The sequence below is a fragment of the Tinamus guttatus genome, unplaced genomic scaffold, assembly GCF_059628265.1.
Source record: "Tinamus guttatus ecotype Peru unplaced genomic scaffold, ASM5962826v1 Tinamus_guttatus_pri_ptg000026l, whole genome shotgun sequence".
Lineage (NCBI taxonomy): Eukaryota > Metazoa > Chordata > Aves > Tinamiformes > Tinamidae > Tinamus > Tinamus guttatus.
The window spans coordinates 747,557-862,256 of NW_028288560.1; the positions used below are offsets into that span (position 1 = coordinate 747,557).

The window sequence follows — 114,700 nt, forward strand, 5'->3', positions numbered from 1 at the left end:
AACCAGAGATTTTCTGGACTCAACAGATAACTATGAATCGCCCACAGATATCCTGTACACTACAATCAGGAGTGATAAAGTTTAATGCACAAGGAATTTTAGATAGCGGAGCGGACGTTACAGTCATCGCTGCCTCGCAATGGCCAAACAGTTTACCCCTAGTGAATGCGCATACATTGCTTTCGGGAATTGGTGGGCAGAGTACCCCAATGCAAAGCGAAAGCTTGATAAATATTATTGGTCCGGAAGGGAGAACCGCAACCATTAGACCATTTATATTGCCTGGATCCGTTACCCTGTGGGGGAGAGACTGTTTGAGTCAATGGGGCATGCAGTTAAGTACGGATTTTTCTTAGGGGCTACTATCCAGCAGCAGGTCCAACCCTTGATCTGGAAAACAGACAAGCCGGTATGGGTGGATCAGTGGCCCCTTCCACGAAATAAACTGCTGCAGTTACACAAGTTAGTAGAGGAACAATTGCAAGCTGGACATATAGTTCCTACTACAAGCCCCTGGAATACACCAGTTTTTGTAATTCAAAAGAAAAATAATTCCTGGAGATTTTTACATGACCTTAGAAAAATCAATGAGGTCATTGAAGATATGGGAGCCTTACAGCCTGGACTCCCTTCTCCAGCGATGTTACCTCAAACATGGACTTTGATCATAATTGATTTGAAAGACTGTTTCTTTACCATTCCACTTGCACCACAGGATGCACCTCGGTTTGCATTTTCTGTACCTTCCATCAATGCTATGGAACCCCATAACAGATATCATTGGAAAGTTTTGCCACAAGGCATGAAAAATAGTCCTACATTATGTCAACAATTTGTGGCAGCAGTCTTAAGTCCAGTACGGAAGTATTTCAACAACGTCCTCATCTATCACTATATGGATGACATATTGATTGCTGCAGAGCAAAAGGAAACAGCACAAGAGGCTCTGCGTCAGATTACGCGAGCAGCATCGGCTGCAGGATTAAAAATTGCAGAAGATAAAGTACAGGAAACTCCGCCTTGGCGATATTTAGGATGGAGAATTTCTGATCATCAAATTCGACCACAATTATTGACTCTAAAAACAGACATAAAAACTTTAAATGGTCTTCAAAAACTTTTGGGAACTATTAACTGGATCCGCCCCTCCCTAGGGATTTCCACGGAGGAATTACATCCTCTATTTAAGCTTTTAGAAGGAGACACAAGTTTGACATCCCCAAGGAAGCTTTCCCCTCCTGCGCAAGCTGCACTTGACAAAGTTGTGAACAAATTAACCACTCAGACTGTTCACAGACGAAAGCAGAACTATCCTATCAGTCTTTTTGTTTTTTATTCTAGCTTCCAACCTTATGGCCTGTTAGCACAATGGATACCACAGGATGCATGTCCGTTAATAATCTTAGAATGGGTGTTTCTACCTCATAATTTTGGCAAAACTGTCACCACTGCTATTGATATGATTGCGATGGTTATTCAAAAAGGAAGAGAGCGTTTGATGTTTCTAGATGGCACAGAGCCTGATATTATTTATTTACCGCTCAGTTCAAAACAATTAACCTTTTTGACTCACCAGTCTTTTGTTTTTCAGTGTGCCTTGGCAGATTATCCAGGACAAATAAGTATCCACTTTCCAGGACATAAAATCATACAGTCTTTTAACTCTCTTTCTTTATTACCGGTTTCCCATTTGAGCCTTACGCCAATACCTGATGCTCTTACAGTATTTACTGACGGCTCAGGTAGGACAGGGCGTGCAGTTGTAGTCTGGAAAAATGATGAAGGGCATTGGGAGAGCGACGTACATGTTGTCACAGGCTCACCACAAATAGTGGAATTATCAGCGGTCGTCCGCGTCTTTACGCGATGGCCCTCTGCAGTTAACATTATAACAGACTCTGCCTATGTCGCAGGGTTAGTCTCTAGATTAGAACACTCCTTTTTAAAAGAGGTTTCAAACGAGACCCTCTTTGCGCTTCTCTGGAAGCTCAGATGGCTATTAAACAGAAGGATTTATCCGTACTTTATCCAACATGTACGCTCGCACACCTCACTGCCTGGACCTATTAGCGAAGGTAATGCTCAAGCAGACAGCCTTGCAGGAGCTGTAGTTCTACCAGATCGCTTTGCACAAGCACGCTTGTCGCATGATTTTTATCACCAAAATGCAAAAGCGTTACGGAGGTCGTTCCAATTGACTCAGGAACAAGCTAGACAAATCATACAGTCATGCCCAGACTGCCAACGCATTTTACCAGTACCATCCATTGGAGTAAACCCTCGTGGTCTTTCTGCGCTTGAAATTTGGCAATCAGATGTAACTCATATCCCTGAATTTGGCAGATTTAAATATGTGCATGTTTCTGTTGATACCTTCTCATCCTGTATCTATGCTTCTGTACATACAGGTGAGAAGGCCAAAGATGTATGTCGACACTTTATGATGGCCTTTGCAATGTTAGGAGTGCCAAAAACTATAAAAACTGACAATGGTCCAGCTTATATAGCACAAAAAACGCAAATATTCTTTCAACAATGGGGAATCCAACACATCACAGGTATCCCCCATTCACCCACAGGCCAAGCGATTATTGAGCGTACACATGGCACCCTTAAGAATATGCTACAAAAACAAAAAAAGGGGAGCGTAGGGTTATCCCCACAGGAACGCATAGCAAAAGCTTGCTATGTGTTGAATTTTTTAAATTACTGGACAGAAGAGGGACCCCCTATATACCGACATTTTGATTCACACAGACAACACAAAGTTCAGGAAAAAGCCCAGGTTGTAGCCAAAAACCCACAGACGAATCAGTGGGAAGGGCCTTTTCCTTTAATAACCTGGGGTAGAGGATATGCTTGTGTTTCTACAGGCACAGGGCCAAGATGGGTACCTGCTCGATGGATCAAGCCTTTCTTATCACAGTCATCATCATCATCTGCACCGTGACATCACCCACACCGCAGTGGATGCCACCCCAGCCTAAAACTAACATATGGGTAACTCTGGCCAATCAAACGGGACAGGACACGTTATGTTTGTCATTATCTAGTCCAGGAAATCCTTTTGTAACCTGTCTGGTAGGACAACCTGTTGATGATTGGCAGGTTCCCCTCGAAAGGCGTCCATATATAAATGATAAACCAACTGACATAGTTGATAAGTGGAATAATTGGGTCCCATGGTTTCCAAAAATGAATATAGAGCCACAAGAGTTAGATTTGTTAGGATCAGTAAAAATGGATTATTGTGTGTATCTGAACTATACAGATGGATGGGCTAACTGGAAAGAAGTATCCCCTCCTCTCCCAGGATACAAAAGACGAGATCCAAAGGATCCGGAGCCACATAAAATACAATGGCTGAATGCTACCCTACCGGAGTATAGAAATGCCACTGCATGGTGCAACTATACTGCTGCAAAATTAACCTTATCTGGTAGATACCCACTCAAATTACCAAAGGGCCTATTTCTAATTTGCGGAGATCGTGCCTGGCCTGGTATCCCCTCTCGCGCATGCGGAGGACCATGCAGCATTGGAAGGCTGACTCTATTAACACCCAACATTTCAATGATTAATAACCATAGAAAACGCCCCAAGCGCGCCATACACGCTTTTCAATCTGAGTGTGATGACCAAGTAACATTTTGGAACACTGCAGAAATCGTATCAGCATCTATATTTACACCCGGGGTAGCATCAGCGAAAGCGTTAGTAACCTTAAATAGGCTTGGTTGCTGGCTGGCAAAACAGACTAATGCTACTTCCCTGGCACTGAGTGGGCTATTGCTAGATGTTAATTCTGTTAGGCATGCTTCACTTCAAAATAGAGCTGCTATAGACTTTTTGTTATTAGCACAAGGCCATGGGTGTCAGGATTTTGATGGACTCTGTTGCATGAATTTATCTGACCATTCGGAATCCATCCATAAAAGCATTGAAAATTTACAAAAAGGAGTGCAGAAGTTACATCAAGACGATGGTTTCAATATTTTGGGGAATCTTTTGGGGAATTTAGGATTAGCTACGTGGATTAAGGGATCATTGCAAATAGGTTTGATGTGCTTGATAATCTTTCTTTGCCTTTTAATTTGTATCCCATGTTTGTTAAAAACAATTCAGTGCTTAATAGACCGTGCCTTGAAACAGGCATTCTTCATAAATAAAGAAGGGGGAGATCGGGGGATCCCAAGGACAGACTCGAGAGTGTTGGTGGAGAGACCTTGGGAAAAGGACACTGGTATGGTTGTTGGAATCAAACCATGGGAGTAAATGCAACAAACTAAACAATCTTTTGCTTAGCTATGTTAACGCAAAGTTTCTAATTATTGTATTAACTGTATTTTGTTCATTTGTACTACCTGTATGTTGTACTAACTGTATTTTGTTTATTGTTAGTGTATCTGCCTTGTTTCTTATTATGTGTTCAGTGCTTGATTGATTGATCCTTTAACCAAGTTATGGCTGTTCAGCTAAAAACAGCTATGGCAACACCACAAACAAATAAAGAAGGGGGAGATGTGGAGGCCTGCTTTGGAGACGGAAGTGCTGAATGCCTTGGTAGTGGACGATTGACCACAAGGACGAATGTCTTATCAGCAAGGAGCAAAGCAGGAAAAGGAGGAGGACAACAACAGCATGTGGAATGTCTTGTCAGCAGATGAGGAACAAAGCAAGGAAAAGAAGATAACCACAACTGCACGGCTGGCAAGATGCTGATTGATTGTAATCTTTGCAACACTTGTGTTAAAAGAGTATAAAAGGAGTTGGTTTGAGAATAAAGTTGTCTCACTCTGCATCCCAGACTGAGTCCGTTCCTTCGCAAGGTGCAACAGCAGTGTAATTCAGAAATCCTAAGAAAATGCATAAGAACAGAAGAAAAATGCAATAAAGATCTCACCTAAAGTGCCACCCTCGCATCCCTGTTTTGGACCATCCCTCCTGGCGTTATTAGGGGCTACTGACATATTACTCTGGTGATAGCTCCCATTCTTCAGCATCGGAGATTCAACCTCCTTTGGTTTTGGTTTCCCAAACCAGGGGAACACCGGCCTGAGAAAGACTGATAGAAGTGTGACCTGTCGAGGAGGGTGCTCGGAGCATCCCTGCCCTCACGCAGACCCCCGGGATTCAGAGCTTTCCCTTCACTGCCCGACAGCGCCTGCTGTGCCAAACCTTTCACCGGCCCTTGGCGGCAGTGAGGGGCAACCACTTCTGTCTCTTCACTAACACAGATCTCAACAGATTTGCTTTATGCACAAACAATGATGGCAATTTTTGCTATATCTGAACTACTTTTTGGCGATTCCACAAGCAAAAAGAGGAAATGTTTAGCCCTCAGGATTGCTGTGCAACCAAGTGAACTCCACATGTTTGGAATCCAGAAGGCAAAAACAGAGAAGTAGGATTTGTCATTTTTGAAGTCAATCTGATGAAATTCAAAGATTTATCATTTTCTGAATGTGAGCCCTGATGACCTTGCACTTAGCCTCATGTTATACCCCTGGGAAATGCAAATACTATTCTGCCTGCCTCACTGTTGTTGGAACTCAGGGAAGAAAGATCCCAGTGTAAAGTCACTGGCAGCAGAGTCTTGGAAAATAAGCCTGGAAGAGACCTTGAGAAGACATGGAATGTGCTGCCCACGCCCACAGCAGGAATAGTTATGTCTAAACCTAAACCTCTACAGTTACCAGCTCTAACTAGGACTATGCAGTAATGACCTGAAGTCTGTAGTTTTAGAAAGCAGCTTTCTCGTGTAAAAGAAGTTTAGTATTTGCAATCAGCTGCCAGTTTTGATATGCTTAGTATCTTCTACAAAATGCTCAGTGGTTAAGAAGATCCGCATTGTACAAGGGCTCATGTCCTGACCCGGCTGTGGAATGTGCTTCTTCTCTTTAGGATTTGTTAGAGTTTCTCTTTTTTCCTACCGTGTGCTTCTCTTACTCTTTTTGGCAAGACAGGAGGAGTATTTGGTTAGTTTTGGGTGCATCCCTGACGCTGCAGAGGAGTCCGTTCCTCGACCTAATGTACAATACCCAGGCCTGTATGCTGGCTGGAAGCTACTTTTCCAGTTGAATCTCAGATGGTTCCTTGAAGCAAAAAGAAGGAAGGAAGCACGTTGATGAAAGAATGGTGTGAGAAACAGCAAAACTCAAAGCCAATATAAATATTGCTATATATGTAAAATAAGCACCATGGAAATGGGTTGCTTCTACCTCAGAGATTAGTTAAGACGCTTGACTGTCTCTGCTCACTCACTAGACCAACCTGCAAACCTTGGGAGAACTGGAAGTTACTGCGTTTGTATAATTCCCATGGCAGTTCTGGGTAACTCTTAAACTGAAGGTCAGTCTGCAGCAAATAAATTCACATCCAAAAATGCTCTTTGATTTGGTACCCTTGCTGACATTGCCTACAGAAAATTAAAAGTAGAGCACACAGACCAAACTGGTCTTGGTCTGTACGCGATCATCTCCTCAGCTTTCTACAAGCAGGACTTGCAACATTTACACTATCTATATCGAAGCTGCAAAGCTCTTGTCTTTCATTGGTACAAAATTCTTTATAAATTAAGCCAACCTTCCCTTCCCACTTCCAAAATATCAGTGCTCTACTGGCTTGTATTCTCCCACACTGGTAATCAGCTTTAAATCCAATCCTTCTTGCTGTATTCCTAAAACCAACAGGTTTCAGAGAGCTCTGGAAACTGGCCCAGTAGCTACAACGTTAGACTGAGATGTAAGTAATGTTGGTTCAACACTTTGCTTTACTGCTCATCTTCTGTGTCACGTTTCTTCTCCCTGGAACCATTTCAGTTGTGCTCTGTTTTGTAGGGATCGCTCAACTGCGCTCTAATGTAGTAGTCCCAATAAAAGCAGCACAGAAGGCAGAGGGCCTGCAGACTCATCTCACTCTGCTCAGCAGTGTGAAAGCTTCTTGGAAGCAAGCAGAGGTGCAAAATGGAACTAACTGCCTTTCCTAGCAAAATCAGCAGGAGAAGCCAAAGCCACGGGATCATCCTACCTAATGGGGGGAGGCCTCGGGCGATACCGTGTGCAGGAGGTTCATCAGCACTGCCAGCTCTGTCTTACAAAACTGAAGCAGCTGAGGAATGGGAAGGCAGGTGATTAGCCCGAGAGGCAGCGAGAGATGAGTCTGAACAAGGGAGTTCCCACAGCCTGGTCCGTCCGTCAGCCCTTGGCTCGTTCTTCTTGTCCCTCTGCCACAAAACACTTAAGAAAAAAATCCTTAAGACATCCCAGAACAGGAAACAGCAATAGGAAACACAAGCAGAAGCAGATCTGGATGGGATCGAGCAATATCTGCCTGTTCATTGAGAGGGGTCCCAGAATATGGCACCTTTGAGGGGTTTGGATGGCACTGCCCAACGGCATTCACCCTGCCCGTACCGTGCTCTGCCTGGCCTAGAACCTGCGCCTCTCCTACAATCCATCTTCTGTTTTCTTATGATCAGATGAACCTATTTGGGCTATTTAATGTGCTGTAATCTTTAGATCTACTTCTTCCGAAATAAAACTGTGTGTCTAAATAAAATCTAAATACATATTGGTGGGAGCAAAGCCTCTGGATAAGGTTGCTCAGCTTTTTCTCCTACATGACAGTCTTTTCATTGCTTGCAACTTTGTCAAACTTTAGCCATTTAGGTGAATTTCCAGGCTGCCTCAGGCTGAATTATTCGGAAGGTTTTATCGAACCGATATGCCTTATTATCCCATGTCTTATAAAATACAAATGCTGCTCACAGCTTTCGGGCTCCTTACTCATGTGGACTCTTTGTTGCCTAATAGAATGTTTTGCTCACGTTGGAGGCTTTCAGTGGGCACAATATAATTATTAAGTCTCTCTCTGTCTACCCAATTCTCATTTTTTATACTGCTTTTAGGAAATAAATACCTTAATAATACCTAATATAAGGAATGCAAACTACAACTGAGGAAAAACCTTCCCTTCCCAGATTTTTTTTTTTTTTTTGTAAATCTGACAAAGAAATTGCACTGGGATTGGGAATCTGCAGGCAAAAATGTCTAGTTCTGTGGAAGGAGGAAAAATGAAGTGAGATAAAGAAAGGGGTTTTAGAGGAGGCAGGTGGGGAGCAGCAAAAGGGGCCTCGAGAGAGAGGCACCACAAAGCAGTAGAGTAGAAGGTAAGAGGAGGGAAAGACTTAAAATGAGGGCTACAAAGATACCAAGAGGGTGGGAGAAAGAGCCTCAGAAGCAGCTGAGGGAACAAGGAAGAAGTCACGTTATGGGGCAAGCAGATAGCAGCAGAGGAGTTGAGCAGGATCAAAAGGTTCAGAGGGAAAACAACCACAGGGTGACCTCAGACTAAAAGGAAGGGAGACGACTTCAAAAAGTGTGATGGAATTGATGAAATTATATCTGTTGACGCAACAAATGGAAAAGAAACAGAGAGAAGGAGCTGGGCAACAGCAAGAGGAGGAAGTGCAGCACAGATCTAAAAACGAACACGTTGCTCCTGCTTCATCTGCTGCCATCCAGGGCTGTGAAATTTCCTGATAGCACGCTCCTGATTATTTCTTTATTCTGCATCCTTTAATGTCAGGATCATATGACACATAACAGCAGCTCAGGTGATTGAAATCTGTACTACAGAACTGAAAAAGAAGAAAAAAGAAGCAAAGTTAAACTATTGATGCAAGAATTGCTACCAGCCTTGCTCCATCGTGGATCTAAACATCAAGGTCTCGGTGACGGGGGAAAAATCCCTCTCCTTTAAGAATGAAGAGAATTGCATTATAAAAGCTTTTCAAGACTGGCAGTGTTGCAACACCAGTGATCAAGAAAGTAGGTACCAATCAGGTTCCAAAAGGGACAAAGTTTGTTCAACAGATTTTGCAGTTAGCGCTCGAATGTGTGTGTGTGTCCATAAAACTAGAGATGAAAGTCATGGGGGCTGCTCTCAGGTCTGCCAAAAGAACTGTGTGACCTTGGGCAATCCATTAACCTCTCCGCAGCTCAACTTCTCCATCTATATAGAAGAATGAGGATGACATATTTTGTGCCTGACAGGTTTGTAGATCACTAAGACCTACGAGAGATACCCAGGGGCATCTTCCCAATAACAGCTAGTCCCGTGTCTCGAGGCGGGAGAGCTGTTTCCATTTACAGCACCACCCAACGCAGTCAGAAGTGTGGTCAGAAGTCAGCTCCTGTCGCCCATTAATACCCACCCTGGCACCTCTCAGCGCTGCATTCAAGAACTAATCTGCCTCCGGTCTCGGCTAATTGGAAAAGGGTTTTTTTTTTCCTCCATGTTATGTGGATTTCCAAAGTTAAATCTTGAGTGATAGACAGTGCTGTCACAGCAGCATTAAGTGTTTAGAGAGTGATTATTCTCGAAAGACTTCCATTTTTCAAACTTCTGCTTTCAGAAAAAGCTGTGCAAATAAATGAGAACACTGAGGGCTAAACAACACTTTGAGCTTTACAACAATGATCTCCAGAAAGAGGAAGCAATAGCCCAAAGCCTTGCCTATTGCATTCACAATTACCAAGATCTGCAGGTTTCCTCATATCACTGATGGCATTTACGGGCTTGCATCATGTAAAATGCTATTCATAACAGCCAATGTGCTCCTAAGAGGAATCGCTCTCGAAACGTCAATAGACTTTTCTGTAACCTTTCTATTTAATAAAAAAGAGACAGCTTCAATTAGTGAGGAATATTCCATATAAATTAGATTATGTTAAAAGCTCTAGCAACGTTATAAGATATTTTTAGTAAATGAAGAGCTGTCACTTTGGCTACATTTGTAGCCTTTTACTTTTTTATTTTTTAATTTTGACACCCAGTCACCTATTCTGCGTGAGTCCAACCCGCACTCCTGCTTTCCCACGACGGGCCCGTTGAGAGGGTGAACAGGAAACCCTCGGGCTTCCCGATCGCGCTGCAGTGGGGGCCGCCCCCCGGTCGCGTGCGATCCGCGCTGCCGAAGGAGCCGGCCCCGACGCCACGCGGACCCGGTGTTGGATGAAGCCCCAGGCCTCGCCGCCGACAGCGGATCATCTCCACCCGGCAGCGCAGCGCTGACGTTTCTGCTTCCTCCTCCATTCCCCAGCTAGCCTGTGACAAAGAGCCAGAGGCCACCAGCACCAAGGCTTTCTCTGCTCTTATTCCCCAAGGGATTATTTGACTTACATTTTAGCTAAAAGCTTTTATTATTAATAATATTAATATTATTATTATATAAAGATTTATCAGTGAAACTCTTCAGGGGGAAAGCTTTTGTCATCCGTGAAAGTGCCGCACAAAGAAACCTGGCCTTATCTTCCTAATTACTCCAGTGCCTCCCCAAATCCTATCAAGCTGCTTGTTATTAATCAGTTAGCACAGTGTTGCCTGAATGGCAATGGAACATATGCCGCAAAGGGCTCTGTTTACAGAGCTGCCGCGTTGGCAGCGAGCAGGGACGCAGCCACGCCAGCCACAACAGCCTTTTTGTAGCCCACCAGCTGGACCGGGGGCCAGCAGAGACGTGAGATCTGAGGTGTCACATCTAGGGCGCTGCGGATGCCACCCCCATACACACATTTCTCACACGGCACCTAAAGCAACAGCGTGTTTGGAGCAAGTCTGCAGCCCCCAAGGCAATGTGCTGGGTTGATGATGTGGCTGGGCTCCCTCGGGGTCCTGGGCACTACGAAGCCCGGCGGATGTCCCGTGGCCACCAAGGGGGAGGCTCGCAGGCTCCCCTGCCCTTCAGCTGCTCCCTGATTTCACACTTGCAACCCAGCACAGCGGAGGAACTGAGAAAACCTCATCGCAAAGTTGTTCTGCTGTCATCACCCTCAGTTCCTCTGGGATAATATAGAGATTATATTTAGGAGAAAAGTTATTTTCACAGCTTCTACCCAATCAGTGTCTTCTCTGCTGGAGGAAAGTTTGAAAAAGCTGAGAAATGCAGCAGTAAATGAATCCAAAATTTAGTTCCAAAGCACTAAATCCTAACACAGAGCGTGCGCAAACTCCCCACGGCAGTGCTAGAGCCTTGACTTAGCTTTTGGGGCCAAATTCTTGTTTAAGGCAGTGAGAACGTTGCCCAGGAAAGGCTGCTGCCATGAGGACAGAGAGCAAAGCAAGCCTGCAGCATTCCTGTAAAAACACAGGATAAATGTTTAGGGAGGAAAGAGCTGCACGAGTTGACGAAGAAAGACAGGCAACAGGATTTCACCAGGACGTGACTGTGAGTTTTGCCAAGTGCAGAAGAGAAGGTCTAGGATAGATTTGGTTACTTAGGGGGAAGATAAAGGAAATAGGGGAAGTATCATGTGAACTTGCTCTTGAGACCTTCCACTTCCTGCTAAGCAGCGATGCAGAGTGAAGGTGCAGCTGAACCCGTCCCTCTCCCACTCGAGAATGTCAAAACATTTTGTTAACGGTGACGGGTCAAGTTTCACAGGCACGTAGAAAAAACAGCACGTTATTTCTATTGCTATTTACAGGTCATGAAATAGAGACACAGAGAGATGGAAGAACTTGCCTACAGTCCACTACTGGCAATACTGAGAAAAGACCTCAGGAAATCTTGTGGCGAATCATCTGCTTTATGCAACATCTCATATTCTTTCCTCAGTAGGCAATGCACATTTATAAGTACATCACATCCACTAAATATTATTCAAGCATTAGCACACAGTAATTTCACTGCAGAGTTTTTCCTAATTTCCTTATTTTCTTGAACGATCAACATATCATAAAGCCGTTTTGATGTTACATGTGGCTCTTTTCCCATTCCAAGATCAGTACTTCCACAGTCTGCCGTTAATACATTGCTTTTGCATGAAAACATACAATCAATTCTGCTGACTTCCAACACAAGCTGACCTGAGGCTTTTGTAATGAAAGAGCTGCTAGCTAGACACACAGGATCATCCTACCCTATATTTAAGATACGCTGTAGGATGTGCTGTCCAGCCGGACAGGACGCAGGGATGGGATTCAGTTTAACATTCACTCTAATAGCAGCACTCTAAGTGCAATAAGGGAGCATGTCTGTGAGTCTAAGCTAACGCTCTAGCATTGCACTTAAACCTACGTTGACCTTCTGGTGAAGGAGTAAGAGCAGTGGTGAGCCAGCTGCAGAACAAGGCAGGGGGAGATGGGAATGGCTCATAAATTTGCATTGTATTTTAGCATGCCATTAATCTGCTCGTAATTAGGACAAAGCACAAGCTGAACGCCCATGCAGGCACCAGTGCTGGCCTTATTACCTGTGGATTGATCCTCCTTTGCTTCTGCTGTTGTTACACCGGTTGATTTGCTGCTGTTCCCTGGTTTACTTTGCTGCAGAGGGGAGATGAATCTGGCCCAGAGCTCTAATATCCGTTCTAATTTAATTCCCGTCTCTGGCTCCACGTGGGAATCGTGATCTAGACACAGCCCCCCCTGGGCCTTGTGCTATTTCCAAATATAGGACCTTTTCCCATCAGTGCCTTTTGGAGTGGGAAGCCCACCTAACTCTAGCTCATTCAGACGACTTGCTCCATGTTTTAGGGTTAGATTCAAGATGTTTCTTTCCTTCTGCCCGCAGTCCATTTTAACTGCATCACATCTTTTATAGTTTTGTGTAGTTTTCCTGCACATAAATCAATATATAATGAAGCTATGCACTTTTACACTTGCCAAGGCACTGTGCAGACATTATCTCTTCTGGCCCCCGGGGAGGTAAGTAAAAGAAAGGGTGTTATTAGCCTCTGTATCTAGGTCTTTCCAGTGCATCCAGCCGCAGAGAAGGGACAGGCCATATTTTATAAACAGGCAAAACGAGGCTGAGAGGGTAAGGAGTGAAGTGCAATAGGAAAAGAAAGAACAGGACCCAGAGAAACCAGCATGTGGGCACCGTAGCAGAGACCCCACACCCCGGGGTGCTATGAACCTGTGTGCTCTGCAACGGACTTTGGGTTGCAATTTAGATGCCAGGCCAAGGCCAGTGGGTTTCAGCAGACATGAAGCTCATTTTCCAGCTTCACCCTACCGAGGGATATGCCTTTGGTGAACAGATAGCTCCAAAGACTGATGGAGACGATCGCCTTTCTTTCTGGCCCATGCTGAATATACAACAATATTACGTGAAGATTCAGCCATAGTGAATTGTCCAAGGAAATGCGACAGAACAGGCCAAGGAATCAGGAACCTGGAGACTCCGGATCTCGCCTCCAAGCTCAGTCAAGCACTGAATTATCTCAAGCGGTGTTACTGTCTGCTACACAGATGGACAGATTCACTTTTAATACATGTACCAGCTTAAAATGAAACAGGCGAAAGGATGAACGTATGAAATGAGCCATTTGCTTGTTCCAACAAAATAAATTGCCACATATGACACCTCAGAACAGCACCTTTTGATAAATAAACACCTAGGAAAGTCTAAGGAAGAGCCTCTGGGGGAGGAAGGAAATGTCCTGTTGCAATCTAGAGGGGAGCATTTGTTAGAAGACCCCTCCGTGCCAAACCTTATTGGATCTGGACTTGTTAGAGCCTGAAGCTCACACAAGAGGAGCTCAAAGTTGTTAATGCTGGAGCACCAAGCTCAGACTCCGCTGCGTCGGTCGAGATGGGAGGCCAATCACAGCAGGAAACAAATCCTTTTAATAGACAGCATATCACTCCAGTAATCCCAAATAGCTCTCAGGGAAGATTTTGACTTTTGCAGGAATATTTGAATCACTGTGAAAATTATTCCAGTGAAGAAATGTCAGGACATCATCCCCATTTTACAGAGAGGGAAACAAGCACGGAGAGCTGATTTGCTCAGCCTACCAAGCAGACCAGGAGCAGACACAGAGCTACCATCCATCCTTCGATGTTGTTCTAGTCCTGAGGAAATTGCCATACCCCTTAACTGCATTTTTATTTCCTTTTAGAGAGCACATAGGAATATATGGAAATTTAGTAGCAATTTTTAAAAGTGCTTTTGGGGAAAAGAATATTTTAGCCACTCGTTAAGCAACTAAATTAATGCACATAGAAAGGCACACTCTTATGAATATAAAATATGGCATATACTCCACTTTTTAGACCGTTTAATATTTTCTCTGAATGTCTGAATTGAATCAACCCCCTCAGCTCAGTATTGTTTGCTGTTTATTTCCTTTTCAGCCAGGGAGACCCCTCAGAGGTTGTCTTCAGCACACAACTGTACTGATGTCACCTGCAATAACACTTGACCTGGTCTTCTAAGGACTCCTGCCAACTTCCCTCTTGATGTTCTCTAAATATTGATACTTACTGGTCTCAAATCCAAAGGGAAACTTGAACCAATTCCACTGCATTTTTCAAGATACGTATTAAGCACTCACTCTGCGCAATAATTTCAGAGATTTTATCTTATCATCTTTCCATAATTCTATCTCAGCCTTAATTCAACAATTCAACAATATCTATTGATTATTTGCTTACAGAGTCACTTTCCACCTATCCAGGTAGGCAGGCATCATTCTATATATTTAGTTACAAAATCAATTTAACAAACATTTCTAGGATCAGCGCATAACACCCCCACAAATTAAATACAACTTCAGGCACCTCGACAAGACACCGCCGAAGCAAGAGATATTTATTACTTAAGTTAAAATGACTGAAATCTAATTGATTCTTCCCGTTTCCTTGAGTCCTAGAGAGGCACATGAAACGTGCTCCCCAAAACTTTCCCAGCTCAAGTACTTACCTGCTGTCTGGACATGGGGAACAGCTAACCCTGTACTGGGGTAATGGGGGGGATTTAATGCTCTGTACCAGAAGAAAACAGAAAACTGCTTTACCAGGTAAAGCCCTTGGGAGAGCTGGAGGAGGCAGACGATGTATAATTATACACACTGGAACTTGGCCAGAACACGAGATCAAATATTTCTAACCACCACGTTAGAGCCTTAAGCGGCCGGTGAGACTTTCGTTCTGTGTCAAAAGCCTGATTGTTGCCTACGTGAAATGACCCGCGGCTGGGTCACGGCAGAGGCGACAGGGCTGGAGGTCTCTGTTACACGTGTGAGCTGCGCACACCTGCCCATACCGGGAACCGGAGCATCGGGAGAAGCTACTTATCGCAAATTTGCATCAATATGCATCCATTTGCATAACATCATGTAAACGCGCGGTGGGTTCCTCCCCGGCATCCACTCCATGCAGTTAGGGCTCCTGAGGAGAGGGTGATGGCCCCTTCCTCCCAAGCCCTCACGCTGCGAGCAGGGAAGGAGCCTCTGGCACCCTCATCCTCCCTGTCCAACCCCTCAAACGCTGCCGAGGTCCCCTTTCCATCCTCACCCTGCCGCAGTGCCTACCTCCTTACCGGAGACCCCCAGGCCTGTGGGATCCGGGAAAGGTGCTGCGAGGACCTTGGGAGCCAGCTTTGGGATCCAGGATGGGTGTGGTGGGGGCCTCAGGATCCAGGACGCGTGTTTCCAGGGCAGTGGAATCCAGGACGGGTGCCACCAGGGCCTTGGGGTCCAGAAAAGGTCCTGAGTGGATCTTGGGACCCGGCTTGGGGATCCAGGACGGGTGCTGCCAAGGTCTTGGGATCCAGGATGGGTGCTGCCAGGGTGTGGGGCGCAGGATAGGTACCTCCAGAGCCTTGGGAACACACACGGGTGCTGTGAGGACCTTGTGATTCAGGCCCCAGGATCCAGGACCAAAGCTTCCAGGACCTTGGGATGCAGGGCAGGTGCCTCCAGGGCTGTGAGATCCAGGACAGGTGCTGTAAGCGCCTTGGAATCGAGCTTTGGGATCCAGGATGTGTTCTTTCGGGACCTTGGAAATTGAGACGGGTCCTGCTAGGACCTTGGGATCCAGGATGGTGCTGCCAGGACCTTGGAAACCCAGACGGATATCATTAAGACCTTGGGATCCGGGGCAGGTGCCACCAGGGCCCTGGGATCCAGGACACCTGCTGCCAGGGTCAAGCGTTCTGGATAGGTCCCTCCAGGTCCTTAGGAACACACACAGGTGCTGCAAGGACCTTGGGATCCATGTTGGATCCTTCCAGGACCTTGGGATCCAAGTCAGGTGCTGCCAGGGCTGTGGGATCCAGGACGGGTGCTGTGAGGACCTTGGGATGCAGCTTTGGGATCCAGTCCGGGCACCTCCAGGCATGTGGCCCCTCCACAGGATGTGCCAGGGGCTGTGCCAGGGCCCCGCTCAGCCCTGCTCAGCCTCTGTCCCCGCCGTGGGCCAGGCTGGGGCACGACGGGGCCCCGAGGGCTGCCCTGGCCGCCCTCCATGAGGGACAAGACCCCGCGGAGAGGAGCGGCTCCCCTCGAGGAGCGGAGCGGCCGCGGGGCAGTGGGGAGCGCAGGCGCCCAGAGCGAGGTAGGTTGCAGGGCCCAGCAGAGCCCAGATGCTCCTAGCGGGACTATCCTTGAACCAGCTGATTCCCAAAGCCCCGTGGCAGGGAGCGGGATGCCTTTAAAAGGCAACGCCGAGTTATTTTAAAAATAATTTCGGCACTCGCTTGTAAACGTCTCTCCCAGCCCTGTGAATGATTTCTCTCCATACTGATTTTGGCTTTTTTTTTTTTCCCCCCCCCTATTCACTGAGCAGTGATTATTTCCCATGCTTTTAAATGCAGCTGAAATTAGCTTGGTTATTTTTGTTTAACAACAACAACCTCGCTGCATGGCGTGCTTTTATCCTGGGGGGAAAAAAAATAAATAAAAAGAGCTTTGTTTGTTCCCTGCCTTTGGAATGATGTCAGCAAAGCTCCGGGCAGAGCTGATGCTGATGCCGAATTGCCGGCTGCTTTGGGACTGGCCTAGGCGACCCCAGCTCTTGAGGAGGTCCTGGAGGTGTGGGCTTGTGCCCAGCGACACAGTTTTTCACCCCCAGACGGTAGCACGAAGCAGTTTGCTGCGTGTTGAGGCGCTCCTCAGGCCTGCACGTTGTTCCTGTGCTCGGGAAGCTTGCGGGCAGCTCCCGCGTTCCGTGTTTCTGGGCGCAACTTTTGAATGAAACGTATGAGATTGTGTAAATGGGCACGTCCTTTCCGATCGCTCAGGCCTGCAGCGCCCTGCACTTGGGCTTGGTTTTGTCGCATCGCATCAGGGCGGGCAGCAGCTCGTTGCTGTTTTCCTTTGTTTTGTTTTCTCGGGAGCATCTCTCCTGCATCCAGCGCGTTACCCATCCATCACGCGCTCCCTGCTCCCATTAATGTCGGCGAGGCGGACCCTGAGAAACGAGGGCAAAAGCTGAGGACGGTGAAGACAGAAGAAAATGTCTTCCTTAATTCCTGCTGGCAGCAGTTCAGTGTGTCATGCCGAGCACTGGGGTTTAATGGCAGAGCGGTGGCCAGCCCTCGTGCAGGAGCTCATCCCCTTTGGCAAAACAGAAACAGGCAGAATGGTGACTCCTCAACCCTGCAGCCTCATGAGCCAAAGGGTTAATTTTCATTCCTACTGCAGTTTCGCCGGCTCTCCGCTTTGATGGAATCCGCATTCAGATTCACTAGCAGTGAGGAAGAGGGCAGGTTTTTCCCTTCCAGGCTTTCATTATGTTGCAGTTTTCATGATTTTCCAAGGCTGCTGGGTTCATGAAAATTAATGCAATTCTGCCAGACTGTTTCCTTCGCTTCTGATGTGCCCTGATGCATTATGAAACCATTCAAGGGACTGAAATTTCCCTTCCACTGAGTTCAAACCAACAGGACTTGATTCATCCTGTTTCCGGAGACTTCATTCTCACTCTGGTATTGTATTAAGTAGCCCGACTGAGTAAATCGGAAGATCTTTCCGTGCTTGGGACTTTTCCCTCAAAAGATTCTTCCAGTCTGGTGGCATCAGCTCACTGTGTTAGCAAGTGTTATGTCTACTCAACAGGCGGATTTTGCAAAATATGTCCACTTTGTAAAATTTCCAAAACATTTGTTGTCCTTTCTCTTCTTTTCATTTATGGGCAATGAGAGGGAAACAGATTGCAGACAGGAAATATTTAGCAGGTTGGAATTTTCAAAGGCAACAAGAGAATGATGCAACTGGTGCAAGGATAACCGAGCGCCGCCTTCTCTCATGTGTATTTTGCAGTCCTTCAGTGATGGCATCTGAGCTGATGATAAACTCAATTTCAGCTAGGGGAATATCCACCGCCACCTTGGGTTTAGTAGAGTGCTTTATTGATTGCTCTAAAGTAGTTCTATATTTCAGAGAAAATCTTCTGTCAGGCGCTCTTATTTTGGATTTCTTGTTTAGGTTGTGCATGCGTCTTGAAGCAGAAAAGGTAAACCATGAAAAAGAGAAACTGATTTTGAATGTACAAGAATGAGAAAAATTTGGTGTGGCCTTAATTGTGACCAGAGCCGTCGAGTAAACTCGTCTGAGGAGATGCTCGTGCTGCACGTAAGAGCGGTAAGGGCGGTCGGGAGCTATGAGAGAGCCAGCATGTAGATATTGGCGTGCCATGAGGGCACACCCTGGAGTATGATAAGAAGTTATTTTTTCTGTCTGCCTTGTGAATATATAGGCTCTATCCAGGGTCCTTTCCTTGCATTTTGACAGTGCTACTTAGCCATATTGAAGCCCCCCATAGCCAGAGAGCAGTAAAAAGGAGGCAGGTATTTCAGCGCCCGCTCCTCTCCTTCATGCGCTGCTAAGATGCTGCGCAGGGCAAGGCCCTGCTGCGCTGCCCTGCTCTGCCGCGCGCTGGACGTGAGCGGGCGAAGGGCGCCCGTGTGTGCCGCAATCACAGCCCTGATTGCGCCGAGGCAGCGCGGAGAGGAGGCCACTCGAGAGCGTCCCGGCGCCGGCATGCACATGGCAACATCAACGGCTAAAGAGGTGCTCCCAGGAGCTCCCTTCTCGGCATAACGGGGTTTATCTGGTGGTTTTGTAACCTGCAAAAAGTGGCCGAGGAGCAGCTCAGCTCCTGTCCTTCCTCTGCTCTCCCATAGCCTTTGCTGAAAGGGTAGGGAGATACATTCTAGTGAGCACCTCCTCGCATACACACAGAGTGATAGATAAAAACTACAGATAATTAAACTGGATAAGAAATTCTTTTGGCTCCCACTTCATTCCTCGGTGGTTTAACAGCCCCAGAACACACTTGGGATTTTTAAAGAACATAACTGAGCCAATCCCCATCTCTTTAGATATTTCTAGGTGAGTATGAGGCGAGCGCCTCCTATTCCAGTGATTATATGTCTGTTCTGCACTGCGATCCCCTTCTTCATTCCACAGGGACACCTCATACTGTTTAGCAGTGTGTGAATAGCAGGGTGCTCGTGACATGCTGACATCCACTTACATCTTGCAGCTGAGAATCCTGGTTCAAAAGAGAAAATTGCTGTAATTTCAGGTATAAATGCATGAAAATTCTTGGTGCCAATACTGTCTTTATAATGATGACTGATGCTTTTTCTGGAGGGGTAGGGTAAAAGAAAGAAATGTGTAAGCAGCGAGTTAGAGGCCTTATTTGCTGGTTGGGTAAGTGCCCATTGGGGAAAGTGCAGATGAAGCGGTGAGAGCAGCGGCCCATGCACAAATCCGAGTGTCTGGGTGTAGCAGGCAGAGCTGGACTGGGAAGGGGAGGTCTCCTGAGCCTGTCCTGTGCGTGGGCACGGGGCCCGGGTCCTGGTGGTGGCCGTCACGTCCGTGTGTGCCCCAGCAGCGGCCCTGTCTGCCGGGGACATCGCCCGCAAGCCACGTGCCAGCTCCCACCTTTCAGTTCACCCGCAGCGACGTCACCTTGGCATCCTGCTACGTCAGCACAACACCTTGGTGGCAAAGTCTGAATTTGGGTTAAAAAGAAAAAGCCCTTCCTTCCCATTCCCCTCTGTTCTTAACATTTCTTCACACGCCCCTCTGCCTGCTTCATGTTTTTGGCTTTCTTTGTGGCTTGAAAGGATCAATAGGGAAGCGTCAAAGAATGGGGTAAGGACTTACTCATTTCCAAACTTCTTTTTTCCTTTCTTGTTGCTGCTAATTGGATTGCTCATAGCCAGTGGGCTTTTGATCTGCTTAGCTGCCCCCGTGGCAGGGGAAGGGAGAGGAGAGGATTTTGAATGTTATAAATCACGCAGAGATGCAGAATGGTTTATAATGATCAATAAAACAAACAATTATCCTGTCATTACCCAATGCCATGATGGCTTCAAGCACTGGCAAGGAAGATATAAATAAGAGTCACATACATAGGAAGGGAAAAACGGAAGCCCCGTGAGTGCCTGGAAAATCACAGCCCGCTAAAAGAGGGCTCTCAGCTCAGGCATGTCCGAGGGATCCGGCAGCAGTCGCCTGCAGTTATTCCGTGGTATTTTCACTTATGTCCCAGCAGCACCTTCAGGTCTCAGCTGAGATCAGGGCTCCCAGCAGGTTCATCACAGAGCCAGCCCCTGCTTGGAGCTTTGCACTGGCAGTACACTCAGTGGCAGGTCTCTTTCCAGGGACTATTTTTCCTTCCCTATGGAGGCACTGAGGATTAAGGACTGCGGTTGGCATCTGCTTCTGCTGACTGCACAGCCTCAAGTGGGATTTTCCTCTGTTTGTGCTGAGGAAAGAGAATCCAGGGATGCTGGACTTGAAGCATTCTTTGGCTGATACAAATAGTTCTGGTTGCAAATAGAGCGGATTTAATTCACTGTTTTACACACACTGCCACAACCCACACAGCCAAGCGGACATGCAGAGAGCTCTTATAAAATGAAATTATAACTGAATTATAAGTGAAAACACGGGGATTGCCGAATGGCAAGTGATGCTACGGGCCCAGGAAGGCCCTCCCCAGCTCCAGGCCGTTCTCCTACTCGGCCACTCCTTGGTGAAGACCTAGAATCATAGAATCATAGAATGCTTAGGGTTGGAAGGGACCTCTAGAGGTCACCTAGTCCAACCCCCTGCACACACAGGGTCACCTAGAGCACGTGGCACAGGACTGCGTCCAAGCGGGTTTGAAGATCTCCAGAGAAGGAGACTCCACAACCTCTCTGGGCAGCCTGTTCCAGTGCTCTTCCCCGACCTTGCCTCCTGCTTCACTGCCTCTAGGGGCTCACGCCCCTCCGATGGATTAAATTAAGGGTTCCCAGCGGGATGAAGTGTTTCACTGAGCAGTTAATGGGGCGTGTGATGGAGTTAGAGCCAACAGCCACGGCACCGGTCCCTATGGCTTTGCATCACTATATGGTCCCACCTTGCTGCACGAGGATGGATTCCACCTCCACAAATCCATTGCTGCTGGCTCCGGATCCAGCTAGCGTGCAGCCACCACATGGATAAGCAAACCAGATGCATCCCAGTATCAAAAATTCCCCCCACTGGACATCTCTCGTGGCAAAATAGATGCTTTTGTGCCGACAGCAGCCTGCACATACCCTGAATATTCCCCTGGTTTCCGTGGAAATCCGCCAGCCCAGCAGTGGGTCTGACAGACCAGCAGGGAAAAAGTTAATGCAATTGAATGCAGAGAAGAAAAAGCATTGAACTTTTCAGTGGTATTTTTCTGTTTCCTTTTTTTTTTTTTTTTTTAAATGCAAGCGCTTAAAACGATATATTTATAACAGCTGGAGGAGTTTTATAGCGCCATAAAATGCAGAGTTTTACAGACTTATAACCTGTTGTGTAAGGGGTGTGGGGGGATGTTGCTATGAAACAAAAATAATGATGTCACATTATTAGTACTTTTGCCTTCAGTGTACCTGGTTGCTGGAAAATTACAGTGTTGGCATTAGACATTACAAAGATAAACACCCCAAATTTGGAACTAGAACCACACGGGTAACCTGTTAAAAAATTAAACGCACTCACAGGGGCTGTTTCTACGTTCTTGCATCTCCCGTGGCAGAGGGATGGAAGCGACCTGGTGCCTCCTCGCTCCCGTGTTTCAGGCTCCGCCGACTTTGTGTTCGTGCAGCCCATACAAGGAGGTGGCTGGGCCAGACGTGGGATGCAGAAACGCCCCCGGGGCTCCGTGTTTCTCCACGCTGAGCCACGGGCACAGCCTCCTGGGGCTCTGCTACCTCTTCCTGGCCGAGGAGAGGAGGCGGGAAGGGGATGATGAGAGGCAGAAGTGAGACTCGGGCACTTGGGTGATGCCCATCTGGGATTAACCCCGCGCAGGGTTAATCTCTCCTCACTGCTGGACCTACTTGGGCATTCACTGGTGATCCTGGGCTTCCCAGGGGAGCTTGCAGGGCTTGCTCAGTGCACGGGGCCCTCCTGGACTCTTTATAATAATCAGCAGAGATTCTGCATCTCTAATATAGTTTATCTGCAGATCGGAGTGACATGTCGCGGCTGATGCAGTGTTGTCGACAATAAGTGGAAGCCTCAGCCCCCAGGAGCTTATACTGAAATAGAAAGCAAGGGCAAAGGAAGGATTATTCATCCTTGGTTTGCAGATGAGTTGCTGAGGCAGGCAGGGAATGTGTGAATGAGCTGAGAACTGACCTCGGACCTCCCTTGTCCCAGCCTCCTTTTATCTTGCCTTTATTTGCCACTTCCAGTCTCTTTATTTTGCCTTCTCGATACAACTACTTAGTTCTAGGTTCAAAGCCCTCGGTGATTGAGGTCCTTGTTGCATTTGAAGTTACATTTTGGGAAGGCAGCCAGCAAAGGAGGTGTCTCAACAGCAACCCTTCCTTGGCCATAAAGGCAATGCCGACAGCCCGGTCCTCTGGCAGGGGTTTAGCCTGTTGAAATGCATGGACATCTGTTCATTGGCTTCCTTGGATGCTTAGGAAAGCACTGATGACCTAAGATATTCAACCTATAACCCATCAGCGTAGGATATTGTATACGAGCACTTGCACTGTTTAATCCATTTACTAGTTTGATCTTTGACAGTTTTGCTGTCCTCATTTCGCATCAGGAGCGCGAAGCACTAAACACTTTGTCCCAAATTACGGAAAAGGTCAGTGGGAGGGAAGAGAGTTGACTCCAGGCTCCTCCCTGCAGCGGCCACCGTGCTCCTGAGCCTGCACATCTGCCTCTGGCAGTAGCTGCACTTCAGTGCGGGATATAAAGTCGTGTAAAAACGGAGGGAGGGAAATCCTGCAGATTTGGCCACCTCGCTGTGTTCTCTGAGGCAACCTAGGAGCACAAGAATCCGTATTTCTGGCATTTGCTTGTTGCAGTGCTGTCTTCACTGGTATTGAGGCTTCTGCCCAAGCACCTGGATTTTGTGCAGAGAGGAGGCCCTGCTTTGAGCACGGGCTGGCCCCTGTGCAGGCCTGGCGGTTCCCCCACCTGCACGCTCTCTAATTTGACATTTCTTTTGGCTTCTGAAGGTTTTGTAGTTTTTTTGAGCTATATGTGTTGGGTGATACATGGCTAGGATCCGTTTGTCACATTCCTGCATGATTTTGCCTTTTGTGCGGTGTAGGTGTGACTTGTCACATATGTTATGGGGTAATTGCCCCGTGACACTGCTTTGGACAGCTTGGGAAGAGCTGCCTGGAGCTGGCAACGGCTTCAAGGGAAACACTCCGAGAGAAGTCCCCGTGCGTGGCCCAATGGCAGCGAGAAAGAAGAAATAAGCTGAGGCTCTGTCCAAGTGAAGAAAACATAGTAGAAAACTTATTTCCAACCATTTCTTCTTACCCGGGCCATGTGCAGTATCCGGAGAGCTGCTGTACACCAGGAATCCCAGGGGAGCAGAAGCACAGGCGCCTGCACAGGCGTCCAGGTTGTAGTTACACCGTTTATCTGCCTGGAGGTGGCATTTGCTTCCAGGTGATCCGGCCGTTGAGCGGTCACCCTTCCCCTTCCCTTGTTGTTGATGGAGCTGGTGCTCTTTGTAGGGCTTCTGTCTCTTCACACTGTAAATCCCGGGTGACCTTGAGGTTGGGGCAGGAACATTGCAAGACTGCAGGAAAATGAAAAAAACCCTGTGTGGCAGTGGAATTGGGGGTGATAATGTAGGATTAGGAACATGCCTGAGTGATTCGGTATTGAATAGAAACGAATCCAGCTCTGTTAGGGTAATCTATTATTGAAAGGATGCCTCACAACTGAGAAAGAAAATAGCTGCAATCATTTTTAGAGCAGGGCAGACTTGGGTGTGCTCCAAATGTTTGTATTTGTCTGGCTATAGTGGTACTTTTGTTTTGGTCATATGGCTCTTTCCTGCCTCCTCCTCGTGCTGCTGCTGCGTGTTGCTGCTGCGTGCCGCCAGCCAGCCCCGCTGCGGAGCAGCCTGCCCGGCGGCCGGAGCGGGGAAAGCTGCTTCCTTGCGTGCACGTCGCTTCTGAAAGGACCTCCAGGAGCCTTGTGCTCTGAAAGCAAAGGAACGGCTGTCGGGGCTGGTGTTCCTGGGCTGTGGAGCTTCCCGGGGTTCGCTGCTATCCGGGGGTGCAGCTGGGCAGGCAGTGGAGAGAAAGGGCCCTCAGATGCTCTTCTGAAAGGAGAAGAACTGGAGACTCTTTGGCATCACCAAGCAGAGGACCAGCCTGCCTTGACCTGTGCTCCTAAGGTGTCCGCAGGAATTGCTGGATGTCCCAAAGGAATCCCATGAAGCTGGCTGAGGAGAGTTGTGTGTTTGTACCTACGAGCTCAGCTTTCTCCATGTGACCTTCTTTTAGGTCCCTGGCTCTCCAAACTGCACCTAATCACTGGTACTTTATCCTGTGCTATTCCCTGGCTTTCCCAGCATCTTTTGGGACTCAGAAGAGTTCTCCAAAGGGGGAGCACAAGCAAGGAAAAGAAGCTGCTCTATGCAGGAGTATTGGCTTGTCCACAGGGGCAAATTCTTCTTTCGTTGGTTTGGCAAGAGGAATCAGAAGGAGCTTCCCTGCTTCAAAGGGAGTCAGACTGAATGAGGAGCCGCCTCGGAGCAGACCCACCACAGAGAGGTTCTGGTTCAGCCACAGCCTCTTTTGGACCCCTCGTGAGTCTACCTGGAGCGAAGTTAAGACATTAACCTCCCTGCATTCATTCTCACTCACTCGGAGAAGGCTAAAAAAAAAGGAAGGAAAACCACAGCTTAGGAGAACAGAGCTGTTGCAGCTGGAGAACCTCTCATTCCCACTGGGATTTGTGCTATTCCATTAGGGGAGCACTGGGTTAAGTCTGTTGGCGATGAACTCAATTCTGGTCCAGGCGGCTGGACCACATGGCCTTGGTTATGCCAGTATGTCTGAGCATGCCTTATTCGGATACAAAAATGGATTGTACTGCCCAGTGGGTATGGAAGAGCCCTCTTGGCTCCACTAACACTTCTGATGCAGCAAGAGGAGCAGAACCGAGCGCAGCCCTTCGTAAACACACATGTTGCATTGCAGTAAATGGAAGATGCAGAGTCAAGGCTTTGGGGACAACGTTCTGGCAGGTTGCAGCATTATGTGGAGCTGCTTCTCACCTGGCAGTACCTATCCCCGAACCTTTGTCACGAAATGAAACGGTCCTGTGTAATGCACAGCTGGAAACACCTTATCCCCTTGCAGATTTCTTCCACTGCCTGCTTCATCCTGCAGCATCATTCACTGCACTGTATAGTAAATCTCCCCTCCATCTGACAGACAGATACAAAACAGAAAGTGATTTATTATTCTGTCCTGTTATGCCTGTTTTCATAGAAACTAATTATTCTGCATTGTTGTATTAGATACTTTAAGAAAGATTACATTTTCTTACTTTCGGCTGATAAAAAAAATTAAATCCATCAGTTTTCCTAAACATATTAGAGTAAAGGCAGAATTTCTGGTTCTAATTATTAATCAGTCGGATTTGAGGACACAGAGTATTTGACTTAAGCTCAATATATGCACGAACAATGTCCCAATATCACATTTTGTATTGAAACAATTTTTCACTTTATTAAAGTCTGTAGGAGAGGAACCCAGGCGGCAGCTCGCGCTCAAGGTCGCGGGAGCTTAGCGCAGCCTCGGCGGTGTAACAAAGCTTAAACGTTATCTTCAACTTTACAGGCACTACAGGCATCTTCTTCCCTCCCCTCCAAGCCCCTCGTTCTGCCGTCGTGTTGTAGGGATGAGATAAGGGAGCAGGAACTCTCTGTCATGCCTGGAGCCGGGCTGGGAATTCTGTGGGAGAGAGAGACCAGGGCGCTGGGCCAGAGTTAAGGTGGGTCTTGGGAATCCTAATTTGAAATTTCCTGGTGATTATTTTTGCACTCAGTTCTGGAGCTCTGCCCTGGGTTTCACCTGAGCACCCAAACTGTGCTGAAGACCAGGGGGGTGCAGGTGTGAGTCCTCCTGAACCTGATGTGCTGGGGCGGCTCAGCATGGGTCACACACTGCGGCCAGCGGAGCTCTTCCTCTCGGAGCACAGCAGAGGTGACAGATCTACTGCCCGAGTAGGGTAACCACCCCCATCGGCTTCTCTGCATGGGATGGACATTCCAAGAAATATGTCCTTTGGAGCGGGGCCCTTTGCTGCCCAGACTCCTCTTGAGTCCCCGTTCCCTGCCTGGGGACGTCTGGTTCCAGTCCTTGTCCCAGGCTTGATCACTGGTTTACGCCTAAAGGATCTCTGTGCACAACCAGAGGGAGAGCATAGCAAAGTTCCCGAGGGCTTGCAAAGTTTTAGCTTGTTATTAAAGCACTTAACTGCTTTAAAGGCAAAGATTGACTGCGCAGTCATGCAAATGCTTTGTGAAACACGGGCCTCGGTGTCCAACAAGTGGCACTGCAAAGGTCTCGCCCTCTGTCGCAGGTCGTAAGAAGTTTGTCCATCACCAGATTGTGCTCGTATTGAGGACTCCTTTTGTTTGAGTAATAACAACCCCTCCAAGAGCCGCTGGCCCCGCAGCCCCGTGTCTCCTCAGGCCCCGGTCACTGGGGAACTCGGGGCGTCACGGTTAACGGCAGTCGGGCACATCAACGTCCTTCCGTTTTCCTACTCGGCGCCGAGCACCGAGTTACTTCAGTGCAGCATATGGAAGCTGACACAGTCACTGCTGTCACGTGCAAGGAACTGAGGGCAGTAGCCCAAGAGCCAGGGCCTTGCCCAGTTATTATTTTTCTGATAAAATGCCCCGCTGCAGCAAATTAACTTGTATTCCATTCTCACGGGCTTTCCTGGAGCTGCTTTCCAAGCACTGCTGGCTGCAAACCGCAGTGACTGAGTGCTCGTGTTTGGGTGGCACAGAAAGGTGCCATAAGCAACCTGGAGAGCAAGTGACAAAGAGCAGGGACAGCTGAGAGATGTTTGCTGCCTCTTCTTCCCAAATTTGTGCAAATCATTTCGCTGTTTCCTTCTTTGGCAGTATCAGCAACTCAGAAAGGTGCTGTGAAACCGCTGGGCTCTCTTTATTGCTGACCTGAGCAAAGCCCCGAGCAGGTTTTGCCCCTGGTGCTGCTGCAGGACGCTCGGGTGGCCTTGCCCGGAGCAGGTCCCTCCCCGCCGCGCGCTAGGCTGGACCCGTCTGGTTTTGCTTCTGCAGAACCGTGGTTGTTCATCCGCTCTTGCTGTTGAGTCCCCATCGCCTGCGTTCCCGGCAGAGCCCCGTGCCTCTCTCTGCGACACCTTTGTGACCTACCAGGCAGTTGCAGGTGCTCCATGAGGTCTCACCACGGAAGGCAGGACAAGGACCCTGCTTTGGGATGCCCTGCGCCCCCAGTCACCCCTGTGCTGGCTAATGCAGTGCCCTTATTCGGGGAGCTCTGCTGAAAATCCCCCTTGGGAGCTAAGTCTCGGATGAAGCCTGCTCACCTGTTCGGCTTTGCTGGATCCTCCCATCCTTCAGCATCCAGGACTTTGATTAGTCTTACAAATAGAAGGGACTGCAGGGGAGAGAGTTGATTGTGTCTCTTATTCGTCTTCTTTTCCACAGGCTCCCAGTTTTGACTACCTGTTCTTTTAAAAAGAATAAATGGACTTTGGGAACATGTGAACTGGAAACCAAGATCTCAGTGCAGAGAAGTATGTGTAGCTCCTGTGCCGTTCTTTGAAAATCCTTGTCTTGATGGCGGTTCTCCGGGGCAGGTATGATTTCATCTGAAAGAATCAGTCCTAATCCTTAAGTTATGCTCAGAGATGACTTTTCAAAATAATCACCTGGTCTCATTTGGCTGTGCGAAGTCCTTGGCCTTTGTGATTTGAGAAGTAGAAAGAGGAAAGGGGAACCGCTAGCTCCTGTCCAGCACGGCAAGGTTGGATGAAGACTCCTCGAGGACCTTTCCATTGGAGCCATATGTGGCTTTCTGTCACATTTACAGTGTGTCCCACTCTCCATCAGGAGCAGGACGGTGTCCCCCGGTGGCAGCTGTGACGGGCGGCAGGCGGGACGCGGCCCCGCTCGGTGCTGCCTGCATCGCCCCGTGCCCCCCCGTGGGTGCTGCTCTGCTCCGGGCAGTGCTGAGGAGGCCAAATGCTCTGCCTGGTGCCTGGACAGAGCTGACATAAATAGGATTTGTTCTCTTTTTCCAGTATTCCACGGGAGGCAGCCTAATCTTTGCAGTTTAAAAAAAAAATTCAGCTGAGTCTTCACCTGACCACGGCGCAGCTTGTCCGAGAGATAATGTTCCCCACTTTGTCAGCTCCGTTGTAAAAAGCTTATCACAGGGATGTTTGTGCCGCACGTAGATTACAGTGCCTAATGGATGGCAGTGGGACTGGGAGATGGGGATTCTAGCTCCACCTCTGCTCCCGCTGCTGCGTGGCCTTGCAGGGCTGTTTCCCCTCCGCTCCGTGAGGCGTCTGGAGGAGAGCGCTGTCTCCTCGGGGGTGCAGAGCCCAGCGTGGCGGGGCTGCCTGGGCACCCCGTCCGGGGCCTGAGCGGGCTCAGCAAGGAGGTCCCCACGGGATACGGCAGAGCTTGGGGAAGCCCCCGCAGCTTTACGTGGTTGCCCCCCCGGCTGCCCTTCCCGCTGCCCCAGGCTCCGTGGGCGCGTGCCGGAGCGGCGGCATCGCCGCTTCCAGAGGCACCTCCCGCCGCTCCCACTGCGGAGCCTCGGCTAGAGCTCCCGTGGGCCTGGGTGCCCGCCTGGAGGTCTGCTGGGCCCCGACCAGGCGGCACAAGAACCAGCTGCGCCCTCGAGCCGGTGTGTGAAGCGCTGGAGGGAGGGCACGGGGATGAATTCCGAGCTGGAGAGGGAGGCTTTTATCCACGAGCTTTCAGGCATATTCCTGTTTTCCCTGACAAAGATAGAGGAGCACCATCAGAAGCTTCCAAGAAGCATTTGTGCAGCGCACATCTCTCTGTCTACCTTCTCCCTTTCTTTTCTCCCTTTTCACCTATACATGCCTGCCTACTATATATAGCCTTGTCGCTCTCATGATTTATGTTGCTACTTGACACCTTCAGTAAAAGTGCAGCCTGGTGGCAGGCACTGCTTGGGGTGTTCCTGAGGGAAAGAACCACAACTGCTCACCAAGGAAGCACGGCAGGGGGTGAATCCTGCAAACCTGCAGCTCCTCCGGGGCTCCTTGTCCTCTGGCACATGAATGTGGGGCCAGGGAGAGTTTTGGACGGCGCAAACCCGATGTGGGCACGTTCCTGCCACCCAGTGCCACCTCACAAGCCACCTCGAAGCTGAAGAATAGACACAAGGACAAAATCGCCCCCCACTTAGCACCATTCCAGGGAATTTTTACAATATATCGGTGCTCTCTTCCATAACAACTTGCCCAGGTCTTGCTCATCCTGAGGAAAAAAAAAAAGAAAAAAGAAAAAAGAAAAGAGCTAGCTCTAAAAACAAACAAAAAAAAATAACACCCAGCAGACATCACAGGACTGGGATCAAGAGATAACGGCAGAGAATTCCGCTCCTGCATGCAGGTTAATTAAATGACACAGATAACCTTGTGCATGCCCAGGGAAAGTGTGTTTTCTTTCAGAAATCATATCAATCATTTAATTATCCCGCTTCTCACGCAGCCATTATCTAGAGCTAAAGGCTGCATGACTATTTCTTCATTTATTTATTTTTTAATTCTCTTTTTTTTCTGGTGTGAGTTATCACCCAGTCAAAGATTTTCCTATAGCTCTATATGTTGGCACTTGGAGCCCACATCTGAGCTCCCAGCCTATTTTTCCTATGTTCTCACGTAGCGTTTCTCATCACCGTGTGTGCTAACAAGTTCTCACTGGCGGATGCAGCGGCTTAATTGGTATTTGTCATGCACGGAGCAGAGGATGCTCAAAGTCATGGAGGAGGTCGGTGCCGGAGCAAGGATTCATTCCCAGGCTGGTCATCTCCTCCCGCAGCCACTTCGTGTCCCACCTTGCTGGCTCGGGGAACCCAAAATGGCTTTTAGGGCAGGCAGGTGTCGGGCTCCGAGCGTCTTCACTCTCTCTAAAAATAAAAAGGTTTAATTAGTATCTCCAATCAAAGGGAGAAAGAAATTGCTTATCTCCTCTGGTGATAAACATGCTGCAAGGGCCTCGGCGCAGGCGGCGGCGGCCAGCGCGGCTGGGCCGTGGCCGCTGCCTCCGATGGCAGGGAGCTGATTCCTGCTCTCGGTGGCACAGGGAGGAGCGGGGCTGGGGGGACAGAGCTGGGGGACACCAGCCGAGCCCCGCGGAGCCGCCCGGGCCCGTGGCCGCGGCTCGGGCACTGCGGACACGCTGGGTGCCGGCAGCAGCTCCCACTGTCACGCGAGATCTTTGGTGCTTTTGGCACTGGGCAAAGAGGCTGGGGGGGCCCAGGAGCAGCTCGGGGCGAAGTGGGAGCGATGGAGAGAACTTCCTGGGAGTTAGGAGGAAATTCTTATTGGCGTTGACTGCAATTTGTGCCTTGCCAGCCTGGGTCCCTGCCAGCTGTTTTTCCTGCGTGAAGTGCTCGGCTTGCTCTTGTTCCCCTTGCATTCTCCACGACTGTATTATATTTTTTTTCTTAACCAGAGAGCTGCCAGCTGGTGTTGTTGATCACACCCCCGGCAGCCGGCACAAAGGCCAGCGCACACTTTACACAACACTCCTTCTCTTCCCCCTTCTATTTCAGCGGCAGCGACAACATTGTCATTTTGTACCAGCAGCTGGGAGTGCCGCTGATTTCGGTGCTCTCATTAAGGTGCTTTGGCAGCGTTTCCTCCCTCCAGCCCTCCGTGCCCCGCGCTGCGGCTGGCCTTGGGCAGCACCAACCCCTCCGGCTGCGGGAGCTGGTGGCCCTGCCCTGCCCACGCTGCAGAAACGGCCGCTCTCGGCAGTGTTCGCCCTTCCCTGCACCCCCAGAGCCTCCCCGCTCTCGATCCCAACTGCTACGGATGCTCCACCGAGTTCCTGAGCCCTCTTCCCTTCGCTGGCCGTCCCTGCCACCAGCGGAGCCCCAGTCACTGACTCTCCTCCCCCACTGAGGGGTATCCTTTCCATCCCCTTCCCGTTATATCCCTATCAGCGTGCACGGGGAAGGGTAAACTGAGTCGGGACGCATGCTGAAGAGCGGTAACACATTTTTTATCCCCACCCGTGCGGGCTGGCAGCCTCACACAGTCACTCGCGGTGGTGTTTGCTGCCTCCAGGTGTGAACGGGGCGCACGGCGTGGCCCTGTCCATCACGCGGTGCATTTGGCCGTCGCCAGGTCGTACCTGCACTCGCTTACGTTATTAATAGGGGTGCCAATGGGAGCGGGGTGCTTGGATGCTCCTTCCCCCGTGGGGCTCGGAGCTGCCGGTGTTTTTCCTGCCTTGACTTGTCTTCTTGCCTGTGTGTGAGTGACCGCCTCCACGGGCAGCGTCTCCAGAGAGGGCGTGCGGCCGCGCCGGGCAGCTCACGGCGTCCCGGTGGCGGTGGCGCCGGCCTAGCAGGTGAAACATCTCCATGTTCACTCACCTACGAAACGGCGCCAGAAAATCCCCACCCTACACAATTCCGGGTCTCTCCCCCTCCTCTCCCACTCTCCTTGTCTCCGCACAGAACTTGTCATCCTTCCATCTGCGGAGAGACGAACCGCAGGCAGGGACAGGGGGAGGGAAGGCTGGGGGCTGGAGCTGTTGAAGCTGTCACCGGCTCTATCAGTGCATTTAAATCACTGAACAGAATAACAACGCCGTGGAAAAATGCAGGCGGCTCCAAAATCCCCCGCAGCCTCCCAGCCTGCCTCCGGGCCGCTGCATTCCCTGGCCCCGTGGCGCAGCGCATCGGTGTGCAGCGAGCGGAGCGGGCTCGTGCCCTGGGCAGCGGCGCAAGGATCCGTATCCAGGACTTACATCCAAACAGCACAAGCCAGGGACACTCTCCTCTTTTTTCTATTCAAATGGGTTACTGCTGGTAAGCGCCATAATAGTTAAGGATCTGTCAGCAATTCCAATACAAAGAGGAGCAATCACACCTTTAAGCAGACTCCCAGTGATGGGCTGTAGACTATCAGAGTTAAATAGATTCTTAAAATCCTGGCTGTTAGGGCTGGGAAACCTTTCAGCACTAATAGCGCGGGACTTCCAGCCATGCAGCCATCAGGGTGAGTGCTCCAGCCCGGCTGCTTGGGAGCAGCTCCTGGCCTGGCCCTTGGGGTCGGGTGTCCTGGGTGTCCCCGAGCCGCCCCCTGTGAGGGGGACACCCCTGCGGGCACCAGTGCTCTCGGCTGCCTCTGCCCTTGGCGCGTCCGTGCTTGTCCTGCTCCCCTGCACGTCCCTGCACGCGCTGCCCTCTCCCCGCCTTGTCCTTCCCAAAGGACCCCGCTCCCTCCTCCTCAACCGTCTCAGGGCCACGAGCGCTTTATTTACATCTCCCCTGTGCTGCCTCATGTCACTTACTCGACGCCGGTTCTTCTCCGGCAGCCGCTCAAGGTGAATCCCAGGGAAGGATGGGGGACACCGGGCCCGCGCGGAGCCGTCCCTCCGCAGCGCTGCCAGCCCGAGCACTGCGAGTGCTCCCAGGGACTGAGCGGGAAGGGAGCAGTCAGGCTGAGGGAAACCGGCTGCTTCTCACTGCTTCCCGGACACTTCCGAGGTGGGAGCAGCGATTTTGTTTCTGAGGCTCTTTGATGAGATGTTGCAGGAGGACGGTGGGTGCCGATATGCAGAAATCTGTTTTCCTTCTGAATATCTGTTAGAAAATATAAAGGCAAATCCAAGCAGCTGCTTGGTTTAGGTCATGTTACATTTGGCTGAAAGTGAGACTTGGTAAATAGACTGCAGCTTCTCATACGGGGCTGGTGAAGAGGCAGAGCATCCCTTTCTGGTTTTAGAGAGTTGGAGTTGCAGGTTCCAAAACCTCATTTTTATCACACGAAAGGAGAAAAAAAAGTGTTGCAAGGGAGTTCAGAAGGTTGGTTAGTACAAAATGCCCTCCCAAGTGCCAGGACCGCAGTTCAACCCAGGGTGACTTAGCAGAGTCACAACCCAGGGTGACTTAGCAGAGGGCTGCAGTGACAGGCTGGTGCCCACGGGCTCGGGAGCAGAAGCCTCTGGCCCTTGTGGAGCCGGCTGTGCCCGAGGGGAGCGCATGGGGCAGCCCGGCCGTGTGCCCCACAGCACCCTGTGCCCCACAGCACCCTGTGCGACCCAGAGACGCCCCCGGCGCGGGCAGCTCTGTGTCGCAGGGATGTCTTGGTGCACGGGTGTGATGTTCCGAGGGTCCCGGTGTCCGACTCCCTGTGGGCGCAGGGAGCTTTTCCCCTTTGAGCACCGCTGCTGGGCTTGTGGGAACAGGTACTTGGAGCATCTTGGGCGGGATTGCAATTCCGCGGAGCGCGAGAGCCGTGCTTGGGAAGCCAGGGCCGCTCGGCTCGCAGGAATCCTGCCATTGTCTCTGATTGCATGGTATTAACTGTAAATTATACCCTTTCGGGGACCGCATGTAAAAATAAAATAAAAAAAATTGTCAGAAGACAGAGAAAATATTGATTCCAGTGGCAGTGGAAACTACGGCTTGGTTAAATTAGAACCTTTAAAAATAATAACAAACGAACATTTGTGAGGCTGAAATAGGAAGTGGGAAAAGAGGGTGCTGATTTTCCCTTTCCCTGGGCTTATACAAATTGCAGGTAGCTTCGCTGCTGGCAAGGAAATATCTCAGGTTTAGGTAAGAATCAGGCTCGAAATGCCCAGGAGGAGACACAGGGCATGGATAAGAGCTCTGTGGTTTAGGTGCTCGTGCACTGGAAGCCTTTTTAATTGAAGCACAAAATGTAATTAAAAAAGGAAGAAGTTACGGTTTGAGATGGCTACTAAGGCCTCTCAGAGGCCATTTCTAGCTACAAGTGGCACAAGTTTCCAGATCTCAGCTTGTTCTTGGGGCTGGGCTTCCGGGCACTGTGGCGATCAGCTGCCGTGCGGTTTAGCTGGTAAAACGGGAATTGCGACTGGAAAAGTGGAAAATTGCTTAGTAAAGCTGAGCGGCTGGGCTGTGATGGGGATTTGGTGTCTTTGGTCTGCTGCTTCCTCTCCTTCTTTGGCCTGGGGCTCAGGATCTGCTCCCTCATCCCTGCTCTTCTCGGAAGTTCAGCACATGGCACAGCCAAAACACCGTCTTATTCTTCCTCTCCCAAAGCTTCTCTTCCTGGAGTTCACCTCTGGGATTCCCGTAATCCTAGATCTCCGATCAAATCAAGGCTTTCCCCTCTTCCAAAGCAGGGGTGGAAGCACTTTTCCATCCGTGCCAAGTCACCTGGACTCTGTAGAAATTATCCCAAATTGTTCTGTGCAGCTGTGGCAGGAGAGCCCTTCCCTGCCCCGTTACAGAGCCCGCATAACTTGGCTTTTTCCCATCTGCATCATCTTGCCCTCTCGTTGCTGATGTTTCGGGAAAGGGGCGCTACAGAGGTCTTGCAAGAGGGCTTCTGGCACGGTATTCCAGGGATTTTAAAGTATTTATAAGACACTGTGCTGAGGATTGATGACATAGCAGGTCTATCCGTGTCCTCTCATTGTAAATAAAATCTATTTATTGATTGATTGATTGATTGGTGAGGAGAGGAGGCCAGAGACACTGTCCGTTCTGTCTCGGTGCTGTTCTCTCCCTGTCGAGGCTGTCCATCGCTGGGAATGTTTGCACATCTCTGGGAGGCAGCAGGGAGCTCCCTTTGCCCCTTATCTGTCTCCTCCAAGGAAATCGGGAGGAGCCCTGGAGAGGAGGAGAAGCAAAATGGCGGGATTAGCCAGCGCCGGAGCCGGGGGCCAAGGCGGCACCGTGTCCCCCTCCTTATCCCGGGAACAGACAACACTTGTTATGTGGAGCTTCGCCCAACCCACCTCCCTGTCCGTGGGTACCCACTGGCCATGGACCTCTCTGTCCATCGGCAATCGCCTCCGGAGGTTGTACTGAAATATCTGGAAGCAGGGGCAGGAATCACAGTGCATGGTGAGAATTAAGGGAGCAGAAGTAACCCGAGCGTGACCCGCTCCCAGGAAGCGCCTCTTTTATTTCCTCTCTTTACAGAAAACAGCTCCCAGTTTATGGCTTTTGTTCAATCAGAGAGAAAATGAGCTATAAAAGCAGAGAGAGGAAGGAGTTAACCAATTTCCAATTCAGCGCGTTACAATTTGCTTCAGTAATAATAATAAAAAGAAAGGAACAATACTGGGAAACATAATTTTTAAACTGAAGACTACTAAATCAATAGGCGCTACATGACTAATCATTTTCTGCTTTCTTGGGGGAGGAAGGCAGAGCTGTGATCGGACGTGGAGAGCAGAGGTCCTGGCTTCCCTGCCCTTCTGACAATTCCTGCTTTTCTGTAATCCCCCAGAAAGGGGATTTTCACAGGGGCACCAGCTAATGCTGGTAAATGGCCTTGGAGTCGCTGCTCGCTAGCATCGCTTCATTCTGTGGGAAGATAATGAAATCGGCTGGAGTTGGGATGAGTTAATTCCCCAAATACCCTAATTTGTGGGCAAGCGAGTGTATCAGTGTGAGGCACGGAGGCCAAAGGTGGCCTCATCACTTGTGCAATCTTCAGCCATGGTGGGACGTGATGTCATAGGTGCTTAAGCATGTGTTTGACTTGACGCATGTGAGCAGTCCTGCTGGCTGCAGGGAGGCCACAGACCCCATCAGGAAGGCAGGTGCTTCAGTGCTTCTTCAGCCTGCCCCTCCAGGGGTGCTTCGTAAAATCCTATTTGTGAAATAGTTCCTCAAGCAGTGAGCAGAGGTGAGCAAATAGTCTCTGGAGACGTTAAATATCCCCGAATCTCATGGCACCAGCCGAGGACTGGGGGGAGACTCGAAGCAATGCGATTTCAGCGTGCATCACTGTTCCTCAGATTACTTTGAAGATTTCAACCTAGATTTTATGACATCGGCCCAGAGCCTTCACAGCCCTTTGGCATTTAATTGCCCCTTTGCTCTTCTCGGGCTTGATAATAGAGCTCTTTGATATTGCAGCTTCTTAGAAGAGAAGGGGAATGTGCTGGGTAGCGATTGCAGCGTTCTCCTCTGCAGCCTCTCACGTCCTGGAGAGCCCGCGCAGCCCTCCTGGGCCCTGAACGCGCCAGGGCTTAAAGGTTTCCCTAGCCACGTCCTTCCCGTTGTTCCTTCCTGGAACTGTGTTCCAGGATGGATTCACCGGCAGAGCTCCCTGCCTCGTTCCGAATCCAGGTTCAAGTTCAGTCTTTGTCCCTCTTCCGCAGGCACAGCGAGTGAAACAGAGTCCCCAGCTTCTCCAAGGGGCAGGAAGCCTCTCCCGCTGCGTGCGGGCGGTCCAGGACGCGGTGCTCTCGGGAGCTCCCGTCCGCCGCCCCCTCAGTTTGCTCAGTCCTGTTCTGCAAAGCTCCGCACCGTGAAACACCCCAGAACACATACAGCCTACAGCCGAATTTAAGAGGTCCGTGTTTAACATAGCCCCGTTTACCACACAGTTCCACAGATTATCCAGGATGAAGTGTGGGGTGTTCCCAACCACCGGCCTCAAGGTACTGGGCAGTGGGCAAGAAAAAACAAACTTTGCTGCAATAAAATTCCTTTTGCAAAGGAGCCTGCACAAGTGTTTGTGGGAGATTAGTACTTATTAACTAATAACCTTTGATTGTGTTTACTCCCACAGCTGATTCGCTCAGGTGTTTGTCACATAAAAGCAGAAATAAGCTTTGGTGACACAGTTGTTCATGGTTCAGTCTGCAGAGTTTTGCAATTTCTTGGCAACTAAGTGACGGATTACGATTTTCTTTAAAAATCTCCTCATTCCTGAAAGGCCTTTCAAGCAAGGACTCTGGGGTAATTAGAAAAATAATAACCTTGCAATACCCTCTTGATCTGGTTTTAATGAAATGAAGGACGGGGAGGGTGCTTTGTCCATAGTCAAACAGTGAGTAAGTGGCAAAGCTGAAAATAAACCCCACGAGTCCAAGTTTCTCCTCCTTGCATCTAACAAGCAGTCTCGGCTTGTACTGGGGCATGAGATGTTTAAAGACTGTTATTGTTCCTCTTTATACAGGCCTGGAAGATCAAGCACGGCGCGAGGAACGTCCTGCCTTGCAGACGCTGGATCAGAGTGATCGGGCAGTGCGATCACCTGAGGCCTCGTGAGTTCTCCAGGACTCAGCCAGCCTTTCCTGAGCGCCTTGCAGCCGTTCACAGGTTTTACCTTTAAGACAGTCCTGTGAGAAGCATCATCTCCATTTTGCAGCTAGAGAAGTAAGAGCAGAGTAGATTAAGTTACTTGCAGGGAGGGAATCTCTGATTCATCCCCTAGGTTTACTGAAAGCTTCTTTCCTTTTAAAACAACAACAAAACAGTTTCTTTTCTATTAGACTGCATTGATTCCGAAGTTGAGAATATTCCTTCCTGGTGGAGCATGGAAACCTGACTGGAGTGTCCAGACAGATGAATCAGCTTCCAAGATCTCAGCTCTGAATTTAAATAAATAGATAGACCTAGAATTATAGTAGGAACTCAAGAAATGCCAGAAGCTTCTGATCTGAAACCAGCCCTTTGAGAGGTGATGTTGCCCTTGAAAAGTCAACACTGTGCTGTGCATATAGCTGTTCATCAGAATGTATCAGAAAGGAGAGTTAGTGTAACAGAAAAGCTGGCACCAGCATGCCTGACTTTCCAAGGAAGCTTGTGAGATTGGTGTGAAGAAAGGCACAGGGTTGTATGCAGCTGGGTGTGCAACCATTTCATTGTCTTCATCACAACTGCAGGGAATTGCTTTTGGAAGGCGAGAGGGAGCGGTGTTCCCAGCTCAGGAAAGAGAGCATTGGACCCTCTTTCCTACCCTTCATTTCTAAATCCTCTGAACCTCTGATTTTTCCTTACTCTAACCGTAAGCTGCCTGAATTGCTGGTTTTCAATCCGATTTCCGCGAGCCCTGTCACAGAAGCTGATAGACAAAATGCCCTTTTCTCAGGAGAGGCGGCACCAGGGTGTCGCTGCGAGCTCTGCTCGTGTCACTGCAGCGCCTCTTCCCCCCGTCCTAATGGAGCCACCAGTAGCAGGAATTCGCCCTCCATTTGTGGTGACAGCCCTGGTCCAGCCATCATCTGGGAAGGATGAAATCAGAACAAAAATGCTGTATTTAGTAACAAAATGCTGTATTTGAACAAAAGACCAGGCAATATTCCCGCAGACTCTTGCTCCTGTGATGGACCTGACTTCCCTGTCATTCACAGAATATTCAGTGGAAATTTAATGGAAATATCTGTCTAGTAGGAACCGGACTGATCCTATCCATTCTTTACATATGTCCTTTGGTTCATGAAGCAGGGATTGATGTTTACAGAGTTGTGCTGGACCTGTGGTTGTTTTGTACCAAACAGCCCCAGATTTCCTCCCATTCCCATCTCTTCCATCTCTGATTAGCTCAGTGTGGGTAATTTTGCTTTTCTGGAGGGGAAAAAAGGTCTTTCCAGGCAGCTGAGGTGTCATCAGTCAAAGGTAAATGAGGATGTCCCTTTTATTTACATTTGTGAGTGAAATTATACTGAGGATGTTGGGAAGACGCATCGTGCTGTGTCACAGCCACCCACACACGTGCACAATCCTACACAGACATCGGGACATGGCAGATATTGTGTGTGTGGAAAAGAGGTCGGAAAAAGGCAGAGGATACATAGCGGTGTCCCCCTTTCCTGCTGGGATGTGTCCTGGGTCCTTTCCCCCTGGGAAGAGCTGCCTGCAGCTCTGTGCTGAGTCCCGAGAAGATGGGGCCGACCACTGCGCTGGTCTCCTGCTGAGATGCGTGGAAGCCCGTTGCGGATTTGGGAGCATTCCTACAGCATCCGTCCCCTCTGCTTCCAGCCCTGCCATTCCCGCTTTAAGGAATGGTCTGATCTCAGCGCGGTCAGCACGTCCTCGCTCAAGCCTGGGTCCATGGACTCCCCTGACAGAGCAGCAGCTCTGAGGAGCTCGTGACCTTGTGCCAAGGTGCCCCGCTCTGAACAGCACGTGACAGAAACACCCTTCTACAAAAAAAAGAGGCCCTCAATTTTTCCGAGCTTTTTGTCCTTACGAATGTTTCCATGACATTCCAGTTAGCCTTTCTTCCATCACAATACTTACAAAAATAATATGAAAATGCGTGACAAATATTTTAATGCACTGGGAATATGTTCAGGAAACAAAGAGATTTGATAATAATTTCAAGTATTTTTTTTGACTTGTTGAATATGTAGCATTCAACAGATAAAAGCTGCGATGTGCTTTCAAAGCAAAAACAATAGAAAAATATTGGCAAAAATGTCATAGGATGAAACAGGGCTGTTTTGAGCCATATGAGAAATTAGAGAGAATTGAAATGTCATATTCAGAAGGGCTTTTTGCAGGACTCAAAAGGTTTTTCTTCTTCTCTTTTTCCCGCTCTATTGGTTGTTCTTTTGGACGATAGCAGCTACCCCAGCAGCCTTCTGGGCTTTGCAGAGCCGCTGTCCTGGCTTTCCCGGTGATGGACGTTGCTCCTGCTGCTCGCCCCCGTCCCTGCTGCCGTGCCTGAGGATGCTCAGGTGGAGACAGATGCTGCTTGGGTAAATATTTCTCGCAAGTGGCTGCTCTTCAGCCCTCAGATACGTGTGCAGGGCCTGCACGTCCCCCTCGCGGCACGGGGGCCTTTAGAACATTAACGTTTCGCGTGACCCTTGGAGTAAAACTTGGTTGCCAACCAGAGTTTATAGAGAGATGCTAATTCCTGTTTAATTTTCTCCCTTTTATTACTAATCATATCACTGCAAAACGTAGTTTACAGCAGTAGAAATAGGACCCGTTGCTGGAGGGAATTGTGCGGCTTCTGTCAATTTTTCAGCACCCAAATGTGAAACAGAAGCAATTAAACTCCGAGGGAAAAAAGTAACAGTGTGGAACACATCAGGAAGCGGGTCATGAATTCACACAGATGGGAAAGCCGGGAAGCAGAGGGAAAGCAGGGTTTTGATTGACTCGCCGTCACCAGTCAATGAGCCATTGGCAGTTTACTGTCAGTTTTTTACCTTTTAATCTGCAAGTTCCCGGGTGACGGCACCTTCCCGGCCCGGCGCGCGGTGATGGAGGAGGAGGAGGGGGACCGGGACAGAGCAGGGAGCGGAGGGCAGGGAATGGGCCTGCACCCCAGGGGAGGCCAAGGCACCATTTTAGCATCTTCCAAATGTTACATGCGGAGCAATATCCAGAGAATATGGTCCGGAGCACTAATGTGCTTCCCAAAAGGGAGCAGAAGGTCTCTGCCGATGGAATCGTAGGGGCGCTGCAGCAGCGCCGGGGGCCTTGGCCAGAGCCAAACCCACTGTAGGAATTGCTCTGCAGCTGTGATCAAGATGAATTCTTACTCCACAGAGTCCATAAAGCCACGGGGAGCGAGGAAGGATCAAGGCATCCCCGTGGGACATGGGAGGGTGCATGGAAGCCCCCAGGGCTCCAGAGGGACTTAGGGCCATGCGAGGGGCAGCGATTGGTCTGCTGCTCGTGCAGAGGACCCACTGCGGAGGCTGAGAGGAAGGGGGAGAGGATGATGATGATGCCGCTGCTCCATCACTGCTCTCCTAGAGCAACCCCCTCTTCCGCTGTGGGAATCCAACATCCAGCCACAAGGCAGTGAGGAAAATACCTCACTGACTACTCGATGTGCCCAAGGCCTGACCTAAGCTCAGCTGGGTCTGAGGGATTTTCAGTCCTCACAGAATAGCATGACACTTTGCAGGATTTTTTGCTTTAGCATGCAGATGCTCGGTATATATTTTATTTTCAAGCAGCAGCACAGCACTTCTGAGAATGAAACAATCAGTTATAAACGTAACCTTGCAGCAAAGCTTCAAGGGGGAGTTATATATGCTAGCAAATTTTCACTGTTTATTCATTCCAGACATACTTAGGGGCTAATTCTCCTCTTACTCTGATTTTATATCAATTATTCACCATTGATTGAGTGGAGTTAATTTAAATTTACAGCAGGGTAAGTGAAGAAAAGCGGCTCGTAATCAGGAGCAAGTTGATTCTGCCACCTTTGCTCACCATGAATAGTACCTCACTCGCTGAATAATCCTATCGATTCCTCTCGGGGTTTCTCCCAGGATAGGCTAGGATGTGATCTGAGTGAGGATGGCAATATACCCCTATTTTTCAAATCAATTACTTCAGGGGATGGGACTACGCGGTATGGCACAAAATTCTCTGTGTGCACCCAGGACTTGTAGAGAAAAATGCCATGGCCGTATCGGACGGGCTGCAAAGAAGTGGTGAGGCCATATGGTGATGTATGCACTTGAGTCAGCGTTAGCGCAGAGAACCTAGGCTTAATCTGAGGGCTGCAAGTGCTCGGCTGTGTGCTCTTCATAATTTTCTAGCACAAATCTTCTAATGGCATTTGCTACCTTAGAATTTGGGGGTTGAGAGAGGGAGAGCCTAGGAAAGGAGCAGAAATGCTGCAGCAGGAGCTATTTGATCGGACGTGCTGGAAAATCCTTCCCGTAAGAGACAACCAACTGCTCAAATCGCTGCTTTGCTTGTCCTTCTCTTGTCCTTTTGAAGAGACTTGATTCCATCTTAGCGAATGGTGTTAGAGCAAGGCAATACTTTAATTCTGTTTTCACTAAGAAACCAAGTTCACTGTTGCAGTCCTTGTGCTGCCTGCACGGGCACCAAAGGGGTTTGCTCAGCCAGGACCAGCCTTGGTAGGTTTGACCTAGCCACAAAAAACTAACAGAGGCTGAGCTTGATAAACACAGATTGTGCTTTTAAAAAAAATATTTCAACATTTTTAAGCCTAAAACAGTCGTTTCTAAGATTGGCAAACTCGGGATTCCTTAGTGGTAGCAGAGCTACAAGCTCTGTATTCCCATTTAGCCCAGCTGCTAAGTAAAAGCTCAGACACTAAAAAGGATAATAATTTGAAAATAGTGTGTTTTACTTTTCTCTGACCAAACCCAATAGAATCTCATTATCATTCAGAAGACAGCAGCTATAAAATAATTAACTCTGTATTTATTAATATTTCAAGAAGGATAATGTCTTGGAGACAGGCACTCAATAAGCACAAATTACATTAAGTTTTTAAGCAAGCAAAAGAGAGCCTGAGAAAGCAACCCCTTCTGCAGGCTTATCTGCTGTGATCAGTGTAGATCAATGTATTGATACAACCTGTGCCTCTGGAGAGGGATGCGCCTTCCCTCTGCTGAGCCATCCGATGTGCCCGTTTTTTGGTGCCAATATATGTCCATGCACTTTGCTATGTTTTCACATGCTCTCCAATGGAGGAAGGCACAAATATGGAAGTGCGGAAAATTTCTATATGCAACTTTTTGGCTCCCCAAGGCTAAAACAAGTGTTTGGTGCATGTAGACAAGGCGGGGACACACAGATGCATAAGTAAGGGAAAGTTAAGGAAATGCAAGGAGGAATTCACTGACATTTGGACTATACTCTTGGAGTGTATATGCACTGGAGGCTGGGGAGCTGCAGGAAAACCTGATATTCCTGGCACTGCTCCTGATCTGTTACATGATTTATTTGACCTTCTTCTGCTTCACTTCAACTGCCACTCATTGTCTTATCTGCTTAGTTTGTAAACCTTGCAGAACAGCGATTATTCCTAGCCCACAGGGTCCTTGATCTTATTTGGAATCTCTAGATGTTTCTGTGATACTAATAATAGTAAAGAAGACAGAAAACCTGTTTTGAAAACATGGTGGTAAACCCTGTCAAGAGGAAAACTATGGAAACTCTGGGAGAAATGGGGTAACCTGAGTGTGGATTTTTTTAAGCTGGAAATTAAAAGATTTCTAATCATGAGAGAAGAGCTGGGAATAGCTAAGTAACAGAAGCAAACGAGGAGGAACTTGATAAATTGATCTGGTTGTGGGCAGTCATGGGATGCCATGGGTGTCCTGTGCCCTTGTGTCCTGCATGCATAGGGAGAGGACACAAAGCCAGGGAAGAGCATAAGGGCATCCAGAGAATCACTCCAGAGAGTTGTTCTCTACGTAACTCTGCATTATAGGGCTCTGCCTTAGCTGAGGACCGAGTAAATTGTCTGAAATGGTACATAAAGCCAGCATTATAAATTTTGCAGAGGAAAGCAGATTGACAAAGACAAAGCGACTTCCCAAGCAAAGAAAAACTGTGCCTCACTAATCAACTAAATTGCAGTTCTGCTGTCTGCAGAAAGGGAGGCAGCGGAAAAGCAGGTAACAGAATTACTTGGATATTTAAAATTAAGGCACAGAAAGTGGCGGGGTCAGCATAAAATGCACTATTAATTTCTAACACAAAGAGGTTCCCAGAAGCACCGGGCTGCTGGGCTGCTTAATGCCATGTGTTGAATGGGGAGCTGGGCCATGGTCAGAGCCCACACGGGCAGGGGGTGGCTCAGTCGTGAAGGCCAGCGAAGACGGAGAGGAACATTAAAGATATCAGAGCAAAGAAATGCCTGAGCAGCCCGAGGGCAGCTGGGATTGAGCAGAACAGCTGCTTCCAGGTAGGGAATGCTGGAGAGAGTGGTTAAGCGACTCTTACATATTCCTGGGTACAACACAGGTGATTTACTTGTTTTTTCCGTCAGCCCTTCAGCCGGGTCCAAAGCCCTGGCCTCTCGCCCTGCACCTTCTTTGGAGCGTTGGCACTCGGTATTTTGGGTCTCCCTCTCCTTGACAGGGAACACAGTCGCTTCGGAGCGGATTAACGCTTCTCAAGAAGTGTTTTCCCATCAGACAGTGTGGTTGCAGCTAAACTGAAATTCTCAGTGAGAAATTGTCACTTGTGACAAAGAGGAAAAGAAAAATAGGCTGGGAGAAACACAACAAAATATTTAGTTTGAGGCTGACGGTGCCATTGTATTGTTTTGCAGTGTTGATTCAAAATTAAAAATGCTGGAGCTGAATGACATGTTAGATCATTCTGTTTTGATACCAAATGTCTGAATTTTAGCATTTATACTTCTCCCCAGAATTTTAACTTTCTGTTCAAGTTTGAGATAAGAATTATTTTCAACCTCCCTGTGGGAGGAAAATACCAAACCTTAGGAGGAGAAGCTGAAGGTAGGAGAGTTGGGCAGTCTCAGTTTTATATCTAATTTTGTACGCTGTAAATTAACTGTATGCATTTGGGCAAACCACTTTACTTTTTAAGACCTCCAGTCACCTGAGTGTTTTTTTTCTGCTAAAATCAATGGAGAGGAGTTGGCTGTATCCCCAGTAATGCTCTGGAAAATCCTCCAATCCTATTTGCAAATTGGGAATAGCAGCACTTGCCTGGCTCGCATGAGAGGGCTGTGAGTCTTAATTAATTGGTGCTTATGAAGTTCTCTCCGATTCTTGACAGGTGCTATAGAAGTTGAATATGATATTCACTGAAATGAATTATTTAGGTGACTTAGATACAAGTGCTGAGCAAACCCAGCTGTTCCGAGGATGAGTTTTTGGGGCCAAAGAGAAGCTCTAGGTGCTCTCTGCCCATTACCAGCTCCCTTCTTTGGACATTCTTTCTCACCCTCTTTTTCACACATAAATATGAAGAAGCGCTTTTCAATATAAGCTCAGCAGTGGCAGTGATGATAAGGAGGGCTTCTTCTGCCGTTGAGGAGTTCTGCAGGGAGCTTCCTCACCATACTCCTCCTCCAGCCAATGGATCACATCTCCATCCATTCCTTTCTTTCTCCTATTTCTCCCTGCTACGTGGCCCTGCTGACATCTTCTGCAACTGCATCACATAGAGGTGGAGTGGTGAAAGTTGTCTGATGGGGGTAGAGAACCCTGCAAATCAAAGTAGAGCTGTCGGAGGCTGTCTCCAAGGCTGCTTTATCCTGGGCTCTGGATTGCTCTGCTTGACATTCAGATGTTTAGGATATTTTTCCGCAGAGACTTACAACACAGAGCATAATGATACGGAGAGAAACAGCGCAAGGGAAGAAGATGGGCCACGGTTCTTGGTCACGTCGCGCTGTAGGTTCCTGCTCTCTCCAGTTCAAGGCCCTCGTGCCACTAACTTGTGCTGAGACCAGGCTAGTTTTCGGCTCCGTGTGAGGAATGATGCTCCCTTCAGTCCACGTTTACACTCAGGTAAAAGCCACTCCCATGGAATTCCATGGGAATTAGAAGAGATCCTTTGCTTTCGGTAGTCTTTGGGTTCTTTTTCCTTATGCCTTTCCTGCTCTATCTCAGCAGCATCTCATTCCCAGCCTGAGTTTCCACATGGATTTGGTCATTCGTGGCACAAGCCTGTGCCAGAGCAGTAGTGCCAGCCTTGCCACAGTTATTTAGGCACAAGTCTAAAAGCACACGCACATGTAAATTAAAATATAAATTAAAGCACTAGTCTTCCTGTTTCATTTTTCCTTGCTTCTCTTTTAATTCCCCCCATTTCTTGCCTTTATATCACGGCTTAAGGTTGTATAAAAAATCACAGTAGTTACCGACTAATGTTATTTGACTAGTTTCCAGCAAGAAAGCAGCACCCTCTGATTTGAGTGGATATCTGGCAATTGCATCTCTAGGAGTGTTGCAAATGAGTGAGGAAAGAGCATGTGTAAAACTCTGATTTATTTTCTCCAGCCGACCATTGGCTTTGGTGTTTTTCCTGCCTGTTCTTTGCTTTTCTGGTGTCTTAGCTGACACAGCGGCCACCTCAGGTAGCACTTTGGTCACTGCTGTTGCTGCCTGAAGGGTGTCGGGGTATCTGACATGCAGTTTTATCAGCAGGGCCCGTAGCTGGTGGCAGCCATTGACTCTCATGAATGTGTTTTAGAAGAGAGAAAAAACAGAGGGAGAGAAAAGGGAGGATTGTTCCTGCCAGCAAGTATAGTGCAGAGTCCCACGGCAGGTACAGGGCTGTGGGAAGAGCAGTACAAGAGAAGGAGCATGACAACGAGGGAAGAGGGACGGGAACAGCAGCATGAGAAGGAGGGGAAGACACTGCCATAGATGCTTTGGGGAAATGGTGCCCCAAGAGCTTAACTGAGAGGTTGCAGCGCTGCAAACTGAACCTTTAGCATTACTAAGGCAGCTAAGGCCCTCAGCAGCGTGGCGGATGCTCTGCCTTTTCCCCCGTGCCACTAGTCACCTCGCCTAGAGTCCATCCTTTCTGCTTTCTCTGGCCAGGACATCCCCTCGCAAGAAAGGCAAGGTGCAGCCTTCCAGGGAACCTCATGCCTGGGCAGCTCCTGCCTTCCCGTGAGGGCTTCATTCCACAAGAAGGGGATGTTGTTCAGCTCCGAAACGCATCCGCATATCCCAGGTTTATCCAGGTGCTGTAACCAGTGGCTGTCTGCCCTCCTGAAACACCATCAGCCTGGCCTTTGGGGCTGCCATGTCCTGAACAATCACTGCCAGCAGGACCTGTTCCAGCTCTTCGTTTTCTTCCTTATGTTTCCACCAGTTCATGTTTTTGTTGGTGTTTGCAGGGAAAACGTCCCTATTGTATATCACGTGGAGAGAAGGGGTGGAAAAGATTTATCACTGCGCCTTTCAGAAGAAACGAAGGGGATTAGGTAGTTAAGTACCCTTGAATTTCAGTGGCTTAGGCACTTTCAAAAGCTCAAGACGAAGCCACTGAGGAAGGGTTGGTGGATTCGTCACCGATTCATATTTAATGATTCATTCTGGTTTGCTGTCTGTTCTGAGTCCACCGGCCCCTCGCATTGGATTCTGTGTCCTCCCTTCTCTGCGCCCTTCCATACCCCTGTGTACTTCTTCCTTATTCCTAGGTGCATCTATCTCCCCGTGCTTGGTATAGTGTCCTGCTGCAGAAGGCTGGAGATGTTACCCTGCAAGTGGCACCTCACTTGCACCGAGCGCTTCCTTTGCCTGGTTGCATCTTTGTTTCCCCACCGAGAAGCCTCATATCCTCTCTGTGCGCAGGAGAGGCAGGAAAGCAAGCCCTGTAAACAGACACGGTAATTAGATCTGATGCCTGGGCTCTGGAGAGGAAATTGGGAGATAAATTAAAAGTTGGTCCCACTGGAAGGTTCCCCAATGGATATTGATCAGGCTCAGGTGAACTAGAAACAATCCAAGGAGAATTTATTAATTAGGAGCTGACAACCAATTGCTGCTTCCTCGCTCAGGTTGGCGGTTGGAGTTTTTCTTCGCCTGCTTCTCCGGTGGAGGCTGCAGCTGGATTCCTGTACCTGGGCTCCCATGTCTATGTGTGAGGGCAGCGCCGCAGAAGCACCAAGGCTGGTGGGACTCAATGGAACACAAGCCTTGCTATAACTTTCCCCAGAGATGCTCAGGTTTGCTCAAAACGCCCTCCTGACACCCTAATCTCTCACCCTTCACATGACTCAGTTGCTCGGGGGAAACCTCCGTGCTCAGCTGTCCATGCATGGAAGCACCGCGCTGAGGAAGGAGAGGAAGGAAGTGGTAAAGAACTGGGGATGGATAACCTGGAGATTTGCCTTGTCAGCAAATCTTGCCAGGGATCTAGAGGGAGAGCAATATTCTCCCCAGCCTGCAGAAGCCACCTGTGGTGTTAAAATGAGTTATCTGTTTGCCTCTCACCATCTCTTTAACACTTTACTGCTGTTAAAAATTTCCAGTACAGCTGAAATCTAAAAGAATTAGAGGCCCCATTCGGACTCTAATTCTGCTCAGAATAACATGGCAGCTCTCCTGCACGTGGGCACATTCTCTGCTATGTACATGCACAGAAACCATGGTGGAAGAACATTTTACAACTTGCAACAGACACTTTAAAACCTAGAAAATGACAAAAGTGAAGTTAGCAAACCCAAGCTTGAGTCTTCTCTTGTATAGACTAAAAAATCTTTAAATATATCCCTCCTACTCCTTTTTTTTTGCTACTACCTTTTCCCAGCAGCTCTGTCTCAGGACAGTGCACAGAATAGATGGAGTGCTCTGAATGTGCAGCTAGTCAATATTTTATTTCCTTCTCATAGTTTGGCATATGGCTTCAGGCGTTATTTGCTGGACACCATTCAAATCCTACTCTAGAGAGAAAATTATTCATTTTCACATGGACCTTTTTTTTCTGGTATCCATCACTATAATTGCTAGCTGCTGTACAAATATTAATTAACTTAATGCCACAGCATCTCTGCTTGGCAAGGCCACACTCTTGTTTCAGATTCCTGCTTGGGAAGCTGAGGTGGAGGAAGTTTTCATTAGTGTTGAGTTACTCGGTTTGAACTCCCCATGGTTAATTTTTAGGTGCACTGTCTCAGCACCGTGGAGACCCTGCAGACAACATCCTCCTCTGTTTTAACCTCTTGCTCTTCCCGAAAGCAGGTCTGTCTTACGCATATGTGAGTCATGCTACAATTTATAAACAAATTGTACGTGGTAGCTAAAGAAGGGAGCAGATAACACAACTGTGCGTGAAGACGCTGGGTTTGCTAGGTCTCCACGTTAGCTTTGCCCTTGTGATTTCCTGCCTTCTGAACACTTGACTTTTCCGTTTGAGTATCAGGAATTGGTTCTGTACCGTGGTTGTCTCTAGGTATGTGTGTATCCTCATAGCATTTTTCAGCAGAAAAGAAAATGGGAACTTCAGAAATTCCATCATGTGCTTTCAGATCTGGGTTAAGGGAGTAGATGATGGAGATATGTGTCACCGCCCCTGTGCACTGGGGTGCAGAGGGGGACGCGTGTGGGTTTACAGATGTTTCCTAACAGCAAAGAGGAGTGAAATCCTGAGTTCTGGGTTAGAGCCTGGGCTCTGAAGGGGAACTTGTGATGCTGGACATGGGCTTTTCTGCCTCTTCTCCCCACAGGGGCTTAGGTGTCCTTTCTCCCCTGCTTATCTGCTTCCTCTAGCTTTACCCTTGCCAGGCTGGCACCCAAGGGCAGGGGAGAGCGAACCCAGATAGTGCTGGGTTGCTGCTGAGATGTTGGAGCTTCCTAACAGCTTCTCGGAGTAACATAAGGGAGATGGTAATTTGCTTGTGGTTTATTGATGTAGGGAAATGAGCATCGTATAGCTCGTACGATATTGTCTATGGTGTCTGCTGCTGAGCTTGAAGAAAAAGCAGCTAAGCTGCTTTGCCCTCTTCTCTCTTAAAAATAAAATCTACAAAACTTCAGGAAGGTTTTTCCTAGATTTATCTCCAATGGGTTAGTAGCCGCTAGGCCAAGATGCTTCCCTATGTGATTTATATGTCTTTTCAGTGGACCTGGGAGTTAATGTTCCCCCCTAGGTGTTGGCCATTTGTAGCACAGATTGAAAGAATGAGAGTGTTTTAAACTCTCGTTTCCATCTCAAAGTTGGGCTTTCAACTTCAAAAATGGATGGACTTTGAGTGCTCGAAGGGTTCTGGGGAATGAGGTTCTTCATTTAGTGGCAGAGCAGGTGCTTCATGGACAGCAACAGGAGACATTTCCCTGTCATCGCCTCTGCCACCAACGTGCCTTGTTCCTGAACAGGAGGTATCTGCTGGGGGAAAGAACTGATGGGGAGGTCTCAAAGGTCTGGTCAGCCTCTCTGCTGTCTACCCAACGGTCACTTAATAACAGTTTGGGCAGTGGCTATTTGCAGTATAGATTCTTGTCCATGAAGAGCTAGTTGAGCTACATGTCCCTTCTGCAGCTGTTACAGTAGATTAAGTCAAGCTGAGGCCACTCTCATATCTAAATCCAGAGCAAAATGAGCTCGTACCCCAGTTCCAGTGCTTTGGCCAAATGCTTCTCTGAGGAATTTGTTTTGGAGTGTGGTAAAATATAAAATTTGATGAAATGCAATTTTGAAATATACATGTATTTGGTAAATTAATTAACTAATATTGTCTGAATGAAATGATGAAAAGTATTGAAAATTCCTGAGGGAGATGTTTTTCAAGTGATTATAATGAGTTTCCCTCTTTCATGGACAGAAGGCCCTATATGAAATCAGTCTTTTATGGCAGGAAGGTTCACTTTCAGCCTCTGGATTAAGAAAACAATGTATAAAAGAAAGTAAATAAGAAAAGACATGCTCAAGTGTTCTGATCCATTTCACCAATTTCAAGTTTGTTGGGTTCAGGTTAATATTAGAAGAAACACAGTGGTGAGAGAGGGTCCCACTGATGTCCCCACACTCCTTTCGCAGTCCCAAAGGACTCTTGTGGGTTCAAGTGATCTGCAACCAGTTTTGAGTGAAAAGCTTACCATCCCATGCACCTCATGAGCGGGTGAGTAACAGCGAGGAACAGAAACCTCATGGGAAATGTGAAATTTGGCCGTGCTGGCACTGCTGGTGAAGCTTCCACTGCCTTTAGCAGAGCCAAAGCTTCTCGCTGGGAGATTAGCTGAAGTCAATGTATATTAGCAGAAGTCACTGTAGGAAAGGGGTTCATCCCACCGGTGCCAAGGAGCCAGCGGGGGGGTCAGGATGTGCTGGTTTCGGTGGTCTGGGCTCTCGCAGTCCGTCTGCCTGCGGGGAAGAGCAGCGATCAGGAGCCTTCTCCCGTGGGCACCGCTTTTCATGCTGTGTTTGCTCGCATTTCTTGTGCAGACGCTGATGCTTTGCTTGCAGTGACAAAGATGTGTCCTCATCAACCCCTGCAGACACTTCTTAATTCTCCGTGCTCTGGAAAAGAGGATGTGCTGAGGGCATGTCAGGCAGATGGGCTGATCCAGAAGACAGGCATGAAGAGGGCCTGGAACCTTCAGTTCTTGCATGTTTGTGGCCTCCTGTTTCTGGATGTGTGGGGGAATTTGCCTTGGATTGTGTCCGGGTTTCTGCTGGAAAACCTCCTAAAGCCACATGCCAAATCCACGTCTGCTGTGAGGCCTGTCTGGCTTCAGCAAGCTCACCTGAGGGAGAGGTTGTGTCCTGTGTGCCTGATGGGTGCTACATGGAAAAGAGAGGCTTTCCGTTGATGTTCTCCACCATGGTTAGAGCTACAAGAGCCTGCAGCCCCGTGGCTTTTTTTCTCAATGGAAAACATGCGGGAGCAGTGATGGGATGGCACAGGTTGGGATGCGCAGCCCTGGCAGGACACACAGGGGCTGGCCTGCGCTGAGCGCCTCCAAACGAAGTCGTGGTAAAACCAGGTAAAACCATGTAAAACCCTGGTTGGTGACTGTGTGATTTCAGTACTGAAGTGCAAACTATTTGGCATTTTTAAAGGAACTGCAGAAACTGGAATGAAAGGCAAGCTGGCACGTTCCTGCCTCTGGGGAGAACCTGGAGCTTCTGAGGACTGGCATCATTATGGCTCTCCTGGGCTACTGGACACTAAGAAAACGGCAGAAGAATAAGGGAAGAAGGAACCTGGACAAGATCACGCTCCTTTGGTGGCATCCTGCAAGTCTGCACGACGCATTAACCACTTTGCCCACATGTTTCTGCCCTAGCAGAGTTCGAAGTAGAGGTTAGAAGGTGTAGGTCACCCCTAGAGACCTAAGCCCTGCTCCAGATCTGGCAAAAAGCCTCCAGGCCTTCATGCCACCTCCTGCTGCCATCGATGCCCGCGGTCCTCTGTGGTGCCTGGAGGAGCACAGGCCACCACGGCCCTGGACAGGAGGGCAGCTCGGGCACCCTGCGTGGCTCTCCCGGACGAACCCCCAACCCGGCGGGTGGAAGGGAACTGTGGTCTCGCCCAGAAAACCTCACTGTCCCTCACTAACCACCTTCCCTGGGCTCCTGTACTTCCAGCTCGAGACACAAGGTGGCACTGAGTTAGCAGGGCCTTGCGGGACACTCGACTCTGTGCTCGTTTCCACTCACGCACCGCAAGGCCGTTCGCGAGGCCTCCTTCATGAGCAGGTTGCGGTCGCCCCTCAGCATCTGCTGAGGTCGGTGCTGGTGGCCACCTGGACTCATTTACTTATTGCAGGAGTGACTCTGTAGTCTGTGGAGTCTATAGAGTCTAGTCCATCGTCCCTCTGTGTGATGTGCTGACAGTTTATTCAGGAATGTGGTGCCAGAGTAACCAAGCAGACTGACAGTCTCAAAGGCTAACTTGTTACGCTAGAGCCTCTGAAAGAAAAAATAAGGATATCAGAAAATCCAAGGAAACAAGGAGCTGCCTGTAGGGGTCACCTGGATGACCACCTACTATCAGGCCCAGCTTCTTCGTCCCTGAAGATCATTTCTGCTAGAGAGAGGCCTTAATTGCAGGACTGAGCTGCCTGTGGGATGGGTGTCCCATGGGAGTTCTGTTCTCCTTTAGGAACAAACAGCAAGGGACTATCACGTGAGAAATACCAGTGGCAGGATGATGGCATACATGGAATCGCAGGCTTGCCCACCCCATAATGGTGACTCGCAACCACAGCGAGATGCAGAAGCACCAGCTACACGTGACGGCCTTCATATGAAGTCACCTGTTTTATAACACAGTCAAAACTGGAGTTTGCCTCCCTATAGGAGGATCCAGGTCCGTCAGGCGTAGATAAGTGTAGGGTTTATAATGGAGAACTGGCTCTAGCAGGCAGAGGTGGGAATTGGGCAGCAAATCCCTGAGATCCATTCCCAGATCCTTTATAGTAGACCACAGGAAATATGTGAGGGTAATAAGCTCTCCTTCCCATGGACAGTAGTGCAATAACATAGAACTGGTTGGTGAAAAGTTGTAGGCAATGTGCCGTGCAAACAGTTAAAATACGTAATGCTGGTGCATTTGTACCCTTTCATTAAAAGGGTTTGTTTGCCTGCCTGCAGGGAGAATGGCATTTTGTGTCACAGTGCTTGTATGGGGGGGTTGCCGAGAAGACATCCGCTCATTTGGAAATTTGATTCGTATTCATTCTTTTGGCTTCGCCCTTAATTTACAGTGAAATCACTGAGGTGATTAGACTAAAGCACAGAGAGCTTTTTGCCTGGACGATGCTATGAAGGTACAAAAAAAATCCTTTTATCATCAGTGGTGTTTGATTTATCTTACACTTAACTCTATTACTTTCTAGCGCCCGATCTTACAGCATTTCCCCATATATGAAGAGCAACAGCAGCCCCAAAATAGGTGTATTCTTTGTGGAACAGCTCTCCAGGTCTCCTATTTACAGTGGCCTTGGGCAAGTCCCTGGGGCTCGGGGTGGGGTGTTGGCCATTCCCCATGGCCTGTGTTTTCCCATCTTGTGCCCTGGCTCTACAGGGCTCCTTTCCTGGTCCCCACCTGCCAGAAGGGTTTATTTAACCTTGAAGGTCTCTTATGAGCTGCATCTCTCTGCCGTAGCTACAGGGGCTGAGTTGTTTTCCCTTCTCTGTGCACATCCCTTGCTCTTAAAGGCTGAAGCACCTTTTGTGGAAGCACGAGCATTGCTCGGGCATGCTCCCAGCACCCAAAGCATTCCAGGCTTTCCCTGGGTATCCCAAGCTTTCCCCTTCCAAGAGCCATGCTGTCCCTCAGCCCTGTCCCGCTTGTACTGCGGTCTCGTGCTGGGGCTCAACGTTTGACATCCCCTCTGAGGTCCTAGGCTGGATGCAAAGAGAGATGAGAACTTGACGATCTTCCTTGAATCTGGATTTCAGTTCATTTTGCAAGTCAGTTCTTGAGCAAACTTGTGGTTTTGGTGTCCATCATCACTGAGTTTGACATGGTCTCTAAGAAAGCAGGTTGAATTATGAGATTAGGAGAAAGGGTTTACGTGCTGGAACATCAACAGGAGCTGCTTCCATCTTCCTGCCTGCCCCAAGCCAAGTTTATTCAACTAGTGAGCTGCAAATGAACTTAGTTAATTATTATTAGATAGCATTAAGATGATAGCTATTATAAGATACATAGCACTGTGGAGATGGTAACACCAAGCTCTCCCACAGAGGGCACATGGCTGAAAACATGTAGAAAACGGGCAGAGTTGGGAAAACAAGGAATTTATTGTTTGGTGGCTTAGCTGAAAAACCCACTGGAAAGAGAGGGGAAGGGTTCAGGTTAGAATTTGCCTCCAGTCAAACTGAAATGGAAATTTTTGATTTAGGGGTATTTTTGATAAGATTTCATGTTATTTAGCCGTCTCTCATCTCTCACCCCGCAGAGATTAGCAAGGGGAACAGATCCTGCCTGTGACTCCGGGTGTTGTTTTGCCAACAGCTTCTGTTAGCTCTTCGGCTGGGCCGCAGGGGCGGTGGCATGCAGTTCCAGGCCAAGGAAGTGGATTTTGGGTTATAAAATAGATCAGGAACTTCATCTGCATGGAAACCTAACCGCCTCCTTTGGCTTTACTTTAAGCAAGTGAAGCAAGTTGCAACCAAAGCAAATGTATGTAGTTGAATGTATTGAAAAATTGCAAATACCTTTTTATTTTAATCCAAATGCTGCAAAGTGTTCATTAATTATCCTGCATCACTGTGGCTCATACTGTATGAAGGATTGGATGTCTGACCTCCCACCTTCAACGCCAGCCTGCGCAGTGATGCTCCCTCAAACTCTTTCAGGGCACATGGGGATTCACAGACTCAAGGTTTTGCCCAAATACAGCAATTTTCATGGGGTTCTTTAAACGCTGGCTAATGCCGTGAGAGTTTAACGCTGTTTCCTGTAGAGTGCCAGCACCCCAGAGGTATGTGGCTTGCAGAGGGTCATGCAGAGCATCCGAGGCAGATCTGGACTCGCAGACCCAGTTGGCTCTGGCACAGCTGCCCTGCGCTGACAGCATCATGAGTCAGAAAGCGCCTGTGCATATGGTTCCTAAAATAACCGGTAATCGGCAAAACTCACAGGCCCTTTACTCAGTCCCTCCTCATGAAAAAAAAACAAACTCTCTTTAGGCCAGATTCCATTTTTCCCCCCATTATGCAAGCGCTGCTCCATCAGTGTTAATGGGTTTGTTTGGGTGTAACAGAACAGGAGGAGCGCTGGGGCGTTTCATTGGCGTCAGGATATGGCCCTTTGCTGTTATTTGGTTCCAGGCTCGTTCGGGTGGTGCAAGCCGAGAAAAAGCAAAGCTTTTGTTGTTCAGCTTAGCTCTAACCAAAGCAACAAACCAGTGTGTGAGAGAGGAGGGAACCGATTTCAAGCTGGTGGTGCAGGGTGGGAGCCTTCCGATGTGTCTTTGTGGTGCTACCCAGAGCCGGGCTGTGAACTACAATGTCTCTAAGGCCCCTTCGGAGCTACATAATCCCACTGAGGTGCTAAGCTTGGCCGTGGCCGACCAGGAGCTCCCAACACTCCCGGGCATTCCTGTCCTCCCCAAATACTTGCAATTCTGGTGTTTCCATCTTCCTCCCGTTCAGCCCTCTCTAATAGTGAAAAATCAAGGGTTTTGCTATTGCTTGAAAAGCGCAGTCATATGACTGTGCTAACCTGGTTATATACAATAAAAAAGCAGGAAAATTGGATGGCTTTGAAACACTTTTTTTACAGTTCATGAGAACTTTCTCCACGTACGGAGAGTCGGTCTCTAGAAAAGCAAATCAAACAGAAGACTCGATCCCAGGGCGCCCAAGGCGCGTGGGCACAGAGGCCGCGTGTCATCAGCCAAACCTGTCTTGGGCCATATCTTTGTGCTGTGCAGGCCTGTGTTGATTTGTGAAGTTGCTGCCTCAGTCTTTGTTCTGTTGGCCCTCCTCGACCTTGAGGTTTCATCTGGGAGTTCTTCGGGAGGGAGGTCCGCGTGGGAAGCCTTCCTGCTCGCCAGCTCTGAGCAAATTGCTCCTGCTGCAGCGCTTCCCCTGTGCTCCCTCTTCCCTCTGAGCATCACGTCCGTCGTCCCTTAGCGCCTTGTTGCCGCTGTCACGGTGTCAGGAGCGGCTTAGGGCTCCGTGCTGATGCTGAGGGCACCATGTCCAAGCAGCAGCCCGAGCAGGGAGGCCCTGGTTCAGTCTCTGGCCTCAGGAAAGAGGCTGCCCCAGGGAGGTCAACTCACTGATAGGTCTTGGCTTCTTTTCCGGGAGTGATGGCTATGGCCTTTTGCAACCTTTGCTTTTGACTTGTTAATAAGGGACCTAACTGTTTGCTTTTTTTTCTTTCTCTGCAGTTGTTCCTCTTTAGCTGCTTTACGTTTAGGGAAAGTGACAGAGAAAATGATGAAGGAAAGAGCCTTTGTGATGTGTGCCGTCTAAATTCTTTAATTTCTTAATTCTGCAGCAGCTCAGTGCAGGGTCCTGGGGCAGCACCTCTGCTCCCCTGTCCCCATCACACCCTAGGTCAACTTCCAAACTGTCCTCACCGCGTTCCCTCCTCTGCTGCTCCTCACGTGCAAGAGGACGTTCCCGTCGGCAGCCTCGCCAACCTCCTCCTCTCTTCCCAACCTTGCAGCTCCGTGTTGTTGTGGTGTTTGGCAGTCCTGGGCGCGATGCGGCGCTGACACCCTTGCCGGCCTTGCTGCCCGATGTTTATCTCATCACTGTCACTGCCGAGCTTTTGTCTCTTATCTATTGTCCCTGGTGCTAAAGGACACCATGCTGAATGGTCTTAGCACAGTCCCCTATTAGTCCGGTCCACCTCAGTAATAAAAGCTATGAGCTCCCTTGTGGAAAAATCAGGAGAGCTAATCGTGGAGTTGTGCAGACCGCGTGCTCAGCACTCGGGGAGCATGGACACTGCCAGCAGGGAAGGGGTTAATCCAGGCTTTTTCTTTCTGCTTTTTTTCTCCTCCTGCAGTCCCTGCCGGGTGGATGAAAATGAATCACATTTCATTCTGCTCTCAGTCAGCCGAGATTGCTCTATAATTTTGTTTTTAGTCATTCGTGACTGAGACCTTCTCTGGCAAATTTAGTCACCGAATGTTTTTGCTGTTTAGCCCCAGTCGTTTGAAATCTCGGGGGAGAGTGGGTTTCGTATTGCGACAGCTGAGAGATGAGCAAGGGGAAAGCTGATGGATGTTGATAGTTCGGGCTGATGATATTCAGTATCGTTTCCATATCCCACATAGCTGGGCAGCGATACTCAATTCATTTATTCATGATCATATACAGAGAATTTGAGTCTTCAACATCATAATAGCTTGTGACCTTAAAGGGACAGAGTCAAGTACTTTGGGGGCTGGAATTTAACCTACTGTAGAAATTGCTATCTGCTGGGAGAGATAAATAATAGCACCTGCATCCATTGCCATTCACCCTGCCACCTCCGCGCTGCGCACACGTTGCCAGTGAGATGAATTTCATGAGCGCTGGGGCAGGTGGAAGGAGCGCTGGCCCTGTTTGCAGGAGGAGGAACGGGGCTACAAAGAGGTTAAGCCGTTCGCTGCGAACAGTGTTCGGGACAAAATCACATGCAGGGTTGAAGGCTTCGGCTGCTCTACTGAATACACATTAGCTCTTCAAGGAAAAATTCAGAGAAAATTTGAGAAAGAATAAAATCATTTCCTATGATGTAGAAGCTCCCTTAGTTGCTCATGCCTTAGGGCCTGTCAACCCTGCCAGGCTCTTCCCCCTGTTTGCAGCGCTGTCTCAGTGGCCTTGACAGTGGTCCTGCTGCATGAGGGAGCTACATTAAGCTGCGGCCAGGTAACATTTCTGCTGAATTCAAACCAAACCGGGTGGACAGAGACACGGGCGGAAGGGAAAGGGTGGCAGCACATAAGGGCCATCAGTCCGACGAGGAACGTTTTGTTCATGGGGCCACAAGCACCACCGGGTCGTGCGGCCCCTCCGTGTGCTGCCCCGTGGTGCGCGGTGTGCGCAGGGGACGGGCCTGTGGCCGGAACGCCGGCGGCTGCGGTGCCTCCGCGTGCCCGGGAGCGCGGCGCCGGCGGGAGGGCGCCCGGGCGGACAATAGGGGCTGATGGGGACGGCATTTCCGTGGAGTTAATGGCTGGCTGGGGAAAGTGAGGGCCGGAGGCCATTACTGCCATTGTAAGTCCCGCAAATATAAAAATGCAGAGAGGAAAAAAAATAAAGAAAATTGCCTTTTTGTGTGCCGGGGAGTTTAAAGTTGAGCCGCCTGTTGCCATGGCTACAGTATTCGGTTTGCGGTCTTAGTTATTTAAGACCAAGGGCCTGGTCTTGCTGAGTCAGTGAACTCGGTGGAGACGCGGCCCCCACCGCAGCTCGGGTCGGATGAAACCGGAGTAGCTTGGTAGGAAAGGAGAGCTCCTTCCCAGCGCTTTCATTAGAGACCGTGTCCCCGGTGTCCCCATGTGCTTGTGGTAGAAACCTGGGCTTCCCCAAGGAGCTGTCAGAGCCCGGTGTGTGGGGTCAGGAGCCTTCACAGACCCCTGTCTTCCTCGCGGCCTCTGTGCACTCAAATGACACCACAGTGCAGTGCCATGAAGATGCAACAGACTTTTTTTCTCCCTGCATTTCCAGTGTTTGCCAGTGTGATCCTCCACCAAGCAGCATCGTGTGATGGGAAACACATGGTTTTAACCTGCTTTGATTCCGTTCCTCGGTTTCTGCACTCCCCTATGAAGAACCAGAAGGATTTCACAGTCTTTAGAGAAGGAAACAACAAAAGACAGTATAAAATCAAATTCTCCAGGCCAGAGATGGCCCAGTGGGTACCTCATGGCTGTGTGGGCTGCCCCAGCTCTGCTGCCCAAACTAGCTGCTCTTCTGCACAGGCAGCAATGACGCCCTAGATCATAAACCACGTGGAGAAACCCAGACACCTCTTAGCTACAGAGCTGATTCTGCCACCTCGAAATCTGAGGTGAAAATGTTTGGATGTGATTTTCCGAGTTATGCCCGTCTCCTGAGGTGTATCTATCCATCTGCCTGTCTGGGGCTGTCAACCCACTTTCCACCAAACACACACAGTAACTTGCTATTTCCTATGCTGTTGCTGTGTCCCTGAGCTGCGCTGCAACTCCACAAATTTGTCTGTGAATGTTTGTCCCCCAAATGGGTCTCGCGGGCTGACCCTAGGGATATTCCAGCTGTTTGCTGTGTCTGGATGTTGCCTGCTTCTCTGCCGTTGTGACGTACGATGCGCGTTGCCTTTTGCCTCGAGAATCATGACGGCCGCTTTGAGAAATCTGCTGCTTGTGTGTGATGGGCGCTGGCTTTCCTCCTCGTCAGAGGGGAGGCAGAGCCCTCCCCAGATCCGCCTGAGAGCTTCTACTGCCCCCGAGTGAGACAAGATAAACGTGCCCCGTAGCGACGCGGAGACAGGGAGTTTTATCAGGGAGGAACACGAAGCAAATGAAAGTGTTGGGATTTGGCTTCAAAAGCAAGATGCCATTAGCAGCCCCCTCGGTGTTCGCTGGCATGGGTGGGCTGCGTTTTATTCCTGCCCTGAGAGAGCAAGAAGGAATGGCTGCTTGTACAGGGCAAGTAAACAGACGAGGGAGGCTGCACCAGAGGGAAGCTAAGGGATTTGAAGGGGAAAGGGGGTTTCTGGGGAAAGCTAACACACCCAGATGACCACCCAGGTCTGGTCTCCTTAGGGACAGCTGCTCTAGTGTCCTCAAAGGCTCTGGAAGAGGAGAAGGGCCAGGGCTCTCCCACAGTTGGGCCACATCCTCTTCGGCCCCCACCAACACTCCAGCTTCCTGCCTAGGTGACCTCCCAGCCACCAAGCCCTTACACACCTGGGATCTCCAACTCTCCTCTTTGGTGACAACAAGAGACACAAACCAACTTTCCAGTTGGGAACCGACGTCTTCTTATGCAAGTGGAAAGACGAAGATCTCATTACCCAGAGAGGAGACCCACATTACGTGCAGGCAGCCCCTCGCACCGTGAAAGAGCACATGGTGCTGCTCTGCGGGGTGTTTGAGCAGCACTTCCCAGCGCTGATGGCACCGTTTCCCTGACTGCTTCCCGCTTGCTCAGAGCCCTCCTGTACCAGTAAGCGTGCCAGGGAGTGGGGATGGGATGAGCTCCCCATTCATTAAATCAGAACAAGCTGTAGTGGGAAATGCTGGGTTTTTTTCTTAGAATGGATAATGCAATTGAATTTCCTTTTATAAGTGAGATTTTTGGTGGTGTTTTTTGACTGCTTCTGCTTTTGTGTGTGAATCATACAAGTCACAAGCTAAGAAATAATATCATTTGTTAGATCCACACCTGGCCATTGGTTAGACCTAATGCAGACGAGAACGTATATTACTGCCCCAAGACAAATAATTCCCTATTCCTATTGGCTTAATACTCCTTCTTAGTGCATGCCAGCACTTCTGCACAGGAATTTTATGCTATTTAATAATATTTATACTATATGGCTAGATGTTTTTTCTCTTCCCTTATGTCTTGCTCCCCAACTTCCTTTTCTTTCCTCTCCCTTCTTCCTTCCCTTCTTCCCTTTCCCCAAGCTGTCAGTACTAATGAACACCTAAACATCTGTATCTAATCCCTCCTGACACCCTCCACATCTGAACTCCCAGCTAATGGCTTATGGGAACCTTCCATTGATTGGGTTAATAGAGAATAAAATTACCTCGTAAATGTATTTTAAACTTGATTTTAAAATTTTACCTGTTGTTGTTAACCCTTTGATCATTCCTACCTTGGTGTGGATGGCCATTGCCTTGGTTCTTGCTAGCCAGCCTTTAAGGGAGGGTTTTAATAAGAGTTTCAGATGATGCTTTGCAGTTTTACTGAAGGTAGTGAAAATTATCTGAATAGAAGAAATACCATAAAGGAAGCTGCACATACATCGTAAACTTATTGAGAGTGAAGGCATGGTTGCTGGATTCAACTGCTTACACTCAAAACTCAAACCCTTTCCCGTCAGACGCATGCTCCTCACCTGTGCTGAAGCAAGTGGAGAGCAGAGTTTCCCCATGACGTCGCTGATGTCCACGTTTTGTCAAAATGTTAGAGGAACGTGAGAGGTTGCCTGGCGCTGCTGCCACCCGTTGGAATTCCGCTTTTGTGCGTTTGGTTTATGCAGCATTTGTGTGGATGCGCGCCGTGGTCTGAACTCTTTTCCAGATCTCCACTTGCAGTGAGGATATCCTGCTTACCCTATTCTATCTGTGGCCAATGAGTAGAGGATAAATAGAGGATTATTCTGGCCACCAGAACAACCTGTCAAAACCCAATCCAAATGGCAAAGAAGTAGTCTGCAGCACATGCAGGAGTTTTACATATCTGTGAGATCAGCCTGCTCTGTCCAGCCCAGCTTGTCGCTGTCCCCATCCCTGGTGTTTAACAACTTGGCGCAGTGGTGCGCACTGCCAATACTGTGATTTCTTACATTAAACCTAAGTCCTTTCACCCCAAAGAGTCCAAGAGGGCTTTGCCCATCTGTGTGGCTACAAACACTACTTGCTGGCTATAGAAAAGGTATTGGAGAGCACTGGAAAGGAGTGCCTGGAATTATAGAGAAGGGAACTGTATGGGGTCCCTTTGAAGCTGTTGCATGCGCGCGAGGAAGCAGGAATATTTCATAGTGCTGGAAGGAGATCTTGGCCAGGGCAAAGAGGATAAATACCTCAACGTGTAACAGGGTCTTAGTGGCTGCAGTAACTGAGGAGATCAGCATCTTTCTCTTGCAGGAGGCATCGCCAGAGCACGCCTCAGTTCTGTCGAGGCCCTGGCTCGCACCAGCTCTGAGGCAGGCGCCCTCCCCTTGCATAGTCAAAGCTCTTTATGGAGGCCCTCTGCTTCCTCCTCAGGTTTCTCTTCCAGGGCCCAGCAAGGCCTTGTTGCTAATTAGCTGGTGAGATTTGACAAGATCACAACACAAAGCGATAGGGCCGCAGGTTTCTGCCTCAGTTTTCAATTGTTATTTATCTGAACACGGCAGCTCCTCTGCTATGTTGTAATTGTCCACAGCGTCATTTTTCAAATGGGTGTTTTAGCTAATATCCTGTCACGGCCCCAGATATGCAGCCTGCATCACTTGAAAGGTTTAGATGTGCGTCGTAGCTACCTGTGACAGCTCCAGCTCCTGGACTCCTCTCAGAGTAATGTCTTTTCCCAGCTCAGTGCAGGCCGTTCTGCGACAACCATCGCAACGTTCATTCTCTCTTTCTCAGGACTGGGTTCCCTCAGTTGATACAGATGCTCTTCCTGTCTGTCCCAGACTCCCCCAAAAGTCTGGGAGCAGGCTCGAGCCTTTTCCTCCTCAGGTTCTCGTCTTAGAGCCTCAGACGTTCCCCAGTACTGCTGTGAGAGAGAAGAGGCTGAGATCCAGCAACTGCCTTTGCCTCAAAGTTTGGCATGGATGTCAATAGAAGCACTGAGGAATATACCATTAGGATCCCAGTTTGGGCTCCGCTCCTCATGATTTTCTCCTGCATGTCATCTACACTCTTCTTATCCATTGCTGGCAGTGATGGGGGTATGAATCACATTACTGCAGCTGTTAATTTTAGAAACACTGCCTGGGAATACTGCTAAATATAGAGGAGGATGAGTAAAAGGCCTTCCTCTTACCAGACATCTGTACAGATTGTTGGCATCTCATAGATGCAGGTTGCACCTTTGCTGGTGTGAGGTTCTGGAGGACCTTTGCTGAAGCCATCCTAGAGCAGAAAACTGCCTGGAGGCAGCAGCAGGTGGCTGGAGATCACGGGGTCTCCAGGGCCAGGCAGCGCGTTGACACTCTGTCCGGTAGGACTCTGCCCAGGAGCACAGCCACTGAAGGGTTAATTTCAGCCCCAACGCGTGCTGTTTATGGGGGATCTTGAGGCTGAGCAGAAGGGAAAAAATACTTGTCCATTGTATCTATAGGCTGAGGGGTGAAAAATGCAAGCTGGAGTGGGTGGAGAGGAGGAGAACAGTGGAGACCTGTAGGCAGGAAGCAAGAGCACCAGCCCGCCTGGCAGGAAGAATTACAAGGCCGTTCAAGACCCGGCCAGCAAAACGCTCGTGCCCAGCAGGCCTGACAGCTTCACTGTGAGGCCTTCAGTTGCCGTGCGGGAGGTGGTGGTTCAAGGCCCTTCTGGAAGGTGGCGGTTGCAGCTCGAGATCAAAGCCGGGCGCTCGGTCTGCAGCGGCCGAGGGCAAGGAAGGGCTACGGCGGTTCTGCTCTGAAGCAAACGTGGCCTCTCACGTTCACTGAGAGCAGCTCTGTCTAAGTGAGCTGCTTCGCGCCCCAAGATGCCCTCGTGGGCGGCCAGGGGTGCCCCCGTGCCAGTGCGAGGGTGAAGGCCGGAGCACATAGCCAGGAGTAGGAGTGAGAGCTGAGGAGAAGCTTCCAAGTGTCTCTGCAGAGCCAAAGCCATGCAGGGAACTGATGGGAAGCCCCAGGTCACCCTGGCAGGCAGCGAGATGGCACCGTTTCCGTATTTACAAGCTTGGGGTTCCTCCAGCGTGGAGGAGTCGCCCTGGAGTGAGCTCCTGCAAGTGTTTCTTCATCCCTCTACAAGTGGAGCTGCCTGGGGGATTATTGCCTTCCCACAACTTGTCTTTTTGCCTAGATTTTTCATTATCATTTTTCAAATTTTCCCCAAAGTACCTTACTTTGCCAAGTGCAGCTAAATAAATGTCAGCGCTTTCCATTAGAAGCACAAAGAAATTTGGCAAAATAGCTATTTTCCTACAAAAAAAATGGCCACTTCCAAAATGGTTTTCTGCCCCCAAAATGTCAGTGGAAATATTTCAACCAGTTCCATTTATACTGGCAGAAATAAAGTCAAGATGCCAATATACATCTTCATGCAAATGACAACTTGCAGTCCTGTGATAACCAAGACTCGAGACATTCTTGTGCGGGGAAAGAGGGGAAAAAATGGCGTGTGTTCTTGTGCACGGTGGGTGACAAAAACAAGAGCCCAAACAGAAAAGACCTTGCAAGCCAGTCCAGATGGGAGCTTTCATCTTCTTCCAAAGAGAAAAGAGTTTGCATATCAACTGCAGAACAGAGGTCCAATTTCTGTGCCAATACCAAAGCAGTCCTGCATGCCAGCGCAGAGGGGAATTTACAGGTCAATACAAGAGAGCTTTTATATGAATCACACTACAAAAACTACTGGCCTGAAAGCAAGCTTTTTTTTGCCCTCCATATTAGGCCAGAAGAATTAGCCCTTGCTTGCCAAGGGAAAAGAACCTGTCTTAAAAAAAAAAAAAAAACCTGTAGCTGCCCTAGGAGAAAAAAAGTGACAGAACTCGTCTTTCAACTCTAGACCAATTAGTAAGGTTAAAAAAAAAAAGGGGGGGTCCTAGGATAATTAAAAATTAAAACCAACAAGACAACAGTATAAAAAATGGAGGAAATGAATGAAAACAATTAGCAGAGATGAAAAAAACAGGGATGGGAATGATATAAATTGAACCTATTATAAGGCACTAATGACATTTGAAAACCTAATTTTTACATTGTCAAACCATTTTGATTAAGTGTTAAATGCTGCTCTTACGAACTTGGCATATATTGTGCAAGAGCAGTAATTTCTGCCTTTATCTTTCTCTGGCTTTCTCTGAAAAGGTGCTTGTGTGCTGAAAGAGGCAGCTAGTGCTCCTGAGTTATCATCAGCCTCCCTTTCCTTCCTTTGTGAGTGCCAGGAAGCCCCAACCCTGCCTGATAATGGCGATTTTCATGTTTGCAGGGAGGGGGACCCGCATAGGGCTGGGGAAATGAGGAGAGGGAGGTGAGAAATGATGAAGACTGGTGAAAAAGGTACTGGTGCAAATGCTGCAAAACAGACTGTCTTTATAGCCAGGAAACTTTTCTCTCTCTCTCTCTCTTTTTTTTTTTTTTTTTTTTTTTGGAAAATGGAATAAGCAAAATAATTGAAAGAGAGCAAATTGACTTTTTATTGCTTTTTAAGTGCTTAACATGAAGTTTCATCTAGAAAAAATATTGTTATTTTTATCTGTAGCTGCGTCGCTCGAGCTTCTCCTTAAAGAAGATATTTCTCGAGTGGAGGACGCCAGCTGCAAGGAGCCGCGCCGGGAATGACAATGGCCTGTGCAAACACTCTGCACCAGCCCCAGCGTCTGCTCCAGCCCTGCAGAAGCCTTCGGTGCAACCAGGAGGTGAGGGAGCTCAGCACGATGGTCCCTGCCACCCGCTGGGAGGGATCTGCTGCAGAAGGGGGTGTTGGAGTCGCTGGTAAAGGCCGCTCGGGGAGGCCAAGGGTTGTTATCCGCATGGGATTTTAGGCCAGGTGTAATCTGTCTTCTCACTTTTAATGAAGAAGGTGACTCCAAGTAACCACAATCTGAGTTTTCTGTGCTTTGAAAGAGTCACTTCTGTTATATCAGCTGCCAGAAGATGGACTCTGTGGAGATGCCAGTTGCCTTATTTCAGGATATGGGGTTGGTTTCCACCCTGCACGTTCTCCCTAATGAAGATCCAGCTCACGTAGGTTCATGCAGGGCCTTGCTACTCCACAATGGGTCAGGCAGGTGAGACTGGAGGAAGGCCAATGGAAATTTCAGCCAGAAAAGTCCAAAAAACGACATTATTTTCCTTGAAGAAAGGGAAGAGAAATGCACTCTGTACGTAGGAAGGAGAACATGGCACTTTGGACTGTTCCTGGCTCCTGTGTCCTTCTGAGCTTTATCCACAAAAAAAAAAGTGACAAGTGGAAGCGATAGATCTGGGCTAGATCATAAGAACTCTGATCCAGCATCATAATGATCCACACAGAGCATATAAGTAGCAGCACGCGAGTCACAGTAACTAGGACAGGGACATGCAGGTATCATGACCGAGGGGAACAGCTATGTGAGAGGTGATAACACAGAAACTAAATCGGGCTTGAGCGGGTGGCACATCTAGAAATCACGGTGCAGGGAGAATCTCTCCGCCTCGGCAAAGCACAAAGTCTTTTTACAGAAACATTGCATCCCTCAGGACAAAAGATTTGATCGCATCTCAATTGGTGCCAACCTGACACAGAAGAAAAATTATACATTACAAAATGCTAAAAGACAGCTAAGGGGAAAGAGTCAGGAGAGGGGATGGAGAAACAAAAATAAATCAGAATCACCATAGAGGAAAAGGACTCGAATTTAGAGCAAAAATATAGAACTTTTGCAATGTAAAGATTTTAGAAAGAAACAAATATGGAAGGAATAAGGAGGAGAATAAAAAGCCAGAACATAAGGCCAGGCCGCGTGGTTGGTGTCCTTTATATCAGTTTTTTACTGTCCCTTTTCAGCTGCCCTAGGTGTAGTTCATAAAGCATAGCAGTGTCACACACTGCAAACCTCGTTTGCGACTGCTACCACTTGGGGATCACATGTTGAACGGGTCTCCATTGCAGTTGACAGCCTCAATAAATTCAAAAAGATGGAGAAGAACACAGGTGACAGAATGTATTTGCAATGCGCGTGTTCTTCTCTCATCCATTTGCAAGGGAAAGAAAGCGAATCCCCCGTGCTAGCAGCCACCACATTTTTATTGTAAGCTTTGTCAAATCTGGTGCTGAGGCTTAAGCTCTTGGGTCATACAATTTTGTGAGTCTCTGCTTTCATTTTTTAAAATGCCACTTTCTGACCTGTTTACCTGTGGAGAAAGACTTAGAAGCGTCAGGCACACATGCAGGTTCAAACCCAGGTAAATACTGACACGAGCGTTTTAATGTCTCGCTGCTGGAATCCTTTATTCTGAATTGCCAGAGCACAGGCAACGAGTGGAGTGGCCTCCTGCAACCAGAGCCAGGGCGAACGTAAAGTTCTTACCATGGGTCCCCTCTTTAAAGATGTAGCATCTCAACCAACAGAGTGTTGGAAAACATGTACATCTTGCTGTGAGTTGTGCAGACCTGACCAGCCTGCTCTGTGCTGCTTCTGTTTAAGGGGAATCTGCTGGGATGAAGGTCACGTGTGAAAAAAAGTCTCTTCATTTGGTGAGTCTCTGCCTTTCTCTTAACTTCAATGTCCTTAAACTCTTCTGTGTTCTCCCCAAGTCAAGTGACACTTGGGAAGTTCGTCTTTCAGGTAAAAATGGAACTGGGTTTCTAACACCCCAGTGCACAAAATCTTGTAAATCCCAGATTTTTTTTTTTTTCCCAAGAAGTGAGAAATAAGGATGGTGTGACTTTAAAAGAAAAGCCTTGCAGATTTTTGGTGCCTGATTAATGAGACTTGAAGGCCTGTCTCTGGTGTTACTAAGTGGGTTAGAACCAGAATCTCAGATTATTGAAGATGGAAATTGGGAACTAATTAGGAGTTCATGTTTGCTTTATATATATTTTTTTAATTCTTGTGTTCCACCCAACTGCTCTTAGTGATACCAACCTATTTAATTTCCTTTCCTTCTGCCTGTCAGTTCTACTCTCTTTTTCTCATATTGAGAAATATGAGCTCCTGGGATCAGGATGTATTTGGAGAGGGAAGCCCTGTCTCAACAGCCAGTGATTCGCCATCTCCGTTTAAATAAAACAGAGGATATTATGATATATTTTTGCTGCTGGCCCCAAATTCATACAGTTTGTACTCCTGCATGGATAATGGCACCTGGTCGAATACCAGCTGGCAAATGCATCGCCGCCTGGAATCGTTTGCAGAGGACGCGTTGGGCTTGGGGTGCAGGTACCCACCCTCTCAGTGCAGCTGCAGAATTCAGTGTCCTGCTCATTCCAGCCGTTCTCTTCTCCGTTCTGCTCCCACCTTCCCGGGCCCACGGGCTCTCCCTCCTCCCCGTGCTCTGCAGAGCCCTTCTCCCTGCCATGGCATCTCCTCCCCCAGGGCGGTCGCCACCTCCGCTCCTCCCCGCTGCTCCTGGGCTCTGATCCTTCCCTCCTGCACCTCCCGGCTCCTCCTGCTGCCACTACTCCATCCTTCCGTCCCCTGAGGGCCCGGGAGAAGCGGAGTCGCGTGGATGTGCCACTCGGCTCCATGAGGTGCCCGTGGCCGGCGAGCTGCGGCCCAGGCTTGGTCTAAAGCCTTTCCCTCCAGAACTCCAAGGACTTGATCACAACACCTGGCTACAACGTTTATGGTCTGTCCCGTGGCTAATTCTACCCTCTCTGACAGGCACCCGCAGATCACTCTTATCCAAGGTCATTGCAACAATTTCTAGCTACATTCAAGATGAAATCCAGGTTCCTCTTCCAGCAGGATTTAAAGAGGGAATGCAGTGTGCATAGTAACATACCATTCAAGGCATGTCTTTGCAGAAATCCTCCCACAAATTGAGCTGCTTTGGATTTAACCCCACCGAGCCGATAGAAGAAAATGATAAGATGAAGCATTGGAACAGCTGGAGGAGGCAAAGCTGAGGACTTCTGCAGTGAGTGTGGCAGAACTTGTGTCCTTCAAGTTCCCCATATTTGTGTACTTTTACCCCACTCACTTGTCACAGAAGACAAAGGGCAGGCTGGATCCCTCTGCAAATGACCGGGAAGCCTCCCTTGGCCGCAGTGTGACAGCCCTAGGCCCCGGGGCTCAGCCCGTGAGCAGACTCCTCCTCTCTTTAGGTACCCGTGCGACTTCTTAAGCGTCAGGCAACAACACATTCGTGGAAAGAGCACGTCACCTACCACTTACACTGATTTTTTCTGCTTTTCTGCCCACTCTCCTTGCGACCCTCGATGCCAACAGCACATAAATAGTTCCTAAGGGAAGAGACACAAGGGTGGCCTGTTACTGCCTGTGTGGAGAAAACAGCATTATGTCTACTTGGCTTGATCAGACATAAGAAATGAAGGAAATAAGTTAAAACTGAATAATAATACATTTAAAAAAATCAGAAGCAAGCTGCAGTGCCACAGGAAGAGGAAGCCAATTGTATCTTCATTTGTTCTGTGAAGTAATTCCATTATTTTCACTGAGCTTTTAGCTAATGGCTTTTCAGGCGTGTTGAATGAATATGGATTTGGGCCCTGCTGGGGGGACACACTTGCACATCTCAGTATTGTTTCTGCTGGGTTTTAGGTGTGTGTATTCCATGCAAAGAAATCCCGCCTGTCTGGTTTGTGCTATCTCCCTTTCTCAGGCTCCCTTTCCGTCCCCCAAGGCCTTGGGCGTTCCATGCGCTTCCCCTGTTCTCTCAGCATCCCTCAGGCCGGCCAGGCAGCAGGAAGCGGTTCTCGCTCCGCGCGTGCCTGCGGGTGCTGATGGTCACGCGCAGTTGGGCGCGCGCGGCGCGGGCAGCGCAGGGTGGCCGGGCACCAACCGGGGCCGAGGCTGGGCCTAGGGCTGGCGTTACGGTTAGGCTTAGGGTTAGGGTTACAATTAGGGCTAGGATTACATTTAGGTTTAGGGTTAGGGTTACAATTACGGTTAAGTTTAGGGTTAGGGTTAGGCTTACGGTTAGGTTTAGGGTTAGGGTTAAATTAGGGTTAGACTTAGGGCTAGGGTTACAATTATGGTTACGGTTATGGTTATGGTTAGGATTAGGGTTAGGGTTATGGTTAGGGCTATAGTTATGGTTAGGGTTATGGTTATGGTTTGGGTTACAGTTAGGGTTAGAGTTACAGTTAGGATAAGGGTTGTGGTTAGGGTTATGGTTAGGGTTAGGGTTAGCGTGAGGTTAGGATTACAGTTACAGTTAGGGTTAGTGTTAGGGCTAGGATTACGGTTAGGGTTACAGTTAGGGTTAGGGTTGGGGTTAGTGCGTGTCCTTGGTGTCCTTCACCCACCTCAGGGTGAAGTCTGAGGATCCTTCTTCATTTTCCTCCTTCTCTAGGGAATTGCACTAGAAGGGAAGGGCAGTTGTAGTTCAAAGCAACGCTGCCCTAAGACGTGCATCTTGGACACGATGCTCAGGCTGCACATAAAACACAGAGCTACAACAGTCCCTAGCCTCCCTCCCGAGGAGGAGGGATAACCTCCTGCATGTGCCTTTATGCAGACCTTGCTACTCCTGTGCTTCCAGCCTTGCTGCTGACTTTAAGTTTTATGCACATAATATTCTTCTGCTCAGAAAGCACCTTGAATCACAAGCACATACCTCAGTCCTGCTGAAATCAAAAGGATTTAAACAAAAGCTTAACCTTAATCAGGGTCCTGAGTACTCCTTTGACCTAGGCCTTTTATGAGGTTAGGTTCTTACTGCCAGCCTCTGGAGACTTGTATAAGTTTTTCCTTCTTGCACATTGCTCCTCATACACTGTTGATGGAACAATCTGTTATCCATTAATGCTGCAGATTAAGCTGTTTTGCCTGAATCTTTGTTTTCAGTAGACTTTTTAACTGCTCATCTTATACAATATATTTATTTGATTTCTAGTGCCTACTTACGTTATGACAGCAGATCTAGAGTAGGTTTAATAACTGTTTATTCTGTCTCCTCAGGCACACATTGACTGCAGGAGGTGGCCTGAACCCAGCGTTGGCATTAAACTACAGTTATGATGGTGGAAAAATGAGGCAGAGAGAATGAGAGCTTTCCACTTGCAAATTATTGCTGCATGGATGTGAAAGGCACGAACCATTCCCATGGGGATTCAAGGACAGCTTCCATGGAACTGCATCGGAAAGGTTTAGGTAAAGCTGATCTGGCCTTGGGATAGGCGATGTATGCGGCGACTTCCTGAGGCCCTGCTGGAGTAATTCTCATTGAGCTTTCAGCTGGTAAGTGGCCTGTTTATTCTTTGCACCTTTCTGGAGGAAAAGGGGTGACTCTTTGATAGCTTTGATTCAGGGAGTTGTTTTATCCCTGCACACTGCTGGGTGGGAGCCCCAGCTGCAGCGCAGATCTGCGCTGGGCAGCTCAGGGCGTCCGTGTGCCCTGGCACCCGCATGGTCCTGGCCTGCAGCCTGGGATGTGGCGCTGCGCTTGGCTCATTTGTGGCATGTGAGCTGGACAGGGTGGCGGTAACAGCCTCTGCTGGCGGACATGGAGTCGTAGGACACAGGAGAGTCTTCAAACAGGTTAGCTGAGAGGTCACAAGAGAAAGTGGTTTTGCCAGAACAACATAAGTAGGGGGACTGTGACAGCACGTCCCAGGCTTACAGCCTTTTCTTGGAGTCCGGCTTCCCAAACTGCTATGGAAGTACAACATTCCTTGGTCCTTCCCATTACTCTAGTGCTATCAGTCCCCCTTCCTTTGAGCCAGGGGGTCCTGCCTGGCCCATTGCAGCACCTGCCCTTTCCAGAAATCCTTTCCTGCCAGGTATTTAAAAGCAGCACACAACTATTAACCCAACTGTAAACTCCCTGCTGCACTGCATGCCAGGTGAGCCTCTTCCAAGGCAGGTGTCTCCCTGATTATGACCAGCAGAGAGGCTCCAAGCTTGCCGGAGAGCAGCCAAGGATATAACCCTCCCAGCCCATCACAGATGGCAAAGACTCCCCTTGACCATCGTGAGTCTGGCACAGTCATCCCTCTGGATGCTTAGGAGCAGTTATGGGCACAGCTGCCCCAGGCACCATATGAAAGGAAGCACTAGAGCCATTTCAAGGGCTTTATCAGGCTATTCCCATGCCCTGTGTGGACCCTCACAAAAGCCTGGGCAGTTTTCATGTTCATTTTCATACAGAAAGAGGGTTAATGCCAGCAAGGTGGCTGTTTGCAGTAGCTGAATTGATGGTTTCCTTTGCACTGCTCAGATGTTAAAAGAAATTAAGTTGTCCTGTACTGTTAGCTATTTTGGGATGCAGTGGCACTATATATATTCTCCATGTCCTTTCCCTACTGAGCATGGCTAAGATACGGGAAAGAACAGGAAGAATTCCTACAGCATCAGTGATTCATTGAACAGAGATATAAAGAGCCCGTGGCCTCCTGGCTTTGGACACGGTGCTGAGTTCACTTGGCCAAGCTCCGAGGCTGCCGGGGAGATTTTATGGTGTTGAATGTTGCTCTCCTGGCGTTTCTGGTACGGATGGTTTGGGGAGACGGGCAGCACCAAATTTCTCGTTCCCTTTCTGTGCACCAAATTTGTAATTTCTTAAAAAAAAAATCCAGTAGCTTTTGATCCTATGTTCAGATGAGAATAGTTCGCCTGCCACCTTGCTCTGCATCTTAAGCTCTCCAAAATTCCAGTGTTGTGAGCTCTGCTTTGGGTTCTAGCAGCACAACACATGAATTAGATAACCTGCTCTTCTTCCTAATACAATTAGATAATTTTGTGCTGTTTCGCCAACCTCCTCTTGCGTGACTTAGGTGACGAGTGTGTGTGTCTGGGACAGGTTTAATGCCTGCCCGCCCACGGGCTCCTCTTAGGCTGTCATTCTACACTGTCATTTTAGCAGAGCTCCCAGCTGAGACTGCGGCTGCAAGCAGCGAGCACCGGGTCCGGCTTTTGGATCTTCTCTGATTTCTTCTGATGACCCCCTAGACGTTTGGGAGAGTGGAAAGGTGCTGCAAGAACAGCTGGCCCTGACTGATTATATTTAATCTTAAAGGAATCTGTCTGTGGTAAATTCACTTTTGCTAAAGACTGAAGCTGTTCCCACGTGCTCAGCTCCGGAGCGACTCAAGGTTTGTGCTTCAGAGAGAGGGGGAGGCTATTTCAATGGGCTGGATTGCCCCACCATTTCACACAACCAAAATCATGTCCACGAGTGACCAAACAAATGCTCAGCATGTAAAAACTTAGAAGCAATAATTTGCTAAACTCTGTTTTCCTTGAGAGCTCTGGTTATCAAAGCAGAAGTATCACCGGGAGACACAGTCCTGACTGGACATGAAGGTGCCTTGGGTTGTTTGGCAGCACTCGTGCCACGGTGCAGGCTCCTGCATTCTACCATGGACTTATAATCTCATATTTAGGTTACTCTCGGAAGCTCTGGAAGGACCACTCAATAGTTTCAGGCACCACGTCTCTCTAGATGGTATTAACTGCCTTGAAGTGCAGTGCAAAGAAACAGATTTGGTCTAAGTGGCTGCACCTGGTATGAGTCCAGGCGTTGTTGGAGACAACCTTTCATGCAGTTGCTAGATCCAAGAGATCCTGAAGCAGAAATCAGACCTGTTTGGGATGTCCATGTGGTTCACATGAGCCTAGTTACAGCTGGTTGTTTTGTTCCGAGTGGGAAAGGATGGCACCTCCTTGGTATCTCAGGAAACATCCTACCTTGCAATTCTCCTCAAAATCCACTTTCCTTTGGATTTACCTTGAGTACAAGCATTTTGTAACCTTTTCTATTTCCATCAACCATTTCAAGGGATGGATGCAGCCTTACCCAACTGTTGAAGTTGCAGTCACAGCCGTACAGTTCTGTCCCGGGTCAGAGCTGCTGCAAAGCCCAGTGAGTGCCAGCACAACCAGCTGCTACACCTGGCTCCCCAGTGATGCTGGAGCTTTAACCAAGCTGTGACCTGCACTGTCTGCCTCCCCAGTGACCTCCTGAACAATGTCTCCAGCTATTTAAAGAAAAAATGTTCCAGAAATCTGTTTTTTTACAGAATTTTAGCACCTGGGAAGAATGCCCATGTGACAGATAGAGAAATGCAAGTCTTCTCTTGATTTGCACGGGTGCAGCTTGCCCAAACCAGCGTGAATTCTTGCTCTTCTCCACCATTTCCTGTCAGCCTCAATCCTGAACCAGACAGATCTCTGCTGAGGGTTCAAGAGAGCTCAGCCTTCATGGGCAATTTAAAGTCCTCATCCAAGTGCCAGCGGCTTTGGAAATAGGTGCTGATTGCCTGTTGCTTCCGTGGTGAAGGCGGCTTCTTTGGAAGAAGGAGGACTGAGACCATCAGCCAGTTTCAAGTAATCCTCAGCCCTCAAATTTCAGCCGGCCGCTTTTGGCAGATCAGGAGCAGGGACATGCAGGCAAAGGCTCCACATCCCAGGCCTCTGAGGCGTCTGGCAGAGCCAACTGGAAGCTTTTACAGAGCTCTCTAACCCTCTCTTGCTTTCTTGGAAATCTGTATTAGTGCTAGTTAGCTGTCTATTGGAAGGCATGGCTGGACGCCCCTATCAGCAGAATTAGGCTGGCTTCCTTTGCCAGTGTCTTTGCATGGCTCCAGAGATGGCCATTTGCTGTTGCGTGCTAGCAAAACGCCGAGGAACTCGCAGCTCATCTCCTGTGTTTGCAGAAAGGCCTGTCAAGATGCTGCAATGCTGTCTCTCACTCCCCCTTTTCCTCATTTTATATGGAATCAGCCCAAGGATGTGAGGAAGAAACAGCTTCCCTGCCACACCAGTGCTGGTGCAAACCAGTCCCGTTCTTCCAAATGGGGGCCACCAAACCGGCTTGTGCAAAAGCCCCTTTTCCTGGTCTTCAGCCGGGTCCCTGCAGGCTCTGCTCTGTAGCACCGCTGGGATGTGCCCTCAGGCTCCTGCTTTGCCAGCCTGACCACGAGAAACACTGCAGCAGTTGGGCTGGTCTGTGTCTCCCTCAAGGCAATGTCTCCAGCAGTGCACTTTGCCCTTCCAGACCTGCATATTTGCTAAAAAATAGTAGCAAAGAGTGTAACAGCAACTTGGTTGATAGCAGCCAAGCTCACCAGCTTGGTTTATACGTGTGGTTAAGGCTGGGGACACAGATAGACAAGAACAGGCAGCTTTTGATCTCTGCCCATCTTACTAATGACTGAGCTGCTCTTGCGCCGTGGTCCTTTCTGTCTGCTTGGGAAATGCTCCTGTGGACACATTCCCTGCAGAATGAGGCCGGGGTAATGCTGCTCCAGCCACCACGTTTGCTCCTGTCCTGCAAGCAGGAATCTCCAGCATTTCTGAGCTTCTCATTGGAGTGACCTTGCTGCACATCCAAGTGTCCCCAAAGGGGTGGACTCGAGCATAGCGCCGTTCCAGGTGTTTCATCTCTCCCTGCCTAACCAAGCATTGTCAATCTTCTTGGTTAACCAGCTACAATCAGATAAAATACGAGGACCTCTGTGAAAAGCAGGTACTGTAGCAGACAAGATGACTTATGAAGGGCCAGTTTCACGGCTGTTGTTGCAGACATACTTTCCCACTTTGTTCTACAATGAAAATATGAAAGCTGCAACTTAATTCTGTTGGTCTGCTGAAGCTGCAGGCATGGTGGCAGCTGCACATAATAATGATCATTTAACATCATGTTAGTCCCTAGGGGCCCAGGCAAGATTCACGTTACGCTTCCAGGTGATACGCGTGCAGGCAGCAGCATGAAGAACTTGCAAGATAATAGTTGTACTCCCAGTTCTGGCTTTAAATGTTAAGGGAATTGTGCATCTCTGCTTGGATATCTGTGAGTATCTATCACTGTGGTGCTTCTGGAGTTATGTTCTGCCTTAATCAGGAGGAGTATTAAACAACGACAAATCAGACACAGGTGAGCTGCCTTTCACTCAGCTTTGCTTCTAGCTTAGTTTTCCTTTATTTACCAAGGCTTACAGCGTGTCTGCAACAGCACAGACGCACAGAGACATCCAGCACAGAATCACAAGCAGAAACTAAACGTGTCATTTCAATATCTAAGGACTGCTGTTTCCGAAGCAGCAAGCTGAGAGATGGAGAGAACAAGCAGAGAAAGAGAGAGAGAGATGAAAGGAAAGGAAAGAGGGAAAACTAAGGAGGGGTCCCAGTTAAAAGAGAATTGGTAATTATGCAGAGGAAGAAGCAAAACACAAGCATGAATGCTTAAATGAGGCAGGGAGAGAGGGAGGGAGGGATGGAAAAAGATTAGTGGGTGAAAAATGGGAATCAAAAATTTCCAGAGGTGAAATAGAAAAAAATATATATACAACAAAAGGAGAATTTCATTTAAGAGAAAGGAGGGAGGAAGGAATTATTGCAAGGCAAGCACAGAAAGGAGTATCTGCCATAATGAAAGACCACAGATAGAATTTTGCAAAGAGAGCTGTGAGGTGACCCGTGGCCAATAATTTTCCCTCTCTCATGAATGCTGAGATGCTCTGGTTGCCTTCCACTTTGTCCAGATTTCCCCTTTGCAGGTTCCTCTTCCTGTAGTAACAAAACTGGAGCAATTTCATCAGCAAGGACTGCATCCCAACTGCGCAGAGCTTTCAGATCAAGTGGCTGTTCCAGTCAAGACTGAGTCTTTATCTGCCAACATCAGCCTCTTCCCTTAACATGTTACCCACTGTCCTATTATTATTGATATTTTTATTGTTATTACTAACACTCTTTTGTTTTAGAATTTCTTTCTGGCCTGATTATGGTCAAATCCAAATAGTGATAGTCACTCAATGCCAAAAAGATCTTTCAGGAATAAGCAGAAGGAAGAACTTTGTTCCTTAATCTAACCAAGAAATTTCTTCACCAGGAAACTTGCATTTTCTGAAGGCTTTAATTGAAACTGTTGGAATTGGCCAAAGAGATGAGATGGGCACAGAGCAATTCAGCAAATCGGGGCTGTGTCTGGAAAGCACTGGCTGAGAGCACCATGCAGACCGATGGATGCAGGCAATAAGAAATTTGGGGTTGTACCCCCTGAGACAGGTCATCTGTGATGGTGTGGGGCTTCCTAGTATGTTGTGGAGGCACTGGGTGCCTCCTAGAGAGTTTCCACCCCACTGGCCCGGAGGATTTCAGCCCCACCTGACCTGCCCTGGCCCCACAACCCACGGTGATCATGGCCAGGGTTAAAGCTCCGCAGCCCACGAGCAGAGCAAGCAGCTGTCTGTGGTACCAGTGTGTGGAGAGCCCTGAACCTGCAAAAACACCCGAGAACGTCCTTGAGAAGCAGTGTGTCTCTTGGCACATTCCGCTGTCCCTCGTGCACTGTCTCGTTTTGTTGCTGTTGTGTTTTCTAGCTAAGTCCTCGTGGTTGCGAGGCCTCTGTTCTCTTTGGTTCTTACTGTTTCCACCCCGACGTAGTCAAACAAGGCCCCGGGTTCAGTACTTCCAAATCAGCCTCCACAGACTTGACTAGCCAGATCTCCACAGGGAACAAAGTCACATAGATTTCGGTGACAAAACCCATTGATCTGACAGGGCCTCAGATAAAGCTGCCTCAAAAAGTTAAAGCAATAGAAATTCGGCTCCGTAACGCGAGATTTCGGTGACAAAAGCGGGGAGCTGACAGGGACTCAGACAAATCCATCCGTGCTGAGTGACTGCGCATCCCTTCCACACACAACCGCCTGCTTAAAGAGATAGTGATGAGAGATCCCCCCACAGCATCTAACATGGCATCAGCATTTGTTGGGAGATTAGTGTCGGGAGGGAGAAATACCCAATTACAGCGGCATTACACTGCCATTGGGGGATTGCGAGTAAGGAGCAACAATCGTGCCAGCCCCTGCCGCAGTAATAGTGCCATGAAGGAAGGAATTGGAATGCAAAGGAGCCTCAGTAAGAAGGAGAAGGCAAAGCACATTTGTGAGTTTGGAGCCAAGGCAATGAAATAGCTCAAAAGAAGATAACCAGCTCGGACACCGACAAAGGCCAGAGCACGAGACACGGTGGCCCGGGCGTCTCTGCACATCCTCGGGTTCTCGCCCAGCTGGCAGAGGGGCAGCGGAGGCAGCAGCTGCAAAGAGGGGTGGAAATGGTGCTCAGGGGAGGGTATCAGGAGGAGCGTTGCCAGCAGGACGAGGGACGGGATCCTGCCCCTCTGCTCGGCTCTGGGGAGGCACCTGGAGCATTGGGGGCAGCTCTGGGCTCCCCAGGACAAGAGGGACGTGGAGCTGCTAGAGAGGGGCCAGCGCAGGGCCACAAAGGTGATGAAGAGGCTGGAGCAGCCATTGTGTGAGGAAAGACTGAGCGAGTGGGGCCTGTTCAGCCTGGAGAAGAGAAGGCTGAGAGGAGACTTGATCAACATGTTCAAGTACCTGAGGGATGACTGTAGGGAAGATGGGGCCAAGCTCCTCTCGGTGGTGGCCAGTGACAGGACGAGGGGTAATGGGCGCAAGTTGAACTCCCAGGCAGCTCCATCTCCACGTGAGGAAGAGCTTCTTTGGAGTGAGGGTGCCGGAGCCCTGGCACAGGCTGCCCAGAGAGGCTGTGGAGGCTCCTTCTCCGGAGATCTTCAAACCCGCCTGGATGCCACCCTGTGCCCCTGCTCTGGGTGTCCCTGCACAGAGTGCTCAGGACATAGCATCAGAGCACAAGGAATGCCTTCCTGGAGCAGACTTGGAGCATCCATCTGCTCTGATGCTCAGACTCCCACAGTCACAAAACGCCGTCCTCTTAAGGGGGAGCCTGTGACCCTGGCAGATTTTGCTCTTTCCCTCCAGCTTTCAGAAATGCTGGATCAAGGTGGGTAAATGTACAGCCATATCCAGTTCCCAGGATCCATTTGTGGATATATTTGTGAAATTGTCTAATCCCTTTCGAACCTGATGGGACCTCTTGCCTGTACCACCTCCTGTCACAACAAGTTCACTTGATCCTCACTGAGTTGTTCACTGCCTCTTTCATAAAAGTACTCTTTTTTATTTATTTTAAACTATCTCCTGCTAATGTTACTTCCCCACTTCCTCCCAGTTCTAATACTGGTGATTTTGGTGAATAACCTGTTCACTTTCATCCTACCCAACATATTCACCGTTTATAAACATCAATCATATTTCCCCCCAGCCTTCTCCCCTTCAAAATGAAGAGTGTCAGTCTTCCTAGTCCTCCTTTATAGAGTTGGTGCTGTGTCCCCTGGCTTTTTCTCTGGCCCTCTCCAAATCCAAATCTTACCTAATATGGACAGATAAGGCCTTTCCACAGTACTGGAAATCTGGGTGTGAAAGGATGCCCTCAGTCTTGCCCTCAGTACACTTTGGGATGGTGCTTCTTGACTTGCTTGGCTGCATCTTTGCACTTTTTTGGCCGCAGCAGGACACTGAGCCAAGGATTTGAGAGCTGTCGGTGGTAACTCCACATCTGCAATAGACTTTCCTGAGCTGTAACTGACAGTTCTGATTTTGGCACCACGTAAGCATGGGTTAGATTGTTTTTTCATTAAGTACAGCACCTCACACCTACGTGTTTTTGGAGGCTCCTCTGGTTGTTTGTGAGCAGCACAGGACATGGATGCATGATTTTCCAGCTCATCCGTTGGCCCCGGAAAATGGCTCTGTCCCACACCGTGCACGGTAAAATGGTTGGGCACATTAGGGCCCCTTCTTCCAGAAGCAGCAGGAGGGAATTGTGAGGGGTTCAGAAAAGCCTGTGTGACCTGTCAGCCCTGGAGGGAAAGGCTGGTCAGCGTGGCTAGCAGAAATCCCGAATCTACCTGAAAATGGATTTACTCAATTTGCAGACACTCGCTACTTTTTTCCTGCATTTCGTTTTCCCGGGGACCTAGTATTGTTTCCCAGAACCTCTTTGCCTTTTCTATGAAGGCCAACTGGAGAGTAAGGTGGCTTGTTTTAAAAACAGATAAGGATTAAGAAGGGGCTCTGTAGCTGTATTTTCATGCCTGGAAAACTCAGGCTCCATTCCCTGCTATGTGAAGACAAGGCACTGAGAGCCAGGCTTTTAGGCACTTAACGATGACAATTTTCAGAAACAAACAGTGTCTAATTACTATGGAAATCAATCAGAAGGAAATGGGCTCCTTAGCGCTTTTCACTTCAGCAGTGTGAGTTGCAGCTCTGCATTTGGTGTGTTTGGGATTGCATCAGGCCGCAAGGTGACAGCGGGTCCTAGCCAGGCAGCCACTGAGTGTGGCCTCTACCCGCTCTGCTGCACCAGGTGACAACTCCTGGCGCGGTTTCAGGCGCTTTGTCTCCACGTGCTCCGCGTGTGACGCGGTGGCCCGGTGCTGTGTGCTCTCTGCAAGCTCTGCGTGGCCCCCGTCGCCGTCCTCGCAGCGCCATGTGAGCCCAGGCTCCTGAGGCCGGAGGGAGGCGGGTGCCTCCACACCCCCCAGGCGTGAGGTCTGGGCAGTGCTTCTGAGATTGAGGATGTCCTTCCTCTTTCTGCACAAAACGTGCCACTGAGGCCCCAGTGTGCTGTCGGGAGAGTCGGCCTCTGCCTCGTTCCGTAGCCGTCCCTAGCAGGGCCAGAGGGATTTGTCTTGTTTGCTTTGTCCCTTAGCTACCTGCCAACCGCTCCAGCTGCCTGTCTGGCTTGAGGTCGCTCATCAGTTTTCTTGCCTAGGAAGGTGAAATAACAGAAGTGCTTCGCACGCTGAAGTCATTTTTCTAGGAGGGATAAAGCGCTGCTGCAGCCAGGTGGCTGTTTTAGAGCTCCTGGCGCGGTCTCGGCGTCCTGGCGCTGCCCTTGTAGGGACCCGCGTTTCAGATGCGGTGCACGTGGCAGGGCCTGCTCGGATAAAGTGGTTTGCATTTTCGGGAGCATGCAGCACCGGGGAAGGCTGCAGGACCGCAGAGCAGGGCGCCGCAGGGAGGAGGGCTGCGCTACGGCCTCGCCATGCGCTCGCTGAGCCGGGGCCCAGGTGCTGCGAGAGCCGCAGCGTTGCACTTTTGTCTTCCTGGCAGGTTTCGGTGCCAACGACATTAAGCAGCTTCCTGAGCTCAGGCTCGGATGGATGTGATGACAGCCCAGGAACACAGCTGATGCACGTGCAGCTGAGAGGTGCTCACATCTGCAGCAGAAGGGGACCTGCCAGGCCAGCACGAGTGGTCCCCCTTTGGCTTGGAGGGCCAGGGTCTCTGTTTTAGCATCTATAGGAGGCATTAGTCATTTATTTATTAATAATACCTATCCTGAGTATGTTTTCTTACATGATAAAACCCGGCAATCTCATTGCGACGTCTTCTGTTTCTGCAGCCCATCCCATAAAACGCCTGTGAATTCGGTCTGGGTGAACAACCCTCAGGAAGCCGCCAGGTCCCGAACAAGCTGGCAGACGTAGCGTGTGCCGCGGCCTTGCAGCGCGCTGCTTGTGTGCAGCGGGCAAAACCCCCCGTCCCGGGAGCCTGCGGTCCCTCTGCAGCCTTGTCCCCACCTGCCTCTTGGTGACTGGCCCCTTACATTCAGCAGAGCAGCTGGAGCACTGAAGTGGCCTTTGGGCAACCAGCTCCTGTTTGCTCTGCACTCTCTTGTCTTGCTGGTGACTCCTCCTGATGGCTTCATTGCTCTCCTGTGCTTGCTCTGAAAGAGATGGTCGCTGGTTTCTCCCGGGTTTTTTGTCTTCTGGCTTTTGGGGTTGCATCAGAAACAACACAGAGCCAAAACAGGCTGCAGGAAGTAAAGCCCTGATGTTCTGCAGCCTTATGGTCCTGCCTTATGGTGATACATAGGATGGAAGTTCCCCATGGGGAATGTATTCCTGCGGTTATTTGGGCCTTATTAAGTGTTACTCTGATGGATTATCTGCTACTCACACAGTTTACAGCAAAGAAGTTTCCCTAAAATCCTAAAGCTTGTAAACACCCGACACATTTTAATGCTCTTTGGTCATTCAGAATGTTTCCCACGGTCACAACATATTTGTTGCATATTACCCTGCTTCTTAGTTTATGATAACTGGCATTTCCATAATGATAAGGCAAGAAACGTGTTTCACAGGGCTGGGCACTCCGGCAGCCGGGAGACGCAGGTTTTGGATCCCGGATCTGCTGCAAATGTTCTATTTTGTCTCCTCCCTATCATCTGCATGGTGAAGATGCCAGTGTCGCTTCAGCTATATGACAAAGTTGTGGGACATCTAACTTCTCAAATACGCTGCACGGGCTATGGGGGTCTAGAGCTGGGTGATGAATCATTATTACAGCTATTTTTATGGATAAGAAAAAGGCTGTTTGCAGCAAACACCACAAATGTATTTCGCAGCTTGGAGTGTGATGTATAGGAAGAGCTGTGTCGTTCAGCTGTTATGGTACCTCGTAACAGTGAAATATCAGGTGTTCCTCTCGTTGCGTTAGGGCTGGAAAATACATCTCCTGACATACGGGCCATGCCAGCTGCTTTGGGTGTAAATATTTTGGAAGCAGGGCCCAGTCACTCCTTCAAACACCAGCTCGAGCCTTCGCTTCTCAGCAGGAATCGCTTCTCTGGGTCCCCTGGAAACACTCAGAATTTAATTCAGCTGTGAGCAGCTTCACCTCGCCTCGCTTCGCTTCGCTTTGCTCTCTGCTTTCTCCGCAGAGGTTAGGGTTCAGTCCAGGTAACAACATGCCCTCAGAACAGGAAACGAGAGACTGTGGGTTTTACAGCACTGTTCCTCTGTAGCAGGTGTTTGCATCCAAACATCACACACTAGGGCCCCAGAAACCAAGGTGCTGCTTTAAAACCTCTGACTTTCATAAACATACACATCCATAGACACCAGAATTCCATGTTTATTTAGGGCTTTGAGAAAATGCTCACATGCTTTCCTTTTCAGCTGAATAGTCTAGAAATTTAAGTTTAAAATTGAATCCCATTTAATTACTGAATTCAGACACTGGAGCTGCAGTGAAAGCCTCGATGTGATGAGATTCCTAGTGAAGGGGTGATTTGAGAAACTTTGCAGTGTTGTCTTCACATCTTCGCCATGAGTCTGGAAACTGTTGTCTTAAGCAGTGTCCCCTCTCCCTCATTCGAGGTGAATGGTTTTACTGCACAGAAAACTGTACCTGTTGCCAGCAAGCAGGGGAATGAGGCTTTTACAGATGGATCTGGATTTACAGGACCCGGAGCAGGAAAAGGCAGGAGCATCCGTGTGGGCAAGCAGTGCTTTTCATTCCGTGCGTGTGAAAGACCTGCAGCCCTGGAGAACAGCAGCGCTGTGCAATGTGCCGGCTCCTCATCGCTTCCCCCACCCTGGCGACAGCAAAGCACCGTTTTTGCTCTTTTTATTCTTCTTTTTCCTCTTTCTTGGCTTTTTGCTGCCAGACCTCCCCTACCCCAAGCCCTGGGTGCCCAGAGCAGCATCGTGCTGGGCTTGGTGTCGAGCACTGGTGCCAGCCACAGTGACAAGGGACACGCAGCACCACGTGCAGGGGCGAAAGAGAAGCTCAAGGCAGGAAAAGCACTGGGTTTATTTTAACACTGTGGTGCTCGTAGGACCCTTGGTGTTTCTTGAGACATGCATGCTTTAGAAAACACATTCTCTATAGGTTTTTAGTGATCTTACCTTGGTGATGAGGATTAACAGCATTTTCAACCCGAGATGTCCGTCTGCTGCTGTTCATTCGTGTGTTGAAGTCTCTGGTCTCTGTGAGTCTAAACTGGGCCACAGTTCAGCAGTGCCTTTTAGCTCAAAGCAGGTTATTCAGCAGTACTGCAGGAATCGTTTTGTCTACCGTTTACCAAAACTTGAAAAAAAATATTTATATATATATATGCTCAAGCTCAGGGATATAGATCGAGGGAAACAATCAAGATGCAAACAGGCTTAAACCCAAACTGAAGCCTTTTCCCTTTTGCCCATCGGAGAATAGGAATGGCCCAGGTTTCCTGCTGCTGGTGCAAGTTTTGCTCCTAACCAACAGCCTTGTAGTGTTTGTTGGACTTTATTAACATGTTGCCAGTCCCAGCCAAAGGCTTTCCTTGCTTTGCTGTGTCCCTCTGTCCCTGTTCTGCACGTGAGCCTGGCTAATAGTCCATCGCTGCCGAGGGCAGAGCCTCACGTGCTCCTGAGGCTGTTTCCTCAGCAAAGGTTTTATCTGAATGACGCAATGCCGAGTTCATCAAGTGCTCGGGGTTTTATCTGTGTGTGTAGGACAAAAAAAAAGAAAAAGGGAAAAAAATTGGGTAAAAATTTGCAGGGAAATAAAACAGCTGTGCTATGTATGTTATATATCCATATATGTACCTAGTTGTTACAGTTTTGCCTTTTGATTTCCAGAACTGGGACTGTAGAGTGTTACTGGCCTCTTATTGCTGCTGAGCTCCTTGGTTTGGAAAAGGGGGCTGTGGAAAAGCCTATTTTTGCTCTTTGTGGGTGGAAAAACCCATCCTTTCGCAGGCTGCAATACTGTACCCGTCACCACAGTGCATCGGAGATACCTGCTAAAGTCCTCGAGTGCTTTGGTTTCCCAGTCATGTTGAGAATTAGGAATAAAAGTTCCCCTTTAAAATAGGGAGATTTGCGATATTTATGGCATTTTGCTTGCCATTCTTTAGCATTTCAGAACTAATGCAAAGTAAGAACTTAAAGCCCTGTGTAAAGACCACCTTTCCTGGAGAGCAGAGGTTCTGTAATGCATGCAGATGGAACGCAATAGCTTGGGAAAAGAGTTGTGCTGGATCGGTGGAGAGGGCAGAAGCAATTTCTAGAGCCCACATGGGAAATATTTAAATTACAGAAATAGAAAATAAATCTTAAGAGGTCATTTATTCCTTTCCCTCTGCTCCTGGAGGCAGGATTAGTACTACCTAAACCACTTTTGACAGATGACTGTTTAGCAACAGAAAAATTCAAGAAATGTTCAGAAGAATTCAAGTGATGGCGACTCTACAGCTTCCCAAGGCAATCCAACCCGGCGTTTAACTGTCCCAACCATTATTCACGTTTAATCTGTGTAGGACACAAAGGCTGACATAACTTCCACGCTAAAAGGAAAGGACTTGAAGGAAATATGGGATCTTTAACTTTGGTGAGTTGGCTCTGCCACTGATGTGGGAGAGCTCAAAGTTTGTTCCTGCCCCAGCACTGGGATTTGTGTCCTGCATTGGGCTCCTGGAAGGAAGCAGCCACCGAATCACCATTCCCATAGCTGCCTTCTGATCCCTCCTGGGGAGCAAAACTAAAATCCGGGTGCCCAATGCGTTACTTTTTTTTCCCAGAAATTTTGTTGGGGCAAAATTTAATGATTTTGTCCATTTTTTTCTGGATGTCTGGGCATCTCTGCATGCATGTGTGGGACACATGGAGCAGCATCCGTGAGGCCTATGAGAGGCTGGGACAGCAGCACGCACAGAGCAGCCGCGTGGGATCCCCCTCCGATGGGGTCCCCATCCGATGGGTTATGCAGGGACTGAAAAGCAGAAAGAAAAGGGAGAAGGAGGACAAGAATATTATGTAAAAATAGATAAGGGAGGTTAAAAACATTCACATAAGGACGTGAAGTAGAGATACGGAGGTAGGGATTTAGAGTTACCAGCACAGCTTGAATTGAAGAGCACAACCTGGTCTTGTTCTTGGGGTGATAGACGAATTCCAAAGATCACTCTCCTGTCTGCGGTCCGCTGTGGCCAGCGGGATTTATTGAGTAAATACTTGGTGTTTATACCAGTGTTATTTAGCCAACCATTACTGGCAGGGTGGAACCTTAACTGGATGAACGCACCTGGGGCCCTGGGTACGTCCTGGATGGGGCTTTCTAGGCACGCTGGGCGCAGCTGAGGTGCTCCCCGTTGTGTCCCGTACCTGTTGGGTCTAATGTGTGTCCCATGAGGTCCTTCAGGGAATGGCCTGAGAGCCCTCCCCAGCCAGGACCTCTCCTCCATCCTTTGCAGGAACGGGGGACACCCACGTGCTGTGTAGCTCATGGCTACACAGATAGACGGGGCGCACGCACCTGCTGCAACAAGGAGCTACTCGTGCTACTGGTTCCCTGGTATCTTGCTGCAGGGGGACAGTTTCAGCCCTCAAATCATTCTTGTCCTGGTGCCTGGGATTTGGATGTGCTGCGAGTTCAGCCTAGCTGCCCACGTCCCTATAAAGCCGCCTGCCAGAAGGGATCCAAGGAATGGAGCGCGGCCTCGCCGAGCTCCGCAGCAGGCCTCTTGCTCTGACCCCTCTTCATGGCTGATGTAGGCAGGATCTTCTCTCAACTCTCATCTGGGCGTCTGTTCATCACATCGTAATATTTTAATTAAAGTGGCAAAATGGGCCACATTGGATAGGCATCTCCAGGGTGTACAGATGCCCTAGACCTGAGCACATTTTTAGGTACCAAAGGGTTAACTGCTCATGGTCTCCTGCTCGGGCAGAATACGAATGCTGCCCTTTTCTTTATCAGCCATTTTGGTGCCGTCTTCTTTTTTTAATCATCGCAGGCTTTGAACTCCTGCTCTGAAAGAGAGTCTCTGTCTCTTCATCTTCAGCGACTGCCAGGTCTGGAGGCCTAATCAATGCAGGTTATTGATAGCAAATCAATTAATGCAGACAAAGGATCAAAATTAAAGAGCTTTCACTAAATTAATAAGTGATTCCAAGTCTTTTAACCGAGTGCCTCAGATAAGGACAGCTCAGTCTCCTGGGACAGCAGCTTTTAGTCCCGTGTTTCCAACGACAATCAGCTGGGGAGAGAGCTCTGCTTTTACATTCCCCCCTGCCATTTAAATGGCCTGCTTGCCTCAGCAGGAAGTGCTTAAACTCGGAGCCGGGAAGCTGGTCCAAACTGAAGAGACAGGTTTATCTGTGTAAGCAAGTTGTCGCCTTGCTCAGCTGCTTGGGGGAAGACTGGTTGTTTCGAAAGCCAGGTTTGCACAAGATACCAGCTGCCACTAGGCTTCAGGTTCACTTTAGCATGCAGATTTACTTGGAATTGGGCTGGAGATGTCCTTGGAACAGGACAAGATCCCGGGATAGAGGAAGCCCAGAATAACAGGGAGCTCCGGCCAGCGTGAGCGCTTCCGCGTGGCCTCCCAGGAGGACGTGGCTCAGCAGCAGCTGGTCCTTGCCCTGGTCCCGGCCTGGTGCAGCCAGCATTCCCAGCGCTGCTCCAGGCCTCTCGGAGGGAATGGATGGAGACGTGAAGGCCCGGCCACCTCCCCAGCACTTCCTTTGCCTCCTCCCTCCTGCTTTGACTAAGGGAGACCCCAGCAGTCCCATGCTGGAAGAAGGAGCATCCCTGGCAGTTCCTTCTCTTCCCCCACTTCATAGCCAGGGCTATTCTTTGCAATGCCGGGAGCTCTCCTGCTGCGCAAGCAATTAAGATGGATGGAGATGGAGCTGGGAAGTAGCTTAGCTGGGTGCAAACAGAGCATGTAGCTCATGGCAGATGAAGCCTGCCTTGGGTTATTCCAGGAAGCCTCCCCATGGAGCTACGGAATCACTCTCTCAGGATAGAGTCAATATTTCTGTGTGCTGCGTGGCTGTTTCCTGGGATTAAAATGGCTGCAGCTTCCGAAGCTTCCAACCAGAAGTTGATGCCAGAGGTGTTGGTGTTTAGATGAATATGCTGGGACTTACAAATGTGACCCTTATCGTTGCTGAAACTAGAATTAAACCTGAACTTCAAGCCGATTGGGTCAAATTTCAAGTAATTGGAGAGTCATCTTCTTTTTGCTGCCTTCTCTGCTGATCCGTGCCTGGCTGTCTACTGCAATCCATCGCCTGTGCTACTGCTGGCACCGAGATCCGCTCTGTTATCTTAATTTGCCTGCCTCTGGACTTAGAACAGCAACACAGCTGATGTTTGTTGATCTAATCCACTGGTGACGGTGCCTCTGCCAAACAGTTACGAGGCTGGACGCGTGGCTTGGAGAGGCCAGTGCACACGAGAGCCAGACCTGCCGGCCAAAGCGCGGCCGCCTCCGCGAGGGCCGGGCTGAGCCCATCACCGAGGCTGCAAGCCACGAGAGCCGCATGCCCGCGGGGACGGCGCCGCGGCGCTGCGCTTTGCTCAATGCAGGAACCGCTGCGGGAAATGGCTCCTCCCTGCCCCTCGCCGCTCCCTCCGCTTTCCTTGCCTGGGATGTGTGAAAAGCTGCGCCTCGCAACCCGAAATCCATTTGATTTTTGTGCTCCCTTGATAACGGGGCAGCTGATCCCTATCGCCCGGCTGAGGCTTATCTGCCACCTCCAGCCTCCCGCTGCAGCCGGCGGGGACGCGCCGCGTTGGGAAGCGGCGCTGACAGCGCGGCCGGGGCCCTGCGCCTGCTGACTGCACCCGTCGCCGCCCGGGCGCTCCCGCGCGAGCAGCACGGCTGGCCGGGAAGGCTGGCAGGAAGAACGGGGCCTCCGGGCCTTAGAGATTTGAAGATGTGCTTTTAATCCTTTAATTTTATTGTGCAGTGAGGCCGGGCAGCAGACGAGGTCAACAGCACAGGCTGGAGCCAAGGTAATGGCGATTTGTGGCTTTGCTCTAGCTCTTGAGGTTCCCGGGTGAGATCTCGACCTTGTTGGGCAGGTAGCTGGGAAGGAAGGGGAGATGGAGACTGAACTCCCCAGCTTCTCAGCTGGACATCTCTGAATCCATAGGGTGGTTGTGTTCACACCCGTCACTTGCATCACGCGGTTAATGGGAACAGGTATCTCCTGATTCCTCCCTGTGTGTGCGCAGGAGCACAGGATCCCTTTAGTTCACAAGCTGCCTCAGTTCAAAAGGATCTTGCATGTGGCCAGAGTGGTGAGTTCTTGATAACTTTTCTGTTTCACATCAGGAAGGGCAAAAGGAAAGTCTCACGAGACCCCATTCTCCAAGACTTCCCTGGTCGGGGCAGCCAGGAGAAGTGCCAGGCATCTCATGGTGCGGCCTTTTTTTTTTGCAAAGTGCTGTTCTGAAATACAGTTAGCCTCCAAATGCTGGGAAATGGCAAATCATTGCATTATTCAGCCCATGCTCAAAGAATATGTATTTCAAGTAGATGTGCTGAGCGGAAGGTAGGAAGGAGCAGGACGGCACAGGCAAGGGCAGTGGCAGAGCTAAGAGCAGCCTGGATGTCTGCGTCTCTGCCCGTTGGAGTCCCATGCACTAGAAAGTCCAGCTTTAGCTGTGATTAGTTTGTGTGCAGCTGGGCTTTATTTTATAATTAGTGTAATTTGAAAATAGCCGGGAGCTAAAAACCCCTCAAGGGCAATGCCATTGAGCCACTTGCACTGCTGCCAGCATTGGCACAGGAGCGACCAGCAGGACAGCGGGTAACATGTTGGACACCAGACATTTGTGTCCGCAAGAGAGGCAGGCGAGAAGAATCGCCCTCTTTGGCAGCGAGTTGTTCTTCCCAGCCCTGTCAAGCTTAACTGATGCATCCAGGAATGGGATGGGCTAGCCCTGGGTCTCCTTGGCTTAAATTCTCAGTGTTGGAAGCGCCCTGCAAGCTGCGCGGCCATGGCACACAAGGGTGCTGAAGCCGGGTGGCCCTGCGGGGCTGTGTCTGATCCCAGGGCTCTGCAGGGCTGAGTATCATGGCCAGGCTGGGCTCATCTCCACTTTTATCACCGGTTTTGGTTTCAGAGCTGCCTTCAGGCCAGGCCGCTGCTCATCGTGACCAGAGTGTCTGCAGGATCGGGGTTCGTGTCTGAGCCAATATTCCTTCCACCCACCACCCCGACGCAGGTGGTGTTTGAGCAGGGAGAAGGATGCCCGAGAGGATCAGAGAACAGACACCCTGTCTTATTAGAGCATGCTAAAAAATGACTTACAATAATGTCTAAGAAGCTCCTGATGAACAGGACATGGGTCTCAATAGTGGCAGGGCTGAACTTGGAGTTCTAGAAGATTCCTTCCACGCCAGATGTTCCTCCATGTCCTACTTTTGCCTCTTCTGCAGTGCAATCTCTGAGCTCCCACCTGTGTAAAAATCAGTGCAATCAGCTTCATTTCTGCACTCAGTTCCTTCACCACAGAGCTGGGAGAAGCCGCTTTGAACAGGTCTCTGGGAATGACCAAGAATTTAGCATGGAGGCTTTGGGAAGGGAGAGTTACTTAATGTTAAGCTGTAATTTGAAGCTATTTTATCACCACTGGCTTGCTGTGTAAGGAAATCATAGAACAAGGAGCTCTGCTCTAGGTACAAATAAGTATATTTTGCATTACTTTTTCTCCTTTGAAACAGAACTGTAGGGCAATATTGACAATCTGAAGTTAGTTTGGAAAGAGGAAATGACCCATCAAATCTCTGCAGAGAGGATGCAGGCTATAATGCTCGCTGCTGGGCGCGGCGCAGATCCCCTTTGGAGAGGGAATAGCGGTGGAAAATGATGATATCTTCACATAGTGGATATGCAAAACAAAACGGATAGAGAGTTCGCAGTGGAACGCTGGCTGGGCTACCTCGGTCCGAGGAAATCATTTTCCTATCTTGGGGGATTTTTCCTAAATTAAACGTCTGATGTTTCAGAAAATTGACACAGGTTATTGCAGGGATGTATCTCCCCTGTTCTTATTACCATGCTATTAGGAGAATGCCCTGATTTTCTGCAATTAAAGACAGGTAACTGCTTAGCATTCTGTGACTGAAGCCAGTAGCTGTATTAAATTGCTGCGTACGCAGACACAAATACCATCCGCAGGAATGGAGTTGGCCAAAATGGGATAATTCAGAGGAGTGGAGTGACTTGCTGCCTCCACCAGATTAACAGCTGAACTGTTTGAGGAAGGAAAAGGCCAAATGGCAGCTGTTGCTTTAATATTTGTAAAAATGGCTCTTCTCCTCAGCATCTCTTCCATCTCAGTTCTTCTTCTCTCGTGTGATCTTTATGTATGAAAACACCTGGTGTGGTCAGCAGTTCTGTTGCTTTTTTCCCCGAGTACCGTGAGAAAGGAGATCCTTATTCCTGTTGCTTTTCCGGGGCGGTTATTCCCCGGCTGGTGCTCAAAGTGGAATCGTGTGTACAGAGTTAATAGGCAGAGCGGGTGTTTCGCTGAGCTCAAGGTCCCCCCGTGTCACTACTCATTGCCTCTCTGCATAGCTAAAAACGGATCTTAGCAAAACTGAGGCTTATTCCTCCGTCGCTGGAGCTGCCGATGTGCATGATCACCAATAACCATGTGCACAGTAGCAGCTTGTTTTGTGCTGTCTGGCTTGTTGGAGATGATGTATGAAGTATGAAGAGTCCTGCGAGATGTTTTTCTTAAGCTACGTAAAGCCACTGTGCTGACAGCAGCAAAACAGAGCCTGTTTTGACAGGAGTTGAGCTAATGTGACACAGGAGCTAAACACAGGAGAAGCGAGGATCCCTCTCAGACCCTGGCGAGAGCTTTTCCTTTTGTGGGTCATTTTTAACCCCCTTTCCTCACTACTCCTAGGTTTGCAGAGCTTGTTCTGTGAGCTGTCACCGTCACCGCGGTGTGAAACCCTCCTTGTTTTTCTGTTGGTCTTCGTAGCTCCCAGCACCACTCAAAGGCGCTCAGATTTATTTTGAAGCTTATGGATCATTACAGGGCTAGCAGAATCGCATCTTTATGCGGTGGCGATGTGTCACCGTACGTTGCTGCTTCCAAGCGGACTGATGCGTTCCGACAGCAGGAAGACAGTGTCATGGCTCATGACATGGTTCTTCTTTACCATGGGGCATATACGAGGAGTCAGGATCCCTACACAGTTGGCTTAAACCTGTAATCACCCTTCATCTTCTCTCAGGCGAACAGGGGGAATTCGAAGCTTCAGAGCACGGGTCAGATGGGGGCTGCTTTTGCTGTAACCATCAGGGTGAATTGCTACCCCAGCAGGTCATCAAAGTAGCGCGTTCTGCCGCAGTCGGAGAGAGTTAGATTGCTCTAGGTGCAGCAGCACTTGCGTTTGTTCAAGCTAGGATGGATATGAATAAATGCTGTGCTTCAGTGCATAAGCTCTGTGCCTGGCAGGGATCAGAAAGGTCCCGTCCCTTTTTTCCCTCTGTATAATGCTACATTATGAGGTCCTTGCATTCCTCTACCAGCTCAAATATTTGAGGTTACAAAGATGAGGGTGCTGAAGCTTAATGGGCCTGAAGAGTCTATGACAAATATCATTAATGTTCCCGGCCCGATCAGCCAGACTGGGGGCTGCTGCTCGGCTGTGTCCAAAGTGGAGCTATGAGGCTGGTTGTTTCCCCCCTGCATCTCCAGCAGACAGTGCAGAGACATCCCGGAGAGGTGTCTCATGTGTGCAGGAGCCTGAGGCTCATCCCTGGCTCCTGCGGGAATGGGGCTGAGGGCCTTGGCAGGGCTGCTCTGGGCTTTGAATGAGCCCACGGACATGCCGTGTGTGGCTAAAAGAAACGACCTTTAGTCAGACAGAGGTGACACTAGCGATCACGCATAGGTGCAGGAGGAACGGAGGATATTGTCAAATCCGAGTAACAGCTCGTCTCAAGCTGAAGATGCAACAGGAGGTGAGTGTGAGGCAACACGATGGACCCAAATCATGTGAGGTGACTGATTCTGCTGAGTGGACCTCCACATACGCGTAGTGAGGACCTGGATCTGCTCCATGGTCTTCTAAAAGACTTATATCCAGTCAGAGTTGTCCTGCATGGTACAAAATGGTTCACTTGAGTGTCAAATACTTATTTCTAACCCTCACTTTCCACTTTGGCACAGGGTTTCTTCTTAGATTGTTACATGTAGTTAAATGACTGACCCTGAATCCAGCTGGAGATCGATGTCCTTTCTTCACAGTTATAATAAACTTCCTGTCGATGGCCAGCATGGGCTTGCAGCTGATGTTTGCTGTTGTATCTCATGCAGGATTAGAGCTCCATGCAGCCCAAAAGCCAGGTGATGAGACAGGCTGCTCCCAGCCTTTCTCTCTAAGAGATTTTTGCCCCTTTCAGAAGCATTTCAACCCCCCAGGCAGCTCCAAATAGCACCGACGCACGTGAACGCCAGCGCCAAGTCTCAGCCTTGCTGAGAGCTACTAGCTGCGCACGGAGTTTGACACTGTAATAATAGATTTCTTTTGTCAGATGAAATTAATCTTGGATTATCTGCTTCACCAATCCAAATAGTGGCTCCTGCATTAGCATCCACTTTCCTTAGGCTGGAATCTTTCAGGAAATAGATGCAAATTGCGAAAAAACTACCTAAGTTAACCGAAGTTGTAAATCCGAGCCATATCGCACATGAGCCCAGAAGGTAGAGAACAGCTTTTAAGCCACTTCCCCCAATTTGGGACGAGTGCTGCATTCTCATACGTGTTAATAAAGCTGTAGTGGGAAGTGGCCTTGCTACTGCAGTGACCCTGCGCTTGAAGCAGCTGCTGCTATTTAAGGGACAAAAAAAGGTGTCACCTCCTTGCAACTGCTGGAATCAGATTGACTTCTGACCTCCGAATGGAGGCATCCGAGTCTGCCGTGTGACACGAGGCCGCTGTGCAGGGGACTGGGTGCGGGGTGAAGCAGGGGAGCACGGGGCTCTGCCTGCCCTTGTTGAGCAGATGAGCCAAGTGGCAGTAGGTACCTACCTTGTCCCCTCGGACAGATGCAGGGCGCTGGCACAGCTTTCTGGACCAAAGCAGGAGACGATGCTGCCCGTCACTATATTTTTTTGGCTATAAACCCCTTGAGAGGCTTCGTGCTGCACCGTTGCAGCGTCAGACAGCCTAATTATCCTTGATTTGATTTAAGGAACACCTCTGTTCTCATGTGCTCTGTTATTATTACTTAGTGCTTTCACAGTTCAGAGGCCATCCCTGCAACCTTAGGAGCCGTAGACACTGTGGGACTACAGTCAAAGGATGATGTTACAAGCAGTATAGGAGTTGAAATGCAATTACGGTGCCTTAGCTCTGCCCTGCAGCAACACAAAGGAAAACAATTTGTTTTTAAAGGTTATTCTAATCTAGAGCTTTAAAAATCTAGCATGCCTTAATCATTACTGAATCATTATTGAAGAAATTACCTTCTTCACAGTCTTAAACAACTGCTAAATAAAATGTGCTTTTGCATTTTTTAGTAGACAAACAGCGTAATAACGTTGACCATTGTGGCCGTTTCTTAAGAGCCTGTGAGCCAGGTATCAGGCAGCAAAGGAAGGAACAGGACATCTCGGCTGAGTATTAAATAGCGAGAGCAAACACGGGTGCGATGCTCTCAACCCTTTTGAGCTTGATCTGAAGAGGGAAAAGTCACGGATCATAAGCCGCATTTCAGTGCTAACTGCAGCTTTTAGCCAGTCCTGCAATCACCTGCTCACGCGCTTAGTTTGTGATTTCGGGCACTGCTCACTCACTTAATGTTGAGACTGACACGTACAATTTTGCAGTGCCAGGGGCAGCCCTGTCTTCTCAGAGCTTGTTTCCTTGAACCTTGTGCACGGAGGTGCAGGGCCAAAGCAAGGGCTCCACAGGAGCTGCTGCAGGACCCACTTGTTTGGAGCTCCTGGGAGGGTCGTGTTGGTGGCTGCCACCCTGATCTCTTCATCTTCCCAAATTTTGCTAAGGGGATTTCATACATTGCAGGAGATTACACAAGAGAAGGAATTGGACCTTCAAGCTGGTTAATCTTCACCAGATGGAAAGGTTGGAGAGCATGTTTTGCCATTTTTCAGATCTCTCAAGACTAAAAAGCTGCCACGTTTCTCAATGGGCAATTTTTAATTCTTGGTTGACCAAAGTAAAGCTCTGCACACCCCGCAGAAGCTTTTATCCATCTGTCCATCTTTACTGGGCACATAAAGATGGAGGAGGAGGATTTCCAAAGCTGGCGCTGGTGCTCTTTGCCATGCCCTGTGATGGGAGTCAAGCCAATTGTGCTCTTTGCAATTTCCGACTCCTGTAAGGAAGGGAGGATGGGGCCGATGGGGATCCGTGCGGCCACCACGATCCAGCCGTGCTCTGCACTCCGTGGGGCCGTGCATGTGGCCCTGCTTATCAGGTGCTTCGTGTGTGCCGGAGCTGCCACAACCCCACACTTCACTTGGAGAGCGTCGGCCGTCCGCTCGTGACAGCTTTCTGTGATCCATATTTTTTTACGGCTGGTATAATCTGAAAATCAAGTACTTCTGGCAGGTTTCATAGCTCCGTGTAGCACACTGTGTTCATCTAAGCAACTGCCATTTGCCTTTAATCTGTCCAGATCCAATTATTTTGAGTGTGCACAGGTGAAACATCAGAGCCCACGTGCCCTTCCCCTTCGTTCCGTCTGCCATGGCTGGGGGTGGGAATGTTGTCCCCGTCCTCTGCTGCGCGCCGGGACGGGCACTTGGCTCTGCCTCCGTTCTCCCCACGCTCCGCCGTTCTGCCCTGGTTCGAAGGCAGCAGAGAGCCAGGCAGGACTAGGCCAGTTGATCTGTCCAGGCCAGGTTTTTTTGGAAAACCGCCTTTTTTTTAACATGGTGTCTTCCCTTTGAGAGGAAAACCAGCCATACCTCAAAGTTCCATCACAGGGCTGGGCCGGGAAGGGGTGATAAATGAAAGCGGCAGGGGGAAAAGGACTGGAAAAATTAATTTGGGCTCATTAGCACCATTTTTCTCAGCTCTTTCCTGTTGGCAACACTTGATTTGAAGTAAGAGCAATAAAATCTAAGCTCTTTCCTCTTCTACTTTCTGTGCAAGCATACAAAGGTACTGGTGGTAACATCATTATGCTACTGTAATTGCTTTATGTGTGTGTTTTAAGAGTCTGGCAAAGAGCTCTTGATTGTAAAGGCTCAGGGTGTGCAAGGAATGCAAGAACAAGATTTCTTTACCCTGAGATCTTAACTGCATGTTCAGCATCTCACTAATCCTCTTTTCCTCCCTGGATTGCATTTCTTGACCTCCTTGTGGGTTTTGATCTACCAGCAGAAAACCCCCAATCTATTACTCAGTTGTAGCTGCTTGTGGAAATACTCTAAGCCCAAGCCTGCCAAGTCCCCTGAAATCTCAGGTCGGTCTGAAGGTGAGAACGGTCTCCATCTCCAGGGAGCTGATATAAACTCAGCCTTGTGGCACTGAGCGGGACTGGACCCCACTGCTTGGAGAGGAAATGAGGCTCATGGAGCGCTGAGCTGGCCAGGGCCACTGCTGAGCAAAAACAAGACCCTTGAGAGCTCCTGCCACATGACCCAACCCAGGACTCAGTGACACAGAGATACACATGCATGCAGTGAGCACGTGTACGCCCTCAAACCAGAGTCATCCACTAATTTATCCTCCTCACCCTGTGTAGAGTTGGGTGCATGTGAGAGGAAGGTCCATCTGCTACAGTGTGGTGGGGTCTCACTTTGGCACCCCAGTAAGGAGCTATATGAAAAAACGTAAGCACCTTGCAATGTGTAGTTCAGTAGCAGCTGTGCCTCAGCTTCCCTCTACTCTGGATGCAGTCTCTCTTGATTTGCCATGCTTGGGCATTTGCTAGTATGAGACACCTAGTTTCAGCAATCTCATCTTCTGAGCTCTGCAGTGATAGGGGGCAGTGATACTCTTTAGAAAATCTAGGCTCTTCCCTGGGGAAATAGAGCAACATCTGGAAAGGGAACCAGGGCTCAGACTCTTGGTGTGGGTGTCCTTGCACCCAGAGGCAACCTGTGCTCAGCTGATAGACGAGAGACAGAGCTGAAGGGTTTCAGGCTGAAAAAGGATTTCTTATTCCACTGTTCCTGAGCTAGCAGAAGTTAATACTGTCTCTTTGGGGGGGGTATTTGGTGATATTTAGCAAAAATATGTGTGGTCTCAGCTCTAAACCACGTAGGTGACTTCCACCCCCCTCACTGTAGCTGCTACTACAGTGGTAGTTGTCCCTTGTTTGCTGCTAATCACCTCTCAGCTGAAATGAAGCCATGGAGATGCAAAGACCTTCTTGGGCTGAGGTGTTTCTGCCAGGAGCCCCTGGCAGCTCACTGGCACCCTGACACCTTTCACTTGCCTGAGGCTGTCGTGATATTTTTAAGGAAGGGGAACCTCTGGTTTTGAGTGACTGGCCACAAGGAGCAGTGCAGAAGAGGTGGGAGGCCAAAGACAGCAGTTTGATGCACGGCCACCTCCCGCTGGCTGCCTGGGAGCAGACCCAAGAGCTCCTGGAAGCGGCACGGCCAGCCCAGCGCATCTGGGCACTGGGCTGGCTGAGGGAGCACCCGGGAACAGGTGAGACCCATTAGGAGTTAATGCCTGCAATTAGAAATGAGCCACGCGAGCTGCAGGTTTCAGAAAAGATGATGGTGGGTGTGAAGCACTGTAACATTCCTATTAACTTGAAATGTCTCTGGCTCTGGCCAGAAAGGAGTGCCCAGATTTTGTAGTCAATATTAATTTTACACTTGGCGCCACAGGAGAGTGTGAGCTGCTGAGTTCACCAAGGGTCCATCTAATAAACAGACAACAGAAAATCAGAAAAGTGAAGATTGAGTTCACCTGCCCAGGAGATGAGACTATAATAGCCATGAGGGTTGTGGAGGGCAATGGAAAATTCTGAGCTGTAATGAGGAGCTGCAGCAACTGCCTTCATCCTAGGTCTGCGATGGGCACAGATAGGAGTATGGGAGATGGTGTGGTGGCAGCAGCGTTGAGCAGGAGGGAGGTTTTGCATGGGGGAATGGAAGACAGATGAAAAGGAGGGCATTATGTCACAGGTGGGCTGTAGGAATAGAGGGGCTAGCTAAGAAGAGCCGCTTGTCACCTTGCAAATGAAACCCAAACATGATCTTGAACTGTGCTCCTGCTGAAAAGGGTTTGGTACTTTAGCTGGGCTCCCACGTGCGCTCTGGTTGTCCATCAGGTGTGCTTGGCCTTGCCTGGTTTTGATCACCTCTCTGGCCACATTGCTTTAAGCAAGCTGTTGCTGTCTCTTGGCAGCCTGTAGGAAACCAGGCATTAGGCATTCAAAGCTGTGGTAATTAGCCATGTAAATGCTGCAGGAATAAGGGATGGACCTACTTCCAAAAAGCCAGATGCTACTGGTTTTCTAATAAACCCAGAAGAAATTCTCTGGGAGCATGAGATAATTACAAGGAAAAAAAAAATGCTTTGAGGGACATGTTGCCTGCTTTCTTCAGCCTTCAAACAGTCTACAAAAGAGTCAGTAAAGACCTCAAAATTAGCTTCCTTTTTTTCCATCTTCTTGCCAGAACAGATCTTTCCCCAAACAGTGCTTAATTTCAACACTTCATTGCAACTGATCTGTTGGTGCTTGGATTTCACTTGTCCGTTTGCTCCATGCCTCGTCCTTTCCTTCCTGGGAGATCAGAGTCCACTGAATCCACTGTGAGATTGGAATGGTAGCCCTGGAATCACATTTGAAAGCCTGTCTCCTGAACACCAATGGACTAAAATCCCTTACAAACCTAGCCCATGGTTAAAGAATACATCTTGGGGAGCTCAGATATTTTTATTTTCATTTCTGTTGACCTATCTGTATTTTTTTATCTGGTCCTTAAAGACCTAGGATGAATGAGTAAAGGAAGTCCTGTGCCTGCATTATTGGTCTGCAACCAGCTAATGGTGGATGCTGTATCTCAGCAATTGTAGCATTCAGGAGTGATTTCTGGGCAGAAAGTCACTGGTTTTGTTAAAGGCGAGAAGGAAAATAGGTCCAGTCTTCTCAGCTGTGGCCCCTTGATTCTGTTCTTTTTCAAGCCCCTCAATGCAATGCTGACATTTTTCAGTCTACAAACCTGTGCTGAAAAAACTCATGCAAGCTGCATTATTTTTGCTGGGTTTTCAGGCCAGCCCTGTTAGCATCCCAGTTTGGTGGCCAGCGAGGACCGTGCTGAGACTAGACTGGCAAACCTGAGCAATATGTGTCTATTTTATGACAACCATCCAGTTATGAAAATGCTTCCTTTGATCAAATGGATGTCTATTTGGCTTCAGTTGACCTTGCTGGAGGTAGCTCCTTCTTGCTTTCCTACTCTGCCACAGAACATAAAATCTAGGCAAAACTGGCTTGTGATTGCGGCCTTGTATGCTACCCAGTTGCCAGCACTGGGAGGTTTGACCTGAGGTCTAAGGAATTCAAGAATGAAATAGCTGAACTGCCAAAGGCAGTGTGTAACATTTCTCTCTCTCTCTCTTTTTTTTTTTTTTTTTTTTTTTTGTCGCCTGGAAGGTAGTCAAATATAGCATCAATCTTCAAAAATGTTTTGGGAGGATCCAAAAAATGAAAGGCTTGTAAGCCTCACATCTAAAGTATGCAAACTAGTAAGAGCTACATTAAAAGAAAAATATAGCAGACATTAGGGAAAATACAGTTTTCTCAGTTTGAGAAAATTCATACCTATGCGATTTCTGTACTTTTTCAACAAAAGCCCTTGTTGGGAAGCTGAGCAGGTATTGAATAAGAGGGAAGGTCCTGATTCATGGAGGTGATTGGCTAAAATGTCACAAATGGAGGGTGAGAGAAAATGGAAGAAAAAGTTCTCCCAGTGAAGGGATGTTGCCAATGGAATTTTGTAGGTCAGTACTGGGCTCTGTACTGTTGAGTGCATTCGTAAATGACTTGAAAAGGAGGGAAAATAGACTGCAAGCAGTGGTGATAACGAGTTATTCAAGGTACCAAGGAGAAGGGCCAGCAGTGAAGTATCACTGGAAAACCTTATGAGACCGAGTAACTAGGCAACAAAATGGCAGAGGAAGTTTCATGTGGCTAAATGTAAAGCGAGACAGGCAAAGACAGCCCTTGCTTTGCATGTAAAATGATGGGCTTTGAGCTGGCAGTTACCACACAGAAGCAAGACCTTGGGGTTATGATGGATGGCTCCATGAAAGCTCAACTGCAGCCCTACAGCAAGTAGAAAGGCAAATAAAATGTTAGGCATTAAGAAAATAGAAGGGAAGACACCAAAAATCATTGTAGCACTGTAAAAATGCATGGTGCTCTTGCCTTGAGATGTGTGCTTCTGTTTCCCCCATCTTCCAAGAATGCATTAGAACTGGGAAAGTCCCAAGAAGGATGTTCTTGGGACCAGAATTGCTCACTCCTTCCTGTATGGAAGCTATCTGCTTCAGCTTTGAAGAGTCACAGTTGAGAAGGTGGTGTGGTGAGGATACAAAAAAATCACAAGTGGGATGAAGAGCATGGATAGAGTTTGAGTGTTTACTTTCTCTCCCAATGCAAGAACGTGTGTTTGCTCAAAGATGAGTGTGGACTTTATTTCCAAACAAACAAAAGGAGCCAGCACTTCATGCAAGAGTCAGGTAATTGGTTGTGCTCCTTGCCAAAGATGTTGTGTATGTAGTATCTTTACAGGGCTTCAACAGATATAGTGGCGTCCCTTGTGATGGTTTGTCTGTTTTGTAACCCCTAAGTTAAGGATCAGGTATAACGGAATCCACTCTCCGAATCTCTCCTGCCCTGCTCGGGTCTCGAAGGGAAGGGCTCTGCAATGGAGACTTGTGCCGAGGGATCTCATCTTGAGGGGCGAAATGGCGGCAAAAGCGTGAGGCAGGCCCGGCGCCCCCGTGCAGGCAGCGCTGCCGGGCCCCTCACGTGAGGCGGCGCTGAGGTAGCGTGGCTGTTGGTGCAGGCAGAGTGTGGAGCAGGAGTATCAGAGAGCGTGAGAAAGAGATAGGTTGGTGGAGTCATCTCAAGAAGTGCAACGGGGAACGCTCCTAATTCATCTGAGGATCCTCAACCTTTTTGCCATAAGGCAGAGGGGGCAGAATTAAGAGCTGAGGAGAGGTGGAAACAGGTCCCTGCTCAGTGTGGCAGGAGAATCCCTTCCTGACTTACTTCCCCCGGTGACCTTATGCAATAGGTATGAAGCCCTGAAACTCAAGGAACAGACAAAGGAGAACCCTTGCCAAGGCCCACCTAGGAGGCTGTCCAGAGTGAGGCAGTCAAGCCCACAGCTTAAGACTGCCTCTGCTAGGAAGAAAAGAAGGGTAAATGTTGTGGGTGACTCGAGCTGTAACAGGGGAGGTTCAGGTTAGATTCAGGTCAGGAGGTCAGGGAAAAATTCTACATGGAAAGAGTAGTGGAGCATTGTAACAGGCTGCCCAAGAAAGTGGTGGAGTCATGATTGCTGCCAGCGTTGGAGAAACATGTAGATGAGGCACTCGGGGCCATGGCTTAGCAGGCGTCATGTTGAAGGGTTTGCAGTTGGACTCAATGATCTTGAAGGACTTTTCCAACTGTTATGATTCTAAGGAATATCCTTCTTTCAGACGAGTTTCTTTCCCAAAAAGGAAAGGCAAAATACCCCTAGGTAAAATCCTGTGTGATAGCTCGTGGAGTCCTTGCTCTAGCCCAGCCTCCAAGTAGAGGTTTGGCTATGGAGAGAGCTTCTTCACCCAGATGTGTCACTGTCACCGGTGTTTATGCAGTACATGCATGATAATCCTTTTGATCTCTGTAGGCATCTGGGTTTCTTCTGCTCGGGTGATTGGCAACCAGCCTAGTTCATATGAGCTGGCAGCTGCAAAGGTGGAGACTGATCAGAAATAGCTGGAAATTTTGTGGATCTTTTCTGGACTCCCCCCACCTTTGCATGGTGAAGGCATTGTGTGCCTTACTGCACAGACTCACTTGGGGCATCTCTGTGGACACAGTGCAAGGCCTTCTCCAAGAGCTCTCTGAATGGGGAAATGGGAGAGTGGAGGGGAGGGAGGACTAGGTTCCAGGTTCACTTCACAGCCTTGTTCAGCTCAGGTAACCAGCTACTGCCTTTCTTACCGGAGGCTAAATGCGCCACGTTGCTCTCTGTAAAGTCTGGAGCTCGGGGGAAAATGCTGGTGTGGCAGCTCCTTCACGTCTTGCAGGGAAGGTCCGGCCAGCTGCAGCACCTGAGTGTTTCCCCCCCAGCTCTCTGAGCAAAGCTTGTCGAGTGTAGGTTTCCTCTCTCTCTCATTTATGTGCCTCATTACATACATTTGTAGCATCTGGCTGTGACACCTGGTCATCCATGCAAGGGTTCTTCAACGTTCACGTTTCCATAAACATCAAACCTTATGTTTATCCCTGCACCTTTACCAATTAGGAGGGGGAAAAAAATGCTTATCAGGAAAGACTGTGCAAAGGGCTCCTTTCCAACACTTTCCTAGTTGTCCATCACTTCTCCTTGCTTTGTCCTATTTCTCCACCACAGTTCTATTCACATGCCATTCTCCTGACCTTGAATAAATGCACATGTGAAAGCTGTGTAGTACAGAGGTGTTTTGGTGGATCTCTGTTTGCTTGGGAGTCCTTGGAGGGTTTCCCCCCAGGGAAGCCATAGATCTCTATTTGCTTGGGAGTCCCTAGAGGCTTTTCTTGCAGGGAGCCCATGGAGAATAAAGATTTTTCCCAAATGTATGGTGATGCCGCAGGAGTTGAGGAAAACAGAAGTGGCAGCAAGTACCTGGGGGCCTCAGAATGGTGAAGCAGGGTTAAAGTGCAAGGGGAAGGGTGTGTAAAGAGGAAGGACAGAGAAGACCAATATTAGGAAAGGATTCCAAGGACAGGTGTGCCAGCAGTTTTTCAATATGATTTTCATGGGGTTTAGCTCATAGCAAGTGGGTAGAAGTCAAAAGTTGCAGTAGTTAGTAGCCAGTAGAAGCTGCCAATGCAGATGATGACTAGCTCCACGAGTTGCCAGTTGCACTGGTTTCCATTACCAGTGGTTTGTGCCAATGCCATATATCCAGTGGCATTTATGCTCCTAGATATCTTCTTGGTAATGTGTGGAGGGGGGCGGGGGAGAAGGAAAAAAATGCAGCTTTCCCTCTAGGAAGTGTGTGGGAGGAGTGCCACAGTGTGGAAACAGGGGAAATTACACTCCCTCTTTTTGCGGAGGGTTTACATGGAGGTTTAGCCCTCTGAAGCCAAGGGCAGGATTTCTGCTCTCTGCCACGTTTGGGTTGTGCCCAGTGCCGAGCAGGAGCAGCACTCCAGGGATTTCCATGTTGCTGTCTGCCCCTCCGCAAGTCCTCCTTTCTCCCAGGAGCCTTTTAACACAGCTGGTGCAAAATGGGTTCTGCTCTCTCGGGTGTTGGTTGCATCGTCCTTCCAGACAATGTGGGATAAAGGAGTAAGGAAAGGACCCTTATAGAAAATATACTGTGCCTGCAATTCTCTCTGAACGATCTGCTCCAGGTTGTGGCTGTGTCATGGGCAGGACTTTATGAGTTCCCTTGGACATGGAGGATATAAGAGAGCGTGACTGAAACTCTGCAGGAAGCAGCACATTTGCAGGCAGGGTGTGGAGAAGGCTTTGGCCGCCCTTGGATCCCTCCTGGCCGCGAAGGGGATCCTGTTGCCAGTGGACAGGAGCTGCCCAGGGCTTTGCCCGGCTGCTGGCTCTGCTTGGCTCCAGGCCTGGGATCAGGTTCCTCAGCCCAGGCAGGGCTCCTGCTGCTGGGACCCCTTTGAGAGCCTCTGTGGGGGTGACGTGGGGAGCAACAGGCAGTGCCGCTGTGCCCAGGGCCCCTCGGGAAGGGCTGCCTTGGAGACCTTCCCCTGCAGCCCTCCCTGCCCGGCCCAGAATGGAGCAGCCCCCCAGGACTTGGTTGTGTCGCTACCCGCTCTCCCACGTGCCCCTGTGCAGCCTCTCCGGCGCTGCCCTGTGCCCCTTGCAGTCTGAGCGCCCAAGGAGAGGCTCCCAGCGACTCGCAGAGCCCGTTTATTTGCGCAGGAAAAGGCCGTTGCTGTTCTTGCGGATGGCTCTGCGCAGCTGGCGGTCCTGCAGTTCTTGGCTGCGCAGGTTGCCCAGCACCAGCATCCTGTGGGAATCGGGAGGAAGAGGTTGAGCCTCTCTGGGTGTTTAGGGGCCCGCTGGGAATGTGATGGTGCGTCCCGCCCGCCCGTGTCCCTGGAAGGCAGGTTGAGGGCAGGGCCAGCTCCAGAGCCCCTGTGTGCCCTGGGCTGGGCTCTAGTTACCGTTGAGCCTCTTCCTGCTCCTGCAGCCTCTGGCGGTTCAGCTGCACCTTGTTCCTCCAGGCGTCCCGAACCGCTCGGTAGGAGGCCGCGAGCTGCATGTTGAGCCGGGCTCGCGGCGACAGTTCCCTGCAAGGGGAGCAGTGGGGTCTCTGTGCGGCTCCGGGGGAGCCTGGGGCTCCCTCTCTGCGCATGCCCTGCCCCTCGGAGCAGCGGCACCAAAGGGCTCTCGCGGGCCATGCCCGGAGCGCAGGGCTGTGCGGGCTGGCGCCTGCCGCCCGGCCTGGCACCGCGCGGCCCGAGGGCCTGGCTGCACGCAGGGACCCTGCGGCCACTCACGTTTTGACGGGCTGGCCCGTGGCTGGGGGGCCGCGCTGCTTCCCGCGGAGCTGCTTCTCCAGCGTCTCCAGCTGTTGGTGAGGGCGAGAAGAGCCAAGGTGGGAGGGCGGCAGGGGCAGGCGGAGGCGGCTCCTGGCAGCCGCCCTGCGGCTGCGGACGGCCCCTTGGCCGCGGCTCTCCTGGGCATCCCCTACCTTCCTGCGCTGCCGGCTGCACTTGTCGGCCTCGGCCTGCAGCTCCTGCCGCATTTTGCGCTCCGCCTCGGCCTTCTCTTGGAAGAGGGAGAGGCGGGCGGCTCTGGCGGGGCGCTGCGGGGCCGGGCGGGCTGTGTCCTGGGGAGCACAGGGAGGGACAGGATGGGACTTGTCCGTGTGGGGAGGTGTCTCTTGGCAGGGGGCGGATGGGCTTCTGCTCGTCACTCTGCTCCTGCTCCGGAGCCTCCCCGAGAGCGGGGCCACTGCCGGCGCGGGGGGAAGCGGCTCTCTCCTGCCCTCAGGGAGCAGCCCCAGCAGAGCACCACGGGTCTCCCACCCCATCCAGGCCAACCAGCTCCATCTGGGAAGGGCCAAACCCCGGGGAGCTTCTGCAGGCGAGTGGCGAAAGGTGGCAGGAAGGGCTGCTGCAAAAGCAGAGCCCAACCTGCAGCCTCCCAAGGACACAGATCCCCCAGGGACATGGACTGTCCTGGTGACCCCGTGGCCGAGGGGTGTCGCGGAGCAGCCTGGCTGCTGGCGGGGAGGCGGCAGCTCCGCGGGGCCCTCACGCACCTGCGTCGTGCCGCTGGCAGCGGTGCCGGCAGGGCTGGCGCGAGGGGCAGCAGGAGGATGGGGTATGTGCAGCACCCCAGCCTCGTTCTGCCATGCAGGCGCCAGGAGGTGGCCCGAGCGCTCTGCGCCGCTCCTGAGAAGACAGCAAGGGCTGGATGAGGAGGAGGGTGGGAGGCGCCGGCTCCCGCAGGCCTCGCGACAGGATTCCCTGGAGCTCCTGGGACTTGTTGCTGGGTGTTTGCATTGGGTGCCGCAGCGCTCGGGACCCTCAGGAGAAGGAAGGGGCTGGGGGCTCGTGGGCAGAGCGGCTCCGTGCGGCCGCCCAGCGGGATGGTGGCCATGGCCAGGAGCCACGTGGCTTCTGGCACTGGGAGCCCCTTGGGCTGTCCTGTCCCCAGGGACCCCTGTGTAGCCCGGCTGCACATGGGGCCCTCGTCCCTCCCGCCCGGGCTTGCTCCCACCTGGCAGAAGGCGGATTCTCCGGGCGCTGGTGTCGGCCCCGTGCGCCCCAGCTGGGCAGCATGGGGAGGCAGGGCTGCGCACAGCGCTGCACGAGCGCGTCGGGACGCTGCTCTGGAAGCGAGAACGCGGGGGCTCCTCAGCACCGCTGCTCCGCAGCACCCGGGAGCGGGGTTGCTGCCGGCCACGCGTGCGCAGAGGGCCCCAGCCGGCGGGCAGGCACCTTTGCTCTTACCCGTGCTGGGCCCGGCGCTCTGCAGCTCTTCCCCCTTGTTCTTCCCGCCGGGGGAGCCAGCGGGGGCATACTTGGCTGGGGGGCTGCCCTCCAGCCTCACCTGGAACCTGGAAAGCAGCAGGAAGGCAGCATGAGGGAGAGGGCACCCTCTGCCCCAGGCACCCCGCAGGCCCCGATGCTGCCGGCTGCCCACGGGGATCTGGCGGCCACATGCCCGGTGTCCTGCCGCCTCTTTGGGGAGGCCTGGCAGGATCCCTCCCCACTCAGCAACCCTGGCCATGATGGCGGTACCACCTTCGGGGCTCCATGCCGAGCCCTGAGCCCCAGGAGGAGTGGGAGGCCGTGCCCGGGCGCACACTCACCTGGGGAAGACGTAGACGCGGCGGGACGGGATGACAGGGACGTTGGCCGGGAGAGTGGGGAGCACCACGTCCGTGAGCCACGGTCTCTGCAAGGGGGAAAGCCACAGCGGGAGGTTGGCAGGGCAGCCCGGGCAGCAGCCCTCGTGCTGCTGCAAGAGGAGGCTGCCGCTGCAAGGGCTCTGCCGGGCGCCCCTTGCTGTGATGAGCACGGGCTGCCCGGCCAGGGCGGGAGAGGGCCCCGAGTGGTGCCCGGCGAGCCACAGGGAGAGGCCTTGGGGAGCTGGGGGCTGCTCTGGGTGCGAGCAGAGTGTTTGGTGGGGCCGGACACTGGGGCCGCGCTCGGATCAGCCCCCGGCAGGCCCAGAGAGCTCGGGGGGCTCCTCCCGTGGCCGGACACCCGCAGGAATGGACATGGCCTGGTGGGCCGGGGCACTCACACTGCGCAGGGCTGCCACGAGGCTCGCGGTGGCCTCCAGCTGCTGGATGCAGCTGCCAAAAAACTTCATTCTGGCCACGTTTCCCTCGCGGCCCAGGACTCCGACGTCCTTAAAGACGAAGGAGACGTTCTCGTGGCGCTTGAGGTGGGACGAGAACAGGATGACGGTCTCGTCCACGCAGTCTTCCACCACGGGCCGTGGCAGGGAGGTGGCCCGGCTCAAGTGCTGGAAGTCCAGGGGCTCAATGGGGATGGTTTCTGCAAGGAACAGGAGCAGGGTCAGTGCTGCAGCTGGCCACGGTGCCGTCGCCCTCAGAGGCCCTCAGGGGACGGCGGTGGCTGGAGCCGGGCGTCAGGGCAGCGAGCCCATCTCTTTGGTACCGTCTTTGCAAGCCCATCCCAAGGAGGAGGAACAGCCCCCCGGCCCCGTAGCCGGCCAGTGCCCGCCAGCGGTGCCAGGGGGAAGGGGAGGGTGACCCCAGCGCTGCCTTCTCACCGGGGACAGTCACTTTGGGGCGCTTCAGCCACCCTTGCCAGGCTGGGTTCCTGGCCAGCTGGAAGATCGGTCTTCGGACCATGAGCACCTTTTCTGCCCCCAGCCGCAGCGGCTCTTGCACCGCACAGAAGGTGCCAAGCCCCGTGATGAGCACACCCTGCAGAGGAAAGCGACAAGGCGGAGGCGTCAGCCCTCGGGAGATGCCAGGTGAGGGCTGTCAGCGCGAGGGGCTGCTGCTCTGTGCCCTCCCTCCTGCTGCTGCTGCAGCTGAGGTGCCGCGGGGCAAGAGGGAGCCCTGGGAGGGCCTGGCAGAAGAGCCCCTTTCCTGGGATTCTGGCTTGGGGCTGCTCCAGGGATTTCCTCTCATCCCCGCACTTGAGAAGGTGCCGGGGCTCACTGAGGTGCCCCCATGTCTCAGGGAGGGGAGCAGGAGAGCGACGCACCTTATCCAGCATCATCTGCTGCAGGATCTGGTTGGAGACTGCGTCCCAGATGGCCACGATCTCTGCAGAGCCAGGGAGAGAGGCGTCAGCTCGTGGTGGAGCCGCTGCGGGCCCGTCCGCAAGCTGCCCAGCGCAGGCTGCCACGTGCAGGGGGCCGCACACCCTGCGAGACGCCGCGCTCGCGGCCCTCGAGGGCTCCTCGGCCCCCGCTTGAGGCTGCTTGGCATCCGCTGAGCCCAGGGCCGCTGTGGGGCAGGAGCAGGGACAGGGGCAGGTTCCAGGGCTGTGGGATCCCTGGGAAGCACCTCCGCCAGGCCTCACCCTCCATTTTGAGCCTCAGCAGCGTGGGGTAGAGCAGCCCCATCTCCGGGCGCAGGGTCTCGCTCCAGGAGCCCTGCATGGCGCTAGGCCCCGGCACTCGGCTCCGCTCTCCGGCAGGGTCCGCAGGTGGCACTGACGGCCTCCTGGCCCCTCGCTCCTCTGCAGCGCACTCGCCGCGCGTCCCGTTGGTGCTCCTGGCTGCACAACGACTGCACAGGGTCCCGGCGGGCAGCACCGCGATCAGTGGCCAGCAACAGCCTGACCTCGCAGAGGAGTGAGGCTGCCGCGGCCCCGCGGGGACATTTATCCCCACGCGTGGCTGTGACGCGACAGGGCCCCACTGTGAGCTCAGCCCGTGTCACCGGGGCAGCTCCCAGGCAGGCGGGGAGGCCCAGGCTGGGCCTGGCAGCGCCCTGTGAGGCCCCTCTCCCCTCGCCCAACAGGTAGGGTCGTTTTCCCCCTCCGGAGGAAAAGCTGGAGCGTGGCTGTGAGAGCAGAGCGCAGCTCTGCGCCCGCCATGGGCGCCCGCGCGGAGGACAAGGACTTTTTCCTTGGAAAAGTGATGGAACGGCTCATACCGGCTGTTGTCTTCAGGCACATGGTTGACAAGAAGCTGCTCAAGAGTAGCCAGCTTGGATTCACCAAGGGAAAATGATGCTTGACTAACCTGACAGCCTTCTGTGATGGAATGACCAGCTGGATAGATGAGGGGAGAGTGGTGGATGTCGTCTACCTCGACTTCTCCAAGGCTTTCGACACCGTCCATCGCAACATCTGTGATTCCATTGTATGACAGCCCTGGTGCGGCCGTGTGGGAGGCTGTGCCAAGAGCCGCTCCTGGCTGGGAGTCCTCAAGGGAGAGCCTTGAGGCCGGTGTGCTTCGGTCAAGATTCCCAAGCGTTTCCCTTGGCCTGGGTATCCGGCGGGGGAAATATCTTTATTTTTAGGCCATTGAGGTGCAAGGAGGGGCTGCCCCGGGAACGTTTGCAGAACAAAGCCCTCTAGGGCCATGGTTTAGCGGGCCTGGTGGTGAGGGGTCTATGTCTGTACTCGATGGTCTTGAAGGTCTTTTCCAACCATGATGATTGTGTGATTCTGTGATTGCTGGTGGGGAAATTCACCTGGGAATATTTTTGCCCAGGGCTGAGCGCTGCTCTGCAGAGCAGTGACCGTGACGTTGTTTAGCTGGGGCTCCTCCAGCCATGGCATTTGCCGGCTGTTGGCCACCTCCCTGGCCGCCAACTGTCTGGGCTTGGGGTGTCCTGGAGAAGCACGAGCACAGGGTTCTGGTCAGGTTTCCTGCCCTCATGTCCTTGGAACCGTCCCAGCCCCAGGCCTGGGCGGCAAGGCTGAACCTGGGGGCCAGCGCTGCTCAGGTGAAGCTGCTGCTTCATCATCGAGATGGGTTTGGTAAGAGCGGGAAGAAGAAAAGTTTTCCCAGTGGAGGGATGAACCGGGGAGCCAGCGCTGGATCCCTGTCAGTGATGCAGGGTGTCCTGCTGAGCCCATGTGGGGAAAGGCATCTTGGGGGGTGTTGTGTGCTTGGCTGCTCCTTCTGCATGTGGGGAAAGTTGCTGGGTGTGGAGAGACTGCAGTGCCATGGAGTGGGCTGGGAAAGCGCCTCCATCCCCTGCATCCTCTGTGGAGCTTCTGGTGCAGCCAAACCCTGAACAAAGTGATGAGTGGTGAGGAGCTGGGTGATGAGGAGAGCGCCGAGTAAAACGATGAGGAGAGCGCCAGGGGAACAGTGGAGTTTATGAGAAGAATTGGTAAAACTGCTTGTCCCGGGCTGGGCAGGAGCTGGGTGGGAGCAGGAGCGCTGGGGAGGCCGGCACAGAGCAGGAGGGCTGCGGCATCGCTGTCCCTTCATGGTGGTTTGTGACAACCACCTCTACCCAGTGGCGTTTATGTGCCTGGCTAATGAGGCAATGTGTCCTGGTAATGTGAAAAAAGTGCAGCTTTCCCTCTGGGGAATGTGCGGGAGGGATGAATGCGGAAACAGGGGAAATTTCGCTCCCTCTTCACGCAGGATTTACACAGCAGCGCTCTGAAGCCAAGGGCAGGATTCCTGCTCTCTGCCACGTTTGGGTTGTGCCCAGTGCCGAGCAGGAGCAGCACTCCAGGGATTTCCATGTTGCTGTCTGCCCCTCCGCAAGTCCTCCTTCCTCCCAGGAGCCTTTTAACACAGCTGGTGCAAAATGGGTTCTGCTCTCTCGGGTGTTGGTTGCATCGTCCTTCCAGGCAATGTGGGATAAAGGAGTAAGGAAAGGACCCTTATGGGCAATATACTGTGCCCTGCAATTCTCTCTAAACAATCTGCTCCAGGTTGTGGCTGTGTCATGGGCAGGACTTTATGAGTTCCCTTGGACATGGAGGATATAAGAGAGCGTGACTGAAACTCTGCAGGAAGCAGCACATTTGCAGGCAGGGTGTGGAGAAGGCTTTGGCCGCCCTTGGATCCCTCCTGGCCGCGAAGGGGATCCTGTTGCCAGTGGACAGGAGCTGCCCAGGGCTTTGCCCGGCTGCTGGCTCTGCTTGGCTCCAGGCCTGGGATCAGGTTCCTCAGCCCAGGCAGGGCTCCTGCTGCTGGGACCCCTTTGAGAGCCTCTGTGGGGGTGACGTGGGGAGCAACAGGCAGTGCCGCTGTGCCCAGGGCCCCTCGGGAAGGGCTGCCTTGGAGACCTTCCCCTGCAGCCCTCCCTGCCCGGCCCAGAATGGAGCAGCCCCCCAGGACTTGGTTGTGTCGCTACCCGCTCTCCCACGTGCCCCTGTGCAGCCTCTCCGGCGCTGCCCTGTGCCCCTTGCAGTCTGAGCGCCCAAGGAGAGGCTCCCAGCGACTCGCAGAGCCCGTTTATTTGCGCAGGAAAAGGCCATTGTTGTTCTTGCGGATGGCTCTGCGCAGCTGGCGGTCCTGCAGTTCTTGGCTGCGCAGGTTGCCCAGCACCAGCATCCTGTGGGAATCGGGAGGAAGAGGTTGAGCCTCTCTGGGTGTTTAGGGGCCCGCTGGGAATGTGATGGTGCGTCCCGCCCGCCCGTGTCCCTGGAAGGCAGGTTGAGGGCAGGGCCAGCTCCAGAGCCCCTGTGTGCCCTGGGCTGGGCTCTAGTTACCGTTGAGCCTCTTCCTGCTCCTGCAGCCTCTGGCGGTTCAGCTGCACCTTGTTCCTCCAGGCGTCCCGAACCGCTCGGTAGGAGGCCGCGAGCTGCATGTTGAGCCGGGCTCGCGGCGACAGTTCCCTGCAAGGGGAGCAGTGGGGTCTCTGTGCGGCTCCGGGGGAGCCTGGGGCTCCCTCTCTGCGCATGCCCTGCCCCTCGGAGCAGCGGCACCAAAGGGCTCTCACGGGCCATGCCCGGAGCGCAGGGCTGTGCGGGCTGGCGCCTGCCGCCCGGCCTGGCACCGCGCGGCCCGAGGGCCTGGCTGCACGCAGGGACCCTGCGGCCACTCACGTTTTGACGGGCTGGCCCGTGGCTGGGGGGCCGCGCTGCTTCCCGCGGAGCTGCTTCTCCAGCGTCTCCAGCTGTTGGTGAGGGCGAGAAGAGCCAAGGTGGGAGGGCGGCAGGGGCAGGCGGAGGCGGCTCCTGGCAGCCGCCCTGCGGCTGCGGACGGCCCCTTGGCCGCGGCTCTCCTGGGCATCCCCTACCTTCCTGCGCTGCCGGCTGCACTTGTCGGCCTCGGCCTGCAGCTCCTGCCGCATTTTGCGCTCCGCCTCGGCCTTCTCTTGGAAGAGGGAGAGGCGGGCGGCTCTGGCGGGGCGCTGCGGGGCCGGGCGGGCTGTGTCCTGGGGAGCACAGGGAGGGACAGGATGGGACTTGTCCGTGTGGGGAGGTGTCTCTTGGCAGGGGGCGGATGGGCTTCTGCTCGTCACTCTGCTCCTGCTCCGGAGCCTCCCCGAGAGCGGGGCCACTGCCGGCGCGGGGGGAAGCGGCTCTCTCCTGCCCTCAGGGAGCAGCCCCAGCAGAGCACCACAGGTCTCCCACCCCATCCAGGCCAACCAGCTCCATCTGGGAAGGGCCAAACCCCGGGGAGCTTCTGCAGGCGAGTGGCGAGAGGTGGCAGGAAGGGCTGCTGCAAAAGCAGAGCCCAACCTGCAGCCTCCCGAGGACACAGATCCCCCAGGGACATGGACTGTCCTGGTGACCCCGTGGCCGAGGGGTGTCGCGGAGCAGCCTGGCTGCTGGCGGGGAGGCGGCAGCTCCGCGGGGCCCTCACGCACCTGCGTCGTGCCGCTGGCAGCGGTGCCGGCAGGGCTGGCGCGAGGGGCAGCAGGAGGATGGGGTATGTGCAGCACCCCAGCCTCGTTCTGCCATGCAGGCGCCAGGAGGTGGCCCGAGCGCTCTGCGCCGCTCCTGAGAAGACAGCAAGGGCTGGATGAGGAGGAGGGTGGGAGGCGCCGGCTCCCGCAGGCCTCGCGACAGGATTCCCTGGAGCTCCTGGGACTTGTTGCTGGGCGTTTGCATTGGGTGCCGCAGCGCTCGGGACCCTCAGGAGAAGGAAGGGGCTGGGGGCTCGTGGGCAGAGCGGCTCCGTGCGGCCACCCAGCGGGATGGTGGCCATGGCCAGGAGCCACGTGGCTTCTGGTACTGGGAGCCCCTTGGGCTGTCCTGTCCCCAGGGACCCCTGTGTAGCCCGGCTGCACATGGGGCCCTCGTCCCTCCCGCCCGGGCTCGCTCCTACCTGGCAGGAGGCGGCTTCTCCGGGCGCTGGTGTCGGCCCCGTGCGCCCCAGCTGGGCAGCATGGGGAGGCAGGGCTGCGCATAGCGCTGCACGAGCGCGTCGGGACGCTGCTCTGGAAGCGAGAACGCGGGGGCTCCTCAGCACCGCTGCTCCGCAGCAGCCGGGAGCGGGGTTGCTGCCGGCCACGCGTGCGCAGAGGGCCCCAGCCGGCGGGCAGGCACCTTTGCTCTTACCCGTGCTGGGCCCGGCGCTCCGCAGCTCTTCTCCCTTGTTCTTCCCGCCGGGGGAGCCAGCGGGGGCATCCTTGGCTGGGGGGCTGCCCTCCAGCCTCACCTGGAACCTGGAAAGCAGCAGGAAGGCAGCATGAGGGAGAGGGCACCCTCTGCCCCAGGCACCCTGCAGGCCCCGATGCTGCCGGCTGCCCACGGGGATCTCCTGGCGGCCACATGCCCGGTGTCCTGCCGCCTCTTTGGGGAGGCCTGGCAGGATCCCTCCCCACTCAGCAACCCTGGCCATGATGGCGGTACCACCTTCAGGGCTCCATGCCGAGCCCTGAGCCCCAGGAGGAGTGGGAGGCCGTGCCCGGGCGCACACTCACCTGGGGAAGACGTAGACGCGGCGGGACGGGATGACAGGGACGTTGGCCGGGAGAGTGGGGAGCACCACGTCCGTGAGCCACGGTCTCTGCAAGGGGGAAAGCCACAGCGGGAGGTTGGCAGGGCAGCCCGGGCAGCAGCCCTCGTGCTGCTGCAAGAGGAGGCTGCCGCTGCCAGGGCTCTGCCGGGCGCCCCTTGCTGTGATGAGCACGGGCTGCCCGGCCAGGGCGGGAGAGGGCCCCGAGTGGTGCCCGGCGAGCCACAGGGAGAGGCCTTGGGGAGCTGGGGGCTGCTCTGGGTGCGAGCAGAGTGTTTGGTGGGGCCGGACACTGGGGCCGCGCTCGGATCAGCCCCCGGCAGGCCCAGAGAGCTCGGGGGGCTCCTCCCGTGGCCGGACACCCGCAGGAATGGACATGGCCTGGTGGGCCGGGGCACTCACACTGCGCAGGGCTGCCACGAGGCTCGCGGTGGCCTCCAGCTGCTGGATGCAGCTGCCAAAAAACTTCATTCTGGCCACGTTTCCCTCGCGGCCCAGGACTCCGACGTCCTTAAAGACGAAGGAGACGTTCTCGTGGCGCTTGAGGTGGGACGAGAACAGGATGACGGTCTCGTCCACGCAGTCTTCCACCACGGGCCGTGGCAGGGAGGTGGCCCGGCTCAAGTGCTGGAAGTCCAGGGGCTCGATGGGGATGGTTTCTGCAAGGAACAGGAGCAGGGTCAGTGCTGCAGCTGGCCACGGTGCCGTCGCCCTCAGAGGCCCTCAGGGGACGGCGGTGGCTGGAGCCGGGCGTCAGGGCAGCGAGCCCATCTCTTTGGTACCGTCTTTGCAAGCCCATCCCAAGGAGGAGGAACAGCCCCCCGGCCCCGTAGCCGGCCAGTGCCCGCCAGCGGTGCCAGGGGGAAGGGGAGGGTGACCCCAGCGCTGCCTTCTCACCGGGGACAGTCACTTTGGGGCGCTTCAGCCACCCTTGCCAGGCTGGGTTCCTGGCCAGCTGGAAGATCGGTCTTCGGACCATGAGCACCTTTTCTGCCCCCAGCCGCAGCGGCTCTTGCACCGCACAGAAGGTGCCAAGCCCCGTGATGAGCACACCCTGCAGAGGAAAGCGACAAGGCGGAGGCGTCAGCCCTCGGGAGATGCCAGGTGAGGGCTGTCAGCGCGAGGGGCTGCTGCTCTGTGCCCTCCCTCCTGCTGCTGCTGCAGCTGAGGTGCCGCGGGGCAAGAGGGAGCCCTGGGAGGGCCTGGCAGAAGAGCCCCTTTCCTGGGATTCTGGCTTGGGGCTGCTCCAGGGATTTCCTCTCATCCCCGCACTTGAGAAGGTGCCGGGGCTCACTGAGGTGCCCCCATGTCTCAGGGAGGGGAGCAGGAGAGCGACGCACCTTATCCAGCATCATCTGCTGCAGGATCTGGTTGGAGACTGCGTCCCAGATGGCCACGATCTCTGCAGAGCCAGGGAGAGAGGCGTCAGCTCGTGGTGGAGCCGCTGCGGGCCCGTCCGCAAGCTGCCCAGCGCAGGCTGCCACGTGCAGGGGGCCGCACACCCTGCGAGACGCCGCGCTCGCGGCCCTCGAGGGCTCCTCGGCCCCCGCTTGAGGCTGCTTGGCATCCGCTGAGCCCAGGGCCGCTGTGGGGCAGGAGCAGGGACAGGGGCAGGTTCCAGGGCTGTGGGATCCCTGGGAAGCACCTCCGCCAGGCCTCACCCTCCATTTTGAGCCTCAGCAGCGTGGGGTAGAGCAGCCCCATCTCCGGGCGCAGGGTCTCGCTCCAGGAGCCCTGCATGGCGCTAGGCCCCGGCACTCGGCTCCGCTCTCCGGCAGGGTCCGCAGGTGGCACTGACGGCCTCCTGGCCCCTCGCTCCTCTGCAGCGCACTCGCCGCGCGTCCCGTTGGTGCTCCTGGCTGCACAACGACTGCACAGGGTCCCGGCGGGCAGCACCGCGATCAGTGGCCAGCAACAGCCTGACCTCGCAGAGGAGTGAGGCTGCCGCGGCCCCGCGGGGACATTTATCCCCACGCGTGGCTGTGACGCAACAGGGCCCCACTGTGAGCTCAGCCCGTGTCACCGGGGCAGCTCCCAGGCAGGCGGGGAGGCCCAGGCTGGGCCTGGCAGCGCCCTGTGGGGCCCCTCTCCTCTCGCCCAACAGGTAGGGTTGTTTTCCCCCTCCGGAGGAAAAGCTGGAGCGTGGCTGTGAGAGCAGAGCGCAGCTCTGCGCCCGCCATGGGCGCCCGCGCGGAGGACAAGGACTTTTTCCTTGGAAAAGTGATGGAACGGCTCATACCGGCTGTTGTCTTCAGGCACATGGTTGACAAGAAGCTGCTCAAGAGTAGCCAGCTTGGATTCACCAAGGGGAAATGATGCTTGACTAACCTGACAGCCTTCTGTGATGGAATGACCAGCTGGATAGATGAGGGGAGAGTGGTGGATGTCGTCTACCTCGACTTCTCCAAGGCTTTCGACACCGTCCATCGCAACATCTGTGATTCCATTGTATGACAGCCCTGGTGCGGCCGTGTGGGAGGCTGTGCCAAGAGCCGCTCCTGGCTGGGAGTCCTCAAGGGAGAGCCTTGAGGCCGGTGTGCTTCGGTCAAGATTCCCAAGCGTTTCCCTTGGCCTGGGTATCCGGCGGGGGAAATATCTTTATTTTTAGGCCATTGAGGTGCAAGGAGGG

General features: G+C 50.9%; 1 protein-coding gene across 1 annotated transcript; it reads left to right on the forward strand.

Annotated features, from left to right (window-relative positions):
* The first annotated feature begins 3,240 nt into the window (after positions 1-3,240).
* LOC148596187 (syncytin-2-like) lies at positions 3,241-100,502 on the forward strand. Its single transcript, XM_088526706.1, has 2 exons — positions 3,241-3,985; positions 100,414-100,502. The coding sequence occupies exons 1-2, from the start codon at positions 3,241-3,243 to the stop codon at positions 100,500-100,502; spliced, it is 834 nt and encodes a 277-aa protein (XP_088382832.1).
* Positions 100,503-114,700: the final 14,198 nt, after the last annotated feature.

What these genes read in the sequence shown, in the direction of transcription:
- LOC148596187 (XM_088526706.1), top strand. Translation starts at nt 3,241, where the DNA reads ATGGATTATTGTGTGTATCTGAACTATACAGATGGATGGGCTAACTGG. An exon ending in GAAGTTACATCAAGACGATG is followed by an intron (nt 3,986 to 100,413) that starts GTTTCAATATTT and finishes TGATCTCTGTAG; the next exon opens with GCATCTGGGTTTCTTCTGCT.